At 35.9% G+C, this 144,179-nt stretch overlaps 4 protein-coding genes across 5 annotated transcripts in view; 2 read left to right on the top strand and 2 right to left on the bottom strand.

Annotated features, from left to right (window-relative positions):
- LOC148940759 (alpha-N-acetylgalactosaminidase) overlaps positions 1–23,425 on the bottom strand; it is a 43,117-nt gene extending 19,692 nt beyond the window's left edge. For both annotated transcript variants that reach the window (XM_089104716.1, XM_089104717.1), the window contains exons 1-4: positions 23,281–23,425; positions 15,159–15,344; positions 8,789–8,963; positions 3,772–3,946 (exon numbers count right to left, since the gene is read on the bottom strand). In XM_089104716.1, coding sequence (XP_088960842.1) covers positions 3,772–3,946; positions 8,789–8,963; positions 15,159–15,307 — 499 coding nt within the window. In that variant the 5' untranslated portion in view covers positions 15,308–15,344; positions 23,281–23,425. The remainder of the gene's footprint in view (positions 1–3,771; positions 3,947–8,788; positions 8,964–15,158; positions 15,345–23,280) is intronic.
- Positions 23,426–38,363: 14,938 nt separating this feature from the next.
- LOC148940760 (uncharacterized) lies at positions 38,364–120,864 on the top strand. Its single transcript, XM_089104983.1, has 7 exons — positions 38,364–38,751; positions 43,986–44,151; positions 53,155–53,330; positions 54,900–54,995; positions 87,457–87,563; positions 92,302–92,432; positions 119,430–120,864. The coding sequence occupies exons 1-7, from the start codon at positions 38,584–38,586 to the stop codon at positions 119,627–119,629; spliced, it is 1,044 nt and encodes a 347-aa protein (XP_088961109.1). The 5' UTR covers positions 38,364–38,583; the 3' UTR covers positions 119,630–120,864.
- A 1,618-nt stretch (positions 120,865–122,482) lies between these two features.
- On the top strand, positions 122,483–124,054 carry LOC148940761 (uncharacterized). The gene is made up of 2 exons (XM_089105066.1): positions 122,483–122,916; positions 122,971–124,054. Exons 1-2 carry the CDS (start codon positions 122,483–122,485, stop codon positions 124,052–124,054), a joined length of 1,518 nt encoding a protein of 505 aa, XP_088961192.1.
- Positions 124,055–132,123: 8,069 nt separating this feature from the next.
- Positions 132,124–144,179, bottom strand: part of LOC148940762 (kinetochore-associated protein 1-like) — a 340,431-nt gene continuing 328,375 nt past the window's right edge. The window contains exons 34-36 of the mRNA XM_089105067.1: positions 143,112–143,223; positions 135,964–136,160; positions 132,124–132,281 (exon numbers count right to left, since the gene is read on the bottom strand). Of these exons, the coding sequence (XP_088961193.1) occupies positions 132,204–132,281; positions 135,964–136,160; positions 143,112–143,223 (387 nt within the window). The 3' untranslated portion in view covers positions 132,124–132,203. The remainder of the gene's footprint in view (positions 132,282–135,963; positions 136,161–143,111; positions 143,224–144,179) is intronic.

Here is a 144,179-nt window from a genome sequence, read left to right on the forward strand (position 1 = left end):
ATATATATATATATATATATATATATATATAAATGTGGGCCCATTAAAACTATTTTGAGGCCTTAGATATTCTCATCTAAACCTGTGTTTAACTTTAAGTTTAATACTTATAAGACAAAGTTTCGACCACCCCTGAAAAAAGCACCATTAAAAAAATGAAGGAAGATGGAGCTGAAATGTCGATTTCAGCTCTCAGATTCAGCTTCGGCTTTCAGATTTACAAAAAGTTGTCATCCATGATTGCACGCAGACACGCCTATAGGGGAGGGGCTTTTGCTGCAACCTCCAAACCAAATATCCCCGATTTCCATGAATATTCCAGGATATTTCTATAAGTACTCATAAATAACTTATAATTTTCGTGTTATTTGCCTATTTTGTATTGTTTTAAGACACCTCTCTCCAAAAATGAATTCCCTCCATAAACGAATTTCTTCTTATGTGATTTAAGAGGCTCCCTAAGCATTTCTTATTTGTTCAGCATTAACATATACTCTTTTCCTATACCTAAAAAATAATTTCAGTATAAGGAAATGAACAGTTTTAAATACAGTAAACCAAGGACCAAAGTTAAATTTTTCTTGGGGAATGACTGGGCCTTCAACATTTCAATGAAGGGCTAGGCACACGTAGCTGATTTCGGGAACCGATTTTAGCATCAGTGGACAAACGATAGCGGTTGGAAAAATTTGTTGAAAGAAAAATTTATTGCACAAAAGTTTCAAAGCAAACAGTCATGGACACAAATAGTCAACTGAGGTTTATTTGCGATTGTATAATTGTTATCAGCTTCGTTCTCGGCTTAGTAGCGAGTTATTTCACCACCGATATCTCTGGCTGACTATTTATTTGTGTCCCTATTTTTTTGTGTGATGATCATGATGAAGATCAGCGCTGATTTTGTAAATCGGCGCCGAAAACTAGAAAATTTTTCAAGCTCAAATCGACGCCGATTTCTTTTAAAATCGGCGCTGATTTGGAAATCAGTTCCCAAAATCAGCTACGTGTGCCCAGCCCTTAAGCGGAAGTCAAGAATTTCATTAAACATTTTGTTTAATTTAGTTTAGCTTTTTTTTTATTCTCGTTGTTATAGGCTTCCGGACGTAAGGCCAAAATATTCGGACTTTTATTATTGTTAGTGAAAAAATACCTTTTTTTATTCCCCACTGTCTCATTTGAAATATTATACCCATGTTTCTATATTTTCATTTTGCTTTATTTGTAAATGTAAAGGCCGTATGTTCTTTTTATGAATCCTGGGCTAGCAGTTACTTTCATATTACTGTTGTGCTATTGTATCTTTGCCGTCGTATTTATCTTTGTAATCTAGCATTATTTGTTATTTTATCTTTGTCTAGGTCTAGCTTCTCTAGCTTGTCTCACTATAGGCCTATGTCAAATATATACATGTATATGTGAATAATAAAATGATTGAACTTGAACCTGAAAGTATGGTCTAAGAAATTAGTTTAAGTTGTAGATTTGGCCTAAGAGGACTTTAAAGTCCCATTCACTGTTCTTCCAGATGGAGTAATGCGGTTCCCCCCACATAATATCGTTTTAAATGACACCACTCCTTATAAAAAGTGAAGTATAGTCACGTAAATATGCACTAGAAAAGGATGGGATTCGATTTGTATACAAGAAAAATCATCCTGCTTTCAAAATAGCTGATATATGAAGAAAAGAAAGCTAGATCATGAACTAGTGCAAAGTAAGAAGTAAGCAAGAACATATATTTATAGCAAAATTTATATATTCATGAATAAATTATTATTTGCCTAAAAAAAAAATCCAGAAATCAAATATGGCCAAGCATTGTTCTGCTCTTGAATGCAGAAATAAATGCAAAGATCCAAAGATCGCATTTCACAGGTAAGTCGACTAATTCCGTTGCGGTAAGGCTAGGTTATAACAAATACCAAGCTTCTAAGAAGTGGTCACAGATGACGCTTTGGGGAAAAATAGTTGTTTTGCGCCAAAAAATGGCAGAAAACATCACTTTGCTGCGACTCTTCTGCAGCTTACAAAGGCCTCTAAAACTTCCAGTTATCTTTCGGACGAACCCTTTTTCGATATTCTAGGACTATTGGATTGATATGATTACCCCTGGAAAAGAAAGAAAGAAATATGAAACCTGCATCCGCGACCATCCTTCTTGAAGAAATACAACATTTTGGATTTTAGTGGATAAGGCCACAAAACCTTTGCCATGGAATTCTCTGATATATTGAGTTTGATGTTGTAACTTTCATCAAGGTTTCCCTATTTCTTGGGGGTGCATTCCCCCTTTTCAAAATTAGGAAAATTTTCTGGGGCTCATAATTTTTGATGAGTAGCTTAAGACTTAGTGAATTTTACATAGAAGGCCAATCGCCATAAAAAAAACAATGCTTTTGGAGCATATATCAATACTTTCTCTTTTCGGATTTTAGTTACTATTAATACTAGTTGTTCCTTACTTACAACTCGCTACCTTGAACTGTTTGATACAAACCCTAATTCAAAATTTGAGCCTCTAGTTGTTTTGTGCTCAGACAGCTTTGATTTATTCTTATAATTGTTTTAACACTCGCTGAATTTAGGGTAGTATTCCTCTCTGTATCTGGGCTTTTCTGATCCCAAATTGATTAAGTAATCTTTTAGCCTTTCTGTGGTTTGAGCATAAAAACATTAACTTTTCTACCGAAAAATCATATTTTGACTCTCCTACACTAAATCTTTTTAAGACCGCAATTTGACTGAACCCATAAAAAATTATGTTCTAATAATTCTTTTTATGGATTTAATTGATTTAGCCTGTGAGCTGTTCATTTACCATTTCTTTTGGTCCAACTGATTTAGCTACACTTATTTACATTTCCTAGACAAAGAGACAATCAGCACACAGGAGGTTGATCCACACAAGACTTTTAGAGTCGCGAAAGTAAAGAAAATTTAAAAAATAGCAAACTATATGAAAAATATACAAAACTTCTCAAAGGGCAGCAAAGAAGCTTTATAAACAAAATACACCTCCCTACTCTCTTCTTAGATATAAGAATAAGTATGTAATAGGATAGAACTTTAAAATCGATGCCATAAGCTGAAAAATGGTTTCTTTCTTGCAGAAATAAGTAACGAGGAAAAATTTTAATAATTACAATGTCCGAGAAACCTAAAATATTTATGTACTTTTCTTGGGGACCAAGTTTCACGAATTGTAACACCAGAGGTCTAAGTTATCGTCACCATTGTTTGTGTATTGCAACGTTTTCGTAGGCACTTTAGCTGCTTTTTTACAACCTGACTACTGGAGCCTATAGCCAAAAAAGACTATTTTTCAAATATTCCAGGAACAATTTCAAATTTTTGGCTGGAACATACTGCAGACACGTAAATTTTATAATCCAAAAAGATTTTTCGGCGACTTGTACAGCAAAGTTAAATTCCGGAATTTGGTTCACTAATTTTTCTGCCAAATCATTCTTTTAGTTCTGAGTAGAGAAGAAATTAAAGCAATGTGAAATAAACAAGTGAAAAGGACAGAGAACGAGATAGACATAAGAAAGGAGCGACAATACAATACCCGAAATATTAGAAGCAGGCCAAAGCATTTTCCAAGGAGGGAAAGTTAGTTGCTTAGAAAAGTGCGGTTTTACCAACTGTAAAGAGTGTCAACCAACACAAACGCCCACAAACGATTTAATCGATTCGCCACAATCGATTTCACCCACAAACGATTTAATCGCAATAATACATATTGGAAACACTGTAAAACAAAATACAAACCTGCGTCCATCTGAGAAGGGTAGGCATAACACCCATCAAGTTTCACATAATCAACATCCCATTCAGCAAAGGTTTTTGCATCAGTTTCAAGGTGACCTAAGATTCCAGGGTATCCAGCACATGTGTAGTTTCCATAGTCTTCATAAATACCAAATCTCAATCCTTTTGCATGTATCTAAATATGTTAAAGCCAGAAATAAGGACAATAAATGACTATTGCACCGTCAGGGATATGTAATGTCTTATAAATAATTTCATCCAATATGTGATGTCGCATTCTTCACTATTAGTTTTGTTATGAGGTCCGCATCTATGAGCTCAATCTTTTGCAAGGCTGCCATTGAGAATCTCACAATATCCCAAGATTTACTTGAGGTTAAATGAATCCCGAGGTTTTAAATAATACTAATTTTTATACTTCAAAGTGCTCATGTTATTCTTCATAAATGTCTACAAAGCGGATAGCTGTTCTAGTTCTTTTTTGTTCTTCCTCTCTTTGCGTTTCAAAGCATCTATGGACTGTGGCGTTTTAAACTCCTTTTATTATAAGTTTTGATGGCTCCCTTGTCAGGTTGCACATTTTTAGCATTTTGTTTTTGTGAATGTTGACATTCACCGGTGAATGTCCGAAATACCGTTTTTTCTCCTCGGATACAGTCAGCGTTTCCAGTCACCTTTTCAATTTTATGCAAGGTTTGATGGTGACAGGTCATGTCAGGTTTTTAACACATTTCTGAGATTTATAACCTAATTTAACCTAGCCTAAACTTACATAATCTAACCTAACTTTAACTTTTACCATCATAGCTTGCATAATGCTAAAAAAGCTGATTCGCAAAGCTAATTGAATCCAAACAGACAAAAATGAATTTCCGACACTCACAGGTGAATGTCGACATTAACCAGACTTCGGACATTCACGGTAACATACACATTATTTGGCAAGTAACATATTTTTGAAAGTTTTTACAGTCAAATCTGAGCTGAGGGCACCAGTTTTTCCGCTACAATGCAGTTCACTGGAGGCAAAAGCCTTTCAACAAAAGCAAAAAATGCGGCACAATAGTTAGATTACACAAAAAAGATGTTAGCAAAGGAAACTTACTACTACCTAAGCCATCCTGGATGTTTCTTAACAATTATCATTATTCTATTTCAATTGCGTTTTTTTCCTATTTCAATTGCAAAGTTATCTGCAGACAACCCGATACATTACCATTGATCTTTCAGTTCATATCTTAAGGTGGAAAATTGAGTAGCTAATATAGCCATTCTTGAGGCGACTCATTAACGTACCTAGCTACTGTTAACTGTTGGGTCCATCACATCAAATCTTGCTATCATGCTCTCTGTTTTCAATGGAAACCTGTATGGTATGCTTGAAATAAAAGACAGTCAATGTTAAGATCTGACAGAACAGAGCGGAACCCGTTTAAAAATAGTATGTCATGATACTTTTAACGCTATAAGTAATAATTTATTCTAAATAAATGAACTTCTGATGAGTCTTATTGATAGCAACAAGGATGAGTGAATTTTATGCTTATACAATATATAATATCAAAACCCCGAAATTTCAAAGGTACTTCCCAAGTTCTCAAGCTCGGGGTTGAAATCATAAGATTCTGGGAGAAATCTAAAGGAGCGACAGTCGTAGCCTATTGCCCCTGTATTTATGACATTATGAAGGTTTCAATTTCGTTTTAATTATTAAAATCATACAAGAACGATGATGATGACTGTTATCAAGCCGACGATGACTTCTGTTGATGATGAGTTCTCATGAAGATGAGTCATGATGACTTCTGAGTAATGTTCAACAAGTCCGTTGTAACATCAACAGTCAGTCCTAAAGGACTGAAAGAAAGCCACAGTAATCCCTATATTGATGACAGGAGAGGATTCAAAACTTAGCTGCCTCCTATACCGTGAGGCACCCGTCCAACTTCTGAGACAAATGGATACAGCCCTAAATTGCATACTTGGGAAATCTTGGAAGCCTAAAGTCAACCCCCCCCTACCTGCAATATATTGTGAACTAAGAATAACAACGCTAGAAACTAGAATGAAGAAATTAGAAGCGCGATATTTTAAACGGAAGATGCTGATCCCAAGTGGCTTAATCTACAAAGAACTTGTTGAAACATATGATCAGAACCAACGATTCCCCCCGCGATCAGCTCCACCATACTATCGAATAGTGAAACACATCTCCGAAACACCTGTTCCCATCCCAATGTCATTGATGAGGTAAGCTCAGCTTCTAGTTCAGGAATAAAGTTAAATATAGCACTACCCCATTTACAAGGAATAGCTTAGAAGAACCACTAGAGATGACAAGAGCTAGGTGGCATGAATAGGTAGACCAGTGGGCACAGACTGGGCGTAAAAATGGTTTTTATTGATGGATCATGCTTGGACACTATAGGCGGGACTGCGGTGTTGTTCCCAGGGCTAAGTCAAGCATTTTCTTTTAAAGTAACAGAAAAAATGTGGATTTTTTTCACTTGAGCTGAATGCATGAATGAAAAGTTTGAATTTATTGCAAGTGCTTTGTCAGTAGGTAAATATTTGATATGTCCTTACTTGCTTTCATTTTTGCATTATTTGATGTATAGTAATAGGTCAGCAAGAAAATCAGTGCTGCTTTAGAAAAGACGCTGGTAAACCTAATAGCAGCGAAAGATAAGATTGTAGCAACATGGGTGCCAGCGCATCCTGGGATTAGTGGAAACGAGCACGCAGATAAGCTGGCAAAATGGGGCGCTAGGTATGGGGAGAATTTACTATATTGAAATTCGTTGAGGGATTTCTTCTGTTATTTTGAGAAGTCATTAAAAGGTAGACAGAAAGAGGATTTCTGCCAGAGGTCTCAGAACCAGATCCTTGAATCGTATGATTATGGTACCCCACCTCCTGATCTATGCTACCCGGTGAGGCACCTGGCTATCAGTATATTTAGGCTTAGAAAAGGCCGTGCTCGAATAAGGAGTGTTTTATTCAAGTGGAAGGCTGTTGATTCTCCATTATGTGAAGTATAAGATGTGTGTTGGGGCATGTGCCCCTTTATTATCAGATTAATGTCCCTTTTCTCTTATACATAGATTAACCAATAATATAATTTTTATTTACACGTTAAACTCTTGTAGAGGCAAGCCTGTTTTCAATGTAATAATTTCTCAAGAGGACAGAAATTAGTCTGTATTGAAGTTATATTTTTACCTTTCATAGGCTAGCTAAATCTTGCCTCTTTTCTGTATATACGTTGTTTAGTTTAGTTCCCGTTTAGAATTAAGCTAGTTAGCATTGGAGTTGACACTCGTAATAAAAGTGAGTTACTTTCTATGATTGTTTTGATTATTTTCCCCAAGCCCTGGTAGGGTAAAGAAGAGAGTATTAGGAGTGTACCGTCAATGTAATATCAACTGGAGGAGCTACTATCCTCCAAAGAGATATTTATAAGGAAATTATTGGTGGCACAGGCCGTGGCACCTTTTGCCAAATAGGGTGGTACTTACCCCCCCCCCCAAAAGGTGGTGCACTTTTCGCACCCCGATTGGTTATTATCAGTGCGAGAAGAAATCGTAGAACCCGTGGCTTGTCTCGACCGCGATGCCATACCCTATTACTATAAGTAGTGACACTGGTAGTAAATTGAAGGTAAATTATGGTAAAGTGAAGATTGTGGTAATGTATTAAGCTAAAGTGAAAATTGCACCCAAATTAAGATTCGAGATGGCCACCTGAGCCGGAAAAATTTTTTAACTTTACTCTTAGAATTGCTCTAAAAAGTGTTTGCTAACTACTAATAGGGAACGGTTCGGGTATGTACGATATGGGAGGCCTTTTGATCCACTCTCTTGTCCCACCCCTAACCACTTGATTTTTTGGCTCTTATTATTATATCTCGCATTTTTCATATAGTTTGCCTATTCTTTGTTTCTGATCAAAGTTATATCCTACTAAAAGAATGTTTTTTGTATTCGTCAATATCGACATTTGTTCGTCAAAAAAATTACGCAGAATTAAGTAGTGTCAAAGATTTTTGTGCGGCTCCTTTTCTCGTGCAAACACGCAGGTCCATATACAGCGGGCCCGCGTCCCCTTCCAAAATCTTTAAAAGATAATTTCCTAAGCGGTCAACATCATTCGCACTTTTTTTTAAGTCACCCCCCAACCCAATCCCTGTATACATGCCTAGAATAAAGATGAGTGAGCTTCTTTGTGGGTCACTGAAGATCTTTTTTAACGCCCTCTCAATACATGAGCCGGTAATTATAATTTAACCCTCATCGAGAGAGGCTAAATTTTGATTAGGCATTGTCGCATTTTACTTATTGCAATGTTTCTTCATATTTCATATAAATTTATTTTACACAAAATACTCTCCCCTTAGAAAACTTCCAGCATTTAATTTTGATCAAGTGTTAATGCAAAGACTCTTCGGCCCTCCTCTCTAAATCTCACCGCCTGCTTTTGTTTATTTTGAGAGCTTCGCTTTTGTCTACTTGTCGTAGTTTTTTTTTTTTTTCGTCTGCACATGCTTAATAGCATCAGTTTTTAACAAAAAAGTATTGCAACGAGATTCCATTATGAAGCAAATATGATCTAAAAGAGGACAAAATGTGAGAGGACATAATGTCCATGATTCAGGAATAAAGGGCCTCCAGATTCTGATAAATTTTCTGCTCATCAATTTTCTAATTTTTTTTGTCAAGTAAAAACATGAAAAATCAAGTACTGTGAAGTATTTAAATATGAATAATCAAGTACTATGAAGCACTTTTCATCTAATTAGGATTCATTACTCGTAGAAACGGGTAGTTCCACATCCAGGGCCCTGCTAGGATCTTAAGTAGATAATTACTAATGTTTTCATTATAGCTCACACATTTTTTAAGATCTGCCCTACCCTCAAAACCGACCCTTGCAAAAAAATGTCTAATACGGACTTGATCAGATGATCTGGCTACCTAGAGTTTTTACAATTGTTATCAATACCATAAAAAGTTCATACATAATCTGCTAATGCTTTGATTCCAGACGGAAACCTGTCAGGATCTGGTTGGAGTCTGCCCTTCTTGTCCCTCGTTTTAGCCAACCAGCAATCGTCCAGACTGATGAGCTTATATCCTGCAGCCGCATATCCGTCACTAACTAAGCGATCTGCCATTGTCATAAAGAGTTTCTCACTGAAAACAAAAACCATAAAATGTAAACTCAGTCCAAAAGACAATTTTTTTTTTTGTTGCAAGATCCGTGATTAGAACAGACTATGATAAAATTAACTAGATTTACGTTGCCTGGGCAACGTGAAGCATTGCAGCAACTCATTGTCATCTTTGCCAACAACAGTATTGTAGCAGCAACAGTATGGTCAGGAATCCAAGGAAAGGATTTATAAATATTACACTGACTTAACATCCAATTGAACCTTATCCTTTTCAATCGTTACGGATTAAAATTTAAAAATCCTCTTATAAAGCCTAATAAGTAGGCATACCAGAGAACCTATCTGTGTAGGTTTCAAGCTCCTATCAACAAAATGAGAAATTTTGAAATTTTCGCCAAAAGGAAAGATCATGTATGCATGTTTATTTGTGTTTGTTTTTTCTCAAGGGTGATCGTATCAAACCAATGGTCCTAAAAGATCGGGAGAGGGCTAATCAGAACGAAAATCAAAAGTTCTAGCACCCTTTTTCAGTGACCAAAAAGATTAGAGGGGACTCACCCCCCTCCCAAGTCACCTTTTCCTACAAAGACATCCGATAAAAATTTTGAGATGACCATCTGATTCACCATAGTTGAAAGGTCATATAGCTATGCCTCTGAAGATGACATGACCCCCCCCCCCCCCAATATCTTCTGTGGAAAGGACCCCAATATCTTCTGTGGAAATCATATTTGTAGTTGGGAAATAAACAGGATTTTTTATTTTTTTGGGGAGGGACTTTCCGTGGGAAAACGAAGAGAAACATCGTACCTATGCTACCCACGCTAAAAATCTATTTTCATCGGTTTTCAATGTAGGGAACTGTAAACCTTCATTTAAGGATAGTAGACCATGACCAAAGGAATGGCTATCTCAGAACTTGTATATTTCACCATTTTGGTCATTGTCAGCCAAACTCTATGTTTAGCGGTACAAAATCGCACAAACTGTCATTTTGGCACTGCACTATCTCTTCCGTTACTTCAAAACTCCGCTCTTAAAATTTCTTAAAACTTCGGTTTAAACGAGCACTTAGGGAATATTCTAAGCGACAGGTTGAATACGACCACCCCTTGGGAAAAAACAAAGAAAGGAGACACATCAATGCGGCAAAATACAAAAAGTGTGAAATTTCTAGTTGTTCAAGGAGGGGACAGCAATTTCAAGTTAAGCGTTTTAATTTTATTTCAATTGGACGTCAATCTTTAAAGTTTTTAGCCCTATTTTCGAAATGCTTCAAGAACCTTCTCGTAACTACAAATCGCTATTCACCTGAATTTGAATGAGGATTTGTGTTTTCAAAATATTGTTACAAGGAAAAATATTTGCCACAAAAATATTTGATAGTTTACATAAGAAACCCCAAGCAATTCCAGAAAATTTAGGATTTCAGGGGGGAGGGGGGTATTTTCCCCACGTACGTCCTAGCTTCAGACCCACGACCACCCACCCACCCAAAAAAAAACAAGATACGCAAGGATATAATACACAGATAAACATGGATTGTCAATGCTTCAAATCGACTGGTACATTTAAAAGCACCAAACTGAATTATTTTCACTTTTCCTAGGGTAAAGCACACAAGTTCAATAGGTAGGCTAATAAATGGTGATCAAAGGGTTAAATTTCGGTTAAATGACGTGGGGGTAAGTATAAGGAATAAATTATGCGGCCATCCTTATTTACAAAGTTACTGTTTCATGCCATGCCTATATAAGCCCGAATGAAAAGTGACAGAGTTTGGGCCTCAAAGCCCTAATACACAGATAAACATGGATTTCAGTTGTTTTAAATCCACCCATATTTTTAATAGCATCAGAAACTATGAAACAATTGTTTCTCTTTTTCTTTTTCTAGAGTGAAGCAATTAGGTTCCATAGGTAATGGGGTGAAGAAAGTAATAGCACATGGAAAGCTAAACTTGATTTTTATTGGAAAATTAAACTAATTTTTTTGTTTGAATCTTTCATCATAGTGAAAGCTGAATTACGATATTTGATCAGCATTTTTTCTTTTCTTTTCTTCTTCACCAAAGAATGGTCCTTTAAGCGAGAATATGACAAGGCAAAACCCGTATATGCAAGAACGTAGAGAAATGACACATGATTTTAAGATAAAATGATTTGATGATACACAAAAGTACACACAGTTATACTACTACTACTGACAACTCACTGCAGCACCAAGCAGCCAGATGCCAACATAGCCATCCCGATCTATTCAAATCCTCTCTCTTTACGCCCTCCCAGGATGTTCCCTTTCCCCTTAAATCTTTTCTTACATCATCCCGCCCCGTTCGGGGGCAACCTGCTTTTCACTTGGTCCTAGACGGTTGACCGACAAGGACATTCTTTGGCAATCTGCCATCCTTCATCTGCAGAACGTGTCCTAGTCATCTCAACCTTTCTCTCATTATAGCCCTAGAAAATGGGATTGAATCACTTTTTTTGTACAGCTTACTGTTTGAGATGCGATCAGTCAGTTGGGTACCCAAAACAATCCGTATGCAAGTTCTCTGGAAAACACCTGGCAAATCCTCCTCCGTTTTTTTTAGCGCCCACGCTTCAGAACTATATTCGACAACTGTCATCACTGTCGGAGCCCCCGACATCTGTTTTTCGGAGCCCCCATGCTTCAGAATCATATTTGAGCACTGTAGCTTCCAATATTCTAATCTTGGTTCGCAGACTTATCTTCCTACTCTTCCAAACTTTTTTCAACTATGAAAAAAACATTCTGGGCCTTGGATATTCTACTTTTAACAATTCCACTTCATGCACCGTCTTTACTAATAATACTACCAAGATATGCGATGCTGTCCACTTGATCGATCTTGTAGCTACGCAACATCACCTTTTCATCAGCGACTTAGCGACAGTCTTAGCGACTTGATCTTCTTAAGATTAATTTTCAAACTTATTCCTGCACCCAGAACTCAAAAAATCTCTAAAAGCTCATTCATTTTGCTAAAACTTTCATCTAGGATGCTTAAGTCATCAGCATAATCCAAGCGCAGGAGAATTTTACTTCCCCATTTGATTCAGTGTTCTCCCATTGCCTTTGCTGTGCTCCTTAGGACAAAGTCCATCAAAATCATCCATATAAATGGGGATAAAACGCAACCATGCCTAACTCCTGATTTAATACGAAACAGGCTGCTAACCTCATTCCCTACCTTAAGCGCAGCAATATTATTCTCGTACATACCACTAATCACTTTAATGCACTTCTCTGGTGTACCATACAAGGATAGGACATTCACTCAAGCTTTTTTATCAGCTGAATCAAGCGCTTACTCATGATATATAAACTGAGGACTAAAGCCGTTTGATGAATCAGGTACTAGAGTAGTCTACTAGAAAAATCTAGCTAATCAAGTCGACTAGGCACTAGAAAATCTAGCTCTTTCACAACTGACTGTGGGGAGCCTATACGTTCCAAAACAAGCCGAAGAAGAAGCAAGTAGCTGAGAATGAGTAACAAAAATATGTGAATCACTAAAATATTTCGCTGGAGACTTAAGATCATAATGGAAAAGTGATAAATACAAGTCTTTAAGGTGAATAATGTTTCATATATTTCAGTAAAAAGGCAAACAAAATGCATATCCAATCTTTCCATTTCATTGGCTGAATCCTAAGCAGAAGATGAGGAACAAAACAAATAAGTTTCAGTAAATTTACATGGCTGTTCAGTTTATTTTTTATTCTTTAGCTACACTGAAGCAAAAAATATGGGCAAACTCAGAATGAGAGATAAAAAAAACTTTTCTGGTGGTAGCAAAGAGCAGAGCTGAAGCTAAAACGGAACAAAAATTATTGCTTCAAAGTTCATCCAGCATATATCTGCAATATTGCTTCAAATAAGCTCACTCGTAATATTATCTTAATTTTATGAATTTTGAAAAACTAGCACTTTACTGAAAATATAAAACCGATGCAACAAAACACGGTTAGCAGCAGAAAAGCCCGTAAGTCCCTGCAGAAAATAAAAGACTAATTTATAAGACTCTCAATAGTATTTCAATGGCCATGAAATCAGTAAATTTTCATTCTCTCAAAACTTCAAGTGAGATCATTTTGTGTTTCAAAATTCTACAAATTTAGGGAATATTACGAGTCAGTTTATTTGAACCAATATTGCAGATGTATGTTGGATAAACTGCGAAGCCATAAGTTCTGTTCGTCTTAAGTTTCATCTTCGCCCTTTACTTCCCTCGGAAAAGCTTTGTTTTTATGTTGTTGTTTTTGATTTTTTTTTTTTTTCGTTTTTAGGTTTTAAAAGTATACACAATAAACCTTGCATAAAGAGTTTTCTTTCGAAACCATGAAACTAAAGGAATTACCCGAGTTTTTGGTAAAATAGGGCATTATAGATAAATAGTCCAATGGGTATATTATTTGTGCTTTCAAATCAATTCAAATTTCTACCCTAATTGAGTGTATGGGTGTGTCGAACCAGAAATAAAAAAGAGAAGATAATCACGAGCACTCAAGCTAAAGCACTTTCAAGGGGAGGGGATAAAGGCCCCACTTTCATGTTTCCTAGCCTTTCAACTCTAGGTACGTCAAGACCAATTTATAAAAAGCACGTAAATACAAAAATTAGCTTTGAAATGGGATTTTAAACTGACCTCTATGATATTGCAGTACCCTGCTAAGGCTTGGAGAAGGGAATATAGAAAAGGGGAGAATGTAGACCCCAAACTTAGGGTTTTCAACCATGCAGATTATGATAGTATCCTTTTCTTTCATCCCAGGCTTTCCATTCCAAAAATGGCACCAATAGTACACTTTTTGGCACTTATTGGTGTTATCAAGTCAAATTTACAAAAAGCGGTTAGATATAAGAAATAGCGTTTAAATGGGTCCTTAAATAGCTCTTTGTGCTGTTCCAGTGCTCCACTAGCAGCAAAGAAAAAAACAGCAGAAAAAAGATGATATATCAGTAGTACTTCGCATGCAAAAAAAGTGATTTTCCTTGTTGTTCAAGGTTCAAGGGGGCTGTGAATACCCAGTTTATTACGATCCCTTTTCGTAAATTTCGACCCAATGTAGATTTCGATCCGAGATCGTTTTTAAGGGGTTTCAGGCTCTTTCAAAATGCCTGTTAATTTTTTTTCAAAACAATATTCTACTACTGAGGTTAATTGAAATAATAATTACAATTCCTGAATCAGCTACAAATGGAAATTTTTTCTCACTAAGCAGTTTTTTTAACGCATTTTTAAAATATAACATGGGCCATGGTTCACTCTCTACTAGGCTGCAGCTAGCGCTGCTGCCATGATAATAAACTGGAGACTCGTATATAACCTTCATATTGGCGGTCTCAAAGTCGTTAAAACCTTGTGTCTGTAATGTAAGTTACCCAAGGTTACAAAAATCTATTTTTTGGGATTATGTAGGCTTCTATAACTCCAATGATGTTAAGAACATGCTTTAAAATTATAAAATAAGAAATTTGTGATCAATTTGTTCAAATTTTTTTTTTTCATGTGCTCAATCGTTTTGGAGACAGAGGACGGAGACCATGGAGCGCTCAGTCATACATGCTACAATACGCAAGGTCTAATAAGAATATCAATAAATAATACCTTGTAATTAATAACATTATTATTATTAATTATAATATAATTATTATAATTGTTATATTATTATAATTATTATATTATCATTTAATAATACTTACGGTATCAAGCCTACCTTGTGTAATTAAAAACCCATCAAATGAAATATTTACTTCATATCTTAATTTTATTTCAGTTTACTAAAAGTAGACTTGAAATGGAAAAATAATTAAGCATTTTGTCTAAATTAAAGTCAAAACACTTATTTTTCTATTAAGATTAGAAATAGGAAGGCGTAGACCTATAATATGACACCAAACATGAGAAATACGGACCCAGTAAAACGGCTCTCTTCAAATAGATGTATATGTATGAATGAAGCTTCATAAACCTGTCCAGCTGCCTTATCCTCCCCTCCACCGACAAGTGCGGCAGCCCATTAGTAAATAAGCTGTGTGTATGGCCACGTTCAAAAATTATTAGGGTATGATTTAAAACCCCAGGAACGAGGTTGGGTGCTACAAAATAAATTCCTGAAACCAAAGTCATTAATAAAAAAAAAGGAAACAGAATTTAAGCAAATTCGACTTTGAATTGAAGTTTTACCTGATGCAGTGGTCAGGATCAGAAATACAGTCTGTATTACAACGAAATCTTTGCCACGCAAGCCATCCCATAGGAGGTGTTCGTGCCAATCCATTATCTAGAGACTGTGATGTTACAATGATGATAAAGAGAACTACAAAAGCGAGCATTCCAATAGTGGCAATTTAAAGAGACTGCTCAGAGATTCTGAAAGTAAATTTGAGGTATCATTTCTCTTCGTTTTATACATTTAGCTATCCACAGGGTGCCTAGAAGTTCAGTGCAAGGGAAGGATTTGCTTACATTTATGTAGTTTCTACTTGTATTTATACAAATTTGATCAACTAAAAAGCTCAATAAGTAAAAAAAAGGACAAACATACATTTGAATTGGCAATTTGTGAGCATTTCCTTAATAGAAAACCAAAACAGACTATATGAGCCAAATACGAAATTGCCCATTATCATTTAGAGCACTTTTTTGCAACATGAATCCTAAAAGGGGTGGAGTCCTTCTAGGTACACTGCTGAAACTATAACATTTGAACTATTATGAAATTATTTGGCACACAAAGGTCTGGTCCTTATGCTGGGTGGGGGGGGGGAGTCATGAAAAGAAGCAAATTTTTATGTGTCTTTTTTCTAGAAGATCCTTTAGATCAGTCCTGCCATCACACCTTTGTGTGCAGGCTTACTATATTATTCAGTTATAATAAAATCAACAGAAGATTGGGTAAAGACTGGAATATTTACTAGGGGAAGGGGAGGGGGCTTTGATACTAGGGCTAAGTCTGGCTTAACTAACAGGATTGGCATAAAGTTACACAAGCTTTTGCATAATTGCCCAGTGTGTCAATACACTTGTAATTATTTCATTTACACATTATAGAGTAGGATACATTTTATTTAAAAACAACTATTACAAGAAAAAAAGGGCCTGATTTGTATCTCTTGTCAAACTAAACACGCTAAATAGCTTAGATTAACATTTTCACAAGTCGACACTGTAGCATATATTCAATGGTAAAAAAAAAAAAAATTCAAGGGGCACTTGATATTTGAATCACTTGCTTATGCATATTATTGTCCTAACAGAAATGAAACTCGGGTTTTGTTTAAGTTTGTTCCCATTCTGAGTTAGTTTAGTATTTAGACAGCCAGGTCTGAAATTGAAAGAAGTTTGTATTTAGGCCTGCATTTTTTTTTTTTTACTCACACTGCAGATTCCTTTGGGTAAATTTGTAAGGGACAGGGTAATTTATCATCTATGGTTTTGATATAAAGTGAAAAAGTAGGGAAGTAGATAACGTAAACTTTCATTCTTATTGGATTTTTGAACATTCTATTGAATAATATGATCTCATATACAAGTCTACGACTAGGTTATGGAAATAGGGCATGAAGCAGCCTAACATAGATTACTCATACTTCAATCAACTCAAAGAGCTTGCCAAAATAAGTACTTTATAGAAAAGAAGGCATTATTGAAGCATAAAACAAGCAGAAGCAAAGTTATGTAATAAGTGAAAGTTAAACAAACAGAAATTGAATAATCAAGTTAAATTCAAGATAAAAAGAAATCACTAAAAACAAGAGTAAGGCTTCTTTTCCCTCAGAACCTCTAATCGCCAGAATGTCAGTGCTTTACTGATAACAACACATTTGGAAGAGTATTTTATTTTCCAAATCATCCAGTAAAGGGTAGAAATAAAAACATTTATGACTCTAGTTGGGTGGGCCTATTAGGCTTAAGTTCCTTGTTTGCCTGCAAGTTCAGTCAGCCCAAAAATCTCGGTCATTCCCAATGCAATTCCAATGGGCTTTCCTAGTAGGCAAAGCTCATATAATATGAACAATCTCAGTTGCCCAATTACCTGCAAGTCCTGCAGACATGGTCAGTCATAAGTCTTTGAATCATTTTTGGGATCTTGAATTGCCTTCAAATGCTGCACAGAGCTGACAGACTGTTTGAATTGTCCTTACTCTATGCCTATCTACCTTAGTTCTGCCCTAGGATGGATGATAGACTATATATCAGCAAGTGAAATTAATCATTTTTTTACAATTCTGAAAAAGTTATACCACCTTTGCCTCTCACAGAGACCATCTGTCTTGACTTTATTCTATTTAGTCATGGCTCTCAAGTTTTATTCACTTCCACCAAGTTGACTTTAATTCAAAAATGCACAACAAGCATTTTCTTATAAAATAAATTCATTTGCAGCTTTCATTTAATTTCACTACCTTCTTTAAAAGATAAGCAAAAGACATTTGTGCTTTAGAAATAATCTTAGGAGCTACTTTTCAGTGACTTCAATCTTGTGTAGATTTCTCTCAGTTAGGATATAATGCCCCCTGGGACAAACATATTCCAACAAGGGCAGAACAAAAGACATGTGAATAAAGAAAATACAACTTTACTTGGCATCGAATTTTGAAAGTAGCTTAAGTAGAATAAGGAATAGCTTAAGTGGAGGGTAAAGGGGTCAAAGAGATGGAGTTCCTTAAACAAAATTCAAAATAAGAAATTGGAAATTCGTTATCCTAACTTTCATGTAGCTAGAAGAAGCTTAACTGGAAATGTTGTCAAGACTGTTGAATGAACAGCTTGAATTTTCTCACCAAAATCTAGCTTGACATTGAGTTGCTGCTCAGGAGTATAATTTTTATTATAGCAAACATTACTGGCAAGGTAATCAACTTTCTAGAAAGGAATTGTCACAGCACAAAATAAATAAAAGACCTGCTTTTATATTGGTTCCAAATATGTAAAAAGCATTAAGTTTAAACCATTCACAATCTACTAGCATAAGACAATTTCAATACTTTTTTGAAAAGGAGGAAAACATCCCTGAAAAGGGAAAAATAGAACCATCAATTGAAGATGTCTGGGAATCATAAGATAGAGGTTTCAAATCCCTATCTACAAAAGTAGGGAATTTTTTTTTTTCTGTGAAGAATGCTCATGGCCACATTTTTATTTGGCAGTTATTTTCACCAGAAGTGGTATTATTAAACCAGCAATGACAAAGCATTGTGAGCAGGCTTGTTCAAATGGAAATTTAAAGTTGTAAAGTCCTTTTTAAGCAACAAAAGAGGTTGCACCACAGCAAAATTTTAATTTCTATCATTCTTACTATAGAACAACAACTTTTACACCCAAATTGCTGATGAGCAAAAATTAAGGAATGGGCAACTGTTTTAGAACCATTCAACATCTATTTATACTACCCTCACTTTATGAGATCACATCACTGTGTAGTGCTGGATTTGCCCCTGAAGATATAAGATGCAATCCATAGAAAACTAGCTGTTATATAATAGATCATTTATACAATAATACTAATAATAATAATAATAATGTATTTCTCATCTGTTCACAAAAATGGGAGTGACAGAGCACTATATAAAAAGAAAAAAGGAACTTCGGTACTAAAAACTTGTTTTCCCCGTAAATAATCGAATCAATTCTATGTCAGGAAGACTGCTCTTCGTACACTATACATAAAAGAACTTTGAGCAAGGGTAACAACGGATGAGTTGGTGAGTCAGCCACGAAATTTCGAAACTTCGTTTTGTTTTTTACACTTGATACTATAAGAGGGATGTCTCTTACTTCCACAATTTGCACATTTCATAGGGGCAGAACACGGTTGCTCACGACTGGAGGTATGCCCTCCAGAACATCTAGCACACTTTGCCACATTTATACATTCGGAAGCTTTATGTCCATAATGTTGGCAATTGTAGCAGCGTTTCGGAATAAACAGGAATTTCTCTATCCAAAAGCAATCATATTTTGATCCGAAAACCATGTCGGATTGCAGAGGAAAGGGCACTTTCTGTCGGAAAATACATTTTGAAATTTGACGAGCTTCCAATACGGATAGCTCTTGTGCATTCTGGTGAGGCAGTTTTTAAATCTTTTTCTGCTACACAACTAGGTATCCCTTTCACAACGCCAATGAAGACGGGCTCAGTCACTTTTGTTGTCACAGCGTCACTTTTCAGGTTTTTTGCAATGTTTTCAGCTGAAACCCAGTCAGAAACATTGATCAGCCAATGACTTTTTGATGACTTGATACAAACATCAGTATTGCTAATGCCACACTTCTCAATCAACTGTCTTTTTTCCACAAGATTCAATACTTCAGGTGGATTAGCCACAACAATGGAGACAAGTTTTTCTCAGAAACGTTTGCTATCTCCTTGTTCGCACCTGCAGCACCTTTTACGGGTGAGTTCGTTGGCGTTTCGAATTCTATGTTCAGCGCATCTTCCAACTTGTGTTCGATTTTTAGCAGCCAGCACAACAAATCTGCACATGCCTTAAAACTGGCTTCAGGGACCTCCAAAGAATCATACATGCAGAACACCATCTCGTCTCTAATATCCTTTTCTTGAAAAACGACATAGCAGTCATATAGCTCACTAATTAGTTCTTCCTTTGTACAGTCCTTATTGGCATTTATCTGACCACCAGCTTTAGCTAAACATTTTCTCAAGATCAAAATTGATCCTTTTTTGTAAAAATCGCAAGCCACAGGGCACACATCTTTCTTATCAATTTCAATCTCACTGTCAATGCATTGCAAAATATAGTTCAGCAATCCATCCCAGAATACTGGCATGACCCCAGTGCACAACAGAATATAGCAAGATACTTTTGCATACAAACTAATAAGGAGTGATTCATTGGATCTTGTATGTGTGTGTGTTTGGGGAGAAGGGGGCATAAAGCATCAAAAGTATATTTTACTGCCTAGGAATTCTTAATGAAAGACCACTTATACAAATTCCCATTGAGATATGATTCAAAAGTTAAGTTAATACACAGAACCCTTTATTTTGGGGAGTGTTAGATAATTTGTTAGTCATTAACAAATTAGAAACATCTCCCAGGTCTAGATTTGATAGAACTACATTTTAGCAGCTCTTTGCTAGCTCAAAAATTTTATAAACTGTATGGATGAAACTTTCAGAATGGATCTACATAATATATTAGGGCCAGGAAAGTGTTTATAAGCTGCTACACCTACCCTATCCTTGTTTGTAAGGTTCTGAAAATTATCTGAAGAAAGGCTGTCATTCTAAATTACTTTTTCCATTTTAGCTCTCTTATATTTGGTAAATATATTTGCATATTCAAAGGTTTCCTTTCAACCTTTGTGTACATCTTATTATTCTTGTCTGAAGCTTGTTTATACCACAATCTGGATAAATAAATGTAATATAACCATTGCCAAACAAACTCTAGCCTCTAACCAAAGCAATCAAAATTACACCCAGAATTCAATCACACCTGAAAGATGATGTTGCCAATCCATAGCCTGTCCCTTGAAGACAGAGCACTTGCTTAGCCAAACCATTATTCCTATAGCCATCTGTATGCAGACACTAACTGATCCAGTTGGCCAAACCACTTTGCTGGCTGATTAAACTTTACTTGGCATGTTTCCTGGGCATAAGGAGCTTATATGGCTTGTTTTTTGACTTGAAAAGAACTTAGGTTGGCTATGGGGCTTGACTCAGCCAATATTTGACTCAAAAGAGGATATGTCCATGAAAAGTTAGGCTGGTGTGCAAGAGCTTTCCTACCCTGTAAGACTATCAAAGCTGAATTTCTTTATACCTGTTTACAAGAGAAATAGAGGAGATGTCATTTTAGCCTTTAAGTTATTGAGGGCTAATATTCTCCCAGCATTATTCCCTACTGTTGGTACCAATTCAATAACTAGAGGTCATCACCTGAAACTTGTCAAGCAGTCTACAATTTCTAGAGTCTGTAATCAATTCTTCTCAACATGTATTGTCAATAATTGGAATAAACTATCTAATGAGACAGTTACTGCCGAATGCGTTGATGTTTTTAAACAAAGGCTAGATGCTGAGTGGTCCTCCAGAGAGTGTAAACTCAATTAGGATACTACTGAAGATGGAACAGCACCTGGTCACCAGTGCACCTGCATACAACTAGTCATCAATCTGGAGCTCTACAAGGAGATATCCTTAGATTGCTCCTAGCTGCAATTTAAGGTAACTTAAGGTAATTAGCATTTTTCATTGTTTTAAACATAACTTTATAGACACAAATGGCAACAGGACTACAGATAGCAACAAGGAAAACAAGCTCAGTCATTTTATTCAATAAACCATTAGAACTATAATATAACAGCCTCAGTTTTCTTCAACCATCAGAGGGGTTGTCTGAAATTCAAGTATGATATTTAAAAAGAGCATAAAATATAGAACTAAATGGTACCACTATATATTTTTTTAGATGTTTCCTTCTAAGAAGGCCCTAGTCTTGAATCTTGTCATTACAAAGTAACAATTGTATTATTAGGATATACTCTCTTATTCAGAAGACTGGATGGTATAAGCCTAGACTTGGGGTTGCTGAGATGGAAATATGTTAAGAAAACAATTCTTACTTCATAATATGCAGAAAAATTGTAGTTAACATATTATGACTGCAATTCTCCTGTACTTTACCTCCACCTCCCCTAATGTACAAGTGTATAGCCTATATTTCCCATGCATTTTGCCATGCACTACTCCTGTTTCAACCCATGTGGGCCTTCCCAAAAATTGAATCAACTGTGACAAAATCAAGAAAGAAAAAAAACCAGGGGAAATTTGGGCTAATTATTTGCACATTAGGGGGAAGTTAAAGTATAGCAGAATTGCAGTCAAAATGTGCTAACTACAACTATTTTGTATACATGAAGTAAGAATTGTTGGTACAGAATTTGGTAAATTTCTAGTAGGCCTTATAATTTAGCTAGGATGAAAGTGAAAATGTCATTTGATGCCTTTTGTTATGCTCTTTCATAATTCAATAATTGCTTCTGGGGCTAACTGCATCTTGAGCCCTTAAAGGGGCCCCAAAGGTATTTCAGTTTTGTAGCCATACAAAGAAGTTATGAACAATAGTTAAGGCATTGAAAAGTGGTTAAAAACATATCAGTAGTTTATAAATAGGTTGTTCAAGAGTATTATATTCCAAAAATACTTATTTATAACAATTCAAACCTTATTTATTAGGCCACTCAAATATAAACCATTTTCTTACCATTTCAAGTTTTTCAAATGCCATCAACAAAATAGCACTGAATTTTGCAATTCAAAGCTTTACTGTCCACAATTCAGGGTATATATTTGCACATTAGAGGGGTGGGGTGGGTAAATTTCAAGGTAAATTTGCTGTGGGCCATATAATTTAGCTAGGATTTGCTGTGGGCCATATAATTTAGCTAGGATAAAAGTGAAAACATCATTTGATTCTTTTATATGCTCTTTCATTATTCATTTAAATACCTTCAGGGCCCCTTTAAGGGTTCAAGATGCAATTAGCCCCAGAAGCAATTATTGATTTATGAAAGATCATAAAAAAGGCATCAAATAATGTTTTCACTTTCATCTTATCTGAATTGTAAGGCCCACTAGAAATTTACCCAGAATTTGACCCTGAATCCAAATATGACATTTATTTTGGATAAGGTTTATATTAACACATTAATCATATAGATAAAAAAAACATACCACTAGCATCAGAATTTCATCCTGATTCCAAATATGACATAGTATGTTTCCTTGTGTCCAGCTGGACTCCTGGGCTTAATACACTGGTTGGTCAGTTGGCTAATTCAAAGATTTGTATATATATATATATATATATATATATATATATATAGAATCGTATATATATATATATATATATGATTGTATTCTTATATATATATATATATATATATATATATATATATATATATATATATATATATATATATATATATATATATATATATATATATATATATATACAGTCAAATTAGCCATTTGGTGGTATCCCCAATGGAAACATATGTCATATTTGGATTCAGGATGAAATTCAGATTCTAGAGATAGGCCTAAGCTTGTTTCTTAGCCATTTGAATGTTCTGTTCATATACAGATTTGTTAAGAATACGATTGTTTTCTAACCATGATTCCTTCTTAATACTCTAATTCTAGGCTTATAGGCTACCAAGCAGATATAGCTAGCCTACTAGAATGGTTGGCTGGTAAAAAATAAACATGTCTAGCAGTTTATCTTTGAAAATACTCGTTGTAACTAAGCCAAGCTGAAATTAATAGATTACTAGTGTATAGTAGCCAACAATAGGTAGCTTAAATCCACGATAGCCCAGCCCTAGCTTTTTCCTCAATTCTACCTTGGCCAAGCACGTTTATTCTCAAATTCAAATTTCTGATTTCGCTGACGCTGTCATCTATTAGTAAATTAAAGTAAAAAACAGACAGCAGCTAATATTCTCAAATAAGTTTGTGATAAAGATAGTCTCTATCTATACTCTATCTGTTTGATACTGATTTCCGTTTTTACAGGAAAACGGCAACCTTGTGTTCTTATGCTTTGTTGCAGAAACAGTTTTCTTGCATTTTCAATGGTTAATTAGGTTTTTGTTGTGTTTGTAGAAGGCTAAAATGTTCTCCAGCAACTTATCCAGAATTCCAGACTGATGATAAAGACTAAAAAGGATTATTCTCTGAAACGGGAGAATATAACACTTCGATTATAATTAGATTCAAATAGAAATCGTGCTTTCTAAAAAAATATCAAAAGTATAATAGTTAAAAAAAAATCTCTATTGCTGCTTGCAAGCATTTTATTAATCTTGAATCTAAATTGTCGGTGCATTGACAATTTTCACAGACGATTTCTGATACCACACTGGATAAGCCTGAAAGCAAGCAGAAACCGTAGCAAAGTGAAGAAAGCATGATAAATCACAGTCAGAGAAAAATTGAACTGTTATTAGAAGACAAAAACCTTTCGTCAATTACCTCTTTTCAAAACATAGTGCTTGAAGTCTCGTTACCCTCCCTAGATACTCTCTGAAAGTTTTACATCGATCCCCCCTAGTCGTTCCTGATATATTACAGATATACTATATTCTGATCCACAAAGCCTATTAATTCTGAAGCTTTCAGGCGCATTGGAGACACACATTTTTTGTTCCCGTATCTACTTCCTCTAAATACAAAATATGAAAAACAAGAAAAATAAACGATTTGAGCTCTTTATTGAAATTACTGCAAAATTTCATTCATGATTAAATGTTATTATTCAAATGAAAATAAATATCAAAACTAAACATGGCTGTCTTTACTGCTAAAACTTACCTTTGAAGAATGGGAATTTTACATATTTTGGGGCCATTGTCCCTGAGGTAATGGTTGTTATGTCAACCCAGAGATATACTTATTACACGTTTCGACTTTTCTGAACAAACAAGCCATCTAAAAATTTATCTGATATCATGGGGACTGCGGGAGGCCGTTTAGCTGAAAAGAGCACAGGAGGGAGGTTGGCTACCGTCGAGTCATTGCCGGCCCTTAGAAGGGCGTTAGAGCTTTCAATTTCTGTCAAAGTTGCAATGAACCTCTCCCTTCCACACAATGTGGTCGCGAAAAAAAAGTTTTGGGTCTTTTTCTGACCCATTGACGGACCTCTTTTTAGGTGGAGCCGATATTTTTTTATATTTATATTGGCATCCCCTTGGCCGAAGAACTTGAGGACAAACAATTTATTTCATACATTAATTTCCTTAGGGCCCCAGATTCTATAGCTGAAGGTTCCAAACTGAATGAGAACACCATTTTTTCGGCCTGTTGTTGGGCCAACTTCCCTCTCAATCACACTGTAAAATATGCAATCCTTTTGACCCAAAGAACGATCCTCTAAAGTTTCAAACCAGTGGACGCCCAGGATAAAACCTGCTTTCCCCATCCTCTTTTACCCCTGTAAAACTTATCCAATAAACTTATGCCAGTACTAAGCACGATTTTTAAAATGTTATGCTATCAAGACCGGAAAGCCTTCTTGATGCTAAATAGTTCCTTCACGAATCTAAGGTCGGATTTTACGTTGACCATTCGACTCACCATGCATGTGCTTCGCTCCTTAGTTCCATTCATTCCACCATAGATGCCAATTTGGTCCCAGCTGCCTTTTCCGGGTTGCAGCGGTAGCTAGAAACCTAGTAAGAGACTACCACACCCCATAATAAAAACTAAATAGCCCCTAACTCCTAAAAAGAGAGTCAGATCAAAACAAGGAGTACACTATTAGAACCACCCTGTCCAAAACCCCCATGTAGAAAACTTACCGTTTCTTAGCTTGAAGAACAAGGAAATTATATTGGCTTGAAAATCAAGAAAAGTGGCTAAAACCACAATATTCTGCATATACGATACCTTTTTTTTTCTTTTTTCCGTTTTTTTTCTCCTCAGCTAGCTGGGCACTAGAAAATCATAGAGAGCTGTATAATGGCTCATTTCGAAGGAAATTGCTACATGTAGCGCCTTTTGTAATTAAAAATAAAACAGTTTTTAAAATAGAATCAATTTTGACAAAAAAGCTGCATTTTAGTGTGCAAGCTTGATGAATGACGTTACACTCGTATAAGTTATAACCATGTATGACGTAATAAGTGAATGCAACATTTATACACGATTATCTTTCGACAAGACAATAATATAAGTACATAATTATAAGAATCATTTTTGTACGAAATTATAATAAAGAGTGAACTTTAGCCTATACTAACTGAAATGTTTAACATAATTATAATAAAGAAACGAACTCTTGCCTATACTAACTTGTATAGGCAGTTTAACTATAGTATAGGCTAGTATAGTAATATTTACAGTCAATGTATCTAAAATTTTCTTCAAAGGGGAGTCAGACCCTCGGTTACCTGTGTGACAAGTAGGTATGCTTACCATTGTACCATTGGAGACTTTTGAAAAATAAGTTACATATAAGACATGATAGTAAATTCGTTAACACACTAAAAAAATTATAAAAGGAATCGGTATGGTTAATTTTAAATGGGGATTATGTAAGCTTCATCGGTATCATTGCTGTAGAGATGGTTGAAACCTAGTAAAGAACAAACCGTGGCACATGTTGGATTTAGTTTGATGCCTCATTCTCTGAAGTTCGTCTCTTACTATCCCAAATAAGAAAAGCCCACAGACTTTTTCCTGTTTGTAGTTTTATATTAATTATATTAAAGAACGAATATAGCATATAGTAATTAAACTACAAAGCACAACATTAGACTAATATTAAGGATCAGTCTAGTTAGTTTTATCCGAGTTGCAGCTGTAGCTGGCAACCTAGTAAGAGTTTAGAATATAAAACAGAATTATGTAGAGGATGGGTCTAGTTAATTATAAATGGGAATTATGCAAGTTTAATTGATATCAAAGCTGTAGAGATGGCTGAAAACTTGTAAAGAATAAACCATGGCACCTTAGTTAGCTGCCTGATTCTTTGAAGTTCGTTTCTTACTATTCTAAATAAGAAGAAGCCATGGGCTTATTCGTGTTTGTAATCTGGGTTCTATAATAAAGAGCGAACTCTAGCCTACACTAACTGGAATGATTAGTATAAAGAGCAACTTCAGAGATTGGTTAATAAATTGGTTTTACATAAAGAAGGCATTCGACTCCTTAACACATGATTGCAAGAAACATCTAAATGACTTTCAAGTTGAACAAGGTGGCCTACGAGGGGCTATACTAAGCCCAAAACTTTTTTTATTTATATTAATAATCTTTGTTATGCAGTAAAAATGTGCATTTGAAAGGTCTGTTGCCCTTTGTGTAACACCACTCGTGTTGGCGAGGCCAAGTCCCTGTCAAACTCCGATGACGGCCTAGTTACTTTCACTGAAGACAGCACGTTTTTCCCAGTAGTGTTTGGTCAAGTTTCTCGGGGGGAAAATATTTTCCTTTATTTGAGAGAGTTTTTCATGGTTTAATTTGAGCTATTTGTTCTCAATGTTTCCAAGTTTTTTTTTGTTTTTTTTTTAGAATTTATACAGCTTTTCCGGGTTTTCGTGTGGTATATACGTCATGTGGTATTCTTTCTATATCTGAAAGTGGCTATGTCCGATTCTTTGAATTTCTTCTTGATGAGACTTTGTCTTAAAATTTCCAAATTAATGTTTGAAAATTTAAGATTGCCAGGAATCTGGGCATTCTACGTAGGCTGAAGAACAAATTCTCCAGATCTATCTCGCGCCTTCTTTTCTTCACCTTTATTGAATTTTATGTTTGTTATTGTCCTACTATATGAATGGCTACATTCCAGTCGACTTTGTGGAGTATAGCGTCTCTTCAGAAGAGAGCCAAACTAGCTGTATAGGTTGCAAACCTATCTGCTGTTAAACCTCCTTTAAACCCCCATTCAGCATATGTCCTTGCATGGGCTTTTTTTCACTTTTGTACGGCAGCATGGGGCACTTCCAATTGTTTTCAAGCTTCTTATTTTTGCATCTGACAGCTCGTCATATTACTTAAATTGTTCTCACAATGTAAGAGTCCCTGCCATACCGCGCGTTCGGTTTAATTTTAGCCCTCTTGTGGCATCTTCAGGAGATTGGAGTACACTTCAAGCTGTGTCACGGAGCTGTCATTCCTCTGGCCACTATAAACGTCTGGTGGTTGATTTTTATAGGTTAATTTCAATCTGCAAGTTGTTACATATTTATTCTTTTTTTATTCATTAATGTTATTTTTTGCCAGGTCTGTGCAGTCCCATATCGTTTGATTTGAATTGTAGGTTTCGTCATATTTAAATGAGCCTTCTCTCTCTGTCTCATCCTGTCTTTTCTTCTCTTTTTTCGTGAGGTAAATGTTTTAAATAATATGTATTTGATAAAATAATAGTTTAATCTTCAAAAGTTTTATTTCATCATCCCCTTCCTTTACACGCATTGGTCGTTTGTGGGGATTTGAAATAGTGTTTATTGAATGATTTTTTGCTATTTTTGGTTGTAATATATCTTATATGTCTTATCTGCAGTAAACTATTCTGCTGTGACATGAGAATATTGTTCCCCCTCCCCAACAAAATATTTAAAGTTTATCCCTTCCCCCTCCCTTCCCCAAACGAAACTGTCTAAAAAAATGTTGGGCTACTAAAACTATAAATTTGGAAATACTCACTTACGAAGAGAAAAGATCTCCTCTCCCTCGAATCGAATGTTCCATCAATATGCACACGTAAAATAGTCTAATATCAGCTTTGGCTCCACAAATGTAACTTAGGGATCCATAAGCTCCATTTATAATTCATTTTCTCGTGTGAGGGAGCGAAAGCTTTGAAGAGTAATATAAGAAACAGCACTCAATATTTGTTTGACACAGACAAACATTCAAAAACGCGTGCTCATTCCAATGTTTTCAAGGGGAGTCGCTCCCTTTGTTCTCCTCGTGCTAGTGAACAGAGGAGAAAAAAAATCATTCAATCAAATCATTCAGTAAATGGTTTGATTTGGTGCACTTGTTAAGACCAAATCGCGGTGCAATGATAGTCTTGTGTGTATTTCCACAGAAGGTAGTCAAAATGTATTAAATATCCTTAAAAGGCCACAAATTAAAAAGAAAAAAATAAGAGAAATGTTATATTTTCACAATCATTCCCGTTTTGTTTTTAGCTTATTTTATGAGGGTGCTTGTTTCCCCAGCATCTTTTCATACCCACAGTTCCACCAGCCTTTTTACGCCTTTATTTGAGTCTGACTAGGATATAATATATACCTGAACGTCTACTTAAAACATACAAAATACTCAATGCACATATGTATTCTGGTATTTCCAGGGGGATTTAATCCCTTTGCTGAAACCCATCACGTTGTAATAATACATTAACACGAATCCCCACAGAGGTTGCCAGGAAACAACAGGAGATGCAGGAGATTGCTCCGAGAAAACAACAAATTAAAATCGTAAATTACCAACAATGTATTTAATATAATTTTCCGTTTTTTCAGTTTTTTTTGTGTGTTTTTGTTTTTTAACTTACTTCAGACATCATGGTTGTAGCAATAGCTGCAACCCAGTAAGGAGGAGACGACCAGTTATACGATTATGCCAAAAATATATTCATGGGAATTTCAGAAGGGAGCCAGAAATTCCTAAGAAATGGTGCCGCATCCAGGGTTGCCATCTTTAGCACGAAAGTGCTATTCTAGCACTATTTTATTATGGTAGAACGTGCTCAGGGTTGCAAAAATACTACTAAGATAGCACGAAAGTGCGGTTTTAGCACTATTACCGTCAATTTCTCGACTATATCACCGAAAATCATTGTGTAGCACGCAAATTTGGGAAACTGTGGCACTTTAGGAACTGACCATAGTGGCAACTCTAGTCGCATCGTAATGAGAACTACTCCGTTAGGCTCACCATAATCGAAATTCCTTAACCGAAGGTTTAAAATTCCGTTACTCGCAAACCCCTCCCCACCAGTCCTCTTGATTAGTGAAAACTAAAAAAAAGCGCTTTGAAAAAAAAACCACTTCATGAAAAACAGTGTCATTTATTTATTTTCGTGAAAATGGGATTTTTTCATGTACAAAATCTCAAACATACCGATGACAACATACTTTTTGGACACTTTAGCTTTGTGACAAAACGGATTTTATCTTGTGGAAAACTTTAAGGAATACAGGAAGTAAAACCTATATTTAATGTCCTATTTTGCCAAAAATTCATATTAACGTCTTTGGTTTCAAAAAGTTCGTGGTAACGAACTGTAAGTAAGGAGCGACCCGGCTCAATAGTAACCGAAACTCTAAAAAACAGAATTTTGATACCAATAGATACATTTAAAAAAATGGATTTTAAATATATAAGTTTCATCGAGTTTAATCTTACCCATCAAAAGTTACGAGCCTGAGAAAATTTGCCTTATTTTCAAAAAAGGGGGAAAAGCCCCCTAAAAGTCATAAAATCTTAATGAAAATCACATTATCAGATTCAGCGTATCATAGAAACTTACTGTAGATTTTCCAAGCTCTTATATGAAAAAATGTGGAATTTTGTATTTTTTGCCAGAAGGAAGATCACGGATGCGTGTTTATTTGTTGTTTTTTTTTCCCAGGGGTGATCATATCCACCCAGTGGTCCTAGAATGTCACGAGAGGGCTCATTTGAACGGAAATTAAAAGTTCTAGTGATCTTTTTCAGCGACTACAAAATTGGAAGGCAACTAGGCCCCTTCCCACGTTAATTTTTTTCCCAAAGTCACCGGATCAAAATTCTGAGATAGCCATTTTGTTCAGCATAGTCGAAAAATCATAAATAAAATTAAAAGTTCTAGTGCCCTTTTTAAGTGACCAAAAAATGGAAAGGAACTAAGCCCCCTCCCCTGCCCTTTTTCTCCCAAAATCGTCCGATCAAAATTTTGAGAAAGCAATTTAGCCAAAATATTAAAATTAATATGCAAATTTGGTTTTTATCATTCAGGTACGGTGAGCCAAAATCAAAACCTGCATTAATTAAAAAACGTTCAGAAATAAAATAAAAAAACGAGTTTCTTAACTGGAAGTAAGGAGCGACATTAAAGCTTAAAACGAACAGAAATTATTCAGAAAATATATCTGCTCAAAACCCCTATGTCTTCCCAAGGCCAGAACATAATTTGCACTTTACTGAAAAAATTAATTTTTTTTTACTTTGATGCATTTAATAAATCTAATAACATTAACACTGTGATTACTAAATATCAGTATATGTATATTAAACTGACAGTGCACATTCATTTGTATTTATTTCAGTAAAGTGCAAATTATGTTCTGGCCTTGGGAAGGCATAAAGGTTTTGAGTCCTACTCAGGTTACTTTTTGCTCGTTTTGAGTTTGACTTGGCTATTTATTGCAATTTCTGTTCGTTTTGGGTTTTTTATTTAGTTATTGATGCTGATTTGTGGTAGTTTTACGCTTGGTAGATTATTTGACTATATTTTTGCTCATTTTTGGTATAATGGAGTTCTTTACTTTTCTTTGAAAAACTTGTTTTGCGGAATTTTTTTTTTTTAATTAATTTCTGTTCGTTTTATATTGACATTGTCTTTTCAGGGGAAAATAAAATAATTATTTAAATCTTTTCATTTTTTTAAGAATTTTTAGTTTGGCCTTCTATTTGTATGCTGGATAAAAATTTTCAGCAATTTTTAAAAACATGTACCTTTTTAAAAATTTGGACACAAATAGTAGTGTTTAATTTAGTTTCATACCTCCTCTAGTTGACCTGAAAGAGAAAACTTGACACCATTCGCAAAAAACATTTGTTTACTTTCTTTTGTAGCCTAGACTCCCTTACGCAATATTGATTCGGTTGTATTTAAAGGGTAGAATTATACTCGAAACATTGAACGAATTAAACTCAGTTGTTACTTGGATACTGCTAAAATGCCTTATTGGGATTTAGCATTAGCAGTTTGAATTTGTATTTAATTTTAAGGAAACTTCTAGTTTTTAAACATACTGGGCAAATGAGACTGTGGACGTGGATAGGCGATTAGTTTCCCTCCAACTACTTTTGGCCATTAAAAAAGGCATCAGCTCTTTCTACTTTCAATCGAATGAAACCTTTTCGAAATTCTTAAAACACCTCCTTCGATACGAAGTGCCCTGGTCAAAAAAAAAGAAAAAGAAATAATAACACATTGTACCCACATCGATCTTTACTATAATTAAATAAGAAAAACAAGTTTTTTTAACTGAAAGTAAGGAGCGACGTTAAAACTTAAAACGAACAGAAATTATTCCGTATATGAAAGGGGCTGTCCCCTCTTAAATACTTCGCTCTTTACGCTAAAGTTTTTTATTGTTTTAAAAAATAAAGTTGTGTGACAGATTCAAACTTTAGCGTAAAGAGCGAGGTATTGATGAGGGGACAGCCCCTTTCATATACGGAATAATTTCTGTTCGTTTTAAGTTTTAATGTCTCTCCTTACTTTCAGTTAAAACAACTTGTTTTTCTGATGTAATTTCTGAACTTTTTTGAATTAATGCAGCTTTGATTTTGGCTCACCGTACTAGAATAATTAAAACGAAATTTGCATATTAATTTTACTTTTTTGGATAAATGGCTTTCTCGAAATTTTGTTCTGACGTAACTCACGAATTAACTTACGTAACGAACTTCTATATTCGTATGTTTTATTAAGTATATTAGGGAGTTTGCCCCCTAGTCGATACCTTGCTCTTTACGCTAAAGTTCGAGTTTTGTTCGAATCAAAAACTCCTGAATCACAAATGCCGGTTAATTAGAATAGATAACTCTTTTGAAACTACTAATAAAAACTTTAGCGAAAAGGGAGAGGTCTTGACTAGGGGGTGAACCCCCTCATATACGTAATAATTTCTGTTTGTTTTAAGTTTTAATGTTGCTCCTTACTTTCAGTTAAAAAAAATTGTTTTTTTATTTAATTTCTGGTCGTTTTTTAAATAATGTTGGGAAATCCGGCGCCCCCTTCATAAAAATGTCCCTTCCCCAAGAAAACATCCTCCATGGAAGGATCCTCCCCCGTAACCCCTTCCTCCGACACCCCTCCCCCCTCCTCCGACACCCCCCCCCAATCAGAAAAAAATCCCTCCTGAAACGTCATTATACTTCCCATTAACCAATACTATATGTAAACAATGGGCAAAGTTAATAACTTCCAGCCCTTTCCTCGGGAACTGTGGGGGATTAAGTCTTCCTCAAAGAAATATTTATTAGATTTTCGACTATGCTGAACAAAATGGCTATCTCAAAATTTTGATTCGGTTACTTTTGGAAAAAAATAAACGTGGGAGGTGGCCAAGTTGCCCTCCCATTTTTTTGGTCACTTAAAAGGGGCACAAGAACTTTTAATTTCCCTTCAAATGAGCCCTCCTACGATATTTTAGGACTACCGGATCGATACGATCACCCCTGAAAAAAAAAACAAAAAAAAACACGTATCCATGATCTTTCTTCAGAAAAAAATACAAAATTCCACATTTTTGTAGATAGGAGCTTGAAACTTCTGCAGCAGGGTTTTCTGATACGCTGAATCCGATGGTGTGATTTTCATGAAAATTCTATGAATTTTTGGGGGTGCTCGCCCCTTTTTTCGAAAATAAGGCAAATTTTCTCAGGCGCGTAATTTTTGATGGGTAAAATTAAACTTAATGAAACTTATATATTTGAAATCAGTGTAAAAATCTAATTCTATTGATGTATCTATGGGTATCAAAATTCCGGTTTTTAGAGTTTCGGTTACTATTGAGCCGGGTCTCTCCTTACTTACAGTTCGTTACCACGAACTGTTTGAAAATGTCAAGCCTTCCAATCACTTTCGACTATGTCAAGCCTTCCAATCACTTTCGACTATTAAAAACGGCACTAGCCGTTGATGATTCCTTTTTGAAGTTTCTGCGACAACGGTTTCTATAAAAAAAACCTTATATGCCCACAGGGCATAACTTACAAGCCTTGCCCTGAGGGCTGTGGGGGGAGTGTCATCCTCAAAAACATAATTTCCAGACTTTTTAACTACGTAGAACAAAATGGCTATCTCAAAATTTTGATTGGACGTGTTTGGGGAAATGGTGGGTGTGAGAGAGTGTTAGTTATCCTCTAATTACTTTCGAGTATTAAAAGGGCACAAGCCCTTTTAATACTTGTAACTACGTTGAACAAAATGGCTATCTAAAAATTTTGATTGGATTTGTTTGGGGAAAAGATGGGCGTGAGAGGGGGGTTAGTTCCCCTTAAATCACTTTCGACTATTAAAAAGGGCACTAGCCCTTTGAATTGCCCCCTTTAGAATAAAACCTTATATGCCCCCAGGGCATAACTTACAACCCTTAATCTGAGGGCTGTGGGGGGAGTGTGATCCTCAAAAACTTAATTTCCAGAACTTTTAACTACGTTGAACAAAATGAATATCTCAAAATTTTGATTTAATGTGTTTCGATGAATGGTGGGCGTGAAAGGGGTGTTAGTCGCCTTCCAATCACTTTCGACTATGAAAAAGAGCACTAGCCATTTCAATTTCCAATCAAATGAGGCCTTTTTGAAGTTTCTACGACAACGCTTTCTGTAAAAAAAAACTTATATGCCCCCAGGGCATAACTTACAACTCTTGACGTGAGGGCTGTGGGGGGGTTTTCATCCTCAAAGACCTAATTTCCAGAACTTTAAACTACGTTAAACAAAATGGCTATCTCAAAATTTTGATTGGACGTGTTTGGGGAAATGGTGGGCGTGAGAGGGGGATTATTTGCCCTCCAATCACTTTCGACTATTAAAAAGGGCACTAGCCCTTTGAATCTCCAATCAAATGAGCCTTTTTTGAAGTTTCTACGACAACGCTTTCTATAAAAACCTTATATGCCCCCAGGGCATAACTTACAACCCTTGCCCTGAGGGCTGTTGGGGAAGCCCTCCTCAAAAACCAAATTTTTATCTGGAAATCGATTACGCTGAACAAAATGGCTATCTTAAAATTTTGATTGGATGTGTTTGGGGACATGGTGGGCGTGGAAGGGATGTTAGTTGCCTTCCAATCACTTTCGACTACTAAAAATGGCACAAGCCACTTCAGTTTCCAATCGAATGAGCCCTTTTCGAAGTTTCTACGACAATTCCTTCGATACGAAGTGCCCTGGTCTAAGATCAAGAACCAAAATAATAAATAATACATTGTGCCAACATCGTTCTTTACTTAGGCAGCGCTATTGCACTGCCTATGATCATATCCTAAATTCAATAAAGAACTTAAATAAACTGACTCGTGACATTTTTCAATATGTTTAGAATCATAAAAGCAGTGGTTTGCTAAAAACTGCCCTTTTTTGCTCGAGCTTTTAAAAGAATTAAGTTTTAAAAAACAAGATTTTTTAACTTAAAGTAAGGAGCGAAATTAAAACTTAAAATGAACAGAAATTATTCTGTATATTATTCATATATTTTTATTACGCATATGAGGGGGTTCGCCCACTCGTCAATACATCGCTCTTTACACTAAAGTTCTAATTTTGTTCCAATTCTTTAAGAATGACCCCCGAACCACACAGGTTTTAATTAGAATAAATAGCTCTTATGAAAGTACTAAAAAAAACTTTAGCTTAAAGAGCGAGCTGTCCCCTCCTCAACGTCCTGTTCTTTACGCTAAAGTTTTTTACTGTTTTAAAAAGTAGAGTTGTGAGAAAGAGTCAAACTTTAGCGTAAAGAGCGGGGCGTTGAGTAGGGGACAGCCCCATTCGTATACGGAATAATTTTGTTCGTTTTAATTTTTAATGTCGCTCTTACTTTCATTTTTAAAAAAAACTTTTTTTTTTATTTAATTTCTAAATGTTTTTGAAGTAATGCAGGTTTTGAATTTGGCTCACCGTAAATGAATAGTTAAAACGAAATTTGCATATTGATTTTACTTTTTTTAATAAATAATAACCTTAGAATAACCTAAGGTTGATTTTTGTTCCAGTTATTTAAGAATGACTCCTGAATCACAAAGGTTGTTTAATTAGAATAAGGACCTCTTTTAAAAGTTAAAAAAAAACTTTAGCGGAAGAGCGAGCTATTGAGGAGTGGCAACCTCATCAATTACGTAATATTTTCTGTTCTTATTAAGTTTATTATCGCATATTAAGCTGTTTGAGATAAAATTAAATGCCAAGATTGGCCGAAAAATAACACAAACAAATTATTGTTTATATCGGCCATTATTTAATAAAATTTGAACTTTAGCGTAAAGAGCGAGGTATTGACGAGGGGGAAAACACCCCCATATACGTAATATGAGGGAGTTCGCCCCCCCCCCCCCGTTAATACCTCGCTCTTTACGCTAAAGTTCGAATTTTGTTCCAATTCTTTAAGAATGACCCCTGAATCACACAGGTTTTAATTAGAATAAATAGCTCTTATGAAAGTACTAAAATACTTTAGCGTAAAGAGTGAGGTACTGAGGAGGGAATGAACCCCCTCACTTACGTAATAATTTCTGTTCTTTTTAAGTTTTAATGTTGCTCCTCACCTTCAGTTGAAAAAACTTGCTTTATTATTCAATTTCTGATCGTTTTTTAAATAGTACTGGAAAATCCATGGAAATATCCTCCCACGTAACCCCCTCCCCCTTACCCCCCTCCCCTACCCCACCAGAAAAATTCCCCCTGAAAACGTCTGTGTACTTCCCAATAACCAATACTATATGTAAACAATGGGCAAAGTTCATAACTTGCAGCCATTCCCCCAGGGAATGTGAGCGATTAAGTAGTCCTCAAAGACATAATTATCAGATTCTTCGACTATGCTGAACAAAATGGCTATCTCAGAATTTTTATCCGGTGACTTTGGGAAAAAAATTAACGTGGGAGGGGGCCTAGTTGCCTTCCAATTTTTTGGTCACTTAAAAAGGACACTAGAGCTTTTAATTTCCGTTCAAATGAGTCCTCTCGTGGCATTCTAGAGCCACTAGGTTGATATGATCACCACTGGGAAAAAGAAAAAAAAACAAATAAACACGCATCCGATGATCTTTCTTCTGGCAAAAAATACAAAATTCCACATTTTTTCAGATAAGAGCTTGGAACATCTACAGTAGGGTTCTATGATACGCTGAATCTGATAGTGTGATTTTCATTAAGATTCTATGACTTATAGGGGGTTTCCCTCCCCTTTTTTGAAAATAAGGTAAATTTTCTCAGGCTTGTAGCTTTTGATGGGTAAGACTAAACTCGGTGAAACTTATATATTTAAAATCAGCATAAAAATCCATTTTTTTAATGTACGAATTGGTATCAAAATTCCGTTTTTTAGAGTTTCGGTTACTATTGAGCCGGGTCACTCCTTACTTACAGTTCGTTACCACAAACTGTTTGATTGTAATTGTAGACTAATAGTTATTAATATTATTGTCGGCGAAAGAGTATTAAGAGACTTTAACTTAGTCTTTAATTTTCGGCAGATTACTGATATAATTTTGTGATCCTAAGGAAATTTCCGTTTTTTTTAGATCGAAACTTTTTTTAATTAATTATTTTTACAAAAATCCCTGCTTCCGCTTCACCCTTCACACGCACTATCAACCGGCCTCGTTACGCCTACTTTCGAATCTGACTAGAATAAGACATATAGTCTGCTAGAATATGAAAAAGTGCTTAATGTTTGTTTAAAATACAAAAATTAAATTTATATGTATATTTCATTACTTTTAGCGAGATTTGCCCCCTGTGTTCTTTTTGTATTGGTGCACTTACTAAAACCCCATCACGGTTTAGTGACATATTAGCATGGATTCTCACTGAAGGTAAAAGTACATATTAAAATGGTAAAAGGCGAAGAATAGTGTTGTCTATATTCATTTCCGGTTGTTTTTTAACGTGTTTCAGAACTATTTTAAGGGAGAGATTGCGTTTATCCCCTCCCCCCATGGAAAATACCCACCTGTAAAATACTCCCCCACAGAAAATATCCCCCTCCCCTGACAAAACTTTAAAAAACGTATCAAAAATATGAAATTGATATTTAATCCCTCTCGATTTCCGGGAATTTTTGCTGGTCTACACTATTATTATGAAAGTAAAGAGTAACATTTAACCCCAAACTGAGCAGAATTTATTCCGCGTAGGAGTGGGACTATCTCTTTATCATCCCTACCTTTGCCTCATGGTCGTAGAAACTTCGGAGGATGCTCATTCGATCAGAAACTGAGAGTTCTGGTCCTTTTTTATAAGTCGAAAGTCGTTGGAGACCAACCAGCCGCGGGGGAAGGGTGTTTTCTGGGGGTTGGGATATTTTCTGGGGGGCAAAGGTCTAGCTCCAATTGAAAGGTGCCTACTGCTGCATCCTTCACATTCACTATCCATCGGCATGGTTATGCCTCTATTTGGCTCTGACTAGAAAACAACGTATAGTTTTTCAACTTCTTTCTCTTATCTGTTACAAATCTTGAGACATCTTTTCAACTATGTTTGGTTCTTTTACTTTTCCTTGCTGCCTCTTTTTGTTGTCCTATCGTTCTTAAGACTTTCAGGAACTGTCTCCAACCAAATGAACAGAAGGCAAATGTTAGTTCAATCGAAGGAAACCAGAGTCGACATAATAATTCCTTTTCTCTTAAAATATGTATTTGGACTCCCTCCGTGTATAATTAAAGTTTCCGCGTCAAGGGACCAAAACTTTTCTTCCAAAGCGGATTGGCCAATCTACTCCAATAGAATAAGGGGTTCCTCCCATTTTCTAGTTAGATTCAACATTCTACTGATTTTTCTAAGGGCTTGCGCCTCTCTAAACTAGATTACTGAGGCGTTCCTAACAGAAGATACACTTATCTTTTCGATGTTTATTGAATTAAGTTTGATCACTTTTCGTTTGTTCCAGCTGAAGTCTGGACTCTAAATAATATTACTCTATAATTGTCATAATTTGATCGAGGTCTTGATTGAATTTAGTTCTTGGTTCTCAAAAAACCTAGCCAAGAGTTTTGCGACGAAGTGAAATAATCTAATTACCAAGAACTCGATTTGAGACAATCAAATTAGTGACGAGTTTAGAAGGAGTGACCTTATTCCACCTGCGTTTTTAGTTCTTGTGATTTAATTAGGGGAAGAAAAATGGATTATTCCACTTACATGGCTCATCATAGTGGTGTCTCAACTGGAGCAACGACATCATCGGCATCATTAACTACTAATGTGGCTGGATTTGAGAGTAGCTGCTCAATATCTGGGCTCGATGTGCAAATGCCATGTTCTTATACAGATTTAGCTTCATGTGGACAGGTAGGAATCGTACACGAAATGCCGTTATCTTTTAAATAGTATAAATAAGATGTTATGGCACCCAAGGGGGGGGGTCCAAGACCGCTGAGATTGGTGTTCGCACCGAATGGTTAGGATTGAGCTGTCCTACACGACATAGTATTTCTCCAATCCAAAAGTTGCTTCAGTTGTTTATTTTCTGCCTTGATATTTGACATTATAAATTTTGTTATGTTAATCTTTAAAACTTTGCCCACAAGATCCACCAAAATCTCATTCAGACCGTTGATCAGGCCCTTATTAAGCCTCAAACCTAGGGAATTCATTCCATCACAGCTAGTATCGTCAGGAATGAAGAGAGGAAATAGGGGGGGGGGTAAAATGTATCGTGTGAACTCTTCAACAAGAGGTCTGCTATTAAAGCTGAGATGAAATTATTCTTAGAAGGGGATGAGAAGTCTAATCTCACCCTATGATACTAGAAGCAAAAACAAAATATTTGTTTTACAGTTACTTATTTTTGCTAAAAATTATTGATCCCTGAACTCTATAGGCTAATGACCCATGGACTTCCCATAATAACACCTCCAAAAAAAAAATGTTTTATGCGGCAAAAAAAAATCGTATATGAATTGTATACTTTAAGCTTAATATGGACAAGCTAGGAACTTGGATAGTTTATTTTGTTTCAAATATTTTCCATTAAAGACAATGAGTTTCAAAATTATGTTTTTACCTTCATGGATAACTTTTTCAAGGAATTTTGAAGCGCCAGTCCATCAAGCGCTCAACACGCCACTAATCTCTTACCCTGTCTACTCTGAAGGTTTCATACGTCAGTTGAACCTTCGGTCTGAGGAATGAACAGATGGCTTTGGTGGGATAAGACACTCGGCCATACTGTTTGTTATACAGACTCTAAATTTAACGACTTAATTAACACCTGTGCTAAGGAATTAATCATAGTATTATTATTAACGTCGATAAAGCAGTATGAAAAACACGACTTTATTGTAAAGGGATTGTTTCCCATCTTAGATACAGGTGCTTCAAACTGGATTTTGATAAATAATTAAATTAAAAAAAACAAGCTTTTCAACTGAAAGTAAGGAGCAACATTAAAACTTAAAACGAATAGAAATTATTACGTATATAAAGGGGGTTTCCCCCTCCGAAACACCGCGCTCTTTACGCTAAGGTTTGTAGTACTTTTGAAGAAGCGTCTTATTGTTCTAATTAAACGGCCCTTGTGTTTCAGGAGTCATTATTAAAGAATTGAAACAAAATATAAACTTTAGCGTAAAGAGCGAGGTGTGGAAGAGGGGGTAACCCCCTTTATATACGCAATAATTTTTTGTTCGTTTTAAGTTTTAATGTTGCTCCTTACTTTCAGTTGAAAAAACTTGTTTTTTATTTACTTTCTGATTATTTTTCAATAAATCCCAGGAAGTTTTGCCCCTCCTCCACGGAGAAACACCTCCCCACGGAAATATCCTCTAGAAAATTCAATCCCGGTGAAAATTTACCCCGGACAATTACTCTTAAGCCCTCTGCACTTAAAATTGAGACAGAAAAGAGAAAGCAAGACACATAAAAAGAATTCTGTCCCCCTCCCACCTGAAAATTTGCCCCCTCCCACCTGAAAATGTATGCCTAAATCCCAATAACAAATACTATGGGCAAACAATGGGCAAATTTTATGGCTTATAGAACTTTCCCCTGGGGCTCTGGGGGGTTCATATTATACCCAAAGGCACAGTTATTAGGCCTTTCACCTATGACGAACAAAATGGCTATCTCAAAATTTTGATCTGACGATTTGGGGAAAAAGGGGCGGGGAAGGAGCCTAGTTGTCCTCCATTTTTTGGGTCACTTAAAAAGTGCGCTAGAACTTTAATTTTTCCGTTCGAATGAGCCCTCTCTCGATATTTTTGGACCACTGGGTCGATACGCTCACCCCTGGGAAAAAAACAATAATAAATAAATAAACACACATCCGTGATCTTTCTTCTGGCAAAAAATACAAAATTCCATATTTTTGCAGATAAAGCTTGAAACCTATGCAGTAGGATTCTCTGATACGCTGAATCTGATGGTGTGATTTTCATTGAGATCACTTGGCTTTTAGGGGCTATTTTGCCCTTTTTTTTATAAAATCTGGAACATTTTCTCAGGCTCGTAGCCTTTGATGGGTAAGACTAAACTTAATGAAATTTATATATTAGAAATCAGCATAAAAATCTGATTATTTTTATGTATCTGTTAGTATCAAAATTCTGTTTTTTAGAGTTTTGGTTACTATTGAGCCGGGTCGCTCCTTACTTACAGTTTGTTACCCCGAACTGTTTGAAATGAGTTAGATATACCTAATTTCTAACCCATTTCTGAGATTTATAACCTAACCTGTCACAATCAAACCTTGCAAAAGACTGACAAAGCTGACTGGTCAACAAAGACGTCGTCGCTTGGTGTATGTCCAAAATGATCATCAAATATCCATTTTTTGGACTTTCACTGGTGAGAATGTCGTCATTCACCAAATTTCGGTCTTTCACGGTAATATATCTATGCTCCTAAGCTATTTTTATCCAATATTTGCGAGGGTACATGAAAGTTGCACACAATACGACCAATGCAATTACTTGGCTCATTTTAGCTCAAGGTTTGGTCTAAAAATGCAAATGCATGAATCATTAAATTATCTCTAAAAGTCAGTTCAATCAATCACTGAATTGCTTTTGCGTCCAAAAAGACGAAATCAAGTCCTATAAATCCTCACTTATTTGGTCATTTACATAAATTCTATTTTTCACTGGGTAAGACAGTACAAAACAGAAGCCCAAAATTTTCACCGGGCTAATTTTTATCAATATGTTTTAGCTGGTGGACTTTTGATATGTATATTGGATTGGGCAGTAATCTGAGCCAAGTCTATTTATTGGTCGTTTTCACAGCACAAACAGCCTATTAAAGATGAAGATTCGACTTCTGTTTATTTGCATTTTCAGTGACTGCTACCGTCTAGTCGAACGGTTTTTGAATGGTTTGCCCAGGGATTATCTTTTTTGGCAAGTGAAAAAACATGCTTTCCACTGATAAACATGAAAAAACCGGAAATTCTAATTTTCTAAGTGACTTCTCACATGTCCCGCACTCCATGGAGCTAAGGCTGTACATACTTTGCAACTTTTAGTCTTATTTTTCATGAAGCCATCATGATAATATGGAAGACTTACATGGTTTTCTTTAATCAGTTGTAAACCATCTATAACCTTATTTCAGCATACTGCGGCAAGTTCTCGAAAAAGTTGTATGGTCTACCATTCCCTGTAATTTACGCATGATCCGTCGTCTTAAACCCTTTAGCCACCATATTCCCCCCTTCTTTCAACCCAAACAACCCAATTCTCTCTCCAATTTCAAATCACCGCTTACAAGCTTTTAGTAGAGTTCTTGAGAATTTTTTAAGTCCTCAGCCTTCTTTTTGAATTTCAGTCATTTCAAGTATATCTTATTGACAATCTCTAAGGCTTTGTTAAAACTTTAATTCATTGTTAGTTCAACGCAACCTAATACATTGAAAATTAGGCAAAAAAGAGCAGGACTGCCAAAAAAACAAGAAAAAAATGTAAAAAAAAACTTGGAAAGGGAGAGAAAAGCTGAGCGGAAGCGTAAACCTGCAGCAATATTGACTTGTTTGTTTTAAACGATAAAATGTCTTTTCAAATGTTCTAAAAACAGTCATTAAATAAAATACTTACAATTCAATTAAATGCAAATGCTAAAATCTAAAGCGATTTCAGTAAAACATTATATAACTTTACTATAAAGGGAGGGAGTTAAGGAGGGGGAACACTCCCCTAATTTACGTAATGATCTATGTACATTGAAATACTAATTAAAGTTTACCATAAAGATTGAAAGTTGAAGGGCACCAAACTAAATACTTGACCAATACTTTAAACCAATACTTTTCTTTTATATATTTATGTTTGGTCGAGGACGGCCCTTGGGCATAGGGTCGAAATATTCATTCAAATATAGAACTCCACTGTCTTCCACTATTACTTTGATTACTCCTGGGGAAAAAAATAAATAACTCACAAATGTGTTATCAAATTTCTTGGGGGGAAATGTAAAATTTCATGTTTTTGCCAATAGGAGCTTGAAACCTACACAGCTGGTCTTTGGACATGCTGAATATGATGCTGTAATTTTCATTAAGTTTGCACCCCTTAAAGAGGGTGTTTATCCCGTTTTCTTAAAAAACTCGAATTTTATCAATATCGTAACTTTTTATGAGGGATTTTAAAATTAATGAATTTTATATATCTGAAATCAACATTAAAAGGAGATTATTTTAATATCCTTAGTTTTCATAATAATCGTTTTTACAGTTTCAGTTGCCGTGGATACATGCTGCTTGCTCCCTACAGTTTCTTACCACGGACAGTTTGATGCACAGTTTATAGAATTAGCAGTATGATCATTCTCTATCTCTCCCATTATAAAAACCCGGACAGGGGTGCGAGTGCTCCGGAGAACGTTTTTGCAGATAGAAACATAGGCGTTATCAGATCTTTTCGCGGGTAGACAAGTCAGATTTCTCTTGGACACGAAACAAATGGAGACCCGCTATTACGAATAATGCACTTGGTAACCATTTCTCAGTGATTGACGATAACAGACTAATCCGCTAAGGCAGAAACAAGTGGGAGGAGCTTTTTGTTTGCACAGAGACCGAAGACCAGAAATTATCTGCGATAAGCTTACTGTCTATAAACTGTGGTTTGATGCGAATCAATTCTCAATAAGAGTAAGATTCTTCATCTAAACAATGAAATAAGCTAGAAAACTTGATTTAGATAACATTCCACTTTGGATTGTCATAAACTGAGCTTCCAAAACCAGAATTTCCTATTATGTTTAGCTGACCTGCGTTTTTGTTGTAATTCTAAAAAATGTCTGGGCAACGAATGGATTTTTTATTAGGGAATAAGGAGGATATGCTCTATGATTTTTATACACCTGAGAAAAAATTAGGAAAATATGAAAAATCAAGATACGTCTTTATGCAAAGTGTGGTAGTATAGGCAAATTGATTAATAGCAGTGAGGGCACTAATAATCTCTAAATAAGGTCCACTCGTGCCAATGAGCCCTAATATGATTTCACAATGGACGCCAGTCAGACTCAATAGAATATACGTTTTGATACCTTTCTAAGTAGATTTGATATTTATTATGTGTTTACAGGTTTCACAGTACCGAGGATGTTACACACCCATGCAAAGTCGGGCCTATATTGGTTCCGGTCAGTGCGGACCCTTAGGAGCCCAGAGGTCCAGTACCAATCATGGTATCCAAGTCGCAGCCGACCTAGTGGGAAGAAATGGCATATATGGAGCAAGTGCGATGCACGGTTAGTGATTTAATGTTATTATGCGTTTAACCATATATATTAGATGAATATATATTTATAAGGAATTGAGAGACTCATTTCAAAGAGCTACAGAGCATTAGTTTACGGCAAGTTTAAATCTATAGCACTCTCATTTTATAATTTTTTCCACCATCTACAGTTATAAGCACTAAAGAGTGGTACACCATCCCAAACCTTTGAAGGCATACTTGTCAGGGTTGCCAACACACCCAAAAAAACATCAACGTCCCAGCGAACAAATCACCGAAAAATCGATGGCCAATAATTATAGGCTATGCACCAATAAGACGTGTTAAGCACCTTGAGGCAAGACACTATGTTTTTCAAACCTAAGCTGAAATATAGCCAGCAGAAACAGATGTCATCATTACTTTTTTACGAATTGCAGACCTACAACTTTACTAAATGCAGGGCAGGGGTGGATCCAGAATTTTTCTTAGCGGGGGGTGCCTCATAGGCTGCTTCGATAAACTTACGAAAAAAGAAATTCAAACTATTTAAAGGAAACCTCGACAATTATGCGTCGTAGATAGGTAGTGAAAATGGTCATAAATTTAATCTGAAATCTGGTGAGGGTTAAAGTTCTAACAAATCTAATAAAACTAAAATAATGTAAAATATTGATACAAAAAATAGTAAGTTATAAAAACCACCCCGCCATAAAAGGCTGTTCCTTCATCTATAAAAAAATATGAAATTTAATATTTTCTGCATAATGTTTCGCCTTTGCACTTCCGAACACTATAGCAAGCGAGTTAAACTTTGTATGGTATTAAATAATAAAAACAAGTTTTTTTAACTGAAAGTAAGGAACGACGTTAAACCTTAAAACGAACAGAAATTGTTCCGTAAATGAAAAGGGCTGTCTCCTCCACAACGCTTCGCTCTTTAAGCGAAAGTTCTTCATTGTTTAAAAAAATAGAATAGTGAGAGATTATAACAATAGTATAAAGGCTACGCTATTGAGGAAGGCAGAACCCATTTCATATATGGAATAATTTCTGTTCGTTTTAGGTTTTAATGTTGCTCCTTACTTTCAGTTAAAAAAACTTTTTTTTTAATTTAATTTTTTAACTTTTTTGAATTAATGTAGGTTTTGATTTTGGCTCACCGTACATGAATAATTAAAACAAAATTTGCATGTTAATTTTACTTTTATTTGGTTCAATGGCTTTTTCAAAACTTGTTTAATTTTATCTACGAACGTTTTTATTAGTAATAAATATACGTAACTTACGAATTAACTTACGTAACGAACTTCTAAATTCATAGATTTTTAATAAATATATTTGGTGGTTCTTACCCTAGTCAATACCTTGCTCTTAAAGCTAAAGTTCGAATTTTGTTCCAATTCTTTAAAAATGACCCCTTAATTACAAAGGCCGTTAATTAGAATAAATAGCTCTTATGAAAGTACTAAAAAATCTTTGGCTTAAAGAGTAAGGTATTTACTAGGGGGCGAAACCAATCATATACGTAATGATTTCTTTTCGTTTTAAGTTTTTATGTTGCTCTTTACTTTCAGTTTAAAAATTTGTTTTTTTTAAGTTTAATTTCTGATCATTTTTTTTAATAATGATGGGAAATCCGGCGCCCCCTTAAGATCAACGTCCCTTCCCCCATGAAGACTTCCTTCGTGTAAAGATTCTCCCATATAACCCCCGACCCCCCCCCCACCCACCTACCAGAAAAAAAACCCTGAAAACGTCTGTATACTTCCCAATAACCAATACTATATGTTAAAATTGGCTAAAGTTCATAACTTTCAGCCCTTCCCCGGGGACTAACTCATCCTAAAAGACATAGTTGTCATTTTTTGGACCATGCTGAACAAAATGGCTATCTCACAATTTTGATCGGGTGACTTTGGGAAAAAATGAGCATGGGAGGGGGCCTAGATGCCCTACATTTTTTTGTTCACTTAAAAAGGGCACTAGAGCTTTTAATTTCCGTTCCAATGAGCCCTCCCACGATATTCTAGGACTACTGGGTCGATACGATCACCCCTGGGCAAAAATCAAACAAATAAACACGCATCCGCGATCTTTCTTCTGGCAAAAAATGCAAAATTCCACATTTTTGTAGATAGGTGTTTGAAACCTCTACAGTAGGATTCTCTGATACGCTGAATATGATGGTGTGGTTTTCATTAAGGTTCTATAACTTTTGGGAGTCTTTCCCTCTTTTTTTATAAAATCAGCTGTAACTTATAGATTTGAAATCAGCATTAAAATCTGATTCTTTTGATGTATCTATTGGTATCAAAATTCCGTTTTTTAGAGTTTCGGTTACCATCGAGCCAGGTCGCTCCTTACTTACAGTTTGTTACCACGAACAATCATAAACATGATTGGATGACATCTACCAAGATAAATATAAACATCCTGAGCGGTATATATTGCAGTTTATACAGTTTTATGGATAAATATATGCAACCCCAATACAAAAACATAACTATATTTTATGACTGGATGGTATTGAGAAGGTGAGAAATTCTGAAGTAATATTCTAGTTGCATTCCGTTTCCGTGGTTAACTCAAATGGTTGGAATTTCCTCTTATTTCAACATTTCGTTAGTAAATGTTTTAAAAAAATTGATGCTATTCTGTTGATTCAAACTGAGAATTCAGAGACCCATCTATACCGGCTAGATAAAAAAATAAACACATTATTATTTGCCTTCTTTTAAAAAAAGCTGTTTACCTTAAATGATTACTCTGACCTTTAAAGGTGAATTTTGACTCATATACAAAGTTTTAAGTGTATACTTATATGGACCTTTATTAAACTTCAGATATTTTTAAAAAGCTTGGCCTTTATTCTAATGTTTTAGGATGAACAGAGGAGGTGATATGTCATGTAACGCAGAATTTTCATTAGATGGAAATAGGCAGTAAAATGGCCACCATTTGCTCACCGAAATCCAAAACGTAAATTAATAATACCTTTGCACTTCTCATACATTTATTTTGTATTATATGAATCCCCTTGAAAACAACATTGTTCTTAAAACCACCCCGCTTCGCAAAAAAAAGCAAACCCAAATTTTATGACAGCCAAAAAAAGTAATGATATCAATTTCTTCGTTTCTGTGCCATAGAAAGACTCGAAAACAAATTTTTGACAGTAAAAAGAAGTTTAAATATTAAGTTTTTCAGTCTCATTGTGACAGCACAATCCTGAAATGTCATTTCGATAGCCTAAAGAACTTAGAATTTTAAATTTCCCCTACTTGTTATTACGAAATGAAGATTTTCGCCTCCCAGTTGGCTTTTTTTGGTAATATGAACAGAATCCCTTGATAAATCCATATTCAATTAAATACTTTTAGGCAATATGCGTCATCAGTGAAATCTAACAGAGACCACACAAAGTAAGTGAAACTTTGTTTCAAACTTGTGTGTAACAGTCTTACAAAATAAAAACTTATTAATAATTCAACTATTAAAAACCAAATACAAAAAAAATAACTTTTGTCCCAACGCCAACCAGAGCAAGCGGTCCCATCCCCGAATGTTAGGAAGGGGTGCACGCCCTCCACGCCCCCACCTGGATCTGCCACTGTAGCAGGGTTCCACCCTCTCTACTTCTTTCATCTTCACCATCTCCGTTAATTATTTGTCAGGTCGTGACCTTAGGAATGAACTCCCAAGACAAACGTTGAATCTTTCAAGAATTTTAGGTCTAATGCTACAATTTATCTTTAAGCTAGATAAGCGAAGGAGACATTAAAAAAAAAGAAAAAAAAGGAACACTGATAGTATCTAAATAGACATTTGTGGTGAAATTCTACTTTAGCTACCTTTCGCCATCTTGTAAAGGGGTTAGGTTAAGGAAATTGAACTTTCACTAATGAATCCATGGTCAAAAACACACTCTGGGAAGGTTTTACCAAGCTTCTATGTTAACCTTTTCTGATTTCTAAAGTCTTAGAAATTTGCCTACTGAACAGACAAAGGTCAGGGCCCTCTAGAAGGGGAAGTAGTGGAGGTGGGTACTTCAAAATACCTTCCTGAGACACACTTTAGTCTGTAGACCCATCCACGGAAGTTTGTTCCTAACCTAATCCCTTTCCAAGATAGCAAAAAGTAGCTAAACTCAAATTTAACCCCCATTTGGGATTCCTGTCGTCAAATTGGAAGTGAGAAGGGTGAACTGAGACTAAGACAAACTATTTGAAATAAAGAGTACCGTTTACTTAGGATAAATTGGTTTCGTAAAATGCGGAAATTAATGTTCTTTAATTAAGCATCCTTTCTACTACAATTAGTCCAAATCCTTACCTTGATCATTTACTTGTTCTAAATGACAGTGCAAATTATATATATGGAAACGTTAAAATTTTGATAAAATGCACTCTCAAAACAACTTTGACTCGGAAATATATAGGAACCCAAAGCATTCACTTATCTCAATACAAACACGTTCGAAAAGATCAGTATATCATCCTCATTTCTCCAAACCAGTCGCGTCATTTCTCCACAAAACTAAGGGGGGGTATTCAGACGATGAGATATTCAATATTCATATTTGCCTTTTAAAAACCTATTTCAGAAGTGCAAATGGCTTAAAAGCTAATGTTTTGCTGTGAAAGGTAATGATTGAACATTATTAGGAAACTTTATTTTATTTATTTGCTAAGAAACGAAGTGGTTTAATATTCTGAAACATAATTTTTTAGCGGAAAACCCTGTAAAATCTTAGAATCTACCTCTAAACCAGGCATTTGGTTCTTTATCTTCCACTTCTATTTTATGTTTACTTGGTGTTTTTCGTTGAAATTGTGCGGCTTCTATTATAACTTGGCAAATTATAAATCTGTACGCAGACAAAAGTTTAAAAACAGAATTTATATAGATGGAATATTCATTGTAAGTTAAGTAGATTAAACTAAGTTATCTTGCAATCTATTCGAATTTAATAATCAAAATAAATAAGTTTAACTGGGAGAAATGTGTAATTCAATCAAAACAAAAAAAAAGTTATTTAGAACAGATTCAGTGAATGAATCGAATAAAGAAGTACAAATTAAATTGATATAGGAGTTTGAATTAGAAATAAATCGCTTAGATTAACGAATCACGAAAAAGTTCATTATAGAGAGTCTTTAGACGTTCACTTTAGACGTTCGTTATTGAGCTTATATCTCTTGCAGCAGTAAATTTAACGTAGAAAAGTCGTCATTTACTAGCTTCTCTGTTAATTATAATAAAAGTGAAGGAGAAGTTGGAAAATACAGAAAAGAAACATAAAATGCAACCTTCTCGTCTCTATAAATTTTCATTTCCAACAACTAATAAATCCAAATGGGTGAAAAAATGCATGATTCGCAGCATCTATATATACATTAGACATAAAACAATTATATCAAACACCTTAATTATCCCTTCAGAGGCATTAAAGTTTTACATAAGAAAATTGGATACGTGCGAAAATGCCAAACGATGCAAAAAGTCTTAAAGCTCAACTGTTTTTAGTTAAAAGGTTAAGTTTGTAACAAAATGAGAAATCATAGTAAGTCCCTTTTTTCTTGCATTATGTAAATTATAACTGCAGAATATTAAGTTGGTACAGTCAGAGTTTACGCATTAGTGTTGCCTTGGAATGAAGAAAGTGTCCTTTCTACCCCCAGCCACCCCCAAAACTGTCCATGCCATCGAAGGAAATTTTAGAAAGCTTTTTTTCCCTCGAAATAGTCAGTAAGTCCAATAAGTATGCCTCTGGGTATAACATAACCTACATAGACCTAGGAAAAGAATTTTAAGCTATTCCAATTGCACACTGTTTACAGATTGCTTGCCTGATCTTGGCTATCGGGTTGGCTTGAAACTTTCAGGAATCATTCCTTTGGCTAAGGACATCACACACTTTATGGGGAGCGAGAAGCTGTTAAGGGGCCCGAAAAAGACCAAAAATGCCCGGTCTCGGATTATATTGATACTTATAGCTTTAATTCCCCAGACAGGGGGGGGGGGTATAATGTATAGACAATAAATTCACTTTTCGGATATGTGCCCCCCTCCGAAGAGATGGGGCCCAAAAGGGTTCAAAAAGTTTTTTCTAATCAACATGAAACTTATGTCCTTAGTTCTTTCAGCCAAGGATCCACTATACATAAGAAAAAGTAAAAAAAAAATTTATTATTCTCTTAAAAGTAGAGTTAAACCAGCTTAAAATCTAAGTTGTTTTTTATAAATAGCTAAAAACCTACAACCGTATGCATTTGGGTCAAAGGAGCCCTAATGTACAACAAAATATGGATTGGAGGCACGGGGCCTCCAAAATGGATCCCGAAGAAGGGCCAAATAAAAATTTGTTTCCGGGTCAGCTTGAAACTCATATTCTTAGGTCCATGAGACAAGGGAACCGTAGTGCACAAGAAAAAATTTTGGTTTGGGGCACTGGCCCCCGAAAACGGAATCGGAAAAAAGGATCGGAAAGGCTTTCTTCCAGCGACTTGAAAGTTACATCCGTAAGCTCCTGGGCTAAGGTACTCTTTATTGAAAAATAAATGTTGGGGGGACGGGGTCCCCAAGGGAATCACACAGAAAAATAAATGGATTTCTCGGAAAACAGGGTCTGAAAACTCTGCTGTTTGGACGGCTTGAAATTTTTAATCGTAAGTCGCTAGGCAAAGGAGACCCTAATGAGCAGTAAAAATGGATTTTGTCAAAGTCCCCTGAAATGGGTCCTATAACTGGAGTTTTTTTTCAATTAACTTGTAACTTATGGCCGTAATACACTGGGCCACAGAAAACCTTATACAAAACAAACCTAAGAAATTATGGTTTGCTCGAAAGCAGGGGCTCACAACAAATTTTCTCAATTTGATTGAAACCTAAGTGGGTTATTATTTATATCGGGAAGGAATTTATATTTTTAAATGAAAGTTAATTGTAAGAAATGTTTTGAAAAATTTCATGTTGCCTGAAAATTAGACCCGAAAAGGAGCCACAATTCTTTTTTTTTTTATCCGAATGGCATAAAATTTGTAAACCTATGTCTTTGGGCGAAAAGAAACTAATGAACGCAACAAATTTTAATTTGTGGTATGGGCTTGCCAAAAAAAGGGCATAGAATTTTTTTCCGTCCTGCTTAAAATTTATACCCTTAAGACTTTGGATCAAGGGACCAAATTGTTCAAGAAAAAAAGTAAAAACTGCGCAAGGGATTTGCTTTCGTCTTGAAATTGGTCCCGAAAAAGGTCTAACCACTATTTTTCCAAACGGTTAGTCCCTGGGACAAGAGGTTCCCAAATTAAATTATTATTAAGGATGGGCGTAAGGACCACCGAAAACAGGGATGAAAAATAGATTAGAAAAAAATTCCAATCAGCTTATAGCTTTAAGTGATCGTTTCTACATTTTTGGGCAAAGGAAAGGATTCTGGCTTTGATCAGTTTAAACTCACATCCGCAATTCTTAGGGCTAAAGGGACTGGAGTTGGCAAAGATATCAAAAGACATGCTGGTCTGGGGTCTGGAAGACGGGCCAAAAACTTTTTTCATAATTGACCTGAAATATACGAGCATAATTGCCAGAACCAAAGGAACGCTAGTGCAACCACATTTTTTTTTTTTTTGGTTTTAGGCACAAAACTCCCCCCACATAACAGATTTTCCAAATAGGGTGAAACAATTGTTCTTCAATCAGCTTAAAAAGAAATCGAGTTAAAGTTTTATTTTTATCACCGAGAAATCTAAAACAACAACTTATTTTTCTTTCGCAATTAGATATCAGTGGGAGAACTGTTTTTTAGTACGAACTTTGTTAGAGCAGACTCCATTCCATATGTCATTCACAAAGCAATTCGTGCCAAGTTTACAGAGTTGCTTCGTTAAGCTTAAAACTTCCTTAATTCGATTTAGTTCCATGCCCCATAGCATTTAGGGATTTAAAAAAGGGAATGGAGACAAGGGAGGATTTTTGTTTGGTAAATTTGGACAAGGATTTAAAGTCATGATGTTCATGAATTAGTTTGCATTTTCAGATGCATATATAAGTCTTCAGACTTCGCCCTTTAGCTAATATTTATTTAAGGTGACAAAATAAAGAAAGAACTACAAAGCAAAATATCAATAAAATAAAGTAAACAGAAGAGACAACCTTTTCTTGCCTCAGTGATTAGTGAAATTGAGACTTTTAAGTGATCACTGCTCAGACATTTGCCCGGGGGTCTTAAAGTTTGAACCCAAGTTCTCCCTGAACGCTCTCGATTTCTTCCATGGTCTCATGGTTTCTTGTGGTTAGCGCTCCGGACTTGAAATCCTGAGGTCAGGGGTTCGAGTCCTGATGTTGCTGGTTATTTGGTTTGGAACGGGAGTCAATGGTGTGACCCAGTAAGCTCAGCCCGAGTCGACCCAGCTCTAAATGGGTACCTGGAGAAATCTGGGGAAAAAACACTGTATTATGTATCAGATACACCCTTTATTTATGATTTTGACGACTTTGACCCTCTCCTCTCCAATCTTTTTTAAGTCCATGAGCTGCAGAGTAATATTCAATATCACTGGCAATCAATATCAATATCCTAATATATTTTCTTAATTTTAGTTGTCATTATTTGGGTATTCTTTGCCACCTGTGATAAAGATGTTGCAGGAAAGTGCCTAGAACGAGCCACTTTCTCTCAGTTGTCACGATATTTAGGATCTGTTCCATGTTTTCAAAGAAAATGTTTCTGTTGTATTTTGATGAATTTGTCCCTCATCCCTAAAGTAAATGTCTGCGTATCTGCTGGACGTGGAAGCGGCTCAGTGAAAATAAATTTATTTTGAGGGTCCTAAATTTCTAAGACATTTCTATAAAACTTCTAACCTCAACCTTGGTAATTTATCCACCTTGCACTGGTGCTTAAAAAGAGGCGTTAGTAAAAAGTCTTTTTGCCAATATTGTTTTCTTTTCTGTAACTCAAGAAGACTTGAACTCTAGTAATTCCTTTTGTATGCTAATAACCTATTGATTTGAAAATCTTTATTTTAAGGTGGTATATCATATCACAAGATGTTCCAAGCCACAACTGATATGGCGGCTATGCACAGCATGAGCAGCCTTAGCTCTGCAGTAATGCATGGACATTCCCCTTTAAGTCTGGGTACAATGGGAGAAAAACGAAAGCAGAGAAGAATACGAACAACCTTCACATCAGCCCAGCTCAAGGTAAGTTGAACGTTGTAAAAATGATTCAGATAGTTCTTCTATTATTTAAAAATCTAGGACTTTATAAATGACACGTTGGAACCATAATTTACAACGAAAAAATTTAAGAACTTATAAAATGAACAATAGAATATACTTTACTAATGCAATAAAAATTACATCCATATTCCAATGGATGTTTACTCTGTTTCTGGTTCTCACTTAAGTCGTGTCTTCGGTACCCCGACTGGTGCCCCCTGTGATCTAAAATTAGAGTAACAGTTTGCTAATTTTCGATCCAAAAGGTATCTAAAGTCGGGTTAACATCTTGGTGATTCCAGTGCCCTAGAAAATTCAGTAAATAAAAAAGATGACATGATAACATTTTTATTCATATAAGGAGCCCTGTGTTACTTGTGAACTGTGACAGTAAAATAGTTTTTCAGTTCTGGCGGGTTTCCAATGGTGCACTGGGGATGTTACTCTGAGAAGTATTTAACCGGTCTAATGGTCTTTCTCCATGGCTAGAGCAACCAGGGATACTTTATATTTTATGGTCGTAAAACTATACAGTTTTAGTTTAGAGGGGTGAGGGAGCGGCTGTGCACTCAGTGGCATTGTTGACTTATGTTTTACTATCACAGTCTAACGGTTTAAGCAGGTACGGATCCGATTAGTATATGCATGGAGGTGCTATCATATCATCTACATCAATTTATTAATTTTCCTGAGCACCGAAATTAGCTATGAGCAGCCCGACTTTTTATACTTTTTAATTTCTTGGGCACCGAGATGAACAAGCTGAAGCACTGAATTTAGATCCTGAGTGTTCTGATGAATTGCAAAGAATCGACTTTAGTTTCAACGTTTATTACTGATCTTTAAGGGGTGTAAACTGGGTACTATTCCGGAGTAATTCTCTATTCATATGAAGAGGGCTGGAAAATTTATAAAACTAATAGAAATAAGATCATTTTCGAAGGCTATGGAAAAACTAATGGGGAAGGGCAGCCTGAAGACATTCCTTGGTGCGTCCCTGGGGGGGGGGGGGTCATTTAGGGTTAAGTGGTACTTGCTTGTTTTGGGTTATGTTGTAGATGGGGGTTTCTCTAAATGGGATTGAGTTTCTTGGGGTCGAGCCGTGCGTGTGTCGAGCTTAATTGGAATTGTTCTTGGAATTGTTGTCGTTAAAGTTGTTTACAGGCATATTATGATGTTAAATAATTTCTGAGACCACATGGCTAATCATGACGCATAAAATCACGAAGAAGAGAGAAAACGAGGACAATAAGCAATTAGCTTTTAAGGGTGCTTAACGTAAGATGAAATTGTGAAATGCCATTTAGCCTTATATTTTTATCCAGTTACTTTTTCACCGTTACTCTGAAAGGGTCGTCTTATTTTAGTTATGTGTTTTGTTTTAAGTTTTTTTTTTATTTTATACAGTTTTATTCTGCACTGAGGATGGTCAAGCGGAGGTCTTGAGCGAAATATTTGCATGTTTTTTAATTTTTTCACTGGCTGTTATTGTTCTCGTTTACTCTCTTCTTCGCGATTTTATGTTTTTATTATGATGTTATTATATTTTAGGAATTGGAAAGAGCCTTTCAAGAAACTCACTATCCGGACATATACACAAGGGAAGAAATCGCTATGAAAATCGACCTCACAGAAGCCAGAGTTCAGGTACGAATTTGCATTTCAATAGACTAAACAAAGTATTTACACTACATTGATAGCTGGATAACCCGAATCTTTATAGTTCAAGTCTTAAAGTACCAAGGACATCAAAATGAAAATATGTATTGCCCTCCGTCTTAGGTCTATGCCTGAAAACCAGGATTGTCTACGATTTTTCAGTACTTTGGCACTATATGGGCCTTTACAAGGAAACCAGTCATGAAAAACCCGTTTTTGACGGGTTAATTCAAGAGACCGCTATAGAGTAATGCAATGCATAGCTTGGTTTTCAATGCGTTTACGATATGTAAATTGTTGTTTTTTGGGGGTTAGGGGGAGAAAAATGTATCTAGGTTAGGTTAGGTTACGTATCTAATATATGCTACGCTTTACCCCCACCCCTCCACCCCCAAATGTGCAAATATATATCCCAAATTTGTTTATAAACTATTATATATTCATCCTATTTTTTTTTTTTCATTAGCATTAACCAAACTTAACTTTTTAGAAAGGCCCATTTAATGCTCAAGTACCGATTTTTTTTTTTTTTTTTTTTTTTTGGTTGAGAAATCAGAAACAAGCGGAAACTTTTCTTATTTAAAATCAGGCCCAACTAGATGGGCTTAATACCCAATTATCAGCATCTAATTGTCGAGCAATACAACGATCATTAGGTTGGTACACAGTTTATAGACAGTAAGCTTATCGCAGATAATTTCTGGTCTTCGGTCTCGGTGCGAACAAAAAGCTCCTCCCACTTGTTTCTGCCTTAGCGGATTAGTCTGTTATCGTCAATCACTGAGAAATTGTTACCAAGTGCATTATTCGTAATTGCGAAAGCAGAAAAAAACTTGGTGAGCCAGCCAAGTGGTTTGCAAACGTCCCATCTCACAGGTATGAATTAATTTATATTCAAATTATGACTTAATCTATTATTTACGTGGACTCAACTGATCGGCCTATGTAGGATTTTATAAAAAAGGGGCGGGGGGGGGGGGGTTGATGAAATGGGTGAAAATAAGGAATTTTTTCTTCTTCTAATAACTGGTGGGGTAGGTGTGATGGTTTCAGGGGCGGATCCAGGATTTTTTAGGGGGGGGTGCAAAATAGGTTGATCCGACAAACGTACGTTAGGAGCAAGTTTAATTAATGCAAACTTGCGTTAATTAGGTAAATTACACTACTTTAGACTACTTTACGGGGGTAACCCTCGCCCCCCCTCTGGATAGTTTATAATTTTTTTTTCACGTCGTGATATTTATTTTCTCAGATTGTAGTTCCTATGATATTTGAAAAAATCTAGTTACCTGTTTTGGCGGAGAGCCTAGATAAAACTAGTTTTGTTTTCAATCAATGTTTTCATATGAAATGGGCAGACCTTTCCTTAACTTTAAAAAATAAACACCTCTGTTTGAAAATCTTTGCACTTTGTGAATTTAGATAGCGATAAGGGTTCCTGATTGAGAACAATTTTAGGACTTGAGTTCTAATTATTGGTTGTTGTGGTAAAAGTTGCCACAATAGCCCTATCCAAGAAAATACCAAACGTCTGTTAAGAATTGTTTTTCGTAAAATTCTATATATATACATATATATATATATATATATATATATATATATATATATATATATATATATATATATATATATATATATATATATATATATATGATATATATATATATATATATATATATATATATATATATATATATATATATATATATATATATATATATATATATATATATATATATATATATATATATATATATATATATATATATATATATATATATATATATATATATATATATATATATATATATATATATATATATATATATATATATATATATATATATATATATATATATATATATATATATATATTTATATTTATATCGGCGCGTACAAACAACTCCTCTCATTTGATCTGCCATTAGCGGTCCAATTACCCTGGAACACGTATTTTGGCAGAAACTTTCTCAAAATGCCTTTGAAACCAACTTGAGACTTCGAAACCTATTTTTAATTCCTAAAAACATCTAATAATAACATTACACTACTAACTACCGATTTTCATGTATGTATTGGAATAAATTAATTTAAAATTAGTTTCTTCAAAATTAGTGTTCCAACGTTGAAGCCAAGTTTCGCGTCCAAGAGAAATCTGACTTGTCTACCCACGAAAAGATCTGATAACGCCTATGTTTCTATCTGCAATTAAATAAAAAAAAAACAAGTTTTTTAAACTGAAAGTAAGGAGCGACACTAAAACTTAAAACGAACACAAATTATTCCGTATATGAAAGGGGCTGTCCCCTCCTCAACGCCTCGCTCTTTACGCTAAAGTTTTTTATTGTTTTAAAAAATAGAGTTGTGAGAAAGAGTCAAACTTTAGCGTAAAGAGCGAAACGTTGAGGAGGGGACAGCCCCTTTCATATACGGAATAATTTCTGTTCGTTATAAGTTTTAATGTCACTCCTTACTTTCAGTTTAAAAAACTGGTTTTTTTTTATTTAATTTCTGATCGTTTTTTAGTTAATGCAGCTTTTATTTGCATAAAAATTTTACTTTTCTTTTGCTAAATGGATGTCTTTACAAATTAACTTACGTAACTAACTTCTATATTCGTATATTTTTCTTATTGCAAAAAATACAAAGTTGCAGATTTTTGCAGATATGAGCTTGAAACCTATGTAATATGGTTTTCTGATACGCTGAATCTGACGGTGTGATTTTCACTAAAATTCTTTCACTTGTAGGGGATGTTTCCCCCCTCTTTAAAAAATCAAGTAAATTTTCTCAGGCTCTTAGCCTTTGATGAGTAATACTAATCTTAATAAAATTTATACATGTACAATCAGCATTATAAACACATTCTATCTATACATTTATTGACATCAAAATTCCGTTTTTAAAAGTTCCGATTACTATTGAGCCGTATCGCTTTTTTTATTGTTTTTTTTATTACGTATATGTTATTACGTATACGAGGGGGTTCTCCCCTTAGTCAATACCACGCTCTTTACGTTAAAAGTTAAAAAAAAAATTTGATTCACAAACCCCTCAATCACAAAGGCCGTTTAATTAGAATAGATGCTCTTTTGAAAGCACTAAAAAAAACTGTAGCGTAAAGAGCGAGGTATTGACTTGGGGGAGAACCCCCTCACATACGTTATAATTTCTGTTCGTTTTAAGTTCTAATATTCCTTCTTACATTTCAGTTGAAAAAACTTGTTTTTTTTTATTTAATTTATGATCGTTTTTTAAATTATGCTTGGAAATCTGGCGCCCCCTTCATAGAAATGTCCCTTAACCCAAAGAAACATCCTCCACGGAAATATTCTCCAGAGTAACCCCCTCCTCTAGCCCCCCCCTCCAGAAAAAATCCTTCCTGAAAATGGTTGTATACTTCCCAATAACCAATAAATAATGCTGGCAAGTCCGGTGCCCCCTTCATGGCAATTTCCCTTCCCCCATGAAAACTTCCTTCATGAACAGATCCTCCAACATAACCACCGACCCACCCTTCCCTCCCACTACGAGAAAAAAAACCTCCTGAAAACTTCTGTATACTTCCCAATAACCAATACTATATGTTAACATTGGGTAAAGTTCATAACTTTTAGCCCTCCCTCTGGGAACTTCGGGGATTAAGTCATCCTAAAAGACATATTTATCTTATTTTCGACCATGTTGAACAAAATGGCTATCTCAAAATTTTGATCGGGTGACTTTTGGAAAAAAATGAGCGTGGGAGGGGGCCTAGTTGCCCTCCATTTTTTTGGTCACTTAAAAAGGGAACTAGAACTTTTAATTTCAGTTCCAATGAGCCCTCCAACTATTTTCTAGGACCGCTGGGTCGATACGATTACCCCTGGGAAAAAAAAACAAAAAAAACAAACAAATAAACACGCATCCGCGATCTTTCTTCTGGCAAAAAATGGAAAATTCCACATTTTTGTAGATAGGAGCTTGAAACCTCTTTAATAGGGTTCTTTGATGTGCTGAATGTGATTGTGTGATTTTCATTAGGGTTCTGTATTTTTTCGAGGGTCTTGCCCCCTTTTTCTGAAAATCAGCGAAACTTTCTAAGGCATTTAATTTTTGATGCGTAGCACTAAACCCAATGAAACTTATATATTTGAAATCAGCATTGAAATTTGATTCTTTTGATATATCTATTGGTATCAAAAACCCGTTTTCTAGAGTTTCGGTTACCATTGAGCCGGGTCGCTCCTTACTTACAGTTCGTTACCACGAACTGTTTGAAAACGTTCTCCGGAGCACTCGCACCCCTGTCCGGGTTTTTATAATGGGAGAGATAGAGAATGATCATACTGCTAATTATATAAACTGTGGGTTGGTACAACCGTTATCTTCAAGAGGGCTATTGAACAAATATTGGCTATTTGGAGTATGTTAAAATTAAGTAATAATAGTCGTTATTTTAGAATCAGAAGAAAATATGGACTCTGTTGATCCGTCAATAGTCAACTAAAGGGGTAAATATATTATAATAGTATAGCCTAATTGGTCTTTCCAAAAAGATGCGGTTGTACGTATGTCAATTAACTAATAATGTGAAGTGTCAGTTCTTGAATAATTTCAATATTGTCCATATTAATGCATAGCCTTGACTGATGGCAGAGTTTATATTTCGCTATAGCAATCACAAAAGTTACAGTTTCTAGAGCTCCATGACGATATATTTCATGATATATTTTCGTTCATTTTCTGCTTATTTTTCACACAAATACCTTGTTTTCAAACTTGGTGCCTGTTAAACATAAAACTACGTAACTATTGATGTCTTTTTCATTAAAAATTGAATTCCCGGGTTTTTTTCTATTTTTTTAAGACGTAGATAGTTGTGTAAATTTCTACTTTATCAATTTCAATAATTAGATTTTATTTTTAGTGTCCTTGGTACTTTACCGACTTGATTCTCTGAAACCCTTTTAATAATTAAACTCTGAGAATTGAAAATCAAAATAATGAATTATGCGGTAAATCGAACACTTTTCCAGTCCCATTAAGATTTAGAGTTTTTAAGGTTCGACTAGGGAAAAGTTTGCACCCTCCACCCCTCCAAAAAAAAAAGAAAAAAAAAAAAAAAAAACACAAAAGCCGATGGAGCCCCCAACATTGAATTCGATTGACGAATGTTTTGCTATCTACGGAATTTAACTTAAACCCGAGGGGCTAATAACTGACCGTCGCAGGTGTCCCTTCCTTCGTGCCTCCGGCTAAGCCTCCGTGCCTCCGGCACACCTGAAACAGCGTGTGCCTGGAAGCGAAGGAACACAGTTTTACCTTTGGCTTATGGAAAGCGTACGGCGTGTTTTTTACGACGGCAAACTTTCTCCTCTTGAGAGGTTATCTTTACTTGGTCGTGTTGTTTACTGCGTTCGACATTGGAGATCCTGGGTCCTAAAAAGTGGACATTATGCTTTGAACGAGAATTTTATTACCACAAACCTTCACCATTGCCTAGAGAAAAATATGCATTCCCTAGTGCTTCTAATTCGTCGATTCAAACGGCTTAGGCTCGAACGTCTTTTCAAACTCTCAGACATGAAAAGCCAACCGTTTCAAGATTTTTTTAGGAAGATACGGTCTCAAACCAGCACTTACAGTACTGTAATAAACTTTTCGTTCCTCCAACTTCTACATCGAATTCGTCGATATGAAAGTATAACGGATTTTGAAGCTCAATATTCTAATGAACAGTTGTCCTTGCCCAAGGCCAAGCGAGTTAGATCCATTGGTGTTGTGTCTGTCAGTCCCGTTTTTATTTTGCCCGGGGACGATGAAATCAAGCTCGAGCTACGGCGAGCTCGTATTGAAAGCCAGCGAATAATGAAAGCCTTGATACCTGACGACGTACTTTCTGCTTTCGGTCACCAAGTACCGAATGTTCGTCTTTCTGTACTTCACGACAGTGACTCAGACGATGACTCAGAGGAAAAATACTCTGTCCGATGAGCAGGAAAAGGCTTCCACGACTGACACTGAATCGGGTTCGGAAAGTGACGGCATCTTTGAAGATTTGCCAGTGATTGCTCACTGGGTGAAACACCAAGTTGAGAAAAATTGGGTTAGTGAGCCTGTGACGAACATGAAGAATTCTAGGTTTTGTCTTGTCAAGACTTCTGACGGCTCCATAACACCAATAAAAAAAGCCACGCTGTTGTGGCTTCTGAGGAAAGCTCTGAGAAGCTGAGTAGTGACCGATTAAAACTAGTGATGGTCCAGGGCCGACGAGTAGGGCTACGTGAGTCGCCACAAACCAATGCAGAGGTCGGTGTGAAATCGGAATTGCGTATCGGTGAATGGTGCGTTTACAGACCGGTTGGCAGGGGAGAGTATTAGTTGGGCGGGTCATACAGTTTGGCTACTTGTCTGGGCTAAGATGCCACTCTGTTGACACGCAGAATATGGCAATGCCGTTCCCTGACGACATAGGAATTCTGTGCCAGTGGTCCCGGCTGAATGCTGATCTCACATTAACTGCCATTGGTAGACCAGGGTTACTGTGACTCCAGCCTGTATATCATGCATTCAGCAGAACCCGTTTCTATGGAAATTGGCACCAACATTGTCTATGTCTTTGACTCAGACGTCTTCACAAAGCTGAATTCATTTATCCAGAAGAAAGGGTTCCACTTTTTTTAATGTCTCGTTAGTGTCGCACTCATCATGTTAGAAATGGCACCTAAACCCAAAACTGACCTCAAGACCATAACCACCACCATTACCATGTTCAGTGTGTCAACAGAAGGAGTTTTGTTTAACATTTTTCAGAGGTAGTTGTTATTTTTTTTTCCTTCCTCCTCCTCTCCACTCGGTGATATTTTAATACAAAAACATATAAATCTTACAACTTTATACATTATCATATCACCTAAACTTCAAAAAAAAATAAAAAATTATTATATACCAGTCAATGTATTAGTGGACATGAAGGCATACTACCCTTTAACTTTTTCTTGCCAAATATTTATCGCTCCCCCCGTTCCAGGGTGTCCTTCCCTCTCTAGGAGACGCTTTTCCGGTGGCATTTTTACTTCAATTTCTTAAAATTCATATCCTTCAATTTTCACTATACGAATTCGAATTTTAGAGGTGGTCTTCCAAAAGGCTTACTCTTACAACTTGAAAATTTTTTCACACAAAAAAAAACTATTTGCTTTCCCGTAGACTGGGCGTCCTCCGTCCACAAGAAACCCATTCTTGCTGTGGCACTTTTTTCCTTCTTTTTTTTTTCTTTTTTTCAGCCCTTTTTACGAACAACCTTAATCAACAAAAAAAAACAAAATACAACCAACCCATCAACAAAAAACCAAAAATAACCTTAATACCTTGAACCGTGTCTCCTACGAACGAGGAGACCACCTACGGCGGGGCTGGTCCTTCCAGCTCAACTCCGTGTGCCCCTCGTCCCCCATTCGCTTGAGTTCTTGATATAATTTTATGAGTCTCGAATATATTCCGAGATATAGGGCAGCGGAAGAGATGAATACCATCGGAAAACTTGTTCTGCTCAGTAGAAGACTTGGTAGTAGACGACTTAGTGTTTATACTTGCGCTAACCGAGCTTAGTTTGATTTACTGAAGCTCATTTGTCCAGTTCCTTAGGTTTGTCATTTGAGCTGTGATTATCGAGATGAATCCTGAAACGTACCAATAAATATCTGAGAAACTAGTTATTTTTTTAGTTGGTTGCTTTACTTAGCGCTTTTTACTAATAACTCGGTAGTAACAGTTTTTCTGACTGTTGCTTTACAGTTTTCTCTTCAAATACCTAAAGGCCTGGGTTTAATACCAAGAAAGTTGGATACTTAGTACATTCGGGAAAAAAGGATCTGTGTTTCTTCCAGAATCTTTCGTGTCAAAGCCGCAGATTCCTTTTTTTAGTACAATAAAGAATCCGAGATCCAACGGTGCGTCTTGGCACAGCCACTAAACAGAAAAGCAGGTATGATAAAAGGGAAAGGGACATGTGAAGACGTGATAAAAGGCAACTTTTACCGCTGGCCAAGCCATATTGAATAGGGATGAGAAGCGTGACGTCAATTCTTGGGCGGGAAATTCAAATAACGATGAAACGTGGATGTGTAGACACGTTTTTTTCGGAACTCAGGCAAATTATTTTGGCCTAAAATATTGGTCGTAGATCCTACTAGTCCACCAGAACGTTTTCACGTCAAAATAATCCTAGGAATATTGACAATCAGTTGTTAGTTACAACTAGAAACTACTTTTCACGGTAGTTTGAATTTCGCACCTTGCTTTTTACGTCATCCCCGTGCAGCCCTATGTTGTATAACTTAAAAACCGTGTTCTGGGATTTTTTTTTGAAATTTCGGGATTTTTTTTTGAAGAAAAATCGGAATTTTATTTTTGAGCTGGTGGCAACGCTGCATGTGTAATAGGAAAAAGTGACACCATCAGTGCCATCGTAGGGTTACCTAGTTTTTGCATGGATATCAACAACTTGCAGTCCTCCGTTCTTCTTCTTTGGGTACATATCAGTTGTTTTCAGTCTTGGGGGCTCTTTTCCTTGCCAAATAAACCCGTGAATGATTTTTTCCAAGTTTGAAAAAATCGCTTTTGAAGGTGCTGAAATATTCGACATATACTGAATAAGAGGCAAGCTGTATATATTTACATGTTGCGCCCTTTGGAATATGCCTCCGGCGTGCCTCCGGAGGCATGCCTCCGGCATGCCTCATGCCTCCAGGTGTCCCTCAAAATGCCCAGTTGTTACCCCTCGCTTAAACCTAATCCACAACTTGAATTCTATTTTTTCGCGATTATAAGCATCTTTTTTTATAAATATGTATCAAATAGAGACTAGATTACGAAACAGGAGCCTTTACTCGAGATTGCTTAAAATAAAGCTTTAAGTCGTGTTTACAAAGACCAATACCAACAGGTGTCGGTTTTCCAGTCATTACCATAAACTGTTTTATTGAATATATGCTAGCTTTTCTGTTATGATTAGCATTGTATAGTTGCGCACTAGCTACTAGAAGAGGGAATCAAGTGCATCTTATTTTGAAATTGGAAGGGTGCCTGAAGCTTTAGAAAAGTATTTTTGGCCAGAGTTTTTCAACCTCCGTCAGTAGCCTTTGACAGGAGAATCAGTTGCATTCTAACTCTATTCGGGCCACATTTGCTGTGTTGAGGATCGTAATTGCAGGAAATGACGCTGTGTATGGCAGGGTCTTGTTTGCTACTTAAAATGGACAGCATAATTTTGAAGTTCTTTTTGAATAAAACTTACCCCGATGATGTACGGCTTTTATTGGACACACCCAAGATTGCCACCCGGTGAGAAAAACATCACTGGATTTCAGTGATTTTTTTGGTTGATTTAGTGACTCTCTTCAATAATCAAGTGATTTATGTGCTGATTTAGTGTTTTTTGTTTAGTCAATATAAAAAATCGCTAGAGATAGTGATAAATCACTAGGGTGGCAATCCTGGACACACCCATGCCTTGTGAAAACAAATAAATAGAAACGCATCAGCAACTCCTCCTCGGAAAAAACTTGAATTTTCGTTTGTTTCTAAATTGGTTGCTCAAATATCCCTTTTCAGAGTTCTTAAGCATTTTGAATCTCATTAGGAAACATAATTTTTATTGAGATAACTCTTTTTTGGAAGGTGATCTTCCCCCTTTTTAAATCTAAACAGGCTATCTCACGCCAATAAATTTTTGTAGGTAAATTTAAACTGGTTGATCTTCAGCATTTAGGAACAGCACGAAAAGAAGATCATTTTGATATATATTATGCATTCAAACTTTTGTTTTTTTAAAAGTTTGATCCTTACTTACAATCACAGTTTATATAATTATCACAGTTTAGATAATTATATAAACTGTGCTTACAATCATTTTCTGTTGCACTGGCTAGCCAGTATCTCAACTATAACTGCTAAATTGGCAAGAGTAACTTCGGATCCTCAAATAATTGATAGCACCACTTATATTAGTATATAATATATTATATTAGTATAAAAAGATGTTATGGAAAATATATATTTCTGCTTTCATTGGTATATTAAATAAACTTCCTGGGTATTATGATTATCTGGTTCAACCACAAACTTAACACAAACTTTCTATCGCCACTAGCTCCGAGACACGATTTCTCGGAATAACGAAAAACTTCCTCCTCAACTTTTGCTTTGGAACTCCTGAGTTGTCTGGAAATAACCTACGACTCCTAATTACCGTAGGTCTATTTCTATTTCCTATGAAATTCCCTGTGAGAGTAATATTTATGCACATAAGTTTATATAAAGATTCAATAGGTCGCTTGATAAATTCTCAACTATCTTTACATTGATATTCCCTTGTAACTCAAAGTCTTTTAGAATGTGTGGAAATCCCCTAAAGCTGTAGAGGATTACAGAGCTTTTCCCATGACCTGTACCCAATTGAATCAAATCTAGAACGCCCATAGAATTATTTCTCGGACAACTAAACAATTCGATATGGACCAGCTTTGACATATCAAATGTAAGGGAGCCCTTGGAGAATGTTTCAACGGATAGATGGAATGAATAAATAAGTTATATTTATTTCAAGTGAATAAACTTCAGACAATTTCTGCTTTGTTGCTCGAAGAATATAATAACAACTACGATTACTCATTCCATAACCAAATCTTATTCATGAATTAAAAGCTTATTGAAAACGCTAAAAATAACTACTGAGTCTATTATCATGGGCGTGGGCATTTCATCTCTCAATAGGGTGTAACATTTACTTGAACTTCAAATTATAAAACCCCTGGCAGAGTTTATCAAAATCAAGCATTATATCGGTAAGCCCTCCCCTCATGAAATATAATTCTGGATCCCCTTGCACACCCCCAAAGAATAAAAAAAAGAAAAAAAAATAGTCACCGGAAACAAAACTTATTCAAGCAGTGGTGTCTCTAAGGCCAAGAAGATGTAAAAACAACTTTTTGGGAGAGCCCTCCCGTCCAAAAGTAAAAACCAAGGGCTACAAAAGCCAACGATTTTTCTAAATAAAATCTTAAAGTGTTGGTCTGGTCAGATCTAAGATCTGACAAAAGTCAAAAAGTGCTTGATAATTCTTCGAGTAATAAACCCTCCAGGATTAGCTTAGCGCTGGAGTAAAGTAAGGACAAAGTTTTTTGGAGGAGTGGACCAATAAAGAATAGATGTTCTCTTTGTGATGCATATTTTATTAACCAGGGCCATCCTAGAATTCGATTTTCAATGAAATTGAAAAGGAGCTCAGGTCTCTCACTTTGTAGCCAAGAGGTTAGAAACCGAGGCCGTAACCAGGAAGGGGTGTTACTGGGTCTGAAACCCCTCCTCCCAGAAAAATATAATTGCCGGACTCTTAAAAGAGTAATAGAAATGTATATCAATAAATTTTTGATGAGATCCTGGATACGGCGTTGTTTGAACACCTTGGCTACTTTTTCGCACTGAACTTCATCGTTTACACATATTTTATCAAGATTAGTGTACTCGTACCAAAGTTTTGCATAGTATTAATTTTCGGAAGATAAATAAATGTGTTAAACATGATTCATTAGTCCCATTCGTGTTGCACATCAGTCTCGCTGTTTTGGATAATTAGCACCAGCAAAATGCACCGGAGTTACCAGTTTCAGAAACTGTGGCACAATTCTGAAATTCCAACCAATAGTTTCTTAAAATTTAGATTTTTTGGATAAATATACATAGTTTTTCTTACTTTGTTCTGCTAATTCTACATATTTTCTGAGACTCAAAGGGTGAATTTCTATTTCTTCTGTCTGTTTTCTGTCCTTTAAGCAGATTTAAGCAGGTATTGTCAGCCTTATTATCTAGTCGTACTATATTTACTCCTAATATATATTTACCTGCTAACATTTCAATCAATCAATCATTTATTACCCACAACTACAAGACAACAAGTAGTACAAGTGGAGTATAAACATAATAACAAAAAGAAAAACAAAAAAGAACTCAACAAACACTAGCAATTAAATTAAACTAAGAAAAGAACTGTAAAAGACCGTTGTCAGGGCCAATATTACATCTGCAGAAAGCTTTTTGTGTAGGTCACCGAGCTTTTGAGTTACATCCGTGACAAAGAAAATTTTGACTTGATACGGATTTCTAGTCCATGGAGGCAGAGAAAGAAGAAATTTGCAAAATTTGAAATATGTAACTTTAATCTTTTTTAAATCCTTTAGCTTAAGAACAGAATGAACACCCGAAAAATAAAGCACAGAATGATCAGAAAAAGTCAAATTTCAAATTAGCTTCCGCTCACAGACATGAATGAAACCTCTGAAGAAAGTCTGCCTATTCAATCAAGCCTTTTCTTTTACATTTTTATCTTCTGCTTCCATATGCCTATGTTTGTTTATTCATAGCATTCCAATTTAAAAACAGCTAAACCTAAAGCCATATTAGTATATATGTAAAAAGACATGCTTTCATCCTATCTAAAAACAAAGCAGCATTCAAAAGTATCAAGAACTGGCAGAGAAAAGCAAGAAAAATTAAAAATAGTAAAAAAATGAAAAAAATAACAATGTTAGAATGTCAAAAAGGTCATAAATTGATATAAACATAAATGAGGCTGCTGGCCCCTTCAACTCCCAGACCTTTAACTAAAGTTTAATTTGGACTTTACTGATAGTAAATACCAATCCAGCAAATATTTCTGATTGGTAATTTCAAGTGATTCCTTGAACGATTGATATGAAAATTTTATTTTATAAATGAAGTACACCATATCATCCTTTTCATTCCCGAAGAGCTGTGAAAAAAAGTCAAACTTTAGCATTGAGAAGGCCGGCAGCCTTCTTCATATCTAGGAACATCTTTTTTTAAGGGCATAACGCCACTCTTTATTTTTTTTGGCAAAATTTGTTTATTTTATTTTATTGTTAAATTCATTCATCTTGCTTGAACAGCATATATGGTTAATAAATAGCAAAATTGAAACTTAAAATGAATAAAAATAATTGCTTAAGCAACATATATTTAAAACTTAATATATGTAAAGCAACTGATGATATTTATTTATGTTTATAGATTATGGAAAATGAGTCTCTACTGAAAATATAGAACTATATAGAATTTTTTTTTTAGAGATGAAGCCTGAAGCCGTTTAGGATTTTTTTTTTTGTTTTTTTTTTTAATATGATAAAATAAAATATTTTCTTCTCTTATACGTGGGTCTTGTATTCAAAGAATTTGTGGTAGCGAACGGATAAAGGGGCTGCCCCCTCCTCGATATCTCTTTCTTTACGTTAAAGATTGATTTTGTCCCAATGGTTTAAGAACGACTCCTGAAACACAAAGACCGTTTAATTAGAATTAGAAGCTTTCTTAAAGTACTAAATAACTATAGCATAAAGAGTGAGATATTGAGCACGAAGCAGCCCCTTATATATGGAATAAATTTTGTTAGTTTTAAGCTTTAATGTTGGTCCTTACTTTCAGTTGAAAAAACTTCTTTCTTCATTTAAGCTCAATAATGCACTAATTGCGTAATGTACTACGAACATACTAAAATATCATGAGTGGGTATATTGCACTATTTTCTTAGGCATATATTGCATAGGGCTCCGATGCATTAATTCGTGTTACTAATATAATTATATTATAAGTGCACTATCGCAATTTTAATACTAATGCTCATCAAGATGGATATATCACTGCAAATAAATAAATCCTCAATTCGGGATCAGTCAAAACAAATTTTCAAGGATCTATAGCAATAATATTAGCAATCTATAGTGGCAGGAAAACAAAGCAATTTCCTTAAAATAAAATGATGGAATAATCCCTCTATTTAATAATAAGTTAATATTCACCGTCAAAAAACTTCTCAAAAAGCGCTTCAGTTTCCTATAGAAGTGCAACCAGCCATTTTATGTTCATTCTATTGGAACGACGGTTGGTCACGTGGCTATCAGCGGTTAGGACAAAAGCAACTTCTTCACAGGACAGTGTTATTGTTGTTAAATGTATTTCCAAGCCCCCCTTTTCTTTCGTTTAGTGGATTTATTCCGATTAGATCGTCACTTGACAGGCCAGATTCTGTCTCACTTCCATTTGTATTTAATTAATGTAATGTGCAAGAATTTATATATACTATTATATATATATATATATATATATATATATATATATATATATATATATATATATATATATATATATATATATAACTCAAAGTTCACCTCACTATACTAGGATGAGAAGATAAAAAGAAATAAAGAAATTGACGTTTTTGGGGATTTCCTGATGAGAAGTGGTTAATGCAGATCGTTCATAAGAAAATGTTTAGGGATCAGGGGAGAGACTGAGGGGTGAATGTGGACGTTTCATATTGAAGAATAAAAGGATTTAGTATTTTTTATAATATTTGATATTATTTTGTAGAGCGAAACAAGAATAACATGTAAATATTAAAAAACATTAATTTTGCAAAACCTTCCTGGTTTTTGTTATGCGAATTCCTGGTTTTGATGTTAGACGTATAATAGAATGTTTGATACACAGTCAATGGAATGGATGACTGAAGTCATCTGCGACGCCTTGCTCTTTACGCTAAAGTTTTTTTTTATCATTTTAAAAAGTAGAGTCATGACAAAGAGTCAAACTTTAGCCTAAAGAGCGAGGCCTATCATATACGGAATACTTTCTGTTCGTTTTAAGTTCTAATGTCGCTCCTTACTTTCTTAAAAAAAAACTTGTTTTTTTTTATTTAATTTCTGAGTTTTCAACTAATTTGGTTCGAATTAGGCTCAGCGTGCATTAAAAATTACGCTAAAGCTGTTAGTACATTTGAAAAAGCTTTCTATTCTAATTAAACGGCCCCCGTATTTTAGTAGCCGTTTTTTTTAAACTGGGACACACAGTCAAACTTTAGCGTAAAGAGCAACTATTGAGGAGGGGGAAAACCTTCGTATGTGGAATAATTTATTTCGTTTTCAGCTTTAATGTTGCTCCTTACTTTCAGTTAAAAAAACTCGTTTTTTTTTAATTTAATTTCTAATCGTTTTCAAATAATCAATTGGAAATTGAAAGGGCTAGTGCTCTTTTTAATTGTCGAAAATAATTGGAGGGTAACTAACCCCTCTAAAGCCCACCATTTCCCCAAACACATCCAATGAGATAGCCATTTTGTTCATCGTAGTTGAAAGTTCTGGAAATTAGATCTTTGGGGATGACGACCAGCCCACAGCCCTCAGGGTAAGGGTTGTAATTTATGCCCTGGGGGCATATACATTTTTTTTATAGAAAGGGTTGTCGTAGAAACTTCAAAAAGGGCTCATTTGATTGTAAATTGAAAGGCCTAGTGCCCTTTTAAATAGTAGAAAGTGATTAGAGGGCATTTAACCACCCTCTCACACCCACAATTTCCCCAAAAACATCCAGTCAAAATTTTGAGATAGCCCTTTTTTCAAAGTAGCAGAAAATTCCAAAATTATTTCTTTGAGGATGGATCCTCCTCCCTCACAGCCCTTAGGGCAAGGGTTGTAAGTTATAACGGGGGGGCATGTAAGGTTTTATAGAAAGCGCTGTTGTAGAAATTTCAAAAAGGGCTCATTCGATTGGAAATTGAAAGGGCCTTTTTAATAGTCGAAAGTGATCGGGGGGGCAGCTAAGCCCCCTTTCATGTCCACCATTTCCCGAAAAACATCCGATCAAAATTTTGAGATAGCCAATTTGTTCAACGTAGTTGAAAGTTCTGGAAATTATGTAATTGAAGATGATAAACCCACCACGCCCCTCAGGGCAAGGATTGTAAGTTATATCCTGGGGCCATATAAAGTTTGTATTGATGGCGTTCTCGTAGAAACTTCAAAAAGGGCTCATTCAATTGGAAAATGAAAGGGCTACTGCCCTTTTTAATAGCCGAAAGTGATTGAAGGGCAACTCTTACGCCCACCATTTTCCCAAATACATCCAATCAAAATCTTGAGATAGCCATTTTGTTCAACGGAGTTTAAAGCTCTAGAAATTAGGTCTTTTAGGATGACATCCCCCAACCCCTCAGCCCTCAGGACCAGGGTTATAAGCTATGCCCTGGGGCATATAAGCTTTTTTATATAAAGTGTTGTCGTAGAAACTTCAAAAAAGGTTCATTCAAATGGAAATTAAAAGGGCTAGTGTCCTTTTTAATAGTCAAAAGTGATTGGGGGGCAACTAACCTCCCTCTGGCATCCACCATTTCCCCGAACACATTCAATCAAAATTTTGAGATAGCCATTTTGTTCAACGTAGTTGAAAGGTCCAGAAATTATGTCTTTGAGGATCACAACCCTCCTCCCACAGCATCCAGGGTAAAATTTTTCCAGGGTAAAATCCAGGGTTTATATAGAAAGCGTTCTTGTAGAAACTTCAAAAAGGGAATTGAAAAAAGGAAACTTCAATTGGGAATTGAGAGGGCTAGTACCCTTATTAATAGTCAAAAGCGATCAGAGGGCGCATGACCCCCCCCCCATCATTTCCCCAAACTCTTCCAATCAACACTTTGATATAGCCATTTCGTTGAACGAACGTAGTTGAAGGGTCTGAAAACTATGTCTTTGAGTATGACAATCCCCCCCCCACAGCTCTCAGGGCTAAGTTTGTAAGTTATGCCCTGGGGGCATATAAGGTTTTTATAGAAAGAGTTGTCGCAAAAACTTCAAAAAGGGCTCATTCAATTGGAAATTGAGAGGGCTATGACCCTTTTTAATATTGGCAAGTGATCGGAGGGAGACCCCCCCACCCCCATCATTTCCTCAAACATTTGCGATTATTATTTTGATATGACCTTTTTGTTCAACGTAGTTGAAAGATCTGGAAATTATATCTTTGAGGATGACAACCCTCCCCCCATGGCCCCCAGGACAAGGGTCATTAGTTATACCCTTGGGCCATGCAACGTTTTTATGGAGAGTTTTGTCGTAGAAGCTACAAAAGGGGCCCATTCAATTAGAAATTGAGAGGACTAGTGCCTTTCTTATTAGTCAAAAATGATCAGAGGGCAAATGCCCCCACCCCCTAAAGCCCATCATTTTCCCAATCATTTTCAATCAAAATTTTGAGATAGCCACGTTATTCAACGTATTTGAAAGCTCTGGAAATTATGTTTTTGAGGATGACGAATCCCCCAGCCCTCACGTCAAGGGTTTTAAGTTATGCCCTGGGGACATATAAGGTTTTTATAGAAAGCATGGTCACATGAGCTTTGGAGGGGGGTCATTGGATTGGTAGTCAGATGCTCTAGTGCTATTTTTAAGAGTCAAAGTGATCGGAGGGCAGCTAACCCTCCCCCACCCGCACACACGTCGTATTGTCCCAAAATGCATCTAATGGAAGTTTTGAGATAGCCATTCTATACAAAATAGTCTAAATATCATATAACACGGCTTTTGGGGTTGAAGCAAACCCCTGAGATTAAGGGCAAGGGTTATAAGTCATGCCCAGGGTGTATTTAAGTTTCATATGGAAGGGATGGTTGTTTAACTTTAGAAGAGGCTCAGTCTTTTTCCCTGAAAAAGACTATGTCAATATAAAACGAACAAAAATTAATTAAAAAAAAACTTTTTCCACAAAATAGTTTTTCTATAAAAAAAGTAAAGAACTCCATTAAACCAAAAATTAACAAAAATAGAATCAAATAATCTACCAACCATAACTACCACAAATCAATATCAATAAATAAATGAAACCCAAAACAAACAGAGAATAAAATAAATAACAGAGCCAAACTCAAAACGAGCAGAAATTAATACGAGTATAATTTGTCAGAATATAATTTGTACTTTACTGAAAAAAATATTTTAAATGTTTTCATTTTTATAACTTTAAGAAATCAAAAATTAATTTAGATTTTAAGGAATAAATATCAGACTATGGATATTAAACTGACAATGCACATTTTATTTTCAGTAAATTCATTTGAATTTTTTCAGTAAAGTACAAATTATATTCTGGCTTGTAGAAAGTATAGGATTTTAGAACCATACTCATATTAATTTCTGCTCGTTTTTAGTTTGCATCTGTAATTTATTTTAGTTTATGTTCGTTCCGAGCTTCATTTAGTTATGGATGCTGATTTGTGGTAGTTGTATACTTGGTAGATTATTTGATTCTATTTTTGTTCATTTTTGACTGAATGGAGTTCTTTACTTTTTTTTGAAAAACTTATTTTGTGGGAAAAGTTTTTTTTTAATTAAACTCTCAGTTAACACTCAGGTGACACTTGCGTAAAATTTTTCCACGTTCGCCCACAAGTTTTGAAACATGCAGCACTCTGAATTTCCTTTAATATTGTTTCTATTAAATATTCTTAATCGTCGAAACAATTCTATCATACGGTATTATTTTTGAAATAAAATAAAATTACTTTCAAGCTTCTACTTGTTTTGCAACTATACTCTTTACTTGGACTGCTGACAAGTCTAATTACCGATATACTAGTTTGCTTTCAATATGAGTAATCACTTGCATGTTCTTTGTGAATGAGGTCAACTCAATGCAAATCCTCATAATTCTGAACTTCCCCAATCTATGAACCCAATAACCACAGTTCATATAATTATCCAGTATCATCATTCCCTATCTCACCCATTATAAAAACCCGGACCGGGGTGCGAGTGCTCCAGAGAACGTAGAAACATAAGCGGCGTCAGATCTTTTCACGGGTAGACAAGTCAGACGCGAAACAAGTGGAAACCCGCTATTAATAACTGCACGAAGAAGTGGGAGGAGCTTTTTGTTCGCACCGAGAACGAAGACCAGAAACGATCTGCGATAAGCTTACTGGATGATTATATGAACTGTGCCAATAACGCAGGAAAATTAAATTTTAAATTGTATCGAATTGATCTCTTCTGACTGATTTATTACTTGAACTTATGTGTATATCTTCCTACTGATTAAATAGTTGGAAAAAATTCAGATTGGGATCTTAGCGCTGATGCGATATTCACTAAAATATTTTGAAAACGACTTCCTCTTGCACTATTTGTGAGTTTTCTTAGCATAAAATATTAAAATAGATTAAAAGAAAAACGGTATTAAAACATATATGACGACGCATAAGAAGAAAATGCAAATTTCTCTCATAAAAACGAACATTTTTTCATATGTGAAAATCAGAAAAACAAGAAAAAATTCAATGCTGCACTGAAGTTAAAAAAAAATTACTTTTACACTTGCTTTTCTTTTTGAGATTTGTGAAAAATAAGACTTGTCTATCGCCAAGACCGACTGCTGGTGTATTGCTCTTTTTGCCTACTATCCCTGACACAGCAGGATAATGTGAGGTTTATTTCTGCTTTACCTTAAGAGGCTTATCCTCTCATGTCTTTACCTAGTAAATGCTTAAGCACTTCTCTTCAAGTACTATTTAATCTTCATAAAGAAAATATTCCTCTACACTCAGTAAAAACATACCACATAGGAAACAAGAGATGAAGAGTGTTTGACGAGATAACGCTAACGAAACAAGAAAGGTGAGGATTATTTAGGGGGGAACTCAAGGGGTTCAGCCTTTTTTGCATTAAAATCGCTAGAAATCGTTTACAGAATGATTGTGCTATGTATATCCTGGAACATTTAAGAGGCAAGACTCTCAGGTGAAAAATTCATTAATGATCCCCCCTTCTCTCCTGTGATTTTCTAGAAAAAATTTGTGGATAAATGTAGGTGTTTGTTCGAAGCGTAATAGACTATTTTGCTTAGGAGACTAATGCGGTACGTGGGAATTGCAAATTTGTTACTTAAAATTGCATGTTTGTGTGGTGATTAATGTTTTCCCTTTTGTATTTACTTTGTTTGTTCAGTAACTTGTATAAAAATAAGTGAAACTTCATGCTAAGCAGATGAAAACCCCTTTCCCTATCCCCTATACCCAAGAACGGAATCTTGAGTCTTAGACAGGACCGGCTCAAAGAATAAGCCTCAGGACTGGCCTCATTTAAATAACTTCTAGATCAAAATATACGCCTCGTCCCGACTTAAAAATCTCATAAAACCTAACACATATTATTAATGCGTATCTACGGATATAAACAATACGCAAAAATTAAATACTACATTCATGCAAATGGACATAGCTGGACAATTGTGCTTGAGTCAATGGCATCAGTAAAGCCTTTCTCACTTGCCAGCTCCATCATGGAATCCTGTCGAGAATCAAGCATGGCCATTCTCAGCCAATTTTTTACAAAATAATTTTCGTTCTTTAGAGGGGTTTGAAGTATTTTAAGCTCTTAGATTAATCATGTTACACTACCATCACCGTAATGTGACTGAAATCAAAAGTTCTAGTGCCCTGTTTAAGTGACCAAAAAGATTGGAAGGCAACTATCTTCTCTCCCATGCCCCTTTTCCCCTAAAGACACCTGATCAAATTTTTGAGAAAGACATTTCATTCAACCTAGTTGAAAGTCCGATAAATATGCCTTGGGGATGACATGACCCCCATAGTCTTTGGAAAAGGGCTGTAAGTTGCGTAATTTGCCTACTGTTCACTTATAGTATTTGTTATTGGGAAATGTACGAAAATATTTTGGGGAGGAATTTTTGCGGGGAGAAAAATTTTCAGGGGAAATTTTACAAGGGGAGATGGGAGGGGATTTCAGGGCATGATTTGGAAAGCGTCAGAAATTAAATTTCAAGAAAACAAGTTTTTTTCAACTGAAAGTAAGGAGCAACACTAAAATTTAAAACGAACAGAAATTATTCCGCACATGAGTGGTGATACCCTTTTGGCAACCCTCGCTCATCAAGCTAAAGCTTAAATTTTTGTCATAATCCTTTAAGAACAAACTACTCAAATACAGGGGCGGTTGAATTTGAATGAGAAGTATTTTTAAAGAACTGTAATAAAAAGTCAGGCTTTAGCGTAAAGATGTGGCGCAAAGGTGAAGCATGGTGGGTCTGCACGCAAAATATGGTAGGTACAATTATTCTGCATATTATGAAGTAAGAATTGTTTTCTAACTTCAGACTATTCAAATACTTTACCCCCACCCTCCTAATGTGCAAATATATAGCCCAGATTCTGTCACTTGTCTTTGTCTTGTCTCACGCCAAGCTGAAAGAAAATAACAAAGAAACCGGTTTTTTCTTGAGTATTACACAGTGTAAATTTGAGTAGCGTACAATATGCAAGTACCTAAAAGCTAATTATCAAGCTATTAAGTTGACATACTCTAAAAAAAACCTTCTGTTGACAGGAAGGAGCAGCCTCTCTCATATGCGGAATAATTCCTGTTCGTTTTAGTTTTTAATGTTGCTTCTTACTTTCAGTTGAAAAAAGTTATTTATTTTATTCAATAAAAGATAAAGGGGAAGATCACTGCCCTACGTTTTTATGTTTAAAAGTTTGCTTTATTTTTATTGTATTATTTTTAAGACCTCAATTGGCACTGTTTTAGCCAATCACATAATTTCTTAAGCCCATATCAGACAGGAAAGAAATAACTCCGTATTTTTAGCCGTTGCTGTATTTACTTTTGTTCCTATGCTAAATTTCGAGTCAGTAGAACAAACCTAAAGAGTGATTGGTTCTTTTTACGAATTTTAAGCAAGTAAAAAAGGGGGCTTGTTTGGTTGCACTTTTTCTACAACTAAACTCTCGTTGTTTCTGTGACTGTACTCTAAGAAATATCCTTTTTAAGGATTTTAGTCAGCTCCATTTCATTATATAATAAAGGTGTTTTCAGTGTCCTGCAAACACTTGCTTCAAGAGGGTTTTAAAGGATATTTTCAGTTGAATTATGATTGCTTTCTTTTATATTTAGAAATTTTATCTTCTTTCCACTCTTACTCAAAGTTAAACTTGATTTGTTTTTGGTGTATTCATCAATCTCTCTCTTTTGATGTATTCATGCCAATCCTCATTATAACAATTAAAACGAAACTACAATGACATTTATAGAGTAAATCAGAAACTGAACGACATACTTGAGACAGACACAAACTATATTAGATCATAAATAGGTTTTGCAACACTCAGGCAGTCGTGCAACAGTCGATAGTCATGACAAAACTAAGATAACCAAATAATTGAAGTCTTAGAACCTGGGGGAGACCACAAAATACACCTCCTCTCTTAAGACCATACCTGGTCTTAGATATACTCTCCTTCCCCCTATTCAGACCAAATTTCTAGGTACATCAATGGTTAAATCAATCAACGATTGGTATAACACGCTCAGTATTTATCTCATATTTTGTATTTTCGCAAATTTGAATATTTGCATAGGTTGCAAATCGTGCATGACATTTAGAGCTATGTAAAAATCTTGCTTTTAATTATCATACTTTGAATACGCAAATATTATGTTTTAATTCTGAACTGTTGATTAGCAGCTTCTTTAAATGAGCTGCTTGATCTATCAGTTCAAAGGGAGTTGCAAGGTTTCTCCAAATCTTCAGGATTTAGTCACGTGCGACTATCCTTTATGCCACAGGATACAGAAAGAAAAGTCAATTCACTTCTGAAGCTACTTGCTTTCTAAACTGCAGTGTATTCCCAATGGATTTGTAGGATTTTACAGAGACAACTTTTTCAATTGGCTAAGTTTATTCTCAAGGGTAATAGAATATGAGAAAGCTTACCCATGGAGTCTGCTAAAATAAATTTGAACTATGACAGTTTGTATAATACGAGTAGAATAGTGGCAATTTAAAAAGAATTTGGCAATTTAAAGCAGTCACAACTAATATTTTGAAACGATAAGTTGAAAGGTACATTTATACATTTTAAAAAATATATTCAACTTAACAACGTTAAGGTTAATATTATAGCTTGAAGATAGACTTTATAGAGAAAAAACAGGTTCTTTAAGGCAACGCCTTACCTTAAAGAATTGCCCAATCTTGCCCATTATAAACTTTTTAGTTTGTTTGGCAAAACTGTTTACAATTAATTGGACGATCTTGCAACAATTTGTAGAGCTTGGGTAAAAGATCTGAATAAACAATAAAAACTGAAACTAGAATTTTAATTTCTTGAAAATTTCCGAAAAACCCTGTTTTTGTGCCGAAAATAGAGATATTCAGTATTAATGCAACTTTCATCATCGGAAATTATAAATTTTGTTTTTCGATTAAACGAAGCAGAATTTTCTTTTTAAAATACAGAAAAGGGCAGTCCCTAACAATGTTCTAGCATACTCATTCGGCAAACGGTAAAAATAAATTGAAAGGAATTATCATTTGAGCTATTTGGCCGCTTTGGGAGTTTCCTGTGCTACCAACCGCTTTGATTGAAAGACTCACCGACAAAAGAGAAGTAATTCACTGTCTTTTTAATAAAATTTCACAGTCAAACCAAATTTTCGACAGCTTTGATGATAGCTAGTTCCCTGGGAGAATTCTCTAATGGACCCTTTGTCTTTGAGACTGTCAGCCTGCGCTGAGGTTCGCAAAATGATTTTTAAGGTATCGTATCCCCTTAACCATTGGTCACTAGTATTTTAATTTTTTGAATAGATACTGTTTCAAAATTCAGCATAGCAAAGTTCAAACCATGCATTTTAGTATGTTCCAGTAGTGGCTGCTCTTCTTTATGCTTTCCTGGACATAATTTTAATATGACTAATAAAACAGAATTTTTCTTATTATATATTTAGACTATTTTAATATTTGTTAGCCAAATTCAGAGTTATGACCGAATTTCAGAGAAATTAAAAGAAACTTTTTCTAAAAAAAAAGATGTTTTTAAAGAAATGTAAAACGCTAAATTAAACCAAAGAAGATCAGAAATTAAATTCATATAATAACTCAAACAGTTAAGCGTTCTAAAGGCCAGGGCCTCAATCTAATCAGGCGTGACTTCGACGAACCATGTTTTCCAAGTAACTTTTAGAAAGTAAATTTCTTCTGTAAATAAAGAAGTTTATCGCCAAAGGGGAAGACCACCTGCTACAAATTTACTCTGTGGCCTATCGACCATACAATCGCTTTCAAAACAAGTCTACACCATTGTCAGGACCTTCGGGAAATAATCCTATGAAAAACTAGCATCATTTGTTATACGTTTGTATCAGAGGGGGGAAGTTCTTTGTTAGCAAAAAGGGACAATTTTTGTTACACTTGTTTACATGTGATGAATAAATAAGGTTTAATGGCCCGATTATTACTGCAGGAGGGAAGAATTTATGGCTGTATAAAATAATACTGAGTATCTTCAGGAGATAATTGATTACTTCCATTTAGTGGAAAGAGCAACCTTAAATAAAGAAATAAAATGAATGACGTATACAGCTTATTCAAATGTAATTATCTATTTTAGCATTAGATGTAGCCATACCCTAGGCAATAGTATTGGGTGTAATTGTCTAGGAGAGGGTATGAAAGCAAAGCCCCCTAATTGGTATTTGAGAATACAGAGAAGCAAGTTATTAAGAAGCAAATTTAATTAGGCATTTCTCAAAAGCCCGGCAAGGAATTCAAAATAATATTGACATGCAGAAATTATTCATTTAAGTAAATGGAGTAAATAAACTGAAGAACTGAATATTTTCTGGAAAAGAATCTTCAAAATAGGGAGTTATTGGTAAATACTTGTAAGCTATGAGAAACCATGAAAATCCCGAATATTTGAAAGGTAAATTTAATGTCGCTCCAATAGTCAACTACTTACATTAGCAGTGATTTGCACATTACTAAAAACAATTTATATTTTGAGCAGTATATTTGTCATTATTATAATATCAACAATAACAAAATAATATCAGAAGCTTAGTCAACGTTTCAAATAAGAGCTACCACAAATAAGAGTGGGCTAAACTGCACGTGAACAGTTAGAAAACAAAGCGAAATTATAATGGATGGAATTACGGAACGTTTTAATTTAGAATGTGTGGGTCTGTGTTTGATAAACAGGAAGGAGAAATCAATATTTAGTATCTTTGAGACATACAAAATTACACAGGATGAAAAATGACTCTGAACAGCTAAAGAAAATGGCAAGGAACAAGAAACAGCAACAAGACACATTGAATTGCAAATGAAAATGTTAATTAAAAGTAAAGAATAACAGTTAATTATGCTTTTACATAATTCAGATATTTGATAAAAATTACAATGGAATAAGGAACGTGTTATTTTAGCATTTGTAAAGGATAAACAGGAAGGAGGAATTGACAACACGATAGAAATGTCATAATTCAACTGAAATTGCAATTTGCAAACTTAATGTTTGAAACTAAAGAATTAAACGATGATTATGGCATTTTAGTATCTATAGCGCATGCAAAATTACACAAGATAAAAAATTGTTCTGATCTGCTAATGAAAATGCATGGCACAACAAACAGGAAACATCACATTGAATTGCAAGCAAAAATAATCCACGACGAAATTTGCAGTTAGGAGACAGAGCAAAATAACAATGAACTGAAGGAACTTGTTACTTTAGGGTTCGTGAGTCGTTAGAACAGGAAACAAAATTACAATAGAATGAAGGAACGTGTTAGTTTAGAGTCTGTGACAGACAAACGGGAAGGAGGAACTAATATTTAGTATCTATTACATGTGCAAAATTACACAAGGTGACAAATGACTCTGAACAGCTAAAGAAAAAATCATGGAACAAGAAACAGCAACAAATTACACTGAATTGCAACCGAAAATGTTACTTAAAACTAAACAAAAACATGATAAATATGCTATTGCGAATTTTAATATTTCAGAAAATTTCAATTGAATAAGAAACTTGTTATTTTAGCGTCTGTAAAAGATAAGCAGCAGGAAGGAATTGAATTAACGACATAATCTCTTAATTGAACTGAAAATGCTGATTTGCCACCCTATGACTTGAAACTAAAGAATAAAACGATAATTATGCCGATGCGTATTTTAGATCCTTCAGATGGCATAGGCATTGGAACATTCCAAAGTAAGAGTTAATGATGCACAAAAATGAGCCGCAGACGAGATCTGCAGCTAGAAGACATGGGACAACCAGCATCACAATGAACATATCGAATTGTAAATGAAATATGCGATTAGAAGAGAAGCAACAGTGAGAATCACAACGAATCCCTGAAACCAATCCTTTAAAATGGATGATTCTTTGATGGATTTACAATTAGGAGGAATTGAATTCACGACAGAATTTCTTAACTTAACTGAAATTGCTTATATATATATATATATATATATATATATATATATATATATATATATATATATATATATATTACTGTGTAATTTACTGTGTATATTACACAGTAAAACCCACAACCTTTGACAATTCATCATCCTAGATCCGTAAAACGTTACCTAGCCACCTTTACTTTCCTTTCGTTATAACAGTAGAAAGTGGGGTCAAACCAGGGACGTACGCAGGGGGGGGGGGTTCTCCGCCCCCCCCCCCCAGAAATCTCACGATTTTTTTCATTTTCCCATAATTTTCTTATTTTTCTCACAGAATGATGGGTTTGAAGGATTTGCCCCCCCCCCCGAAACAAATTGGGCCCTCCGAAACAAATTCCTGCGTACGTGCCTGGGTCAAACTATATTTTTCGTGCAGTTTACTATTTGATATAGGGCCAGTCAAATAGGTACCTAGAACTATCCATAGGCAATTCCTCTGGAAAACATGTGACACAGGATCCTCAGCCGTTCAATGGACACCCACGTTTCAGAGCCGTGGTTGAACACTGTCATCACCCTGACTTCCAATATTCCTAATTTTAGTTCGCCAACTTTTCTTCTGATTTTTACAATTTTTTTTTTTAACTGAAAAAACGCCCTACGCTTTGGCTATTCTACTATTTACATTTCCATTATATTCACGATATTTACAAATTTCTTGGTAAGACGACTCTATGGGGCCCTGGACTTTAGTACGGACTAATAGCCTATGAGTATACAAGCTCTTTTTCCATTTGAAACGTTGCAGCCCTAGCTATTACTAAACGTCCCATATGCTACCGCTTCTAGTCCTGCTTTAAGGCTCATTAGTTAGTCAAACATAAAAAAGTTGACCTAACATGCTCACCGTGCGTTGCAATTGGCGACAGATGTCATGCTCATCAGAAGGCAATATTTCTACCTTGCCATCGTCATTATTTTCTTGGACCCCCGTGATGTCCGACAAGGTTGACTGATCAAACCCCTCGTATATCTTCCAACAATAGTGACGAGAGTATGGTTTGACATTGTTGGATCTCATTGACGATATAAAAAGTTAGAAAACATTTTGGCAATTGTTGCATAAGTGGGGTGGTGATGGTCAAACAGATGGTGAAAGAAGTCCTTTTATATTTAGACGAAGAAAATATCCTCAAGTTTTTCACTGTTTACCATTTCACTGAAAACTGAAACTTTTAAAGGACTTGGGCTTTTCTGTTTAACTGTGGACATCACCGCGGTTAGTTATATTTTAAATACAAAGCAAAATATTTTGTCTTTTTTTTTAAGAGGGGAAAGATTATATACAGTATAACCAGTGAACATACCCATTAGCCCTTAAATACTTGAAACCGCTTGCGGTTTTTGTAATATATACACTTATGTACAGGATAAGATAATATATATACACTATTATATATATATATATATATATATATATATATATATATATATATATATATATATATATATATATATATATATATATATATATATATATATATATATATATATATATATATATATATATATATATATATATATATATATATATATATATATATATATAAGATATAACTCCATTATGGACTTAATTCAGGAACTAGGTCAATCCTGGTCAATTAAGGGGCTGCTTAGGACTCGTAAATCGTAGAATTTAGCGTTTTTGAAGATATTGCTTTCGAGACGAGATATTTCTGGCAAGAAAAGGCAATGGCTTAATGTTCTACTGCGAAGGTTTACAACCCTTCCCCTGATTTTAGTAAATTAAGACAAGATGAGATATACTTGCGAAAAATGGCTATCACAAGCCCAGGAGGGCTAATTCGCACCTCAGAGTCAATAAACAAAGCCAAAAAAAGAACAAGATTGATCAGAAAGAAAGCTATTATGTTAAAGAGGATGAAAACAATTGAAACTCCCAGGCTTTATAAGGGAATTAAATAAAAAAAACAAGTTTTTTTAACTGAAAGTAAGGAGCGACATTAAAACTTAAAACGAACAGAAATTATTCCATATATGAAAGAGGCTATCCCCCCATCAACGCCCCGCTCTGTACGCTAAAGTTTTTCATTGTTTTAAAAAAAATAGAGTTGTGAGAAAGTCAAACTATAGCGTAAAGAGCAAGGCGGTGAGGAGGGGACAGCCTCTTTCATATACGGAATAATTTCTGTTCGTTTTAAGTTTTAATGTCGCTCCTTACTTTCAGTTTAAAATACTTCTTTTTTTTTATTTAATTTTTGAACGTTTTTGAAAAAATGCAGGTTTTGATCTTGGCTCACCGTACATAAATAATTAAAACAAAATTTGCATATTAATATGACTTTTATTTGATTAAATGGCTTTCTCGAAACTTGTTTAATTTTATTTACGAACGTTTTTATTAGTAATAAATATACGTAACTTACGAATTAACTTACGTGACGAACTTCTATATTCATATGTTTTTTAGGGGGTTCTTATATTAGGGGGTTCGCCCCCTAGTCAATACCTTGCTCTTTAAGCGAAAGTTCGAATTTTGTTCCAATTCTTTAAAAATGACCGCTTAATCACAAAGGCCGTTAATTAGAATAAATAGCTCTTATGAAAGTACTAGAAAATCTTTGGCTTAAAGAGCGAGGTATTGACTAGGGGTGAACCCAATCAAATATGTAATATTTTCTGTTCGTTTAATGTTTTGATGTTGCTGCTGTTGCAGTTGAAAAACTTGTTTATTTATATTTAATTTCTGATCTTTTTTTAAATAATGCTGGGAAGTCCGGCTTCCCCATCATAGCAATTTCCCTTCCCCCATGAAAACTTCCTTCGTGGAAAGATCCTCCCACATAACCCCTGACCCACCCACCCCCCCCCCCCACTACCAGAAAAAATCTCCCCTGAAAACGTCTTTATATTTCCCAATAACCAATACTATATGTTAACATTGGGTAAAGTTCATAACTTTCAGCCCTCCCTCCGGGAACTTTGGGGGAATAAGTCATCCTAAAAGACATACTTATCATATTTTCGAACATGCTGAACAAAATGGCTATCTAAAAATTTTGATCGGGTGACTTTGGAAAAAAATGAGCGTGGGAGGGGGCCTAGTTGCCCTCCATTTTTTTGGTCACCTAAAAAGGGCAGTAGAAATTTTGGTGTCCATTCGAATGATCCTCCCTACGATATTTTAGGACCACTGGGTCGATACGATCACCCCTGGAAAAACAAAACAAAAAAAACAACAAAAACAATTAAACATGCACCCGTGATCTTTCTTCTGGCAAAAAATGCAAAATTCCACATTTTTGTAGATAGGAGCTTGAAACCTCTACAGTAGGGTTCTCTGATACGCGGAGTATGATGCTGTGATTTTCATTAAGGTTCTATAACTTTTAGTTGGTCTTTCCCCCTTTTTTTGAAAATCAGCCAAATTTTCTCAGGCGCGTAACTTTTGATGGGTAGGGCTAAACTTCATGAGACTTATATATTTGAAATCAGCATTAAAATTTGATTCTTTTGGTGTATCTATATGTATCAAAATAACGTTTTCTAGAGTTTCCGTTACCATCGAGCCGGGTCGCTCATTACTTACAGTTCGTTACCACGAACTTTTTGATTAAACTAAATAAAAACACAAATCCAAAATAGACTTGCGACTAAAAAGTACAAAGTAGAGGTTCGTAGATTAAAAAAAAAAACTCTGTAAAAAGAAAATTCAAAATTTGCAAGATAAACATTACCCAAAGAGTAATAAAAAGTGAGTTAAGGAGGAGGGCTCAGTTATTCAAGATACCTATTATTAAGGGGAAAAATTTCTATAACTTTATTTAGAAATTGGAGGGAAGGAATGGATGGAGGGAAGATTTATTGGAGGAAATGAACCAGGGAATACTGAAGTTTGCCGAGGTTTATGGAGAGGAGTGCTGGCGAAATAAAAGGAAATTTGTGTTGCCTTGCCATGAGCGGACCGAACAAACTAAGTCAAAGCTTAGACAACATTGCTTTCAGTTCTACTCTTCTTATCTTGAAGTTGACCAGATTTGCTCTCTGAAGTAGGAAGATTTAAGGGGTCGACAAATCTTAAGCACCTCTTTGAACTTCCTCTATTCTGTCCTACAGTTCATTGGACCTGCCACGTGCCAGGATGCCAAACAGGACAAGCGTGCTCGAGGTTTGGGCGTACAAATGATAATAAAAAACATCAAACAACGCTATTTGGGACCAGAGCCGTACGAAGGGGGGGATCGTTTCAGTTGCCCGGCTCCGCAGCTTGGGGGGAGCGCGTCTAGGGTTTTGACCTCTTTGATCAAAATTTTCACTTTTACTTGGTTTTTTTTCGCTTATATTTGAGTCGGGTCAGGAGGGGTGCTGTAATAAATTTTGCCCGGGTCACCACCGGCCTCAGGATTGGCTCTATTGGAACATTGAAATTTCTGAAGGAGCTCGAGAAAGAAAAATGTGGCATTTTGCACATTTTAAAATAACGTTAATATGGTAATCCCATTTTAAATCGATTGGGATGGTAACATCCAGTAATTTAATAGTAGTAACTGATATTTCGAGGAGATTGGGTGAGTGAAAGAAGGGGATGGTCTTAAGGAAATTTATTGTTCAAACTGTTGACTTTAAAATATTGACTTCCGTATTATTAGTAATAGTTCCTGATATCTATTGGGCTTCTTTTTAAGGGGGCTCGAGGGGCAAGAGGGGCTCATATCCGGATAGTCAAGGGGCATGGGCTGTATAATATTTTTCTTCAAATTATTGGGGTAGGTACAACTACCTTCTTGTCAAACCCCCCCCCCCCCCAAACAACGCCCCTGAGTAAGAGCAATGGGCTGGTCACCATCAAAATCTTGCTCATTGACTTTTTTAACAGGGGTAATGAAAACTAATTTCGAACAATGGAATTTATCAGTAGAGGTAAAGTCGTTAGAAAGTGTGGAGAAAGGTTTTGAAGGATTGTCGGCAAGGGTTTTAATTAGTCCAATCGTAATGTCAAGTGGACAAGTGCTGCACTTTTTTGTGTTCTTATTTTGTCTTTACGTCTAAGGGTAAGATAACGAGAAGGCTGAGAGAGGCCAAATTATAAGGAGTGTCAAGAAATAGTGGAGACATGCTTTGTGCTATGAAGAAAGGAATTTGTTCAGCTCATTGGTTGTATCTAAGGGCTGTTCTTGGAGATAGAAATCAATCTTAGTTTGTGTTTTCTCATAAATATTTTTTTTTGTTATACCATCGTTTTGGCTTAGTAGAAAACAATCCTTGACTTTAAATTTGCAATATGAAGAAGCAGATTTACGCATTTCTTCTTTTATGTGCTTATCTAGTGAGTTAGCTTTAGAAGTCTTACCATAATTAAAAAAAAGGTAAAGAATACGGCATTGGACTTTATAGTCCCTACCGGCGGTGCTGATCTCCGTTTCTTGACCCTTCAGCCAGGAAGTGCAAGGGGGGGGGGCAACCATCCTGTTCTTTCACACACCCTTCCTGTTTCCCTTCTCCAGATTTCTCCAGGTACCCATTAAGGGCTGGGTAGACTCTGGCTGAGCTTACACAGTCACACCACTGACCCTCGTCCCAAGCCAAATAATTGGATATAGGCCTACTAGGATTCGAACCCTCTCGGACAAAAAATCCTAAATCCAGCGCGCCAATCCACTCGGCTAGGACCATAATTACTATAAATCTATTAAATCTACCATAATTAAATAGGCTCATTTTAAATCTAATAATTGTTTTTAGTTAACACGCAATGTACAGTTTGTCATTAGAAAAAGTGTTTATTTTTTTTAGGGAAGAAGCTTATATATCTTGTTTTAATCAGGTTTTGAAAGTTGGAGGCTATACAGTTGAAATACAGTGGCTCTAGTGAGCCCCAAGATATTAGTAAGATCTAGGCCGATGGTCCATGTAACTATTTGACAAATCTGGCCCTGAGGGAGAGGCTTAAATTTAATATAGTGAACATCTCAAAACCTTTAAGCGTACCAGATAAGGTGGAACAAAAGACACGACGAAACGAGACCCAGGGAAAAACAGACGAGACTTAAGACATAGGCCAATTAAACAATAATATTTAAAGATGTGAATTAAAAAGTATTTATGAAACTTTGATTAAAAATAAGGTCTCCTCTCTTCCCTGTCAACTCCCCCCAAAAAACTTTGATATAAGTCCACATGCCTCCAACACAAATTCACTGACTAGTTTCAGCTCTTTTTCTTTTAGTTCTTTTGTATCTTTTGGTCAAATGATCAACAAGTGTAAGCGATTAGCATTTTGCAGCAATGTTCGCCAAAATCGTTTATTTGAGTATAGATTCTATTTTAGGTTTGGTTTCAAAATCGGAGGGCTAAATTTAGAAAACAAGAAAGATTGAATCAACAGAAAGCTAATGGAATAACTAATAACAACTCAACTCCGTCAGGAAGTAACAGGTAAGTTTTATGAAAACGCTGTATATTGTTGGTTATGCTTTTTTTGGCAAACAATCTGTTTTGTATGTTTTTCTGTGAATATTGAAACTTAACATATTGTAACCTCAAGAGTCTCTAAAATATTAAAACCTCACAATTGCTTAATGCTGCCCTTACTGAATCAAATACATGAGAACGCAGGAATACATTCAGATTGAAAACATTCAGATTTTCTGAGACTCTCATTCCCAAAAAGAAAAATTTAAGGTACTTCAATGTACCCCCTGACGCACTGTAAACCGGTTTCTTTCACTATTTTTTCACCTTAGCGTGAGAAAAGACAAAGAGAAGTGACAGAATAAATTAGAAATATATAATTCGGGCTGTATATTTGCGCATTAGCGGGGGGGGGGGGGTAATTTACAACGGATCTGCATGAAAAATGTGCTAGCTACAATTATTCTGTATATTATGAAGTAAGTATTATTTTCTGACTTCACACTGTCTCAATACTTGTTTCTAAAGTATTATATTTTTATCATACTTAGATATATTTTATTAGGATTAACCCAACGTCATTTCTTCAGTGGTAGTGGGTATTCCTATATCATACAAGTACCAAATTCTAGACGAACAAATGCTAAGAAATTTGAAAAACAATTAAAATGAGTAACTTGATTTTTTTTTTTTAGAGCTTTAACTTTACCACTACAGAAGAGTTAGAAGCGAGACTGCCAAAATCAGTGAAGGACTAGTTGTATTACTTATTTTTTATCAATCAAAAATAAAGAGGGACGAAATAAAAACCTACGCGAGCTTGTAGTCAGGCGTGTCGTTTAGGGAGGGCAAGGGGGCGGCAGGTGCCCTCCCCAATAATGTGGAGCCAAAATTATTATGTATCCCATGCCCTTTGACTGTCCGGATATGGAACCCTCTTGCCTCCAACCCCTCCCCAATAGAAAAGCTAGAGAATTGCCCCTGATTGTAGTCAGACGAAGAAGAGAGCAATACATCATTCACATCGTGTCTATTGAAAGTCAGAATTCATTACCTGTGTAACATCCTAGCCAAGTGGTTAACACTCCGTGCATGAAACCCCGAGGTCAGGGGTCCGAGTCTTGGTGTCGTTGGTTTTTTGGTTTAGAACGGGGGTCAATTGTGTGACCCTGTAAGCTCATCCAGAGTCAACCCAGCTCTGAATTGGGTATCTGGACTGGATAAATCTGGGTGAACAACATGGGAAGCGTCGGATGATTTGCCCCCAACACGCATTGCATTCCCGGCCGAAGGCATAGAATCAGTAGATCGGTACCTGCGCAACGGAGACCATTGGTCTGCATGCGAAAAAGTTTTTTTTAAGTTTAAGTTGTGTAAAACGGGCTTTAGTTAAAAGTAGCATTTCTGTTTATCTCTCCTACCGCATCGTCTGCTGTCTTGTGCGAATTTACGTTAATTTTTTTTTTATTTCAACACTTATTTTGGTCATTTTACATAAAAAAAAGTCGTAAATTCATTCGCCGAAACCATTTGTAACTTCATTGGTCGACTAAATCGCTGAAAAATTATCTTAACAGGAAATTCATTTCAGTTCTGAACGATCTACCTAAGGACATTGCTGAGTTTCTAGGTTTAACTTTGTGAATCTCTTTCTTTTTAAGAAAAAGCCAGTACTTTTGCTGAAACAATAAGGATTCTTCCTGCCCAAAAGTGTGGTATAGGTAACCTATCACCTATAATAGGTCATACATTTCTTTCATATTTTAAATCAATTAGACAAACTGTTAGAGAGTATTTGTAATGCATTAAATTAGAGACAAGCATACGTCATCACAAGTTTGATTAGCTTGAGCTTTTGGCTGTGCAGTTTCTTTTTGCCTTTCTTTTTCTTTTCTTTTTTAATCAGCAGCTTTGTCAGTGGATTGAAATAGTACCATAAGGTCAGCTACTGACCAGTTAAGGTCAGTAGTTCACAAAACAATATTGGAATTCACAAATGTAATAGTTTTAAGAAGAAGTTGCTTGCTTTGGGCAAGTCCTAAGCAGATTTGTGACACAGCTTTAGTTTCTTTTCGTCTTTGATTAAATAAAAAAAAGTTTTTTAAACTGAAAGTAAGGAACGACATTAAAACATAAAACGAACAGAAATTGTTCCGAAGATAAAAGGGGCTGTCTCCTCCTCAATGCCTTGCTCTTTACGCTAAAGTTTTTTATTGTTTTAAAAAATAAAGTTGTGAGACAGAGTCAAACTTTAGCGTAAAGAGCGAGGCGTTGAGGAGGGGACAGCCGCTTTCATATACGGAATAATTTCTGTTCGTTTTAAGTTTTAATGTCGTTCCTTACTTTCAGTTTAAAAAACTTCTTTTTTTTATTTAATTTCTGATCGTTTTTTAGTTAATGCAGCTTTTATTTTGGCTCACCGTCATTGAATAAGTAAAAAAAAATTGCATAAAAATTTACTTTTCTTTTGCTAAATGGCTGTCCCTAAATTTGGTTCTGACGTAATTTATAAATTAACTTACGTAACGAACTTCTATATTCGTATATTTTTCTTCTGGCAAAAAATACAAAGTTGCAGATTTTTGCAGATATGCTTTATTTTGGCTCACCGTCATTTAATAAGTAAAAAAAAATCGCATAAAAATTTACTTTTCTTTTGCTAAATGGCTGTCCCTAAATTTGGTTCTGACGTAATTTACAAATTAACTTACGTAACGAACTTCTATATTCGTATATTTTTCTTCTGGCAAAAAATACAAAGTTGCAGATTTTTGCAGATATGAGCTTGAAACCTATGTAATAGGGTTTTCTGATACTCTGAATCTGACGGTGTGATTTTCATTAAAATTTTCTCACTTGTAGGGGATGTTTCCCCCCTCTTTAAAAAATCAGGTAAATTTTCTCAGGCTCTCGTAGCCTTTGATGAGTAATACTAAACTTAATAAAATTTATATATTTAGAATCAGCATTATAAGCCCATTCTTTTGATACGTTTATTGACATCAAAATTCCGTTTTTTAAAGTTTCGACTACTATTGAGCCGTATTACTTGTTTTTTTTGTTATTACGTATATATTATTACGCATATGAGGGGTTCTCCCCTTAGTCAATACCACGCTCTTTACGTTAAAAGTTAAAAAAAAATTTAATTCCCAAACCCCTGAATCACAAAGGCCGTTTAATTAGAATAGATAGCTCTTTTGAAAGCACAAAAAAAACTGTAGCATAAAGAGCGAGGTATTGACTTGGGGGAGAACCCCCTCATATACGTAATAATTTCTGTTCGTTTTAAGTTCTAATGTTGCTTCTCACTTTCAGTTGAAAAAACTTGTTTTTTTTTAAATTTAATTTCTGATCGTTTTTTAAATAATGCTTGGAAATCCGGTGCCCCCTTCATAGAAATGTCCCTTACCCCAAAAAATATCCTCCACGGAAAGATTCTCCCAAGTAACCACCTCCTCCAGCCCCCCCACCAGAAAAAAAACCCTTCCTGAAAATGTCTGTATACTTCCCAATAATCAATACAATATGTACATGGCAATGGGCAAAGTTCATAACTTGCAGCCCTTCCCCTGGGAACTCTGGGGGATTAAGGCATCCTAAAAGACATATTTATTAGATTTTCGACTATGCTGAACAAAATGGCTATCTCAAAATTTCAATTGGATGACTTTGAGAAAAAATGAGCGTGGGAGGGGGCCTAGTTGCCCTCCATTTTTTTGGTAACTTAAAAAGGGCACTAGAACTTTTAATTTCAGTTCCAATGAGCCCTCCTACGATATTCTAGGACCACTGGGTCAATACGATTATCCCTGGGAAAAAAAATAAATAAACACGCATCCGTGATCTATCTTCTGGCAATAAATGGAAAATTCCACATTTTTGTAGATAGGAGCTTGAAACCTCTTGAAACCTCTACTGTAGGGTCCTCTGATACGTTGAATATGATAGTGTGATTTTCATTAAGGTTCTATAACTTTTAGGGGGTCTTTCCGCCTTTTTTCGAAAATCAGCCAAATTTTCTCAGGCACGTAGCTTTTGATGGGTAAGATTAAACTTGATGAAACTTATATATTTGAAATCAAAATTAAAATCTGATTCTTTTGATGTATCTATTGGTATCAAAATTCCGTTTTTTAGAGTTTCGGTTACCATTGAGCCGGGTCGCTCCTTACTTACGGTTCGTTACCACAAACTGTTTGATAATGTAGGCCATTTATTTTAGGTTTAGCTGGTATTATGCTTTTCTTATTGCCCCACGAATTTCAAATATTAGCTATATCTGCTTTGTAGGTAATATTTTCACATTCTAATGAGCAGCACAAAAAATATCGAGTTTAGTTTTCATTAACTCAAAAATGGAGAGTTATCTTCAGTGGCGTCAATGCGGAGACATGGGGAGGCATCTTCCCCCAAGATTTTTTAACCTCTTACAAATTTTAAAAAATACCCCTTTTGAATATTTTCATTAAAAAATGCCCTTTTTTCGGTATTTTCATTGAGAAGATTAAAAAAAATCCCCCCTCCTAGATTTGAAAAATATATTACACCCCCCCCCCCCTCTACATTTCATGAGTTAAAGCAAATAAATACCCTCTTAGAGAATAGAGCGGAAGAAAGCATAGAGGTGGTAGTCAATATAACCTAAATGTATATTAGGTATTTTTAAGCTTGCCTGTAGCTTTCTCATAATAGGAAAAACTGACAATCCTGGTTCTTCGACGGAATACTGTTTTCTTTTTTCAGCTGGTTTGTTTTCTAGGTCACTTAGCCCCTCTAGTACTTCAGAAAATGGGGACGTACCGTCTCCTGGAGGATCACCGCCTAAAATTGAAACAAAGGACTCGAAAGTAAAGCAGGCAGTTTCTAGCTCCGAGTCGAAATCTCAAACAGGTAACTAATGAATAGCCTTGTACTATATTCGCTTTCAATGTTTTTCAAAATACTTGCCTTTTGTTCGTCGATAGCCAACTTGCCCAATCTCAGCTAGTTGTGAAAGCTGGGAGCTGAGTAGGATGGTGAAAGACACCCTGCCCCGCGCACTGCCTACCCCGACCCCGCCCCGCGCACTGCTGAACAACGATGAAAAATGGGAATCGAGAATATATGGATATAAGCTCTCATTACACACAACCAGCATTTCTTGGGGTAAATTATGGTGCTCTTCTTGTCCAATCTTAGCAAGTTGTGAAAGCTGGGAGCTCAGTAGAAGGGTAAAAGATAGATTACTATCATAATTACAGATGAAAATTTGTAAATAATAAAAGAGGCAACTGATTATCTGGAAGACAGACTAGTTAAATGTCATTATTTAATGACCCTTTTGTTACTTTTGAGTGTTAATTGTTATGTTTGGTTATGTTGTGTTATGTTATGCTCCCTTATAGACGTGCGAACGAAATGTTGTGATTTGAAACGAAAATCTAAAAAAAAAATCAAGCAGGTTTGACGAATTTGGCTCCTGAACGTGAAATATATTTGTTGGATTCGTATGCTCTGTATTATCAAGATATTAGCACTATTAAGGGAGAGGTTCTATTATTAACCACTATTATGGTTCATTAAATCAAGAGCAGTAAAGTTATAAAAATGGATCCATAAGGTTTGGGGCTCTATTGTAGCATTACAGTCAAGACCTATCCAGGAGGAGGGTAGGGGTTGAACCTCCCCCCCTCTCCAAATGTTTTTCCGATTCGTAAAAACCTAATAAAAATGCATAAAAACATATTTTTGACGGTTTTTTTAAAGTTCTTTCGTAGATCGCCCCCCCCCCCCGAACAAAAATACTGGATACGGCTTGATTACAATTAAGACTTTAAACTATCTACACACTTTAAATTTTGGCCCCTAACTTGCCGCGAGCAAAAAACGATAAAAAGTCATTCAGAAAAGCCAAAAACAAACTAGCATCTCTAAGACCAAATGAAAAGGTTGAGAGTGTTATGAAGAATATGAACAATAATTCCAGCTGCAGCAGCTGAGGCTGGTGGCACATACATTACAGTTTAAATGAAAATGTCACATAGCACCTTTTGAATTACTGTGGCAAATTAAAATCCACAGTACCAAATTAAAAAAAAATATTCTCTTGCCCCAATTGAGGCGACCCAAAGTAAGTTACTAACAAATACAGATCAATCGTAACTTTATTGGCTATGGAATCAGTATTTTATAGTACTATTCATAACACCCCTCTAGCTGCAACAAGTGTTTTTCAATAGCGAGCCCTCCATCTGCCTTCATTACTCTGTTTTTTGTCAATTTTCAAAATGATACCAGATCCTCATAAGTTATACGCTGCCCGCTTTTCATAAATAAAAAAACTAGTCATTTATCAAACGCCTCTTTATTACTATACTCCATCGACTGTCATGTGGGAACATTATGACTTTATATAATTTCAATCAAGCTAAGTGCAACACATGAAATCCCAAGTGTTTTGATTACTTTTTCCTTGGACGCTTCCCCTTCGGTTAGGGAAATGTACAAGATCCCGAGGATTGTCCCTGATAATTTGTTGTTAATTGGGATAAGAATGGATAGGACCTGTCTAAAAGTCAAAGGGTCTTGGACAATGTTAGCAATTTAATTCGTCACAGAGAACTGCAAGGGAGGTACATGTGTCTTCTTTTTGTTGTACTTGAATATAATCTGTCTTGTACTGTCTTCATTAGATCCATGGGGAACACACTTTTTCTCTCGATAAATATTGGATAGTTGCATCTCAGCCAATACGTTCTGTTCTCTTGAGCTAGAATTCCGTAAGTGCAACAACATTACAATAATACATATTACTCTGAAATGTTGTTTTCCTGTAGTTTTCACAATCGAAAACATAAACAACAAATTTTGTTCAGTCCATCCTTGGGAGAGAGTCACGGGATCATCCCCTCCTCCCCCCCCCCAAAAAAAACCCCACCCAATCCCTCCGTTAGTTGTTTCATTTTTTAGAACTTAAGCCGCCTGTTTTGAGATTTTTTCTTCAAGTAAAAATTATCTAAATATTCCTCCCCCCTCCCCCCCCCAAAAAAAAATACTGCGTTCGTGCCTAGCAAGGTGCGAGGGGTAAAAGAGGAGCATATTTGTAGAACAAATATGAACAAAACAATATTTCGATAAAACTTGTGCAATTAGTTATAACGACAAGTAAATGGAAATTAAAAACAAATGAATTCAAATTAACAATGAAAATCTCACACATAGTTCTCATATCTTGTATAGTTTTCAAATCGAAAATTAGAATCTACAGCTTATGTTTTTGACAGGACGGACACTGCTTCAATAGGGACTACCAGGGCTGACAATTCAGGCAAGGATTAAATAATTGTATTAAAGGGCCAAGTTAAGTCATAATTTTCCCAAGTTTCCTTTCTGACTTCCCGGTTGATCTTAGGGAGATGAATTTCCACATTATCTTTCTATTTGCAGGTATTTTTATGTTTAGTTTAATTGTAAACAGGGTTGTCGGTGAAACAGGCCCTTTTTTATGCAGGGAAATTTAGGAAAAAATTTAAGGAATCTTTGAAATCGATGAAATATTTCAAGAGTTATTTCGATAATTTTTTTTAATGTTTTGCTGTGTATCAGAGATGCCACTTCTTGGAAAGTTGTTTCAGTCTTAAGCTTATCCCTTTAAACGAGCAATAATTGTTTATTTATGTAAATATGTATATATCTATTTTTCTCAGAAACCACTCCATATATTTTTTTTAAGATTTGCACCTTGGCATTTTCTGGCCTGAAAAAATTGATGTAAGTAGGTCAAAAGCCTGAGAAAAATCGTTTAGAGCCTTAATTTTGGGGAAAAAATTCATCTGAGTGACGTCATATTTATGAGCACATTTTAAGAGCATAAATTACATCATTTCAGCCCCTGGAGTGGTTGGATCGATTTTAGTAACTAGAACGCATGCAAAATTATACAAGATGACAAACTGCTTTGCAGAAAATTGCAATTCAATAAGGAAAGCGTTGTTTTAGCGTCCGTAAAGGATAGAAGGATTAAGGACGAATTGAATTAACGACAGAACTTCTTAATTCAACAGAAAAAAGCCGGAAGTAATGATGCACGAAAATCAAGCGCAAGCGAGATCTGTGGCTAGAAGACATTTGACAAACAGTATCACAACAGATGCATCGAATCGTAAATGGAATCTGCTGTTAGAAGAGAAGCCGTAGTAAGAATCATAACGAGTTCCAGAAGAATACAAATCCTATAAAATGCATGAATCGTTGATGCGTTAACAGGAAGGAGGAATCGGATTTACGCCAGACTTTCTTAACTCAATTATTGCTGCTTTTTTGACACCTCTTGACTTAAAACAAAGGAATAACGAATATACATACTCGTTTTAAATGAGCAACTGTGTATTTATTTAAAATATTTTTTTATTAAAATTATACACCTTTTTAGTATTTTTTTCATGGTTGTTGCGTCGAACCTAACATGACACCATGATATCAAGAAAGAGTTCATATATAATATTATCTGCAGTCACAAGACAGGCGACAACGAAAATTAATATATACACGCCTTTCGTGCACCAAGTGCCGCGGCCCGGCCTTGAAATCAGCTACATAGTTTTTTTTGTTTTGATTTTTCTTCTTAAAACGTGCATATTAACAATTCTGACTGCAAAAACGATCTAAAAAGGTTACAACTTTAAAGAAGAATTGGTATTTTTCCCAGGGTGGTTATACCGAACATATGGTGACGCCGTTACATCAAGAAATAGTTCATATTGTCTGCGATTAGAATACATATATATATATATATATATATATATATATATATATATATATATATATATATATATATATATATATATATATATATATATATATATATATATATATATACATATATCCACCTGAGACCTGACCATAGAAATACTTTTCCCATTATGTTCATTTCTTTGTAGTTGACTTTTTTTTTAAATCATTTTGACCATTGATATACTAAAAAAAAGCTGACCCCCAATCTCTTCCCCTGGAGGAGGTCCACAGGTGTGGACACTGGGTCCCTGTCGAGCTAAAAGTACAGTACAAAATTGTTTCGTCTATTAAAAAAGATTTGTCAAAACTTTGAAAATAAAACATTACTCTTCATGAAATTTCTTGAAGCAGTTATTGTCTCGTGTCAAGCAGAGAATGATTTTACACTGCGATCACATCCATCTTGACATTTTGCAGCATCTAGGCCTTCTGCATCGGGCTGCGTTCACCAAGTCACAAAATTCTGGTAGATGCAGTGCAGTTCTGGCATGTGGCGGGGGGATTGGCCTCTTTTCACTCTCAAAACACGGTGCTGAGTTTCACCCAAAAATTCTCTGTTACTATTTTCTTGACGTCGTGACTCCGAGCTTCCAGAATCGAGTAAACACTCGGCCACGTTGAAACGAAGGTCAATGAGCTGTTTGAGGTCACCAGAAACTTCTGGGTCATGGCCCTTCAGCTCATGAAAGACATTGGCTAGTGCAGCATCCACAAAATGATGAAACAGACGCAAAGTCCAATTTTTAGTACGTGTCTCTAACCGGTAATAGCTAACCATACAGTCCACAAGGTCGACCCCACCCATGTAGGTGTTGTAATCCGAGACTACTCGTGGAAATTTGACCTGCACGTAAGACCCCTGGTGCTTGTCATACCGTTTGACCTCTGTGTCCTCTTCTATGCCTTTGCAGTTTGAAGACGGGAGAACCACTTTGTTATCATACCAGAGAGTCACGGCTACTTTTCTATCTGAGCGCACAGACACGGCATATGGTCCTCTGCCCTTTCTGTTCATTGCTGTTTCGGTAAAAAGCGTTGGGCCGTTGGCGACCAATCGGTTCTTCATGATAGTTCTGGTCGCATTTATTTTTCTTTCAGCCAGCATGTCGAGGAGCTTAACAGACGAGAAGAATCGGTCAAAATAGAGGTATGTACCTCATGGTAGGGTCTCAGACAAGCGCAGCTGACAAGCCATGTGCTCCCAGCTCTTCTCCCAAGGTGGTTGCTCCCTGGTAGATTTAGAAGTCAAGTTTCAGCCTCGAGGAGCTGGCGAGGACAAAATCCTTTAATCCAACCGGATTGGGCTTGTTGGGGACATATTGCTTGAGAGTCGACATACCTTGGAAGGGTATTATCTCTTCGTTAATTGAACAGTTCCTGTCACGCGGCAACTAGAGAAAGATATTCCTGAAGTTGTCAAGGTTCGGCTGCACCTTCCATAGTCTATTTTTGGTTTTTTCTTCGTCTTAGATTTCTGAATCAACAACGAACTTCAGATTCGACCGGATTGTAAAGAATCTGTCTCGACTTATCTTTTTCTATATGGCTTCCACCCTGAACTTTCCAGACCAGCACATGTGGATCAGAGGAAACTTGAGGTTCCCTATCAGGATGACAATGACAACAAAAATTTTCGGCTCGTCTGGAGTTAAATTCAAGCTTTTGTGGTGGGCCAACTGATAGTTGTAGTTCATGAAGAAGGCTGTACGTTTGAAGAAGCTCTCTGGGTAATATTGCAAAAAGAATTGTTCTGGACTCCAGTCGTCATTGTCCTGGAAGTGAGCGGGGCCAACGTCCGGGCCACGATGATGATTGAACCGTTGAAACTTCCTCCAGGACAAGGTTGCTGCTACTGTGTCAGCCTTCAAGCCTTTCGCACGGGTTTTTAAGGGTACATCATCATCAGATTCTTCACTTTCAACATCTGGAAGAACAGCATAGCTGCTTGATGACGGAATGGGTCCAACAGCTGGTTCACTATTAGAGTCTAAAGACGACAAAGAGTGGTTTTCGATCCATTCCTCATCATCATCTAAATCAGAGAGGTCCAGGTTGCTGTCATCGAGCATTCCGAGGGCGTCATCAAGGGAAACTGCAATGAAAGAACAGGTTCAGTAAGCTTAAAAATAATAGATTTTTGCCAATTTAGTAAATAAAACAATCATTGGCCTCTCCTATCCCCATTAGAATCGAGATTTGAACTGCGAAAAATCAACCCTAGCTTTTTACTCGATTGGAACCGCATGTCCAGAGTCGTGGACATGGAGGATTTTCAAGTTCCAAAAGATGGCACTTATCAAACTAACTGCTTTTAAAATTATCTAAGCACTGTCTAAAGTCAAGAGAGTACACCTGATTTTTCTCACAACTCGTTCTCACCATTTTCTTTTTTTCTTTTTTCTTACCTTTGCTTGTTTTCATCTCCTTTTTTTAGCCTTTTCCAGTTTGTAAAAACACTTAAAAATCGCAAAAACTTTCTAAAAAAAAAATCACAGATGGCATTTCAGATCCAAAAATCACGTTGAAACAACGAAACCTTTGCTTTATGGCAAGGCCTCAGCACAATATATATATATATATATATATATATATATATATATATATATATATATATATATATATATATATATATATATATATATATGTATATTTATGCATGTGTGTGTGTGTGTGTGTAAACAATGTATATTAAACATTGCCCCAAGAAAGCACATTCAGCATTTATATTATTACTATCATTTGATGTTAGGGAGTTTTTTTCAAACCTTGGAATTTTTGGTCTGTTAATCTTGAAATATTGATAGATTAACAACGATAACCTGTTCTGTCTGACGGAAAAAACAACCTTAGTGCAAAGAAGCACTGATTCCCCCAAAATAAATCTCTTATTGAAATTTTAATAAGGAAAAGCTTACACAGCTCCCATCAACAAATTATAATACGAATTTTTAATATAAGTGAACACAGGCTAGACTAATTGAAGGGAAGGAATCGGGTAAATTTTCCAAAAGAAGGGTTGGGATCCGTATATCAAAATGTGACATAGCTCAGTCTTTTTAATTTTCTTAGAAGGGCATCTTTGGGCCAGTCTTGAAAGACTCCTGTGCGCAGGCTCGTGGTTAAGTTTATGTGCTTATTAAGAACACGTTTCTGGTAACACGAGTTTTCAAAGAAAAGCAAAGAGACTGTAGTGAACAAATGAAAGTAAACTGATTGTTAAATGTATATATATATATATTTGTTTCCTGGAAATCTCAGTAATTTTCGATTTAGAGCTGTTCACAGGATATTACAGAGACACTGTTATAACCACATGGCGACACATGGTGTCTTTTGGTTTCGTTACCACTTCATTGCGAAAAGACTTTGTTTCATATTTAGTTGACATAGTTTTAATATTGCTTAATTGTAGGAATATTTGTAATTTGAGGTGCACTAGACCCAGCAACACCTCCTGCAAATTTCAACTCGATCTCTAAAGATGTTATCAAAGTTTTGCCATATCCTATTTTGTTAATCTGGACAAATGTAGTGTCTTTGGACTCAGGTTACTACTTCAATTTAAATAGGTTCTGGTCCCACAGCGGCTTAAAGAGCCAAAACTTTTAGAAGACTTTGTGTAAGATGTGTTTACCCCCTTCTATGTCCCCTACCTAAGTTAATACTCGAAGCTTGAACGCCCTCCCCCTCAAGAAACTCCCTGAAAGTTTCATGTTGATCTCCAACGTCATACATAGTGTCTACATAGTGTCTTTTGATTTGCCTCATTACTTAACTTCGAATGGATTCTAAGTCCTACAGCAGCTTATAGTGCTAAGAACTTCAGGTTGACCGGAAGAAAACATATTTGGCCCTTCCCCTATAACAAAACTTGTACTTCCCCCTACCCCTTTCCTTTCCTTTTCCTGTACTACCAGAAAGATTCAACTATATCCCCTGATCTATTTTAAAGATAATGCAGGTATTGTATTTTGATAACCTGGATGCACATAGTTTCTTTCGATGTGCTTCTACTCTCTCCCCATTTCAATGTTCAATATTCTCCTGCCTCCCCCTGAAATTTTCATCTTCATATCCCAACGTAGGCTATTCCAGAGATGATACAGATACACCAGGTTTTATCAACGATACATTACCTGATCAGTCTCCTCGATACTGTATATAAACTATTTGACGAGCCAAATACCTGGCTCAATCACCTTTTAATTGACCTCCAAAAGGCTTTTGATCTGTGTAGTCATAATGTTTTAAGTAGAAGGGCCTTATTGACTCCGACGAGGACAATACCCCTTCGAATCCCGATCCGGACACTTTTTTTTAAAACTCCCACGATCACCACGTGGTTTATGGTCCTAATATGGGCATAGAGTCCCTAGGGGAGATGGATTTCCGAGAAATTGATTGCGTAATCGGTCAATGACCTCTTTTTCCAAGGTCGATTTATTTGATGTTTCTATGTGTAATAGCTCCGGGACGAAGGTTGCACATGCGCATTGAGTTCTAACGGGAACAATGTTATTGATCTAGGACTCGAAGGGGAAGTGAATTTCCGAGTAATTGATTGTGTAATCGAAGGGGAAGTGAATTTCCGAGAAATTGATTGCGTAATCGAAGGGGAAATGAATTTCCGTGAACTTGATTGCGTAATCGCTAGGGGAAATTATTGATTCACGAGCGTGGGAAATTAAGAAACAAACATGGCTTCTTTAATCTGTGATTTACATAATCGCCAGGGGAAATTAGTGATTCACGAAGGGGAAATTATGAAACAAACATGGCTTCATTGTTGTTTGGCTAGTCTGGCCTGAGAACTTGATTTACATAATCGCTAGGGGGAATTAGTGATTCACGATGGGGGAATTATGAAACATTAAGGCTTCTTTAATCTTAGGTCTGAGGGATTTATTTATTATTGTTGTTTTGGACAAGTGCATGCTAGGGGTGAATGTCAAGGTGTCCTGGAACAGGAAACAGTTAGATCACGTGTTTCCTTCTCAGCCAATCAACGAGTCGGATACATCCTCCTTCTCAGCCAATCAGAGACCTGCTTACATATGATTTTCCCCGTTACATAACAATTCGCCCTTGAGATTTCGTATATAACGGGTGTGCAATGTGATTCAATTATCAGAAAGTATTTTGACGTTGTGTAAACAACAATGGATAAATTTGATGAAATTGAAGTCTTGGCAACTAAAATTTACCATTTATTTTCTTTTTTTTTTTAAAATTTGTTTTCCGTGGTCACCCTCTACCATATTGGGGTAACCCCCCCCCCCCCCCCCGATCAAAACGCCCCTATATGATGTTTAGACTCTATAAAATGAGTTAAATACGCTCATGTTTCGTTAAGTAAACCCCATACTTCCTTCCACCTCTGTTTACGACCATACTTCTGTTTTTTGATAAATTCCATATCTTATCTAAAAGCAACTGTCAACTTTCTGTCAATCTCTTAATATACAGTCCGCTATGGCTTTGACTTACAGATTTCTCGCAACGATTTACTTATCTGATAATTACTGACACCCCTTTTAAAGTACATCCGGCTTTGATAAATCCTTATGAATTTGGATAGCAAAAGCTTCCGCTGAAAAAAATGATACTTTTTCCCGTTAAATTAAAAGCAGTTTCGCGTGAAAAGAGAATGTCAAGTCTAACAAATCCATTTTAATGTGAAAAAAAAATGTTTATTCGAGTTAAAATTAATGGTGATTGGTTTTAAGAAAAATATATATTGCTCTATTATGCTTAAATTTAATTGCATTTTTACCATATCTTTCGGTGGGGGGGGGAGGGATATTTTTCCATGTCTTTTTTTCTCAGGGAGTATGGCCCGTGGGGTTATTGGCCGGGGTCTGTTTTTTCGGGGGGGTGTGATAAATATATAAACTCGGCCAGGCATTTTAATGGTTCAGTGAGTCTTATTTCTCAGATTCAAAAAAGTATGAAAGTTGTATATTTCAAGAAATTTTTTTAACGTTTTTGTTTAAATTTAATAGAATTTTTACAATTTCTTGCGGTGGTGGGGGAGGGGATATTTTTCCATGAATTTTTTCTAAGGTATTATGTCCGTGGGGGTACTTTTCCGGGGTGTTTTTTTTTCAGGGGGTTGTTATAAATATACAAACTTGGCCGGCCTTTGAACGGTTCAGTGAGCCGTAATACTCAGATTCAAAAGGCTTCGATAGCGTGCGGGGGGGGGGGGAGGGTATATTTGTAAATGTCTTTTATCAGGGATATTTTCCGTGGGGTTATTTTGCGGGGGCATTTTTTTTCTGGTGGATGTGATAAATAGACAAACTAGGCCGGCTTTTGAATGGCTCAGTGGACCATAATTCTCAGATTCAAAAAGGATGCAATTAGTATATTTCACGACATTTTTTTAATTTTTGATTTTTTAGTGATAAACTAAACAAAATTGCATGGATGGGCGTACTAATTTTTATTCTGTGGAAAAAGGGGAAAATTATTTAGATACTAATTTTTTCTCTTCTTTTCAGGACAATTATGAAGAATATATGGCCACTCCACCCAAGAAAGCAAGGGAGGGTGAGGCAGCCCCACAGCACGCCAGCCACTGTTTGGAGAACCCTGCTGCCACATCGGTGCAAGAATGTAACGCCGTCGGCCCGTTCACTTTCCATCATGTGTTGCCTTCAAGAGCTGTCCCACCTACACAAGGTCAGGAGGTCCTGCATGCTTCGCCTGGGCCTTCAGGCACTCAACTGCAGCCGGAATTTGCAAATGTGAGCATTTTTTTTACCTAACTTTTAGAAATATCTAAACAAATCTATTTTTCATCGCGCTGTAAAAGTGTTTGTGTGTGTCTGTCTCAGAGATATTAAAATATTAACCCCCCGCCCCAACCATTGTTTTAAATTTCTCTGCTGCCCCCCCCCCCCTCACGGAGAGAGATATCTAAATATAATGTAATTTTTTTTTTTTTTGCTTTGTAAAAGAAAACCACTCTTTTTTTTTCTAATATTTCCTATTTTCTCTGGCCCCACTGTAGGCATTTTCGCTATCTCTTCAACCTCATAATAATATTTTTCGTTAATTTCTTGTCAATTACTGATAGAACTAGATTATTTTTATCTCAAAATGCTGTTTTTCGCAATTTAATATTATAGTTTATCGTATACAGGGGGGGCGATCGCTGTGGCGGCCGGGAAGCGCAGGCCTACGCAACCTGTCTTTGGAGGAGTGAAACAAGTTATTTCCCAAAAATAATTGCTAACAAATATTTTTACGACATTGCAGAAAAGGGGGAGGGGGACGTCATTGTGATAAGTGCTTTCTAGACAAATTATGGCTAGGTTAGCTTTTGGGCGTACTAATTTTTCTTCTGTGGAAAAAGGGGGCAAATTATTGATATACTAACTTTTTCTCTTCTTTTTTAATGACTATTGTGAAGAATTCATAAACCCTCCACCCCAGATAGCAAAAGTGGAAAAGGCAGCCACCATACACTCCGGACGAAAACCGAACAGAGACGGTATTGCTTCTTTTAATATTTATACCACTGCCGTATCATCTCTTCACTATCTTGAAATAGCAGACCCAGTCGCACAGGACCATGGCGACACCGTTCCTTCCACCCTGCAACGCTCGCTACCCGGGGCATCTGGCCCCCACGTGCAGCCGAGATATACAAATGTAAGCGTTTTTTCCTACCTTTTATATATAGAAATATCCATCGAGTTCATCCAACTAGTAGATGCCTTTTCCACCAACACAATGTTATAAAACTGCGTAAGAGTATGTATCAGTTGGGCTAATGAATGATTTTTCTCCCCATAGGACCTATAATGTTCCCCCTTTTGAATCACATCAAGTGCACGCATTCACCCTGTTGCTAAATTAGCTTAGTGAAGCCAAAAAATGCACTATATTATGGGCATAGTAAGTTTTGGTAATTTATATTGCGATATAAACGAATGTCTCGCCATGCCTCTACAAATATTATAAAAAAAAAAAAAAAAACTTTATATATTACCTAGTTTTGTATAAATACATGATAATTATATCATTTTAAAATAATTTATTTTTTTCCACAGATAAGATAAAGATTGTTAATATTAAAGTTTATTTTGAGGAATTGTTTGAACAAAATAAAAACCTACTATTGCATGTTTTAGATTGTAAATATCTTATACTAATATAAGATATGTCATGGGTCCGGGGGAGTGTTGTGAGGGCAAGGTTAGGGGGAGCGCCGGGGGGGGGGGGGGGGGGAGGCGCCCTGGGGCTGGGACGTGCCACAGTGGTGTACCACAGACCCGAGTACCAACGGGGGAAGCGAGGTGGGCCCGGGAAGTACCACAGAGGTGCGCCACGGACCCTGGAAGTACCACAGGATGTGCCCTGGGCTAGGAACGTGCCACCGAGTTGCACCACGCGTCAGGGAAGTGACACAGAGATGCACCATGGGCTCGGGAAGTGACGCAGAGATGCGCCATGGGCCAGGGAAGTGACACAGAGCGGTGCCCTGGGCCAGGGAAAGCTTCACCGGAACCACAACCGATTCGGAAAGCAAACCAGAGAAGCGCCACGGATCAGGGAAGCGCCACCGAGATTTGCACAGGATCCGGGAAGCGACACAGAGTTGTACCACGGGTCTGGGAAGCGTCACAGGGGTGCGCCACGGGTCCGGGAATTGTTGGGGGAAGTGCCACGGGCCCCGAGAAGCGCCACAGGGGTGCAATGTGGTAAAGTGTCGTGAAAAAAAAAAAAATTTTTAACACTTTGAAAATAAACGACCAAATTGTCGCCTTCTATTTCATATCTTAGGTTGGAACTTTCAGTTGTAATAACCAAATGATATTAAGCAATAATAATCCAAATTCAAAAAGCAGTAGGGGATGATTTGAACACTCTGAAAATAAGCTATTTTTTCATTTATAGATTGCATTGGTCCCATATTCGCCGTCCAGTGAAGAAGGGGAAGAAGAGGAGGCACACGTGGAGCCCCCCACCCTTGGAGTATTGCTTTAGAAAAGCATCAAATGTATTTTCATTGTAGTGAACATCCGTTGGTGTAGAGTTGGACAGAGATCGATGAGGTCGTTGATTATAAATCAACATGATTTTATCTAAATCATGAATAAAAGTCGATTTATTTTTCAGTGTGCAATATATTGAAATTAATAGACGACTCGTTCTTATTAATCTTTCAGACAATGCAGCCTTTATTGGGCTGTGACTATGATAAAGTGTTGTATTATATTTCAATAGAACCCTTTGCTCAGGAGAATTAACAAATTCACTACCGAGATCCAATTGAATTTTTCTATCCGAATCCTGTTCGAGAATACTTTCAATGGCCCGAGCAACTTCAACACCTCTTTATGACCATAGTGGAATGGCATAAGCATAGCGACTAAAGACACTGATTGCCACCAGAATATATTGGTAGGGGGCATTGTGACTTCGTTGAAGTGTGTCTAAAGTTAAAAGATCCATTTGCATTATATGTAGAGGGAAATATGCTTTAGTTTGTCGATATTGATTACCGCGAAGTCTGTGAGTAAGTTTTAGTGTGTAACTCGCCTCATTTTATACAGTCTCTTGTGCTTTTTTCAATATGGTGTCGGAGACAGCTTTGGAAAGAGTTTTGGGGGACCTTAAACTCCCCACTTCGCCAATATTTTCATAGACACCTTTCAAAACTTCATCCATTTTGAGCGTAGACATGTAGTATAACGTCCACTCCCCTTTTGCACACTGACGGGCGAATCAATTCGTCTTCGCTTTTGACTAGCAGCCACAGGGGTTGTAAAATCATTGCTGCTGCTGCTGATAGTATCTTCAAATATTGAATCTTCTTCTTTTTTAACTGATGTTGTTGTAGGAGGACTAAATTCTCTTAGTTTCTTTAGAATTTGCCTATTGCCAATAAGACTTTTGGGAAAGTTTATTGCACACAGAAAGGTGTATAGATTATCGTCAAATACTGATTTAATGAGCCTTGTATCTGCTAACCAAGATAGAAACACTGTGCAGTTTGTAGAATGTCCGTTAGCTCATGGATTAAACCCTGTATGTTTTATGCCATCCAGGATAACTGACAGGTCATTTTCACTAACTGATAATATTTTTTCACCGTACAGCACCGTTATTACATATGTCATTCCTGATGATTCATCTGGTCACTGCATATTTATGGCTGATTTTCCGCTTTATTTCCGGTATAATAAAAAAAAGTCAAACAAAGCGTCACATAAAGATTTGTTAAATTTAACAGAAGGGCTTGATGACGTTGAGTGGAGTCTAGTAATTAATGAAAAGAATCTAAATCAATCCTTACATAAGTTTTATAATATATTGACTGAAAAACTTAATTAATTTTGTCCGTATAGAATTCCAATTGGGAAAAGAAATGCTCCAAGAAAACCTTGGATAAATGACTCCCTTTTGAGGTTGATTATTGAAAAAAACCTTTTATATAAAATCAAAATGAAGTATCCCACATAAATAAATATAATGCGTTTATAAAATTATAAGAACCTGTTGGTAAGGACTCTTAGAGAAAGTGAAAGAGCTTATTATGAAGATTCATTTCAAAATTCTGATTCTCCCCAGAAAACATGGAGTTTGATCAAGGATAACATTGGGCGAAAAAAACAGTTGTCGCATCCCGAGGCATTATACGACATAAACGTTCAGTAATTATTTTTTTGGCGTTGGACAATTTATCGTTTCTGCAGAAATATATTTTTCTTCTTGCAGGATCATAAACATTATTTCTTTCCCTCTGAAGGTACGAGCATATTTCTGGCCCCAGTTAGTTTTGCAGGATTCAATAAGGTTATTAAAAATATAAAAAGTGGTAATTCAGTGGGATATGATGAACAAACAAAAAAGTTGTTAACAATATTGCTGGAGTGATTTCTGAACGACTTACTCATATTTTTAATTTATGTATCCGTTCAGGTATGTTTTTTAATAGATGGAAAATTGCCCAGGTAATTCCGTTACATAAAAAAGGTGATAAATCTGATGTAATTAATTATCGTACCATTGCAATTTTATCGCCTTTATCTAAAGTGTTTGAAAATTTTTTTAAAGAAAGGATTTCTAATTATTTGGATAATATATGTTTTTTTTTTACCAAATACCAGTTTGGATTTAGGACAAGCCATTAAACACAACAAGCAGTTGCGGCTCTTTAATTAGAATTAAACGATTGTTTAGATAATGATTTCTATGTGGCTAGTGTTTTCTACGACGTTAAGAAAGCATTTGACACATTAAACCATGAAATTCTGTCTCACAAAATGGAAAATGCAGGCATAAGAGGGATAGGACTAGACTTAGTAAAAATCATACCTGTTTGGACGTATTATTGCGGTAGATGTCGATGGAAAACTGTCTAATTTAAAAAACCTTAATGATATTGGTGTCCCTCGAGGTTCAGTATTAGGTCCACTCTTATTTTTGATTTATACTAACGATCTTCCGCAAAGTTTGCAGGGGAATATTAGTCTTGCTATTCTATTTGCAGATGACACAGCTATATTTGTTCAAGGGCGGGATTCAACTGCATTAATTGAAAATTTGATTGCAACTGTTACTTCGTTAATCGATGGTTTGCTTCTAATAATCTATACCAAATTTTACTAAACCTGAATTTATGGTTTTTGGTCGTTCAAAACCATAGTATATAAATTATAGGCAGTATGATCTTTCCCTATCTCACCCACTAGAAAAACCCGGACCGAGGTGCAAGTGCTCCAGAGAACGTAGAAACATAAGCGACATTAGATCTTTTCACGGGTAGACAAGTCAGATTTCTCTTTAACGAGAAACTTGGCTCCAACGTTGGAACACTAAATTTTGATGAAGCTAATTATAAATTAATTTATTCCAATACATATATGAAAATCGATAATTAGTAGTGCAATGGTATTATTAGATGTTTTTAGGAATTAAAAGTAGGTTTCGAAGTCTCAAGTTGGTTTCAAAGGCATTTTGAGAAAGTTTCTGCCAAAATACGCGTTCCAGGGTAATTGGACCGCTGATGGTAGATCAAATGAGAGGACCTGTTTGTACGCGCTAATGCAAGAAGAAGTGGGAGGAGCTGTTTGTTCGCACCGAGAATGAAGAGCCAGAAATTATCTGCAGTAAACTTACTGCTATATCTTTATATTGTGTTCAAAACGCACCACTCAATTGATTTCTTGTCAGCAGCTTCAGGTTGGTGAGAATAAAATTTGGAGGGTTCAGTCATATCGTTATTTTGGAGTTTTTCTTGATCCATTGTTGTTTTTTCGTAATCACGTTGATCATTTAAGGGTTAAACTTGCTCAAAATATTGGTCGATGTACCATGTGAAAAATGTTTTACCATTTTCCCCACTAAAAATAATTTATCACTCTTTAATTGCTTCGTACTTGAATTACTGCTTAATTGTTTATCTTAATACCCTTTCGACGCATTTAAAACAATTAGAGGTACTACAAAATAGGGCAGTAAGAATACTTGGAAATTTTTTATATCGATCATCAAAACTTGAAAATACATCTGAAACAAAAACGATGTTTTTTTTTTCCTAAATCTGTCGGATTTAAAACGTATACATGATGTAAATATTTTCTTATGGCATTTCCAAATTCAAAATCCTAAAAATTATTTGTATAATAAATCTCTTTGCCCCCTCATTCGGCTCGTTGATGGGCGGGATTATACCAAATTCCTTTTTTAAGAAGTGAAAGGTCAAGGTTTTCACTTAGGTACATAATGCCATTCATTGCGAATAAATATAAGCTAAATGATAAAACTCAGATTTATCAATCCCAAAAATCTCAGCTGTTTTTAAAAAAGCAATTATTAAAGATTGTTTTTTAATCTTTGTTTATTTACCTTTAATGATGGAATTTTTAAATATTATAATATTTTTCTTTACGTGTTTTGTATCCACAATGGGACGGCCTCCCATGTCCCCTTGCCCAGCATTTCTTTTCCCTCTTCCTTTCTTTTATTCCTTATTTTCTAGATTTTTGTTTTTTGTTAATTAGCCTAAGTTAATTTTGCTATTATTATGACGAGATGTTTTGTTTTGTGTATGTCACATAATTTACACACCCAACCTTACGAGCTCTGCTCTCTGTTGGGAGTGAATATTTTTTTTTTACTTTTAAGTATATTAAATAAAGCAAAGTCAAAAGTCCTTGTAAGTTGGTATGATCCGTCTTCAGTATGAAGTTTCATAACATTATCTTCGTCGGTTGAATAGTTAATTTTCTGGCATTAAGTAAATATATTTTTCCTGGAATAAACCTAACGTCGGTTGAGTTTGGCCGGTTTCAATTATTTTGTCCAGGTAGATTTTTACCAGCTCGAGTTTCACTGGGTCAAATTACGCTATAAATGAGCCTTGTCGGGTTGAATTTTGTGGATCAATCCCGTCTTCAATATAGGTTATTGTATTTAATTAGAATTTCTTATTGAATAAGCGCAATTTTTGCGCTTTATATAACGTCATTTGGACAACAAAACTAATTTTACGTGAGTAATTAAAAAATTGACAGAAACTGTTAAAATACAAATGGTCTAACTTTCCATTTCTATTCACCTGTATTGTTTTATTGCACCAAAATTTATAGCTGAAATGAAAAAAAGAGTTAAAATCTTGCAGTTCAATAGCACTATTTATGAAAGATTTATAATTTATCCTGATATATAAACATACCAGGAATTTTCTATTTAGAAAAGAATGAGTTTTAGCTTATAAAGTTCTGATGCACAATAAGAAAATAATTAATTTAGTAGGTTTCTATTAGCACTATTAAACACAATTGAATAATTGCGATTGCTTATTGAACGCAAAAATAAAAATAAATATTCGCAATAAGCTTATTGAACGCCAGACAAGTTCAGGGCTAGAATTGACACTTCCACAATTCCATATGGACGAATTTACAGCTTGCAATGATTAAAAACACACGAAGGAACAAAAGAAGAAATATTACGCCGCACAAGTTCTCACAGCAATTCTGACTATAAGAATCATGCCAATTCAAATTAGTCTTTCTTTTATAATATTCATTTTAACTTTTCCTGCGTAATATTAATGTTTGACAGTATACGGTTTGGCTAAATTAGTATATGTGAACAAACTCTTCTTTTATACTTATTAAGTTTAGTGTCAAATTTCCAGTGAGCTTTGATGTAGGACATTGGTCTATCTGCAACTGAAATTGACAAAGGCTAAAGTAAAAAACTGATAGGGAAAAATTAAAATAATTAAGCCAGGAAACCTTTTCTGAAAAATCAGTCATCCTGAACATTTTGTTTTGTTTCGTCGACTTCATTCATTCAACCCTATGTTTGTGTTCTTTATGCATTGAGAATGGTTAAGCGAAGGTCTAGGACAAAATATGTGCATTATTTTTTTGCTGGCCACGTTCCTCGTTACCCTAGCTGTTAAGTGTCATGCTTAGCCAGTAGGGTTTCATAACTTATTTACCCTTTCATTAGTAGATCTAATGGTAGTAATAAAGTTTTAGGCAAATAAAAATATAGCCTACAGAACGGGGAACAATCCTTGAGATGGAACAATCTCAACATCTCAGGACAATCAGGAACAAAAAACAACGATGAAACAATCCCAACACATCGTCCTTCTGTATCTGTTCTCCTCTCATACACCAGGTTCAAACATTTTCTGCTACAGCCTTTCCTTATGACAGAACTTCGTGAAGCTACTGAAAGTCCAAACATGATTTCAGCACCTGGACATGATGCTTCTAAATATCCTCTGTGAATACTTTAAATACTCTAAAATGATCAGAGCTCTCCTGCTTTGGGTAATACGGCTGTTCTTAATCAGATTACAAAACAAAATTAGCTAAATTGTGATCCCCGAACGTTTTTGTTGTTGGATTTTACATTTCAAAGCCTTAAACAGGTCTGGAATTATTAATCGTGAATAGAAACCCTTTAAACTCTACTTGTACTAAAAGTACAAGTAAGGTTTAAAAAGTGCCAACCTGGCAAGACTAGACTTAGAAATCCCTAAGGGGCGATCTCTAAAAAGGGCGATCCAGTAGCAGTGCGAATTGACTGTTCGTATGTGTGTGAAAATATTTACCGTTCCATGCTCTTGTAAATTCTACATTGTATTCAGTTTCATGATGGTTTCATAAAGTTTGCTGATATTGAGTAGAAAAAATCCTTTCACATGATTTCTTTTTTATTCCTAAACCAGTTTTTTTCTTCTGAAAAGTCTTTGTAAATATAAAATTTCTAGCCAACACGTAGTTAAACAGGCATTTGTTTATTATCCTGGGAGACTTGAGGTTGAAGCACTCGAAAATTACCTAGAGTCAAGATTAAAGCGAAGCCAACAAGGTCTTATAAACTATATTTTACTCCCGCTGAAAAAGTCTAAAAATCCCTCTTCTCATTTGAGAAAAGTATTTCAAGACTCACGGAATTTGAACATTTTTATCTGAATTATTAATTAAAAACCAGATTCTTACGCAAAAGAAAATACATCTCGATATTTTCTAACGTCCTGAATGCTAAATTCTTAAAAATAAATACTCCTTCCAATTGAAAATAAACTTTTAGTTTAGGCATACCGTAAATCCAAAAAGCAGAAAACTATACAACATTATATACACCTACCTTTAACAGTAGATAGAAAGTACTTTAAATATTCTAGAACAAATTGATCAAAAGTAACCAATAAATTCTAAATGAATGATGAACTTAAATACTGAAAAATCAAATAAAAAATAGAATTTCGGCTATCTGACCATCTTCCACAGACGTACCATTGTTGTTGCCCGTGACGTAATACAATTGAAAGCTAACTTTTTCAGGCCCAGGAAGTCCAGGACATTCAATCGTTATTTTGCTCTGACCTTTCGTACCTGAAAAAAAGAAGATCAACATCAAAATATTTTACAATAGAAAAAATTAAATAAATAAAATAAAAAATATAAACCAAGTTTTTAGAGACAGAATCAATGACAACAGAGCCATGACAATATGGGTTTCAATCGCCAATATATAGTCATTTGTGTATTAACAGTTTGTATACCCCTTAATGCATATTTGATCAAAAAAGCAAAAAAAAAAGTTTTTTTGACTTCGTTAACAAACCATTCAACAAAACGGAATAACCCCCCCCCCCAAAAAAAAAAAAAAAAAAAATTAGAGTCTAACAATCTCAAAAGTTACTAAGGGATGGAGATGCCTTTACATTAAATAGACATTAAAAGTTTATTTAAAACGTTAATGGAGGAACCAACTTGATAATACTCGACTAACAAAACAGAAGCGTTTACTTAAACATTCGCTCTTGCTCCAAGAACAAGGATTCGAAAATATATACGACATGTACTTCAATTTACGACTTATCCTATTTTAATTTATTTAATGCTAGTATTTCAAGTGTTTGAAGGATAATTACATCCTATTAGGCACCAGCTTCTTTAACGGCCAGCACTTTTGCTAATTTAAAGTTATAAAACAATTTATTTGTATGCAAAAAACCTTTTTAATCATAGGCAAGTACATTTTTTTGGATATTTATTTCCAATGACTATCAAAAGCTCTAAAGGGCCAAATTAGCTTCAATCGTCATGAAAAAAAAAACTTGAAAATTAATCAAATTCAGTTAATTAAACTAACTAATAAAGTGATAAAGCGTATTGATGTACATCACGATGTAAAATACATAAAACGATCCATATAAAAATTAAATAAATAGTAAAATATAGCATATGATATATCGTGCCGAAAAATTAATAAAATAAAATTTTACGCAATACTTGAAAAAAAAAAAATGAAACAGAGGAGGGAATTCGCTTTTCTTTTTTTATCACATCTACTATACATGGGGAAAAAGTTCTTCGACATCTTCCAGGGAGAAATTTTGTTGGGATGAAAATGTGGAGCTTTCCTGAAGCAGAACGAAAAACCATGAAATGTTTGTTTCTTAATTCTCCCCTTCGTGAATCAATAATTTCCCCTAGCGATTATGTAAATCACAGATTAAAGAAGCCATGTTTGTTTCTTAATTTCCCATTCGTGAATCAATAATTTCCCCTAGCGATTATGTAAATCAATTTCTCGGAAATTCACTTTCCCTTCGATTACGCAATCAATTTCTCGGAAATTCACTTCCCCTTCGATTACGCAATCAATTTCTCGGAAATTCACTTCCCCTTCGAGTCCTAGATCAATAACATTGTTCCCGTTAGAATTCAATGCGCATGTGCAACCTTCATCCCGGAGCTATTACACATAGAAACATCAAATAAATCGACCTTGGAAAAAGAGGTCATTGACCGATTACGTAATCAATTTCTCGGAAATCCATCTCCCCTAGGGACTCTATGCCCATATTAGGACCATAAACCACGTGGTGATCGTGGGAGTTTTAAAAAAAAAAAGTGTCCGGATCGGGATTCGAAGGGGTATTGTCCTCGTCGGAGTCAATAAGGCCCTTCTACTGTTTTAGTTGAAAAAATTGCCGAACGAATTTGATGTACCTCATTTTCTAGTCAATATTATTGTATCTTTTCTGTCAAATAGGAGTCAATTCAAGTACAAAACTGTTTATTCTGATTCCCTATTTCTTGCGGAGTTCCGCATGGTACGCTTTTAGGTCCCTTGCTATATTTGGGAATGATTAACAATCTTACTATTGAATCAGCCAATCGATAGAAGTTTGTGGATGGCATGTCATTGCTCGAAAAGTACAGAAGAAATATTAAGAGCAGTGCAATGGAAATTCTCGAAGACGTTGCAAGTGAAGCAGCCAAGTCAAAAATGAAAGTGAATTCCCATAAATCTAATATTATGGCCCTTATTTTTCTTAATTCAAAGCCAACGTTTACAACCCCAATACCTAATGAAATAATCACAACAAAAACTAAACTCGTAAGGGTCGCAGTGACTAGCGATTTGAAAAGAAAGGCCCCCATTTGCTCTATTGTTAAACAGGCTAGTGCATCTCTGTTTCTCCTTAAGCTATTTGCTAAATTGTTATGCCCAAAAGCACATATCCTCCGCCTTTACATATCTTTTATCCGTCCACTGCTTGAGTGCGCTTGCTCGGTGTGGCATTTTGGACTTACGGTGGATCAGTCTGATAGGCTATAAATTATTGAGAAGAGAATTATTTACGAAGAGCCCTTATTAAGAAGAGCCCTGAGAATTATTTACGGTCAGGGCAAGGTACCTTACATTCTCCTTCTAAAGGAATTCCGCCTCCTTACCTTGGCAGCCTTACGTGTTACTCTTTGTACTAATTTTGGGAAAATTCTGCGTCGTAACCCACGCTTTCAATGAATACTCCCAGTCACTTATTTCCCTCCAAAGCACCGTTTACCTCGATCAAAAGCACAAAAAATCCTGCTTCTAAATCCTATTAATTTAAAAAAAAAAATGTTTTTCGAGGGAAGTAAAGAGCGAAGCTAAAACCTAAAACGAACAAAAATTATTACATCACAGTCTATCTAATATATATCAATAAAACTAATGCAAATAAATCAATTGGTGACATTTCCCTATGTTTGTAGGATTACGGAAAACTAGCGCTTTACTGAAAACACAAAAACCAAGTATAAAAAACAAGAATATTGATTTAGGAGTCAAAAGTAAATACGGAGCCTCACAACAACAAACTAATGTATGGAGCTTTTCATAGTTCTACAGGAGCTGTGATATCAGTAACTTTCAGTATACAATTAAAATTATCTTAAAAACTTGGGAAGAAAAATAATAAGTTTAAAGTAATTAAACAGTATATAAAATAATGGATTGATTTATCAGGTAACATCTTGGTCTCACCTAGTATTACTCGAAATGAAGAACATATCAACCGTAAAATCAACTCCGGAAATCCAGATATTTCTCTCTATAAAACGGAGAAGTTGTGATACAAATTCTAAAGCGAGTCTGTAGTCCTAGTAGTCCTAATACTAATAAGATTCCTTCACATCGAACTTGTCTACAAATTGATCAGGAAATGTCCTTTTTCAAATCAAAAACGACAGTCAATCATTGAACTGAGCTCATTGTGCAGAAGTGATGCCAAATTAAGCGAAAAAAAACAAATAAAGCAACAACTCCTATATTGTTTTGTGTTTTCAGTAAAGGGCTAGTTTTCTGTAATCCTACAAACATAGGAAAGATCACTAGTTGATTTATTTGCATTAGTTTTATTGATATATGTTAGGTAATAATAATAATAGGCTGTGAAATAATAATTTTTGTTCGTTTTAAGTTTAAATTTCACTCTGTACTTCCCTCGGAAAAACTTTGTTTTTTTTTAAATAATCTATGCTCGTTTTTGATTAAAATTTAATTTAGAAACAACACTGCTATGACCTATTTTATTTTTTTTCAATTTTTTTCAATAGTTATTTTTTTTTCTAAAGGCGTTTTTCAACTTTTGGCTACTATAGGCTGTGGTTTGCTCTTTACTAAGTTGCAGCTACCGCTGCAACCATGATTATTGCAAGAAGCGAGCGTTACAGAAAGAGTTTTGTGCCAGCGTTCGTTTAAATTATAAATAAATGAAAATTGTAATGTATCATGTTAATGTGTCATGTGTATTGTTAATGTCTTAGTTTGTTTGTTTCATTTTTATTTGACTGGCCAGTTGGGCTCATCGCTGTATGTTTTTATAATGTACTTTTGTTTGTACTTATTTTGTACTTATGTACTCATTTTTATTCATTTTATTGATTGTATTTTTTTTTTATTTGACAGGCCAGTTGGGTTCATCCATGGGCGAAGGCATCATTAGGCAGCATACTGTCTAGGGGAGGAGGGGCAGTCGATAGTGTGATGGAGTTTTATCAACTGCTTTTTCCAAACCATCTGTTTTTTCAGCCATATCTAATGTAAATTTGAAGGTCTAGGGGGGGGGGGGCCGCGGCCCCCCCCCCCCTGCCCCCCTCCCTCTCCCTCCCTTTTATAGTGTACTTCTGTTGTACTTATGTATTTATGTTTTTTTTATATACAATGTAGGCTAGCTGACAGAAAGCAACAAGTTCAGCAGTTTATACTGTGAGAGTTTGCTTGTTAATAAAGTATCATTCATTCACCATTTTGGTAATGTGGGAACCAACGGTCTCTTTTGATTTTCCTTGCTACCTTGCTATGCATAGATTCTACACAGAAAAAGTGCAACTATAGAGCTTATAGTGCAAAAATATTTTAGTGGATCAGAGACTAAAATTGTTTACCCTTACGCCTTACCCCTCCCCTAAAATAAGATTTTAAATCCCCTTGTCCAACCTTCTCCCTTTGTCTTCCAATTATTGCCTGAATGCGTCAACCTCATCCCCCAAGCCGTTGCCAAGATATTACGGATATACTATTTACATGACTTGGATGAACATACTCTCTTGTAGTCTACCTGTCCACCTACCCAGATCAAAACTTGAGATCTACTTGACCCCCCCCCCCCAACGCTACCTCAAAGATTCAACTTGCTCCTCAATCCCTTAACGTTGCAGATAATTTGAAAACTCGGGTACATATAGCATCTTTTCATTTACTAAGGTACTCATTTACTTTTCATTTGCATAAGATAAATACCCATTAGACCTTTCAAAGTTTCTGAACAAAAAGACTATTTCAACATTTTGTTTCAATATAGGTATGTGGCCTTATGCATATTTACTGGACTTGCAAGGGAGCAGTTTGCACAAAAGGGCACGGGGGGTAACTCTTGGTCCTTGAAAACGGCACTAGAGTATTCAATTTCTAATCGAAACCACCACCCTCTATTACTTCTCTCATGAAAAGTAATTGGGGATAATTTTTGGCCGTTTTCTGGCCCATCTTATGTCGTTTTTTGTTTTTTGGGGGAGGGGGCTTGTCTCTTATTTTCTGCTACTGGGTTGCTCTTGGTCCAGGGACTTAGCATCGGGAGTTTCAATCAGGGAATAAAAATATTTTTTAGCCCATTTTCAGGCTCCTTAACCCCCTTCCCTCCGACGAAATGTTGGAAATTACCCTCGCCACCAAGGCAGTGTGAATCATATTATTCCTGACTGTAAGTTTACTGGACCTTTCAACTATTTTGGACAAAATAGCTACCACAAAATTTTGGTCGGATGGACGTCTTTGGGGGGGGGGGTTCACGGAGCAACCGGGTTGCAAAGAAGGGAATTGGAGGAGGGCTGCTTGCCCTCCAATCACTTTTTATTCTTAGAAAAGGGCACTAGAACTTTCAACTTCAGATCGAATGAGCTCCCTCCGAATTTCTACAACCATTTCTTCCATACGAAGTAGCCGAGAAAAAAAATGATAATAATAAATAATACAGTGAAGGCTCTGTAATGGCTCTTTAATTCAATAGTCTTATCATGTTCCGTATGATGGAAATCATCTTTTACACACATGCTCCATTCAAAAGGAAAATTCAGCATTCTCTCTTCAGAAAGAGCCTTATCAAACAGTTCATGGTAACGAACTGCAAGTAAGGAGCGATGCGGCTCAATAGTAACCAAACTCTAAGAGACAGAGTCTTGACAACAATATATACATCAAAACAATCTAATTTTGATGCTTATTCAAAGTATGTAAGATTCATCAAGTTTAATTTTATCCATCAAAAGTTAGGGTCCTGGGAAAACTTGCCTAATTTTCGAAAAAGGGGGAAACATCCCCAAAGTATCAAGTGGTCTTAATGAAAATCACACCATCGGATTCAGCATATCAGATAACCCTACTGTAGATGCTTCAAGCTCCTATCTAAAAAAATGTGGAATTTTGCATTTTTTCCAGAAGAAAGATCACGGATGAGTGTTTCTTTGTTGTTTTTTTTTCCAAAGGCGATCGTATCGAACCAGTGATCCAATAGGATCGGAAAAGGGCTCATTTGTTCTAGCACTCTTTTTAAATGACCAAAAATATTGGAGGGCAGCTAGCCCCTGTCCACGTCCCTTTTCCCCCAAAGTCGCCTGATCAAATTTTGATCTGATAGGGGTTAGGGCGGGTTTACGTGGGAGGATCTTCTATGGAACAATTTTTCGTGGGGGAAGGGAATTTTCCCTAGAGGGGAGTCGGGTTTTTGGGTATTATTTAAAAAACGATCAGAAATTAGATAAAAAAAACAAGTGTTTTTTCAACCGAAAGTAAGAAGCACCATTAAAACTTAAAACAAACAGAAATTACTAAGTAAATAACAGGTTATCCCCTCCTCAATACATCGCTATTTACGCTTAAGTTTGACTTTTTTTTCGCTAATTTAAGAATGAGTCCTGAAACACAAGGGCCGTTTAATTAGAATAGCAAGCTTTTTTAAAAGTAATAAGCTAATGTATGTATTAATTTCTGTTCGTTCTAAGTTTTAATGTTGCTCCTTACTTTCAGTTGAAACAAAAAACTTGTTTTTTTTTTGTCTAATTTCATTTAAGAGCCTCATTTCATTGCAAACGGATGGCGAACGAATGAAAGCATATCTCTGCTGCATGCATGAAAAGAGGGTGAAATACGCAGGATAAGTTTGATCAGTATAGAGTTAATATAGTTGCAATATAGAGTTTGATCAATATATTTGACAACATCAATGTCATGTCCTTAAGCTCTACTCTGTATCATAAGCTCTACTCTGTATATAAGAAAAGGCTTTTTGAATAAAATATACGATCCTTTGAAAGTGTGCCAGATAAGAGGCATTTTACATTGGAAGTTACTGCAAACTTTTGATTTCTAGCCTCTAAAAGAGATATGAATGATCACGCTGACAAGGCACGTGCACGAGATTTTGTTTCGAGGGAAAAGCGACGTTTTGGGATGTTTTTTTGTTCTTGTTTTTTTCACAAGCACAAGAACCATGCACAAGTGCTGAAGGAGCCTCTAGACACCCCCTCCCTTAAAAACAATCCAAGGATTTTACGTTTTTCCTTCCCTTCCAATAATATTCATATACTTTGCCAGCTGAGCAGGGTACATGCCTAGAAAAAACTGATTATATTTTATAAGCTGATTCTTTGCTATTACTGATGGTGTACGTGGGACCAATCGAAAATTTGTTTTCTTAGGGTGCAGACTATCAATTTCACAGGTCATCAATTAAAGCGCAGCCTTTCGACTTATTAAAAATTTTCTGGAGCTGCTAAAGCTTTTTCTTTTCAGGTTCACCATCCCAGCCAAACAGATGGCAAAATGGTTCAAGTCTTTCAGTTCCTGAAAACAAGCACGTTCCAAGTCCACTTGCCCAAGCTAGTGGCTATAATACATCCTTTGCCACTTCTTCTTACCCGTTAATTGGAATGCATCCACAAAGTTTTCTAATGGCTGGTGTGGGCGATCAGAAAGTTCAGAGCTTGTATTAGTCTTTTTCTCGACCAGTGATTTTTAAAGGTGTTTTTAAGTGATACTACTTCTAAAATATGCACCAAGCTGACTTAGTTTAAACATATAGGTTCCAAGATAAAAAGCAAACTGGGGCGCACGGTGATGAACGTGCATTTTGACACAGAAAACGACCGTTTTTACTGTAGGCACACATTTTTTTTCCATGGGTAGACATTTCAGCAGTATTGGCGCATTTTTGCTAGATAAAAATATGTGTATGGGGCGGGCAAAATATAGCTGATTGATTAACACTTTACTAAAATGTTTATTATACTTAAAACCTATGTTATTAATGTGATTTTGAAACAGTATGTTAAAGATAGGGCTTCCAAATCAGTCTGATTCCAATTCAATAAAATAGCCTAGGTTAGCTTTTGAACAATTTTATATGAATTATTAAAATATTATAAACTTTGCTTAGAAAATAGTCCAAAGAGTCTAAACATTCAAACGGTAGATTATACACTCTTTTCATAATTAACCCGTATTTAAAACTAATATCAGATAAATAAAGTAAAAATCTATTTGCAGGCAAATCTTCACTGGTTCATACGAAGACAAAACAAACTAGAAATCTGCTCCCTATTCAGTCTCAAACTCTTTTTCTTTTCTTTTTAGCTGTTTAGAATTTCCTTTTTGCAAGAAGAAATTCAAAACAGTAATTTTTTTTCTCCCAGGATACAGATAAAAGAAAAGATAGGCAAGTTAAAGTCAAGTTTTAAGGTCAAACGTAAGGCAATTCATAGACGTTTCAAACAAATAAGGTAGCATGCATTTACCATACTTAAATGTAATTATGTGGTGCTATCTATCGTTCCTCTGCAATATTTATCAAATTAATATTTAAATTATTTGACAATTTCATCTCCATCGAGGAAATATTTTCTGGCATTTATTAAAGATATTTTTATATTACGGAACATTTTAAAAACATTTACTTATCTTTTATTAAAAATCATATGAAGGAGCACTATACGGCTGAAAAACGTGACAAAACGGGGCCCCAAATCTTCAACCTGAATAAAACATGATTAATTTAAGATGAATCATAAGACAATGCACATCTAACCTTAGAAAAAAAGTATGATAGGTCAATATGAAAACGATTACAGTATCCTCAAAACAAAATTGTTTCTTTTTCAAAAACTTCATTTCTAGTCAATTAGTTTTCCTAGTCTTTATGTAACTTCGAATATGTATTAATAAATGTTTGTTTTCGTGTATATTCATAATTTGTCTAGGTGTTCAGGAAAAAGCACTTACAAGTGAATTACGACGGTTATGCTCAACAGAGACTGTCACTAACGATAGGTAATAGGGTAACAAGAGTTTGAAAGTAGGAAGTAAACTGGAAGAACGGGGTAAAGAGCACAAAATATCGAAAAGTAATCTTCTTAAATTCAATTTTGTTTTTACTTGGTATATTTTAGATATTCAATTAAAGATAATAATAAAATAAAATCCTACACATCAGTGCTTCCTGATATACAGACTTTCAGATATACAGACTTTTTATCAAGGGTGCCAATTCACGAAAATGTAGGGGTGGTCAATGGCAGCCATTAGGATGGGGGGAGCCGGGGCCTGTCTCCACCCTACATTTCCCCCCCCCTATATTTTGAAAAATGCCTTTTTTGGGTCATTCAGAAACGTCTTTTTCCAGTATCTCCATTACAAAACGACAAATTTGCCCTTTCCTAAATATTGGAAGAAACATTTTATCCTTCTAAATTTCCGCGAATTGACGCCACCACTGGGGTGGGACGGCCAGGATTTTTTCGTGAAGATACAAAAAAAAGACATTTTCAAAATCAAAGTTTTTGTTGTTCTCGACTTTTTAAATAGAAATGCTGAAAAAAGTCATTTTTCGAAATCTAAGGGAGGGGGTAATTGCCTCCACAGTTAGTGCCCCTGCGTTGTAAGTCTTGGGGAAATGAGTGATTCCAGTTTCTAGAACTACAGCTTAAAGACACCTTTTTAGGCTGAATCCAAGTTTTCTCTTTGTATCAGCAAGGTAAATTTGTGTACTATCCTAGAAAACTTTGATTTTGCAAGAAAAACAACCCCTTCAGTCAGAGTGTATGTATTTAGAGTTAAGTATTAATAGAATATAACTAAACTGTGATCTGCAATTATTCCACTTTCTGTATCATCTCTGTAGCTATCATCTACTTTGAACTTATGAAGTGAAATAATGAAATACGAAATGAAAATGAAATACATAGTTGTTTAGCAAAGTGTGATTCAAAGCGTCTATTAAAATGTTCATGACTGTATCTTCTTTTAAATTAGGTTTTCTTTTTCCCTTCCTTTTATTTAATTGTGCACTGAAGACCACAAAATTTTGACAATACTAAATTTTGTACTCAGAACTACTGAGAACTTCAGAGTTCTCAGTGGGGCCTGCCCCAGGCCACTCAGCGCGTCCCCAGGTGGCGGATAGGGGAACGCCCTGCAGATATGTAGGGTACCTCATGGGTAGTGAGGCGCGGACCAAGGGAGGACCCAGTCTCTGGGGGTCTTGAAATATTGCTGGAGCACCACCCTCGTCTGGGGGCCTTAAATTCAGATGGAGGAGGAGGATGACCACTCTAATGTGCACTGGGCAGGGCCCATCGGTGTATGGATACGTCCCGTCAGTCACAAATCTTCCCCGAGCAATGGGTTAAATTGCTGGTGTTGCAGGACACCAAAAGGGCGCACTATCGGTAATAGATACAGTCGGCCCCTGCTAGGGACAGAGAGGAGTGGCTTACCGCTGTCCCGAAGCCAGCCAAGAAACCCATTCTTTAATTTTAATGATGAATATGAATACGAATAAGAGATCAAATATGAGAACCAGTGCTACCGCGTCCGGCGTAACCGACGATAATGCGTTAAGAGATACCGCGTCCGGGGCAGCCGACGACTCGACAACCGTGAATCCGCCTAATATATCTACGTTGACAACTCCAACCCTGGAGGCTATTGTTTCTCCAAAAATAACTATGTCAATAGGTACCCTCAACACTAGAACCCTCGCTAAACAAGGAAAAATAGACCTACTCCTAAGAGAGATAAAACGGTACAGCTGGAACGTTATCGGTCTCGCAAAAACCCATCTTCCAGTCACTGGTGAAGAGAAAAATGGAGATGTTACCCTTCTGCTTTCGGGACGTAATGACCAGAAATATCGACAAGGTGTAAGTTCTCTACTGTCTAATAAAGCCAGAAAATCCTTAACATCCATAAACCCAGTCACGGAATGGATCATCATGATCCGCCTGTAAGAGTCACCCACCAACCTGATAATTATCCAAGTATACTCTCCGGATTGCAGCAGAGACGACGAAGAGTCTGAAAACTTCTATCTCCATCTTCAAAGTCTGGTTTATTCTGTCCCTAAGAAGGACCTAATCTTTGTCATTGGTGACTTCAACATCATCGTTGGAAAAAACCACACAGGACACGAAGATTTACTGGACAAATTTGAACATGGAAAAAATAACAAAAGGGGAGAACACTTTATCAAATTCTGGAGATACAGCGATTTAGTCATTACAAACACAATCTTCAAGCACAGACCTGATCGTAAGACATCCTGGACCTCACCGGATGGAAAAACTAAAAACTTAATAGACTATATCCTCGTGTCTAGAACGTCTGTCCTAAGCAACGTCACGCTACCTGGTGGCGACTTTGACAGCGACCACTCACTTGTCATGTCTAAGTTCAAAACAAGACTTAAAACAGCATCAAAGTTATCTCAGAAAACCTCCAAGTTTCGAGTAGATCTACTGAAAGACGAAAACACACGTATGACCTATATCACCATTCTATCCGAGAAAATTTTGGAGCTCACGTCGAGATCTCCACCTATCCTGTCTAAGGAAGATATTGACAACCTGGTGACTAGCAGCACAAATATCATATGTGATGTCGCTCATTCCACACTGGGTACCCAAAAAAACATTCAGAAACCTTGGATAACAGATGAGATCATTTCACTCTGCGACGAAAAGCGCCAACTCACGAAGAAACAAGATAAAGAAAGTAGGGACCGGTACAAGCAGCTCAAACGAGCTGTTGAGAAATCCATCAGACGTGATCATTGTGCTTTTCTTAAAGAAATCTGTGATCAATGTGAATCGGCCTTCAAGAAAGAAGACCCCCACTACATGTATAGAAGAGTGCGGAAATTGGCCGATAAGAAGGATATAAAAGAGTTTTCCCTTCTCGAAAAACATGGAAACCAAATACAATCCACAGACGGAATCAGCTCTCGATGGGAAAGCCATTTTAAAAATAAACTGAATCTGGACATCCACCCAGACCCTACAATTCTCAACACTTTCCCTATAACCTCTACAGATCCAAGTCCTCCCCGTCTTCACTCTGAAATAGAAGCAGTATCAGAGACTTGAGAACAAACAAAGGTGCCGGCCCCGATGGAATCCAGCCCGAACTACTGAAAGTAAACTGCAAACCACTCCTTGACCTTTACCACAAAATTGCCACAGCTGCTTGGGGAAAATGTCACTTCCCCTCACCCTGGTGCGAAACCACGATAATTCCCCTGCGTAAGAAAGGCTCTAAAGCTGTCTGAAACAAATATCACCCAGTAAGTATTACCAGCCACATAGTAAAAATCCTCACCGGAGTCGTGCTCAGGCGCATACGAGCCATTTTTTCATTGGTCCTTCTGGAGTACCAGGCCGGCCACCAACTTAATAGATCAAAAACTGATCAGATATTAACTGTTTAGAATACCATGAAAAAGTACAGTGAATTTGGCCGCAGCATCTATCTCCTTTTCATAGACTTTAAATAAACTTTTGATCGGATATGGAGAGAAGGTCTATGGCACATCCTTCTTAACTTTGGCATCCCATCCAACCTGATCTTGCTGTTCAAAGTCATGTATAAGAAGTTCAGTACCCGCCCCATGATTGGAGAAGGATTTACCTACAGCTTCAGAACCCGTACCGGAGTACTTCAAGGTTGTCTAATATCACCGGAGCTGTTCAATCTGTTCCTAACCGCAGCCCTTTCACTCAGAGATAACCCGCCCGCTGCCCATGTCGGAAGAGTGGTGATAGACAAATTGACAAATGCTGATGACATAGACCTACTAGCCCAGTTCCTTCAAGATCCACAATCTCAGGCTAACAGCGCTCACTCACCCAGCAACCTCTTCGGGATGGCAATCAACACCTCAAAAATGAAAGCCGTGCGCTGTTCACGCAAATTCGGTTCACATGTAAATCTCAGCCTTCAGCTTGGTGAAGGTACCATTGAGTGGGTGGAAGGCTTCGCCTACCTTGGGAGCTTACTTACTTATGATAACATTCAACTCAAAGACAGCAAGAGACGCCTGACACTTGCAAACTCCAGTTTTAAAGCTCTGATGCCCATTTGGAGGAATAAGAACTTAACAACAACTCTCAAAACGAGACTCTTCTACTCCCTCATTATTCCGATCACCATCTATGCCTGTGAATCTTGGACGCTTAAAACAGACGATCAACGCTGCCTAGCTGTCTTTAAAACCAAATCTCTATGACGTATCGCTGGTGTCAACTTCCATTATAGAATCTTCAACTCCAAGCCTCTCCATAATCTGAAAGTCAACCTTGCAATGCTGGACAAAATAAAACTACAACAACTCAAATGACTGGGATATACACAACGCATGGCTAGCACTCGTCTCCCGAAGATAACCTTCGATGGACGAGTACACGGTTCTCGACCCAGAGGTCGCCTTCCGAAGAGACTGAAGGAAAACTTTTCAACTTACAATCTGCCAAAACTCTGCCGCGTGGACGATAACAGAAGTATCTACAAGAAGCAAATCAATGAACTGGTGAAAGAAAAGGCCCCAAAACGACCTTCATCGACGGATGGGACACAAGTCAAGTCAAGTCAAATTGTGTAGTGAAATATGAACATTCTCAGTAATTTCAACAAGGGTGTCAATCGGTAGGGGGGGGGGTCGTCCTCCTCTAGATTTCGAGAAATACCGTTCTATTTTATGTGAATTATGTGAATTGACGCCCTGGAATTTCAAGCTTGTCAAAGAAAAGTTACACTAACTTTTCACTCTAATAAAATGTCTTTGGTAAAAGGTAAGGGGCGTGGAAAAGAACAATAGAGGCCTATAATTTATTTTACTTAATAGTACATGCTAGGTTTCAAATGCTACCCACAGTGCATCCTGAACTTCAATATTATGTTTAAAACAAATAAATTTTTAAGTGCTGGGAAGAGCGTTAAGTTGTTGCAAACAATTGAAAACAATTGTCGAAATTACGTGTGGAGAATAAAATGGATTGCGAAGCCTTTATTAACATTTAAATTTCTTAACAACAAGTCTAGCGTAATGAGAGATAAAAAGGAGGTGGAAGTTGGTTGAAAAGAAAAAAAAAAATATATAGGCTATACTTGAAGATAAGTCGTTTATGGGTATTGGCACAAAATGATGAAAAACATATAAACTTGAAAACAGAACTAAAACTCAAGTTTTATAGATTCAGCTTACTAAAGCATTTTCAACATTTGCTGACATATTCTAGTGAATTATAGCTTTAACTCTAAATATTTACAATAAGCAAACTTCATAGCAAAACATTCTCCTTTTTATCATGATCCCAAATTTGCAAAATGTATTGAGTTTAAAGCTATCCCTCCAAAGTTATTAGCATACAAAAATGTGGGTACTGTTCCATTAGCTGTAAAACACGTGAGAAATGAAGTTGGTTAATGCTAATGAAATAAAACAAAATAGGATAAAAAAATAACAGTTTAGAAACAAATTTCGGCTATATATTTGCACATCAGGGGGTGGGGGTAAAGCATAGCATATATTAAATACGTAACCTAACCTATGTACCTTTTTATGCCCCTACAACACCAAAAAACTACAGTTTAAATATTGTAAAAGGCGTGAGAAACCACTGTTTGCAATGCTCGGCATAGGAATTCTCCATTAAAAGAACCTGCTTGACTAGTTTGTTTTATCATGTTCGCTATACAATATCTTGCGTGTTTTACAGCTAATAGAACAGTACCAAAAGATTTTTAACTCTAGAAAAAGAGATAGTTCAACCCACTCCCCCTCCGCCGTCTATACGAAGTGATAAGTAATACAATTAAGCCGTTTATGAGGTTCAAAAGCCCTGTATCGTTCCTATATGCAAAAACTTAATTTTTTCCGAGAAGGTTAAGTTTTTTTTTCCCCGAGAAGGATGATTTATATATTCAATCCCTTACATTTTAAGCTTTGTTATGTTTGTCGCTCATCTAATTTAAAACGCCTATACGCATTAGGCGAGATTTAACAGCGAGAGGAAAGGAGACAGGTAACAAAAAGCTTTACAAAACGCATAAAAAAAATTCTATGGATTTTTGTCAATTTTTACAAGTCGGACAAAATTTCTGATAATCTATCCGCCCATAACAATATCTGGTATTTTTATGTTTTATGTGATTATTCATTTCAATTTGAATTCATTTTGTATTTTATTAATTCATTCATAGGTTCTGTTCGTTCTAAACTTGAAGTATTATATGACTTTGTTTCTGCTTGTTTTAGGTTTTAACATGGCTCTTTACTTTTCTCTGAGAACTTCTTTTTTGAAAAATATCTTTTTAAATTATTTCTGTTCGTATTTTAATTGACAGAGATTTATCATTGGATAATTGCAGGAATATTTGTAAAGTTTTCTTTTTAGTTCTCCACCTTAAGAACAAAAATATTGAATTGTAATTAAAATTATAGGCAAAATTTGAATATTCAGTCAAAATATTTGTGAAATAATTTTCTTAATGATTCATTAACGATCAAATTTTTCATGGATGGGGAGAACAATTTTAATTCATATGGATTGAGAATTTGCATAATTTTTTGTGTTCTACAGAGCTAAGCCATCCTGTAGATGTCCACGAATATAAACGTATCTTAGTCCAACAGTTTACAAAAAAAAGAATCGTTTCATGTACTATCTTGTTGTAGCTCTTTTTTTGTTTAATCTCTCAAGCACAGCTCTGTTGTCATTGGAAAACAAAAAATCCGATCTCTCAAATCAATGCAACCAGATTTGTCTCCATAATTTTCGTCTTCATGGAGGTTCCCTTGATCCAGTCTACATGCCGCAAAATTTTCAGACCAATAAGTGACCAAAACTCTAATTTTTTATCCTAAGAATCAATACAACCAAATTCTTCTTCCAGAGTTTATTGTCCTCATTAAGGTCACTCTGGTCCAGCATATTTACCCTGAAAGTTTCATACCGATCGGAGAAAAAAAATTTTTTGGCTCATTTGTGGTGTCAAGAATCGATACAATCGAACTTTACTGAAATTAATTTCTCCTCTTAGGTTTGATGTGCCCAGAGGGGAAAATGCTAATGCCAGCTTTGCCTCTCACTCAGACTATCTGTCTTGTTTTTTTGTTTTTTTTTCAATTAGACATGCCTCTCAACTTTTTCATCACAGTCCATCAACTTGATTTTAATTAAAAAATCAAGGTGATAAGAAACAAAAGGAATTTACGATTATTTTGGACGTAACTAATCAAAGTATAAAACTGTTTTCAATAGTTTGTGTCTGCATTGTTGTCCTCTTGTCCTTGTCTACAAGCCATGCAAGACTAAGCCAAGCCGAAAAAACAAAATTAGTTGGCTGAATTTCAGGTGCCACACATTGATCTAACCAAACTTCAAAATGCTTTGTCATCATCGCAGTCTACCATGTATCGTCTAAATTCCTTGTAAGTTCGAAGCCTATCAGAGAAGAAACAAATCTTAGGCCCAATTTAGGCGTCACAATACGATAAAGCCAAAACTAGTTTCAAACTTTGTCTTTAAGTGTCTACATCCCTCAGGGACGAATCTCCGGAATTTTTACTGGGGGGGGGGAGAGGGGTTCATATCAGGATAGTCAATGGGCATGGGATGTATAATATTTTTTTCTCCAAATTATTGGGGGGGAGCAACTGCCCCCCTTCTTGCCACCCCCAAACGACGCCCCTGACTTTCCTTAAATAAAATTACATCTCTGGTACTTACTGTAGCCTATTGATTTTTATTTGAATAGCTAAGACTTAGAGTTGGGAGTCAGGAATAAGTTCAATTCTGCATCGTTGGTAAATTCAGATTACCGCAGCTTGAACTTGACTTATTTTTACACCAATAGGGAATTTTTATAGCTTTCATTCAAGCAAACTTAGTCTAAAACATATTTCAAGAACAAACCACATTTGACCATGCAATCGATATGCTATGTCGAGTGTTAGATTATAGGAGGGTTACAAAAAATATTGCTTTATTTTCTGATGCCACGAATCGATGCAACCTGATTTTTCAAAATTTTTGTCTTCAATAAGGTTCTTTTTATCCTGGCTACATGTAACCTTAAAGCTGATTACGAAATACTTATTTATAGTTTTCAAAGTATGCGTTTGAAAAAAAATTATTTGGCTCTTTTAGGGCCCCAATCGGCTTAACATATTTTTCTACACTAGGTTCTTCTTTGCAAGGGGACTTACCGCTTAAAAGTTTTAAATTGATGGAGGACAAGAAGTTTACGGCCTATTTCCAGGCACTCGAACACCCTCCCTCTCCCGACAAAATTAGATTTCCCCTTTTTTTTACAAAAATCATTGAAAGTTTCAAGCCAATCGAGAAAAAGAGTTTTTTGGCCTCTTAATAAGCCCCTGTTTTGGAGGGAAAACACTCCGCCAGTCTATGTTGTTTTATAGTTTTTTAATAACAGAACTTGCTCAGAGAATTACAGTTTTAAATTTCAATCAGTTCAAGTAAAAATATGCTAGCCTTTTTTGGGGCATAGTTTCCAGGCAAACCAAAATTTTTTCTTTTGTCAACTAGAGCCGTTTTTTGTTTTGAACACTCTCGTTTTTACTAAGGTTTTTGCAAATCTGCCTAAGGAATTTCAGAATAAGTTTCAAACCAATCAAAAACAGTTTTTGGCTCATTTCTAGGAGGCTCATTCTCCAAGTTTAATTATTTTTTTTGTAAATTGGAGTCCCTTCACTTCAAATATTTCCGGGTGAATAAGTTCCAAGCCTTCAGACAAAAAAGAAAATATTTTCATTTCTGGGGGAGCTAATATTTTTGTTCTTCTTTTTCTTTTGCATTTGGGTCTTTTTAGCCCAAGAATTTATGAATTTAAGGTTTAAAATGATCAGAAAAAGAAGTTTTGAGCCTTTTTCGGGTCCCATTTTTGGGGGAGCCATGCCCCCAAACTAACTTTTTTATACTATGTTAATCTTTGCTTGGAGACTTCCTATAGCAAGTTTTGAACTGTTCAGGTAAAACAATTTGTTGGCCTATTTCAGGACTCCTACCCCCTCCTTCAAAGGAAAACGTACTGTCCCCTTAGCTAAGTAAACGGTCTATGAAAGTTCAGGTTAATTAAAAAATTGGCCCTCTTCCGGGAGTCGTTTTTGAAGGGGCTGATGCCTCCAAACTAAATTTTTTTTCAAAAAAACGGCACACTTTACCAATTACAGTTTTAAGCCTTTCAAAGCAAAAAGCTTACTAGCACAATTTAAGGCCCCATTTTCCGGAGAATCAAAATTTGTTTTAATATTTTCTGACCCCGGGTCCTCTCTCTCTCTCTCTCTCTCTCTCTCTCTCTCTCTCTCTCTCTCTCTCTCTCTCTCTCTCTCTCTCTCTCTCTCTCTCTCTCTCTCTCTTTTCTTGTTGATTGGGTTCTCCTAACCCAAGGACTTAAGAATATATGTTTTAATTTGGCCCTTCTTTTGGAGGACCACATGCCCAACCTAATTTGTTTTATAGTAGGTTCCTCTGGGCCCGCGGACTTGCAGCTATAAGTTTGAAAAAATGATTGGGGACTACAACTCTTTGGCCCATTTCCGGGCCCCAAAATATCCCCTCCAAACAAAAATTTATGGTCTCTTTAGACCAGGCAATGATCCTTAAAATTTACAAGCCAATAGAAAATATTGGCTCTTTTTGGGATACAGTTTTGAGGGGACCCCTGCCTCCAAACTAAGTTTGTCTTTAACGTTACGGTCCATTTGGCCGGGATTCTCGATTTCAAATTTCAGGCTGTTCAGAAAAAAAGCTTTCCGACCCTTTTTAGGACTGATTTATTGATGAACCAATGTTTTTAACTTTATCTGGTACAGTTTTTGGGACCCCCGTTTCCAGTCTAGATTATTCTTTTTGTGAACTCACAAATGCAAGTTTCATGCCATCTAGAGAGAACAAAAGTTTTTTGACACTTTTTTGGGAAAGCCGATATTTTTTTTCTCCTATTTTTCTTGTAGAATGGGGTCCTCTTCACCCAACAACTTATGAACATAAGTTCTGAACTGATAAGACAAAAAAGATTTTGGCGGTTTTGTACCTTATTTTTGACAGGATTGTACCTCCAAATTAATTTTGTTTTTTACATGAATTTCTTTTTATCTCAGGTACTTCCGCCTATTGGCTTCAAACAGACCAGACAAAACAAGTTTTTTGGCCCACTTCAGGCCCCACTCACACCATTCAACCTTTAAAAAAATTTTTGAACGGCTTTCCTAAGGCAACAATTCTTGAAATTTTCAAACCGATCAGAAAAAAAAAATTCTCGACCAAAACCAATTTTGATCCTTATTCGTGCACCATTTTCATTGGAACCATAATTTTTTTAAACTTTTACTTGTGCACTGGGGTCCACCTTCCCCAAGGACTTAAGCATAAAAGTCTTAAGCCAAACGAAAAAATTACCCTTTTTCTGATCCCATTATCAAGGGGGGGGGGCATGCCCCAGAGTAAAATCATGTTTATGCATAAGGCCTCCTTGACTCAGGGACTTATAGTTTTAAGTTTCAAGCGATTAAAAAAAGGAAAGGGCCCTTTGTCAGGCCCTATTTTCGGGGAAAACGGTATTTTATTTATATTTTTCCTTGGGCCTTTGGGTCCAGTTTGCCCCCCGCCCCCAGCCGAAATTTACTTTCTGTAGGAAAATATTGTCAATACTAAGATAAGCCTGCATAATTCAAGCATCCAGAGAAACAGGTCAGTCTTTTTTAGTATATCTTTACCTTTATGGTATTCTATGGTTCATTTTAATTGGCTCTAGATTTGCCCCCTCCCTCCGGATTTTGAAGAAATAGCGCCACTGTTCTAATAGAACATGACTTATAAACCATCAAGTTTGTTGCTAATATTTTCTTGTTGATTGAATTGTTTGTTGCTAAGTAACAGAGGGTCGCAACGAGTCCCCACGTAGAACATTAAAAAGAACAGAAAATTTTATGTTAGATGGCAGTCTTATCTCTAGAATTTTGGTTTTAACGGAATACGACAGACAATTTGGCTGTCATGTTCCGAAGGGGCAATCGGAACTGTTGCCACTTCTTATTACCCAAATGGTGGATTTACTGAACGGTTGACTGAATAATAGCTTAATAATAAAATAGTTTGGGGCGGCAAGTAGCATTCCCATTACAGTGTCACATAAAAATGAGGATAGTTATTTATATTTATCAGAACTTAATCAATTAACAAAAGAATCTGCTTCAAATGTAAAATAAAGGAAGCATTAAAGTGGCAATCCAAGGCTAGAGTAGATGTTTCTCTTTTCTTCTAAATATGTTTCATCTCGAACAAATCCTAGCTCCTGAAAAAGTAATACAGATTAGTAAAAATATTGAAAAATAGATTTCTTAGTTAAAAAACACGGGTAAAATCAAGAAAATCAAAGCTAGAAAGTAGGTCAGGGAATGGCGACGTCATCTAGCTAAGCTGTTCTTAATGACTGTAAATAACAAACAGAAATTCCAATTCTTCATCAAATTTTTTGACAGAATCACTAAATTTTAACTTTATTTTGATCAAATATGAATTTTTCGAGAGAAAGAAGATTCATTTTTGTTGAACAAGTTTTTTTTATGGACAATAACACAAGGATTGTGTTTTTTTTGTGTCAGAGTCATAATTTCAAGCCTAACAAAAAAGAGATATTAAAGAATATGACAATCCAAATTTTTTGGTTAGGTTTTTGATAAGGTTGGTGATTTGTTTTTTTTTCTCAACATGCGAAATAGAGTTCCATCTTTTATCATTTTCGGCTTTTTTTTATCTATGAAAAAATTAGTTATTTTCTCATTGAACTAAAGATGTTTAGTCTATGAGACTAAATTCATAAAAGATGGCATACATACACATGTATGCCATCTTTTATGCAAGTTCTATAGTATTTTGCCACAAGAGTATTTTACCAGCATTTCCAGCGTCTGTTGGAACTTTCTTCTTGCTACCGCCATTGCGAATAACTCTCGTATTGATTCTAGACCTTTTGTTGGAATATAACAGAATATGTATTTTTCTACAGTCAAAAGGAATCCCATCGCCATCTATAATCTCACAAGAAAACAAAGTGGTATAGTTCGTACAGTGTGCTCTTTATCTATGAGGAAAGTCCTATTGGCCAATTACACTGGCTAAAATATAAGTATTAAAGACACCTACTATACTGGCAGATTAATTTTATCACGCATTCATTATAAGAAAATATACACAGTGAAAAAAAAAAAGTAATTTCATCAATGTCTCATGCAAAAAAATAGGACCAATACATGTCTGCTGCGGATTTGTCACTGAAAACCAATTAAACATACCTACATTTTGTTTTTACATTTTATTTTTATATTTTGTTGCTGCATTTAATATTTCCCGAAAATACGATATTTTAAGGCAACAATATCTCTCTCTATACTGAAAAATAGTCGATCATTCACCTTCACCCCACCCCAGCACATATCTACACCCCTAAGCTCCAAGTCAAAACAAATCCCCTCCTCATACAGCTACTTTCGGCTTCATAAAAGCTGGAAATAGCAATAGAAAATACAAAAATTCTTTGTTAGGTGTGGCTGTGTGCTTTAATAGTTCATATCGAAAATGGCAAGTTCTCTGCATAGACGTTGCAAAACTACACTCGAAAAATTTTGTTATATTTGTGGACGTTTTATAATAAAATTACGAGGAAGAAATTTATCGCAAGAAGAGAAAATAGCTTATTTTTTTGTATTTCGGGTCCAAAGTTGGTGACCAAGATAAAAGTTGGGCCCATCACGTGTGCTGTGTAAGTTGTAATGTGGCTCTTATTCTGTGGATGAAAGGTATCAGAAATTCTATGCCATTTTCTATTCTTACGGTGTAATGGGACCCTTCAAATCATTTTAGTGACCGTTACTTCTGTCTAAAGAACAGAAAAGGATATTCAAAAAAGCAAATATATAAAATTGAATAAAACACCATCTGCACTCTGACATGTTCCTCATGGCGAAGGCCTATCTCCACCATCTTCATCATTGAATTGGAAATATATCGACATTCAAGAGGTAAGTGACAGTGATGACGCATCCTAAACTGATATAGGAAAAGATGATAATTTTGACCCTAACCTTAGATCTGAGAATTTGAATGAACTCAAATTTTATCCTTCAATCTGAACTCAATGATTTGGTGAGAGATCTAGGCAAATGGAAACACAAGGCGAAACTTTTCTGTTTTAGATTGCAAGATTGAAATGTGGTGGTAGACGGACCAAGTGTTGTATATTTCCAAACAAGAAATGTCTCTTACTCAGATTTTTATAGAATTGAAGATTTGGTTTGTCTTTGTTCTGATATAAATGGATTAACGATGGATCTACATATTAAGCATGAACCGCCAGTATGGCCTTTTTTTATAGATTCTTCCAAATATAGCTTAAAAGCTGTATTACTTCACAATGGGAACCATCTATACCAGTGCTTATTCAACTTCGATAAAAAAAAAACTCAGACAAACATGGTAGCAATTCTAGATGCAATTTGGTATAAAAATTAAATTGGCAAATTTGTGGTGATTTAAAGATCCTAGTCATATAGATGGGTCTTCAAGGTGGGTTTACAGAATATTGCTGCTTTTTCTGCTTCTGCGATAGCCGTGCATAAGAACATCATTTTAAAAAAAATGAAAAGCCAAACAGAATATCTTTTCAGCCTGAAAATAGCAATATTAAGTAAAATCCTCTCATTGAATCGGAAAAAGTTCTTCCTCGTCCACATCACATTAAGGGCTTCTGAAACAAATTGTGAAAGATATGGACAAAGAAGAGGTGTGATTTAAATATTTAAAAAGACTTGTTCCACAATCAAGTGAAGCTAAGCTTAAAGAAGGCATTTTATTGGACCTCAAATCAGAAAAGTGATTTACAACTCAAAACAAAAGTTAAATCAATAGGAATTAGCACCTTGGAAATCATTTATGAAGGTGATAATTTTTTTTAGGAAACAAGAAGGACAAGATAATTTCGGAGACCACACTGCCTTTCCATGACGATAAATAAAAGTTCAAATAGGGATAAAATCCTTTTAATAGACAGTGTTTCACAAACAGTAATAGAAATTCACAAAAATACCAGATATTTCGACGGTCACATATGCAGTGACCGTCATCAGTAGTAAAAGGTCACTACTGACGACGGTCACTGCATATGTGACCGTCGAAATATCTGGTATTTTTTCTGAATTTCTATTACTGTTTGTGAAACACTGTCTATTAAAAGGATTTTATCCCTATTTGAACTTTTATTTATCGTCAAGAAGGACAAAAATATAAAATCTTGATATAAAAGCTTCTTAAGTCATATCAAGCCATGGGGTGTCAAATGCCACTCGAAATATCCTTTTTCATTCACGTTTGAATTTTTTTTTTTACAAAATCTCGACATGGTTGGTGAAGAACAAGAGTAAATGTTCCATCAGGACATTAGGACTCTAAAAACTCCATGTCAAAGTCATTGTGACCTACCAATGCTGGGTGACTATTACTGGTTTCTAAAGAAGAAGATTTCAGGCCCTATAAAAGAATAAAGTAACATAATTCAATTCTGTTAATATAATGTTTTGATCTTCTGCTTTGTTTAAAATATGTATATCATCTGAAACACAATGGGAGTCCATTATAAATTGATGGAAATAGTATAATTAAAAATATATTTAAAATACTTTTCAGCTTCTTTCAGTACTGGTAAGATAGTCATAACAAAAAATAAAACTGTAGGTGGTACAGCTTTAATATTATTATTTTTAAATTATACACTGAAAAATTAGTTGAAGACAGCCAGTTCCATTTTTGTTTCAAAAAAAGTAAAAGTCGTCGACTGATAATTAACAGTGATTATATAATTATTAGTCTTGGTAGTAATTCTTTACCATAATTAAATCCGATTCAAATAAAAAACTAAACTACCACATCTTGTTGGTTACGACCTCTGTCGAAAAAACAAATGAAGAAGCTTTATATATTACTTGTAGAGCTTGACTGCGAACTTCTTCAGGGGCATAGGGAAGAAGGACTAGGGCTAATGCTGGCTCAGGGCAGAAAAGCGCCAGTTGGATCAGCTCGTTGAAGTTGATTTTTTCCAAATCTGGACATTGCAGGATCAGCCCCAAACGGTTGGCAATTTTAAATTCTTCTTCTTCATTCCAGTTGCTACTGAGGTTAGCTGAAATGGATAAAATATTAATCTACTACCACCCCTGTCATCCACCCCTGTCATCGTACTTGTTTACTGTAGCCCACTGCAATGTACGAGTTCTCAGTAATAGATTTGGCCAGTTCCTTTATTTGGTGAACTCTGTCAAACTATCTATCATGTGCATTACTGAAACCAATCTCAATCACGAGATAACGAGCATTAGTTCTGTCATTGAGGGATATATGCTCCTCAGGTGAGACCGAGTACGCACTGACAATGCGAAATATGGAGGAGCCATATATCCTACTGATGTCTGAATCTCCCAAAATCAGCAGCCCAAGCAGCTTTGTTCGTTAGAGTAACCCTTCCAAATAATTCTGTGATCACAGGGAGTACATTCGGGGCAAGCCTGCCATCATTCCCCAAGAAGGTTTTAACGTTCACCATAGCGTATGGCTCCGTAGCAACCAAACTGGTAAGGAGGGGTCTGACCTGTATGATCTGTCTCTTTTGTACAAGCTTCAATTTTTGGCTCCCGATTTGGACTTGTTCTCCGCCTTGGTAAATTGCTTGGAACCTTGTGCTTCCTAGATCCCAACCCCTCCAATTTTGAAAGTACCTTTTTAGTAAGGGTATTTTCATTGAAAAATGTTTTTTTTTTTGTATTTCCATTAAAAAATTGAAAAACAAAAAATTTTCCCCGTACATTTTAAAAATCCCCCCACCCTAAATTTTCGTGAATTGACGGCACTTGCTGTTATTCCAAAATTTATTAAAGCTCGTCTATTGTACCTAACAGATTTTCTGTGTGGTAAGATAACTTAGGTTCTAACAAAAAGGTAAATCTCCTCCCAGAGAGGCGGGAAGACGGGAATTTCCTCCTAGTCCCAGTTGAATATGATACCTACCATAGCCCAAACAAATCATCTTGTCTTGACCTCTTTCTTACGGATTACCCAGATTCCTTTAAGGTTGAGGATCATGCCTTCACAAGGGACCACGTTACCGTCATGACGCTTGGAAATTTTCGTATTCCTCCCCCTGTAAAGCATGAGCGACAAATCTGGCAATAGAAAAAGAGGAGACTAGGATGGATGAAGTAACACACTTGCTTCTCAACATTGGAGAACCTTCCTCCGTGAAGAGCCTGAGAAGCTTCGCAAGAAAATACTTGCAGACCATAGTCAACTGTATCGCAAGTTATATCCCATCGAAGTAAATCAAGGTGCCCAGCAAGGACAAACCTTGGTTCAACATCCATTGCAAAGAGGCTATCCGAGCAAAACAAAAGGCACACAAGCGATGGCTCTTCCCAAAGAGCGAAAAGGAGAGACTTGATTTCATAAAAGCCCGTAAAGACGCAATTCACACGATTCGGCAATCACGGGTTCAGTACAAAAATAAATTTGCTACCAAGCTCCAAAATATCTCTGCTGAGAGCAGACGAAGAGTTGTCAAAGAGGCTTTACCGTAATTTAAAGGAACTTCAATTCCCTATATATAAGCGACGGGACTACCGTTTAAGAGCCACAGGCAAAAACCGAAGCTCTTGCCAAGGTGTTTGCCGAATTCTCAAATCTAGCTGACGACAGTAAATACGTTCCCGATTTCCCTGGTCGAACCGGTATTATACTTGATCGTGTGAACTGTTCCACTCCTAAAGTCCTTCGCATTCTGCAGTCTTAATGTGACCGAATCCACGGGTCCTGACAGTATACCTAATGTTGTCATGAAATCCTACAGTGCCAAATTGTCTGAACCTTTGTTATTGCTTTTGCAGCTTTATTTTCCTCTGGAACCTTTCCACACATATGGAAATCTAACTATGCTATTTCTATACCTAAACCAGATGACAATCCAATAAGCGTAGGCTCATAGAGGCCTATTATCCTCCTCTCCTGCATTGGGAAAGTTTACGAGAGGGTTTCCAATCATTCACTTTTATCAGTATCCGACGTCAAATGACCTTTTAGGCGACCACCAATATGGATTCTACTGGAAGCGTTCAAAGCTTAACTGCTTAATGATCAAACATATTGAGTGATAGAACTTCTAGCAAATGGATACGACATCAGGTTAATCTCATTCGACATTACTAAAGCTTTCGATAGAGTATGGCATCATGGCCCACTGAAGAAAATTAACACGCATGGTGTCAGAGGGTGTCTGTTAAAGGTGATTGAGAGCTTTTTTCTGATCGTTTACTGCGGGTTGTTCTTGACGGGTTTACGCCCTTCGAACATCAGATAAAGGCAGGAGTACCCAAGGGTAGTATATTGGGACCTACGCTTTTCATTCTCTATATAAATGACATGGGATATAATCTTCAATGCCCTCTGTATCACTTTGCCGATGAAGCCACGACACATGGGGTCAGCCCAATACGTAGAGGCCCAATACAACCCTTCCTGCTCCTACTAACGGGTGTTTTAAAAATTGAAAAGTGGTCCGAAGCTTGGATGGGTAGTTTCAATACATCAAAAACAACAGAGCTGATGACCCCTCGATCAAAAGTACCACACATACACCCCAATTTCATCTTTATGAATGAAGCTATAAAGTAAGCTGACGAGCTTCATTACCTCGGAATCCATTTCTCTACAAATTTCTCTTGAAAAACCCACCTCTATCGGGCAAAAACAAACTGAGCAAGAAAGCTGGGGGTCATCCTTCGCTGCAAAGCCTTCTACCGCTCGGCTCGATTATCCCCCTTTACAACTCTTTCATCAGACCCATCACCGAGTATGGATTACCTGCTATTTGACGGCACTCCGAAATCGTCGCTGGCACTACTCTAAAAGATCCAGAATAAGGCTAATAGAGCAGATTCAGTCGTTCCACACGATTTTCTCCGTTCTATTAGTGAGACGTTTGATGTAACGTCGATGGCTGTTTTCTACAACAAAGAACTTTATCGTATTGTACTCCCCATTGTCCAACCGGCAAGAAAAGCACGAACGCACATAGCTCGACCCAGTTTTCTTAAGGTTGGCACGCCGAGACAAGAGTATTTGAAGAAAAACTTAATTCGATGTTGCACTTTGATCCAATGCACAAACATAGTGCGCAAAGGGCACTAGAATTTCCCATGATTTCCTTCATTTCTAATGTAGCTAACCAGTTTTTGTTGTTTTATTGTTTTATCTGCCTCCACCTCCATTCAAAATTGAGCCCTCTAAAATAAATACCTATATACAACAAACAACAGTTAAAATATATATTTCATAGCAGCAGATTCAAACTTGGTATAACTAGATGTTATGCAGCTAATATGATCCAAAAAGGGGTGTAATACGATAAATATTTTTTTGTCAACGATTTGAGGCTATATCCAGCTTCTGATATCCAGATTCTGATATTCATTAGTATTCTATTTTGTTTTTACAAAATAAAATCATACATAATGAAAGATATTTCTTTTTTTTACGAGATGAACTATTTCACGAGACTGATCTTGACCATCGATAGAGGAAAAGAAGAGACAGAATCTTTATTTTCTTGAAAAATATGAAAAGAGAAGTATTTCATTAGCAATAGCCTTTGGTTTTATTGTGCTTTGGTTATTTTGTGCTTTAGAGAATGTTTTATCTCTGGTTTATCAGTAATGGCGTCGGTACACAATTTTTCACATCTACGACTCAGGCCTTCACAATAATTAAAGTTTCATGTTCTATCACATAGCCACAAAAAAGAGAAAAAAAAATGATGTCATTCTTTTTGTTTTGACACCATTTTTTAGGTAAGTCACAAAAATGGTTTAAAAAACTATCCTTGTTCTTTAGAAAAATGACATCTAAAGACCTCAATTTAATAGCAGTCCAAAAATCTTAAAGCTGAAGCAGCCGTGGTCCACAAGCAGGCTAGTTTAGCCTTCAGGACGAAGCATTTTGTTTTAGCCTAGAAGACGAAGCATCTGGCCGTTTTCAGGATAAAGAGAGTTGTTACAATTATTCATTAACTTCCCTTAGTTTCACATTTTAATCACCTCTTTTTACACAACATCAGGAGCTCTAAATGATATCTATCTAAAACAATTACCAGCAATATATAGCCCTAGGTTCACACAACTGAATTTTACATTAAAATAGTTGTTCTTGTACTTTCCATAAGGTTTCATCTAGTTTCTGCTGCAAGTTTTGTATTATGATGGTCCTAAATTTAATTGAAATACTCATTGAAATATTGATCAGCCAGAAAACCAAAAGGGGGAGCTAGGATTAAAACAATTTGTTTGTAAGCTTACAAGTTTTACAAAGAGGCTGTTGTTCAGATACAGAAAAGAGTCGGCTTTGACGATGACATCTAAGATGAAATTAGTTTTATTGGAGCCAAAATACATGTCACTAATCCCATCCACCCACCCTTGCCCCATATCTAAGACACTGTTCGCCAGGGTGGCCGAGAAACACCATTAAGTACTAAGGACATTGGAATGAAATTTTTTTTACTCCTGGCTCCATCTTAGGTCTATTTGTACCTGACAACCGGGATTTTCTAATGTTTTTCTTTTGGTATACATTTCTTTCCGATTTTTACTTGGTAATAAGATGTTAGGGTTACATCCTTAAAAACTCCGCTCATTCAATCACTGTTTTCTTACCAGTTTACTGCCAATTAGTGGCAGCGTTTGTAATTTGCCACAGCAATCAGGGAGGTTATACTTTCTAGAATTTCATGTTGAAATATTTTTTTCGCTCATTTTCTGCTGACTTTTCACATGCACTCCTTATTTTCAAATTTGGCACCCGCTAAGTGTTGAACTGCATAACGGCATAGGGAAGTCTTTTTCATCAAAAATTGAGTTCCCGTGTTTTCCTATTTTTAAACAGGGTTATTTAAGTTTCCACTTAGCCAATTTAAAGAACCAAGTTTCATTTTTACTATCCTTGAGGCTCAACAGACATTGGTTGGAATATTCAGAGTGTCAATGACGATGAAACCGCAACAGCGACAGCCGTGGATTACTGGAAACCATCTTCAAGTGCGAGGGACCACTGTGGAAACAAATGATTTCTACACTTAACAAAGTTTGTCTAATGCTTCTTTATTTGCCATTTTTGAACGTAGCTTCAGAAAGACTATTCAGCCTGTTCAAGGAACCAAATAAAAGACACAAGGAGTATCTTGGCAATGGCAAATCTGGCTCCCATGATTTAGACAAGAGTTGGAATGAAACGAGCAGGAGTTATCACAGACAAACTGACGGTTTACCAGCCCCTTAGAAGGAGGCTAAAAGAATTAGTAGTGTCTTCCAGCGCACCTACGCTACAATATGATCGGGGTGTAATGTTTACATAAAAACCCATGCAATAGAAACATATTAGTTGCACTCGTTTCCGCCGTTTATCTCCCTGGCATGTAACTTTTCTTTTTCGTTTTTTCAGCTCAAAATATTTAATCCCTGCGTTTTCATCGTTTTGATTTCCAGACTCTTTTGTACATTTGTTTTTACTGGAATAACGAAACAGCAAACAGATGATGAAACTCTGTTTTGCTTCCCATCAGTCTTTTAGAATGTTTTTTCATTGCTTTTCGATGAGTGGTCTTAAACCGTTTTTTCGGCATTTATTCGGCGATGGGAAATGGACGGTCAAAATGAACGCAAATTTCCTTGATTTAAATGAATGGAATGTAGTATATGCATTTGAAAGCTGTGTTAATGTTGATACGTTTTTGCAGTTATGTGAATTGAGCTGCGACTTTGCGTTTGCACTCTATTGTTTGTAAATGACTATTTGGCGATGGCAGTAAAAAAGGTTTATCATCACAACTCAAGCTCAGTGGTTAAAGACCTATGTCCAAAAATCGTCACTGACCTTAACTTAGCAGGGTGTCGTCACTGTTGTGCCGAGCCTGAAAAGCTGGGGGAAAAATAGGGACTGGGAAAGAAAAATGTCTTAAGTTCAAATAACTTTAAAATCCGAACAAAATACGACAAAAAATAATTTCAAAATTCAACACATTTTAATATTTTTCGAACTTCAAAGTACCCTAAAAGACCAAGTCAACTTTGACAAAAATTGATCAACAAAATTTCGCTTTTCTTTCTAGAATCGCATCTGGCTCTTATAGATCTAATCTCAGAGCTTTTAGGAGTGGTACCCTATTCTCAGTCGAATATGGCTAAAACGTAAGACAGATTGAAAACCAGTCCTACAGAAATTTTACAGAATCCCAAAAAGCGATCTACCGATTTTCTACGGAATATTGCCAAGGTCTTACAGATTGTTTGAAAAGAGAAGTGGAAACACTGATTATCAGGCAAATCTTAAATAAATAACTAAGCATTTGTTAGCTTCTCAAATGCTGAAAAGCTTCCCAAGGTCCTTAAGGTTAAAACGTACTTTTCATCATGAATCCGTACAAGCATCTAATTTAAAAAAGAAAAAAAAATAGCGTCAACAAGCTATATTGCTGGAATATAAGAATTTAGCTGCTGAGGGATCACAATCGAAAAAAGTGCCTCTTGCTACCAGGGCTGAAATTTTCTGCAGGCCCACTGACGTGCAAAGGTGCCACGGGGAATAGATGGCGTGGATATTAGGGCCTACTTCTCCCCTAAAAAACTGAATTTTTAAAAATTCTGGGTATTTTCAATTCAAGCTACGAAATAAAAATTGTCATCCCAAGTCGACCTTCCTACGCTTTCTCCTTTATGCTGTTTCATCCTTGATTAATACTTTTGACTAAATTACCTCATTAAATCTCCTTGTCTCGGTAAAAAAAAAGAGCTTAAATAGTGTTAACAACCTACTTGGACGAATTATGCTAATTTCTGACAGATCAGAGCCAAAAAAGAAGATACTCTTCCACTTAAGAGCGTGTTCTATCGAGCAATAACCGTAAAACCAAAAAGCGTCGTAAATTTTAAATCACGCATTATTACTCATCAGGCATTCCCTAACCAGGCAGATTAGAGACGGTACAGCTTTTTAACAAGAAACTTTGCCAAAAATAGATATTTATAGAGAACAATACCTGAATTAAGAACAAGTTGCAAATATTGGTTCCAAGCTTCTATGTAGATCGGACTAGCCCACAAAGTTGGTACCATTGATAGATAGGTAAGGCAGTCTTCAAGTAATGATACCTAAAATTAGTTATAAAAATTAATGCATAGAAGCCTGATTTTATATTTTATTGGAAAATACATTCTAAGACCACACTGGCTATACATGACATATGAAACTAAGAGAGGAAAGAAAACAATAAATGAAAAATAAAATAAAAAAAGGTGAGAAAACGAAGCCTTTGTCAGGCAGTATAATAACATGAAAAGGAGGAGTAAGTAAATATTTTAACAAGGACCTGCATCAAGTCATCCTCAGTGCTAAACAAAAAAGAAAAAAAACACAAAAAAAACAACGAAAAAGTAACCTTTCGAAGTTTACCCGACAACAACAGAACAGACACTCCTGTTACCCACGACAGTGTCTGTTCTGTCGTTGTCGGGTAAACTTTGAAAGGCTAGATTTTCGTTGTTTTTTTTTCTTGTTTTTTGTTTAGCACTGAGGACGACTTGGCGGAGGTCCTTGTCGAAATATTTACTTGTTCTTCGTCTTCATGTTTTGACACTGGCTGACAAAATCCTCGTTTTCTCACCTTTTTTTATTTTATTTTTCATTTATTATTTTCTTTCCTCTCTTAGTTTCATATGATATCTAATTGACTTTTCTTGTATGATTGATCCTTAATTTTGAACAGCACAACATAAAGATTATATGGCGTCCTCTGGAACACCTTACATTTCTTCTAAAACGTGACACAAATTAATTCCAAAGATTTTGTTGGTGAAGAATAAAATATATCGATGGAGCCGTGCTAAATTAGATCATATACACAGGGAAAAAATAACAAAAAATTAATACAATTAATCGGCACCGGAAGAAAATCACATGTGCAGAGTGCATTACTGAAAATGACGAATAGCGCTTTGATTAAAAGGGGATGGTCTCTTGCAGCCGGATGACCAAAGAAAAAATTAATAGTAAAAAATTGCAAAATTTCAAAGGGTTTAAGAGAATCTCAATATCTTGTCGGTAGTCT

This window comes from Artemia sp. Qi Xiang Cuo, chromosome 19, assembly GCF_049724085.1.
Source record: "Artemia sp. Qi Xiang Cuo chromosome 19, ASM4972408v1, whole genome shotgun sequence".
NCBI classification, from domain to species: Eukaryota; Metazoa; Arthropoda; class Branchiopoda; order Anostraca; family Artemiidae; genus Artemia; species Artemia sp. Qi Xiang Cuo.

Bases quoted from the DNA above. Each gene is read 5' to 3' on its own strand.
- LOC148940760 (XM_089104983.1), top strand. From the start codon at position 38,584: ATGGATTATTCCACTTACATGGCTCATCATAGTGGTGTCTCAACTGGA. The intron at 38,752-43,985 runs GTAGGAATCGTA...ATGTGTTTACAG, and splicing joins ATTTAGCTTCATGTGGACAG to GTTTCACAGTACCGAGGATG. The intron at 54,996-87,456 runs GTACGAATTTGC...ATTCTATTTTAG, and splicing joins TCACAGAAGCCAGAGTTCAG to GTTTGGTTTCAAAATCGGAG.
- LOC148940761 (XM_089105066.1), top strand. From the start codon at position 122,483: ATGAGAACCAGTGCTACCGCGTCCGGCGTAACCGACGATAATGCGTTA. The intron at 122,917-122,970 runs GTAAGAGTCACC...TCCGGATTGCAG, and splicing joins TGGATCATCATGATCCGCCT to CAGAGACGACGAAGAGTCTG.